A 121,896-nucleotide genomic window follows, 5' to 3' on the forward strand; every position below is an offset into this window, starting at 1 on the left:
TACGATATTATATATTATTTTATAGTCTTATCGTGACGTTATTTTTATTGCCAGATCATATTTTACAGATAACCGCAGCAGACGAGCACATAATAATAATAATAATGATATGATGTGCGTATCCCGCTGCAGCTCCGTTGCGCGTCGTCATTGTAATATTTATATCTGCATGTGTACAATAGTTTTGTAGAAGAAGAGAATAAGTCCTCACTGCCACTGAATACTAATCAACGTACAACGTACAATCAAAACGACGATACCTAAAGAATAATTGAAACATTTGCGTTACCTTTGTACCACCTGCAGGGTAGGGTGCAATACGAAAGGGTTTTCTGAAATTGGTATTTTAAAGAGGGGTTCATACTGGGGTTGGCTGACTCGAGAAAAACGAATACATAATTTGTTTTGTTTTTATAGGGTGGCTATGAGTTAGAGAAATTAAAATAGTTTTTATTATTGGATATAATCATTAAAGAAACATATTCCTACTGAATGTAATGCATACCTCGAAGCAAGGAACCGTATAGCAAACTATCCAACAACATAATATTATACGACAAGACAGGACCAGCTCTTCAACCACCAAACATATTCACTTTTTTTAAGAAGGCAGAATTGGATGAGCCAATATAATTATAAATAAAAAATATCGTTTTCATTTTCAATAATTGTTGTTATTATGTAATATTACTACATCGTAGGTATATATAAATAATAAACATATATAAATACATAAAATATATCTCCCGATAATCACGATGGTTATCTTTAATAATACAATTTAATGAATCATTTCAAACCTGTATTTGGTCGAAACTACTAAAATTACTCTATTAAAAATCAGTGTAGTTCACATTTAACAAAGGTTATGACAGGGTAAATCCACAAGCATTTTTAAATTTATTTATGATCGACAACGCGTACTTCGGTATTGACTAAAGGTATTATATTATAATATTTTATAAATGTATAATTTTTACTTAAATTATTATTCTACTCTTTGGTTTTCAAATTGTTTTGTTATAATCGTTTAAATAATTACATTCTGTTTAGGTACCTACTTAAATCGATAATTATATTTTATGTTTTTGTAAAGGAAATATTAACATTATTTTAAATTCTGAGCAGAGTAATGAATTATGTATTGATTTTGCAATATATTAAATTGTCTTTTTTATATTGTATTTTTATTTTTTTCTGTGTCTGTGTACCTACACGATAAGTTGTGGAAATAGTACTTCGATTTTAAAATAGCTTTTCCGGTTGGAAAGTGAATCTAGTTGGTGCATTGGAGAGGTTAAATTCCAGGTGGTTTTCAAAATAACCAGGGAAAAATAAATATTAAGGAAACACGGGAATTTTTCGCAAAATAAATTTTTGAGGAAATAGATTTTAGATATTGGTGTAATTCTAAAACAAATTACCGTAGGTACATGCAATTTTCACTGAATGTTTATACTGGCATTTTCTATACTTGATAAGTTTTTCAAAATATTTCAAATATTTTTAAGTTATTTAAAAAAATGTATGCAATTTTCAATCTTTTGCAAAAAAATCTAAAAACTATACAAACACTATTTATTTTTTTTATAGTTATTTTGGACGACATTACATATTAAATAATCAAGAATAAAAATTTTAGTTACATAATTGTAATTTAAAAATATTATTAATGGGTACTTAAAATTTCTAAAGTATACCTACTTTATGTTCTAATATTAATAGTTAATATCATTAATGACTTATATTTATACTTCATAATAAATTGTACATATATACCTACTTTGAATGACTGAGTGAGTCAGTTACATAATGAATCTGATTAGATTCATTTTATAGGTACTAATTTTTTTTTTTTTTTATGAAACAATATCATTAATATAATATAATATATCTAGACTGTCAAACCATCTCCACTTAAAATCGTCTTATGTATACAATTATATTATATCATTGAATTCAAATTTAATATACCATCCATTACATTAACCCACTTGTAAACTATACTGTACAGTAGAGCGACATCCACTTAACCGCTTTTTTTTACCGTTGTTTTTCTATAATCTTCTCAAAGGAAATACTATTTATAATTTCATTTATTCTTATGCTGAAAATGTTTTCTTTCTAGACAGACATCCTGCAATAAAACAAATAATTAACTAATTAAGGTCACGTCACTTTTGTTTCAATACTAATATAAATTATAATAACTAAAGGTGAATTTATTTTGACAAACAATATGTACCTTATGTTGAAATACTTTGGCATTTTTTTGGTTTTTTTTTTTTAATTTCAACCATTAATTTTTATACGATTTTGTGTTTCCAGTTAAATCAATGAAATATGCAATTAACATGTTAAATTTAACTTAAATTATGTGAATTTGTTCAACAAAATATAACGAAATATGCAAAATTGTTACAACTTATTTTATTTTAGATGTTGGTAAGTTCCCATTGTGAAACAAATTTATTTCTCGTCAAAATTTCTATTTAAGTATGTACTTAGATACTTAGAAAATATGCAACTATTGCAAATGCCTAAAATCTCAAATATCGATTATAATTTAGGATGAATAATAATATTATATTATTATAATATATCTGCGGCAAAACGAGCTGAACTTGCGTTATTGCTTTGCTGAGTGCCCACCGCACTCGGGAGCGAATTACTTTTCAATGACTCCAATAAAACAAAACTAACATTGCAATCTAAAGTGTCAGCTATGATTCTATATTATGTTTATGCATATGGATCTCGAGTTAATATATAAGTAATAGGCGCCGTAAGACGAATAATAATATTAAGGTATACAATAATCACAATGGTTTTAAGCAATAATGGCTGTTCAGATTTATATTTTAAAGCGCTCCTCATCTCAGGAGGACTAAGCGGTTCTTAAAGTTTAATAATATACTTATTTTTTTTTTGTGTGTATACATAACCATGGTTAGTCTCAAAAGCAATCGACAATCTTTGGTGAATTTGTTTATTACATGACAAACAAAAATCGGTTTTAATGTAATTACCCACCGAACATCATTTTTAAATGGCAATAATTAATTTCATAATATATTATGAACTCAACGATATTATATTTTTTGTGCATAAATATACAGTAATTGATAATTATATCAATAATACTGCATATTACGCGTAATTAAGCGTTTGTTGCCTTCAATACGAAAATTTACATAAAAAATGAATCGATTATTTTATTGCACTGTCTGGTTGTAGGATTTTTTTTTAATACTTCACTTTGATATGAAAATATATAAATACGTTCAATGATAATATTTATAATTAAATAGGTGTGGACGTGTGATGCTAATATTGTATGAATTATAATTCATTTTTAGGATAATGGTATAGGTGGCGTATCTCGTATCTCTCTCTATATATTATATATATTGAGCAATAGGCACTTTTATTGTTATTAGCATATTTTAATGTTAATTTAGCGCGTTATCATTTTATTATGTATGTAATATGTAAGATTAAAAAAAATAAAAATACAATAGGTATAAGTTTATTATTTAAGAACGATATTCTATAATTATTTTTGACTATCTATATTTTTTCTCTTACGCCATAGTATATTTATTTACTTCGAATACAAAAAATGTTTTCCACGCGATTTTTTTTTTTTTAATAATTTTTGAAAGAAATGTACAATATTTTATAAAGCTACAAAACTTTATATAGTTGGTATAAATATTAAAATATTAAGAAAAACTGTTGAAATCAGTAAAAATTAAGTTTATAATTAAAGTAAAGATATTTAAGCACTAAAAAAAAATCATCAAGCATGCACTTGGGCATCAAAAAATTTAAAATATGCAGTTAAAAATTACCTGAATTATTTCTTTAAATATTTTATTTTTATTCATTTAAGTTATTTAACTTAATTTAATTTTCTATGTGTACCTATAAATGTTTTGAAAAAACGAAAATACAGCTAATGCAGATAATATCATTCTTCATAAAAATGTAATATGATTATTGTTGACCTTGATTCATGAAAAATATTTACCGAAGTGATTGATTTTCAATAAATTATTGAAATATGCACTAAAAACATAAATTATGTTCTTTTAATGGAACGAACCAGTCAATCTAAAGTTTATCTTTCGTCGGAGGTTATAATAGCATACAAATTACATTAAAAAATAAAACAATATTTAGGTCATAACTAGTTACAATTTCGTAATGTAATTATTATAGTAGTAGAGGGTATGGAGGGGGCAGAATCCGTGGGGGCTCTTTGAGGCGTTTACAATATAATATCACCACACGTTTTAGCGGTCTTATTGCACCTATTTTCTTGCATAGAATCTGTCATAGTGCACAATAAGTCTGGAGATACGAATCAAATCAAAGGTTTAAACTTAAAACTATTGTTATATTGGTCATCAATAATAACAATTTCTTACATACTTTATAGTTTTATTATGTATTAAGAATCTCGTGAATTATCATATTTCTAATTCATACATATTTTCTCTTTGCTATACAAGATACCTATACCTACTTCTTTTTCGGCCGCTCTTCATTAACACGCGTGCTACGTAAACTTAAGTTTTATTAAATTTGTTGAATGATGAAATATCCAAAAATATTGATTATTGTTGTAAAGTCGTCTAATTATTGCGATATAAGAACTAAAAGGTTAAACAAACTTAAGAAACTTTAAACCTTTACAAAAACGTACTTATACTCGTATTATCTAACCTTCAGGAGGTATCGGTACTATAAAATGTTATAATATTACACACGTTAATCACTATAGTTTTGTTCACTTTGTTACAAGTCGTATTAGTCGTAATAGTAGGTATTTCAACAATCAAACTTAACATTGAAAACTCATATTTGGGACGCACTGCAGATATCATAAACCATAATGTAATATCGTAGTAGGTATATAGTTGCCGTTGCTACCGATGGGTTAATAACGTCCCGATCTCTGTCGTGTATTATAGCTTCTCAGGACACGATTATATTATAATCGTTTAATGGTCTTTCGCCACCAGCGAACAATTAATAAATGTTTATTCAAAATAAAATAGGCGATACACTACATCATACTGAATAACGTAATATTAAATTACTGCATATTAATTAACTTTGGTTTAATTTCTATTGTCCGTACAGAGCGATACAAGCAAACTGGCAATAATATATCATCAAAGGAAGCCTACCGTATTATAACATAAATCAAAAATGGGAAAATTAATAAAAATAATTAAGTCAAGTTATAAGAAGACACATTATCGTTAAGTCAAAAGTTAATATAGTTAACAAATTATAAATTTAAGTCGATAAGTTAAAAGTCAATATGGAAAAACATAATAACGTAACTCTGTTCGAAAAAATTCAATCTATTTTTTCTGATTTGTATGTAAATTACATAAAGAGTAACCGCGTCTATCTAATCCAATAAAATATATTAATATACAAAATTATTTTATCAAGAAAAAGAACAGAAATTGTTTTAATTTTTAATTTAAGACCTTCGGTGACATAATAGGTCTAAACTATTCTAAAATATAACATGAGCTTATTCTAGATCTTTGGCCAGTTAGTCTTTTGAAGAGTGCATGCTTTGAAAAATTAGGTTGGCTAATTTAGTGAATTTAACTTTTATGCTGCGATCAGTCAATAACGTTTCCTAACATGGAAATGTTCGTGTTATTATAGTATTGGATCATTGATATTTTGTATTAATATTTGCGTATAAATGAAAAATGTTTAGATGTTTTCAACTTATTTTTAAATTAACTGAGAAAAGCCAAATTATTTCAACTGTCAATATTAAATCAGTAAAGTTGATTAGAAAATAAACGAACTAGACGAGTTAAAAAGTTAAAAAGTTAAAAAAATCAAATTTTTAACTAGTTGATGCCCCCCCCCCCACCCCGCCTCACCACCGTTGAGCATATACGTATAATATTATACATACGCCGTATATACAACAATATATCAGTGGCGGCATCGGCGACACGTTTGACGCACGTGCGTCGATCCTAGATCGAACGTGTGTAAACAGTGATCGATACACATTATTTTCCGAACAAATATCGTACAAATCATTTATACTGTTCAATAATAACTAGGTACATTACACGCGCACATTATAACTATGCCTACCCATACCCCGCATATAGTTTGTATATATATATATATATACGACATACGTGTTGTGTCGGACGGACGCGGCGCTATTTTATTGACACGGTTTTGTTTGCCTCTGATAACGCTGCCGCGTCAGATAAGGGCAATCGGTTATTATAATATGTATTATTGTAATTATTTTATTTTTTATGAACGTGAAAAACCGTCCGATCGCGCACGAAATCGTCGCCGTCGTACGGGCGCGCGCGTACAAATAATAACGACGCGCACGGCTTACTCGGCGGTATCCGTAACGCAAACACACGCAATCACAATAATAATAATAATAATAATAACGGAAAAAATAATCATTATATTATCATTATTATTATTGGTTTTTTTTTCCTCGTCACTCAATATTAATATAGAATAAAATATTATAATATCACGCCCGTCATATATATATGACACATCATCATCGTAGGCAAATCGTTATTACATTATTTTTATCTATAACGCATTATATATATAATATGTGTGTGTGTGTGTGTGTGTATACAGCCACAAAGAACCTGGTACATAAATATTATACAAATATCATAATATAATATCATGTTAAAGGCTTCAGTGTGTGTGTACAAACCGATCGTTAAAATAGGCGCGCAGATTTGTCAACAAGGCGAGGTCGCTCTTATTCTCTGTATAATATTTTAATAGTATAACAATAATAATTGTCACAATATTATATTACCCGTTCGATTATTGCGTCGTATCATATCATCATAGTAATGCGTTTCGTTTGCCGCCGGCGTCGATGCGAATCGTCGCGGTATATTACACTATAACATATTATACATACAATCATTGCTAATTTGGTATACCTCAAACGAGGTTTCTATACCGTTACCGCGTTTTCGGCGACGCCGGCTTAACTTTTATATCGGCGCCCATATCAAACATGCATTTACTTTACAACTTTTGACAACCTAGGGCCCACTTACCCCATTTTACCAACCCCTAGACACGGCTCTGGGTGCCGACGCGTACATCTACGATAACAGCTGAACCCATTTGCGGGAAATCAATTTTTTTCCGCCAACACAGCTATAAGCTCCCGCTCTCTAGAACTTGTGCTCAGGCGGATCGACGAGTTTCCGTATCACGATCATCGAATCGAACACATTTTCTAGTAAAATCTGTAACGTCATTATTTGTTTGGACATCTGTTATTAGTCGAAATAAATAACTACACGGTTTGTATATATATATATATATCGTAACAATTATTTATTTATCTATATAATGATCAAGTAAATTTTGTCATACATTCGTATTTGTTTCGTATTTCGAATAACATTGTTCAACAAACATATTATTTGTTTTTCGATTTTACCTATGTACAACAACTTAAAAATTACAAAAATTACAATATGCAACCAGTCGGCGCGTTAATAACGTTCTAACAATAAAAATATATACAAACAAATAAAATACACGTAATGACTAGTCTTTTGTTTCTTTAAACTCTTATTAAAGTAAAATATAATAATAATAATAAATAAATAAATAAATAATAATATTATATAATGATAATAATAATGCAATAATTAGCCTAAATTTTTTTTTCAAATTTTTTAAAAAATGGACATTTTATAAATTTATTAATTATTTCCGAATAATATTATTACGTAATATACATGCGTTCGCTATGCTCTACTGTATTTTCGATTGATAAAATATCGTTAATAATAATAATAATATAATAATATGATTATTTATAAATATTTATTTTAACAAAACGAGGGAAGAAAAGATACAGTCGTAGCGCGTGATCGTCGCTAACGATAGGGACCGAAAAATCTAACACATTAATGCCACATAATATTATTATCATTATTATAGCTGAAGTATAACATGTACATAATATATGCGTTGTGTATAATATGACCACACGATAATTTATTAAATCAGATTTTTTTTTTTTTATTCTCAATCGATTTCGCGAAGTCATATAGGACATTCTAAGGCTTTCCTACTTAAACGCCCCGTGTATATACATACACTTACAACAAACAAATCGAGAATTCACTGCGGTCGAGGCACACGTCACGTGCATGATAGCAATACCAATCGATGTCACGATTACGTTTGAATAATAATGTCGATATGATGCCCACACGCGAACGGTAATAATAATATATTGGACATCGATCAGGTTTTCGATGGGTATCGTATCGTCACCCGTCACTTGGCCAACCTCAAGTGTGCGTGTATTTGAATATTAAATTATGATAAAATATTATAACGGCGGTCGGGAGTTATACATTTTTTTGACAGGTACCTATAGGTTATAATATATAATATGTTATGCGATATACGCACATAACAACAATAATATTATATCGATATTACTTATTATTGTAATAAGTACACATAATTATTATTAAATAGGAAGACAGTACTGGCCGTCGCGATGATGACCACACACACTACAACACAATATTGTATACCGCGGTCGTGGTATATACATCAACTACCACCACGTTCTGGGCGTCTGGCCGTGCATCAGCGGATGCGAGTACGACGGCAGCACCATCTGTTCGGCCTTACCGCCGGCGCCAGGCTGCTGGTTGGTGCACGGCTTGCCGTCTCGGACCAGCACGGGCACGGCGACCCGCCTCGGCGAGGACAGAGCGTTGGCCGCGGCCGACGCGTGATGTTCAACGTGCATGCCCTTCTCCTGTTGCGCGCGTTTCGTCTTGTACCTGTGGTTCTGGAACCAGATTTTCACCTGAAACAATGAAACACACGGAAAAGTCAGTCCGGATGTAGCGATGAGACGAGCTGCAGAACGGATGATGTCCAATATATGCATAAAATACGCGTTTAGGCCTGATACTACAGTGGAAAATCGGAAGCCCCTTATTGCGTGGCAACTGTAAATAGGAACGCGAAACGAGCCAGTATAGTTGTGTCATCCTTGCATGTATATAATGATGTTGACTATTTTATTATATTTTATTCCCAACTATAACAACAATCTTGTACAGTGCGATCATAGCCTTGTGATAGAATACCTACGTAACCGTATACCATGCCGATTCGATACCGTATGCATAGATAGCATACGTATATTATATAATTTTATTCATTGCAGGACAAGCGTATCTGGGTACAAGGAATAATATGTGTGTAAGTTCTGAGTTAGAGCGACAACATTTCAGAGGTGGCCGATTTTGACGTAAAAATAAACTCGTAATAGGGTATCTGCAGTGTATCAAGACAACATTTCAATATTTTACGCAGTTATTCAATGAAAGATTTACCGTTCCAATAATGAGTAATATTTGGTTTGTGTTTCGACTATTTTTCAAAAAAACAAAAAAAATGTAAGCTTTAATAATATTGATTATTAATTAGTAAGTATATAATGTATATATGTATGTAAGTTTGATTTGGGAAAATACTGAAATTGGCGAAAAATTGGGGAAAAACATCAGACTACGTATAATATAATATAATAAATATATTATTTCGTCCCATTCTTAGACGTGGCCATATGATAGAGTTATCGAACACTGAAATTATGCTGTCGATATAATAGGCCATTTTTGAATAAAAATCTTAAAACGTTAAGGGTGGTTAAGTACCAATTCGGTGTTCCCCTTTGCCGTTCAACCGCACCCCTTATCGTTATTAAAACGACGTACGTACCAAAATCACCGTTCCCACGTCATTTTTGTCACACACGTTTATACAATAAATGTTATTGAATTTTTCGGCGTGCAACATCACCAATAATGTTGCCAATTTGATATAGACAGTTAGCGAAGTACGAAACTAATTTAACGCCATTTTATATGCTATAAAATAATATGTAACACGCGATCTGATGAGTTTTGATATTTTATAATATTGTTAAAAGAAAGTTTAATAATAATTGTATTACATAATTATATACCACGTTATAAGTGTAACCTAAACATGTCACTGACCATTAAAGTGAATATTAATCAATTAACAATTTATGATTAATGAAAAATCATATTTGTCGAAATTTATTATATTCATAAACATTCAAAATGTGTACACAAAAAAATCAAAATATCACCTTTAAAAGTTTAAATGCGACCAAATATTTGAGTACAAACGTTGTGAATTCAGAATCATATTTTTTATTTATAAACTAGTGTTGCACCTAACCCATGAATTTATATATATTATATAATATGATTAGCAAGAAAAAATATGGAAATTCATGAAAGTCCTTTCTCTATATAACTATACTACAGTTACTGTGACGTATACATTAACAATAAAAATGTTTAAACGCATAATATAATATCATCATATATCTATATGTGAGGGCTTATCGATACCATAATATTATCAACATTCGGAATATGAGAGATGGACCAACCTGCGTGGGAGTCAGCCGGATGATTGAGGCCAAGTGTTCGCGTTCAGGAGCCGACAAGTACCGCTGTTGCCGGAACCTGCGCTCCAACTCGTACGTCTGGGCTTTGCTGAACAACACGCGGCGCTTGCGTTTCTTGTGTACAGCCCCGGATCCACCGCCGCCGCCATTGACGTCGGATGGGTGACCGCCGGCGCCGGACGAACCGGACCTGTCGTGTTCGACGCCCGCGGTGCCCGACTCGTCGTCGAACTCATCGTCCATCATCTCGTCGCCGTCCACCTCGGACGGTTCGTCCTTGGCGCCAGCCCCGGAACCGGGTCCGCCGACTGCGCCAACGTTTGCGTTCGCGTTCGATGTGTCTGCCGCCAGTGCGCTGGGCGTGCTCGACGTGTCCGTCAGGTCCGTCACTCCGGGAGAAGTGCTGTCCGGGCTGGCTTGCTGGGCTCCGTGATGGCTCATTCCGAAACCTGGAACAAAAAAAAAACGCGACCCCATTTGTTAATATTATAATAACGATGGTGTAAACCTAAATTACAGTTAATACATTATTCAGTATCATATTATACTTATAATGCAGTGTTATTTATAGGAACAACAGCTGCACAAAACTCGTTTACTCTAAATCATACATTATATTGATGCGATTGTAATTCGTTATTATAGAACATCTCCTTCATTACTATAGTCGGATTAAACTAATTTCTATTTGAAAAATACTATGTATATAATTTCCAAGTAAAACTTTTAAGTAATATTTGAAAAAGTAAATTTCGAAAATCAAAAACACAGTAGGTACCTTATTCTTACTCTTAACCTGCAAATTACTAATTATTTATTACGAAATAATATTAGATACTTTATATAAGTATGAACACAATTTGATTTATAAAAGAAGAAGTAGCTAATTGGAAACACGGATAATTGATAAAATCGTATCATTGAAACAAAATATCTAAATACCTAGGGACGGACCGGCCGTATACTAAAATATTGAAAACCAACAGGATTATTGAAACAACACATCGGTTTTTTGAAACAATTTGGGCAAAAGTCGCCGAAGAATTCTGGTTATTTGGCGATATTCAGTGTACTTTAATAGCACAAACCGGTGAAACTCTTGAAAGAAGTTTATGAAGATCGGATCGATATAGACTCACAACTCGATGTTGCAGAAGTTCCAACTGAAGAAGAGATCTGTAATGCGGTTATGAATCCTCAAACAATTGTACAGACTGACACTGATGATAAAGAATACAAAACAGCAACGCACGCACACATCAAGTAAAGAAGCTGTAGAAGCTCCGAGTGCACTTTGCAGATTATCTTCAGGACAGAAGTCCAGCACAGTAAGAATGAAAAATAAATAAAACCAATCGCTTATTAGAAACAATCGGTTAATTGACACATTTTACCTTGGTCCAAAAGTAGGTACCTATTCCTAATAAGTGGCTTTCAAAACAAAAAATCTTTAAGAACTAAATTAACCATGCGACTAAATACTTAAAAATATCGGGTATCCGCTTTTCAAAAAATAAGTTAAGGGCTCCAGTTTTGTCTATAGAATAGTCATCGATTTTATAATATAATATATTTATATTTATATACTCTAAAATCAATAGCATAATAATACATTGTATCTATATTATGTTTCAAAACAATAAATAATTTTAAACATTTTAAATTAATTTTTAACTCATCCGCTTATTATTGCATCGTATTTACGAGTATATTATATAATATGACGTTTGAGACAACTCAAAGTATTTCGTTTCTGCAGGCGAGTTTGGGTTGATTCCAAATTTTGACAATTTTTGGTTAACCTATGTAAATTCGATTAAACCCATCAAGACTGTAATCAACACCGAAAATGAGCTGGTTTTAATAATATGTAATATGTATATTAGTAATTAGTAATATTATAAACCGAACAAGTACGCAAATCGAAAGTGTAAATATGTATTATGGACATTATGGTGATGAGAGTAACGCGAGGCGCTATGTTATTATTCCTATATACAACGCATAGATGAGACTGCTGCAATAGATTACGGTCAACATGACCGGTCTCCACTTAACCACGGTATCGGTTACACCCCGGATTCCCTATACAACACCACCCCTGCAACAGCCAGCAGCGTGTGCACTGTCATTCGTACAACGGAAAAGTCGTTAAACACTAATCGTTTACACGCCAATCGCATTGTCACCGTGATTCCTGTCGGACCGCATCTGCCTCATCGAGCCACGACCAGTCTCTAATATCTTTCCGATCCCATTGAGGTACGAACATGTAATACGCATATTATTTTGTTATTATTATAATATTATAATACAGCCCAGTGTCGATCGTTTTTCTTAAGTTCCTCGGCTCTCTTCTTCTCTGCACATTATTATATTGTAATATGTTATAATATTATAATATAATGCATGTATATTTTATTATATATAGACGGTGTACGTGTGGTATAGGGCGAAACAATTGATATTCCTACATATTATATTACATAATATGACATGACGCGGTATGCGCGCCTCTACCTAAATATATAATATATATATATATATACACATGAATAGCGGACGGGAGCAACCATTTTGTCCGCTCTTTTGTTTTAACACGTATATTGTTATATAATATATATACATTACATACACGAGACCGTCGTCGTCGTCAGATTATCCGTGTACCTATTGATGTTGTTTAGTTTAAAAAAAAAAACCCCCCATATTATAAAAACGCGTATTGCGTATATATACATATTATATACTTCCCCGCGCGGATATTTTATATATCATGTAGATATAATATATTTTTTTCTCTTCTTTTTGTGCGTCTAAGCCCCCGTGTAATTCGCACAATGGTTACCTTTGAACGGCCGTCGTGTCACGCCCTTTTGTCGCCAAACTCCACCCAGTTTTGTACACACCGCATCACGCACACATGCTATAGCCGGTCTCTCTGCCTCTTCCTCTCGTCCCCTCGCCAACTTCCCCACTCACACTTACCTCTCTCTTCTCTCACACACGCACACACACACACACTTTTCCTCAGTCTCTCGCCCGGGCGCGCGTGTATAATATTATAATGAAATACATTTATTTACACACCTATATGATATGATATTCCTCGCCGATGATCCGAACGCGCGTATTGTACAATGGTATAATGTTGGGTACCTATAATATGATGCATGCCATTTATCGTGTCGCAGATGTTCGACACGAGTTTTTAAATCGTCATACGAAACGTATTTGGGCACCGGTGGGCGCGCGCTCGCGACAGACTCGCTGGCGGCCGGACAATCAGCACAAAATATGATTATATACGGCCGCGCGAGTCAACCGCATCATTATTGTGCTCGGCGTAATATAATAATAATAATATATTGTGTGTGTTAACAACAACGACAACAACGGTAATAATGATAATAATATATGTTATTTGTCAGAAACGCACAAAAGCCAACCGTCGTAAAGTTTTCTTAAAATATTGCAATTGGTCTGGGACATGCGGCTTGTACCTATATATTATATTATACTGCATGTCGTGTACAATATCCGTTCTGGCGCTGTATTACACAATAACGGAATGTCACGCCGAACGTGCATACTGCATGTCATATACATTATGTTTTTTTTTTACCACATATTCCTGGGTGGAAGACGCGATGGCGACGATTATCGTCGTTATAATGTCATTATGCATTATTATTATTATTATTATTTATATTTTATTGTGCGTTGCGAGACGGCCGCTCGTTAGCAAACGCTGAATTGGAATATAATATTCGCCTAGTCGCGATGATACGATACCACTACTGCAGCTGTTGGCCGATTTTGGTCGGCAGGCAACAATAAATATTTGAAGGTTAGTTGCCGATAAATCGGTGGAAAAAGGGCAAAGGTCCCGAAATGTCCGAAACGGTTCGTCCGTAGACACTATAGACACGCACTCGTAGAAGCCACTGCAGTGGTCATGCAGAACATGTTCCGGTCAAAAACGTAATTTACAAAGGGCAGTGGCAAGAGAGTTATGGACGTTATAGTTTTACCCCTAAAACTGTATGTAACTACCCTCAGGGAGAAGATATCGTTTTTACCCCCCCTTCTTTTAAACTCTAATTCATTGAATATTATGACACATTTCTTTTATAAATCATTGCAATATACTGAGTTTGAATATTAATTTTCTTTGAACGTTTTATTTAATCATTAAAATATTATTACTGCAGTAATTATAGTTACACTTAATGTTAATGTTTTACAAATTTTAATATGGAGATTAGTAACTTCAGTGTAATAAACTTCAAGGACTACTGTATAATGTATTGCTTGTAAGAAACGTATAGGTTTATACTAATAGTAAATTATCTAAGGGGTGGAAAAGTATAACACCCTTTCCAACTATATTTTGTCTCTCAACCCCCCCAAAAAAATTAAGCCAAGTTACGCCTGAACTACTGGTTTCGCCTGTTAAAATGTTGTCGGTAACTATTGCCATTTTAAGCTGTATATTAATTGGAACATTTACAAGTAGGTATATTATAATATGAAGTCTACAAATCTGAAGTATATATTATGCATTATACCTACATACACTTATAAGCAGGTAGTATCACATATACTATTCGGTTAAAACATTTTATTCGCATGAAAATCACAATCGTTGATCGGCGTTCAGTCGTCCGGAAGTCATTATGAAAATATTATACATAACTACACAATAATATTGTATAATATGGAACTGTGCAGGTTTATCGAAACTTAAAATATTTGTTTTTTTTTTTTGTTGTTGTAAGTATACGTATATTTATAATCTAATTCGACGACTAGGAAAGCTTTTTGTGGTCAGATTTAATACGTGTTGGTATAATACCTGCGAGTCTGATATTTTATTTCCACCGAATCCACTTCTCGTTACGAACCGCGGCCGTTTTTCCGAGTTTCGTCCGGTAAAGAGCGACCTGGCCGCGTTCGATAATAACAGTCGAAAACTAGAGAGCACTACAACCCACATGCACACAAAGCCCTCTGCGTATATATCGTGTACACACACTCACACACAAGTATATGATATATACTTGGGTTTTTAATAAAAACCATTGTCGGCTGCGGCGTGCTAAACGGCGGGGAAAATCCGCTGTAAATCTGTTGCTCGCACCAGGAGGGAGCGCGTTTTAATCCACTTAGAGGCGAACGGGAGCTTTGGGTACACTAGTTTCGCGCATATTATATAATATATAAGCACGTATATATACATACATATATACATGTATATACGTATAATACATCCGGGGTGAGCACGATACGGCGACGACGGGGGAGCCTATGCATTTAATTTGTACACACTGCACCTCCCCGCGCGCGCCACACTGTCTAACCCACAAAGCCGCCCTTTTCGCGAGCTCTCCATCGGGGCCCCGTGTTGGTATATAACGGGTTTAAATTTTAACGTCCGTCCGACCGCCATTATTAGGACACGACGCAGTGTAGGTTTACCAATACATATACGTATAATGTATATAATATACCACTATTACAGCAGCAGCACTCGGCCTATATAATATTTTATTATTATTATATTTTAATTTTATATGTAGACACACACAATATTTTATTACAAGCGTGTCGATGAGTGTTAGTTTTTTGTCGGCAGCACTCGGTTTTTGTGCTATACAATTATACATGACGTGTAGGTAGATTCGAGAACTGCAAAATAATAATATAGGTATACCTAACGCATATTATGTATCACAGCCAATCGTAGGTATAATAAAAATATTTTACATGCTATAGGTATGATATGTATATAAAGTCAAATATTAAATATTAATTTCTCATCGTTCGTTTCCCATGGATTAATGTGTATATATTATATTTCGTGTGATGTATACAGCAAACACGAAAAAAACACTAAAATCAATTCTAATCCTACTTGATCGCGGCACACCATTATTAAGTCCCGGACGTCAGAATGACATAATATTTTTGACATGTCGCTATGACGAACAAATCGTTCGACGTGTATTAATCATATTATAGGTAATATGATATTACATAAATAATAAAATCAGCATTTTGAACATTGAAATTATATTACGTAAGTACCTAATCTTTGATATTATAAGCGTTATTACACTATAAAGTACTGTGTTAAACGGATATTTAATTTCGTTCTTACCTCGAAGTTCGGTGAGCGACGTTGGCCAGTGGTGTAACAGGTCGGTGGAAGATTGCAGAACGCTAGGGAACTGGAAGCCCGTGCTCACGTTGTGCACGTCGGGAGCTGTTGGAAACAAAAAAACAAACGTAAAAAACGGTTTTCCTTACTCGAAAATCAGTATGCAATACACGTAACACTAGGGTAAGTTGAAACATATCTAATGTTTGAAGTACCTATGAAATATTTCACAAAACATTGACATTTTTCCAAATACAAACATTAATGATGTTTATTAATCAATAACCTAACTAAAGAAAACCATTACTTTATAACGAGTAGTCTGCAGTGATTGATTCCCTGATATTATGAAAGGTAAGTTATGACAATTATAGGTAAGTAAAAATATAAACTTATCTAAATATATCATAATAATACTGAAATATTTATGAAATGTTTCATGAGTTTAAATTTCATGAAATGTTCAAACACTAGATTTATGACAAATCATTTATCCGATACGAGATCGGTAATAATATAAAATATTGAACACCATTGTGTGTGTCGTATATTTTAAGATTCTTACCGTTGATATGCGAACTCAGTGTCGTGTTCGTGTTGTCGGTGGAGTTCACTTTGCCGTCGTTTAAGTCCAATATGTCACATATATGGAAACCAGAAGGTCGCGTTTGACTGCTCGGCATTTTTATACTGTCCAAAAGTCTGCAACACAAAAAAAAAACGCGTTAAACAAACATTGTCAAGACAACAACTTATAATAAAATATCACTATACTTCGAAGATTTTATAGTTTCATAAAAATAAATACCCTTCGACCAAATTCTGCTGCACACGTCTTTTTAATTTAATCTTATTTTTACTCCTAAGGTAGTACACACATAACAACCACGCTTATGAGGTTTGTCAAACAAAGAAAGCAAATTCTTAAGGAACATAAGTTCACACATTTTTTAAACGACTTCAAATTATTGTAGTAGTTATTTAGTCTTGCGAAGTTACGTATACATTTTTATTTGAGACGATGATGTAGTTGTATAATGACGTAATATAATAATATTATCAATGATATTATGGATTTAGGTGTTTCGTACTGTTTCTATCTATTTCCAGTTTGATTTTGAAATTAGTTACCCCGACCATTATAAATTTCTTAACGCTGTTTTTTAATTTTTCATCTCGATGAATTGGTAATAAAATAATTATATTTTCTAACTTTTTTTGTTTTTTATTTAAAATAGTAAACGGAGAATGGCACTTAGTTAAAATAACAATTTTATCTACGCATAATATAGAAACAGATCATTATGAAATAAAATGAACTGAAACTTAAAGAAAACCCGAGAATAACATTCGACTCCAAACTTACTTTTAACAAACATAAAAACAAGCTATCTCTATAATATATTTAATATAAATTTGTTTCTGTACATTACAACAAGTCACGTGGTTCTATTTGGTACCCGGGTCGGTGGCTGAGTCGTTCCAAATGACGTAGGTTATATGGCCATTCAAAAGTCATCGTCTATAAATCGAATACCAAAGCTCTTACAATTTCCTTTCATACAAATATCTAAGCCTAGAACTCGTAACACGACAGGTCCGCGTAGTCACGAAAAGGTTGTGCGATATTATTTTCATACAGGTGTGGTCAGTGGCGCCGGCGTGTTATGTATATACTTTGACATCGTACATCGAGGCGCTCCCATTATCCTCTCCCTTTTTTAAAATTTGATTGTAAATTAGATTCAAATCAAATCTCCCGCATAATGCAATGTTTTCAATCATTTATTTTTACATTATTTTGCTGAACAAATATTTAAACACATTTATGATTCAAAACGGAACGATGAATGCATATTGATTTAAGATCTTACGACAACGGAGATTCTCCATCTAAAAAATGTTCTATGAGATCAGTCACAGACAGAACAATAATTGTGAGATCGGCTCGACTGGGTATAGCCGATATGTTCGTGTAAAATGAAAATGTCGTTAGCCGCGAGCAAGACGACGTCTGTTGAACGGATATACGATGCGACACAAGCACCGTTCGCTTACATCATCACTCGACATAATATCGTTAGTTAGGTATGGACACGTACCTAGATATAGGTATACCACCTAACATTGTATACATAGGTACTCACACTCGACTTTGGCCCACGCGCGATTCCACAAAACAATAACATGAAATATTATGTTTGAATCACGGTGGCGGTGAGTTTTACACAATCGAACCGCGAGTGATACATCAAAGAGCATATTATAATAAATATGTACGTGTGGGTGCGTGCGTGCGTGTGTAAGTACCCTTCTGTTCCGATGACACCGGTTAATTTCGGTCGTCGGAAAATCCTCGGGAATTCCAATCGAGCACGTTCTTCCTGTGTGCCTTCCCCCCCCCCTCAGCACCACAACCCCCCGTCCGACGGTGAAGTGGAAACGACACCTGTTGTGATTATATATTATTATTATTGTTCGCCGCCGCCCTATACACCCACACACTCGAAACTGCGTGTACAAAGTATTATAATATTATTATATTGTGTGTCCGCCGCGGCGACGGTACATATAGTACATGACTTATAAAATATACGTGTAGAGCTGGAGCATTGGCATCCGTGGCTCTCGCCAAAAGCTTCTCCGGAATGCCATCATATATATATATACCATGGCAATGTCTAACATCCTACGCGTAGATGTCGAAAGACGGATTTCCGAACTAGAAGACAATATATAAATTGAAACGATAATCGCGTTTTTTCGTTTCATAGGTATATTATTTCGTTATTTTATGTTGTAACAATAAGATTTTTTTACTATATCGCGTTTCCGAGCACGGACATCACGAGGTATAGATAATGCCTATTTGCTCCTAAGCGATTGATTTTATTATACAGCCGTCTAAGTCTACCCTAAGACACGATAACACTCTCCCCACAGCAGTGATCTTACTTACATGTAAGTGATTACCGCTAAAAATACACAAAAACAATATTAATTTATAGAGTAAAGGCCTATTTAATATTAATAATAATATTTTTACTTGTGATAGAAAAAAAAAAACCAAACACAAATTGGGCAGGTTCGGGCTTAGTTGGCCTACGCTGTAAACACGCCACTTAGACACTTAGTGGTACCTATTGAATATATATATATATATATATATATATATATATATATATTATAACATCGTTGACGCGTGTCTAAATCGGTTTTTTTTGCAAAAAATCAACACGAAATGATAGAAATTCCGATACTGCAGAGGAAAATATCAGTTTGGGAGACTTGGTCTTCGGCTCCCGTTCAATAACGAGCACGACGTGCAGGTCGGAGACGCTTTAATATACCTTTAGAGTCGTCCACTCGGAGTGCGTAAAACCAGGCTGCACTAAAATTAACATACACCGCGGTGGCGGCGGCTCCGTATTTACGACCGTACCTATATAGTAATAATAATATAATAGGTATATACCTGGACAGCGGTAATATTGCCGAAATTTATTCAAAGTCACGTACCGGACCCGTTGGCGCGCGCGTTTGCCTCACGAATATAATAATAATAATATAGCCTTAGCGCGCAGATCGGCGGCACCAATAAAACGGTACAACATTATAGGTATAGCCGGTACATATTATTATGATCAGACAAACAGACCGCCGCCGCCGCCGCCGCCAACACGTCGTATAACGACTATATGTAGGTATATCGTATAATATATATATATTATTATTATTATTACTAAACCAACTTCAACTGCCGATCGAGCTCGACCGATATACACATATAATATGATGTATACGGTGTTATGTATTATATTATTATTATTATTATAAATGTATCACATATTATATTATTATTGTTTATTATTACGTTCGTGTGCGCGCGTCTGCGAGATCCACTATAAAAGCTATTATTTTACGACACTACCACACCCCAACCCTCCTGCTTCGCCCGTTCGATTGTCCTCTTAGCCATTTACATAGGTGCTATGGTTTGGTACATGTATAGTATAATGTGAAATCATCGCGCCGTTACCGGTTTTTTTTTTTTTTTAATAATATTTTCGAACTTAGTCCGTTTTTAATACAGATGGATTTTTAACATTTTTTCTCTCCTCGCCATAAATTTTAAGTCGACGAAATGTGTGCATAACATATAATAATATTTTATATTATACCTATTGGCTGTTATAATATATTTTCATTCCTGAATGCTCACATCATATATTATGTACTTGACATGCGCGTCGTCACTCGATGTTGTAAAACACTGTTTTTCGCCAGTAATCCACTGAAGATGATAATATACAATAATAATAATGGTATAATAACATAATATTTTATGCATTTTTTAGAATAAGATTGATGATGAGTGGTGTGGCGTTTATATTACGATGGAGATGATACTCATCATATACCAATTATATGTAGCACCAAATAACTCATGCTGAAATATTTCAACTTGACTATGACCCGTTGCAATGACTATAAATATTTTACCAATTTGAACACGAATTTACCTACTAATATTCCACGATTGACATTTACAATAATCGTGTTTATCTCTATAGTCGTTTTATCATCTATGAATTATACGGCCTATCGCCTATTAGTGAAAATTATACTTATTTTAAACTTTTAATTAATTAACAAATATTATTTTATTATATAGCTACCCTACTGCTATTTATTTTGAAATTTAAAACAATATTTATAGTACAGTAGTAAATAGTAATGTAGTATGCATGCATATATTATTTTTATTTTTACTTTATTTATAAATTATAAGTGGTCACTAAAAATATGTTGATAATTGATCACCGAAAAAAAATTTAAAAAAAAATTACATAATGTATTTTACAACATTTTTGTGACTCATCATTGTGAATCAATTTGTTAATTATTTATTTATTTAAAATCAAGTTTTTCATCTATATTATTTATAAATATTACATTTTAATTTTTTGTATGTACTTTTATTTGGTACTCTAAAGTTTACTTACCTAATATTAATGAGTAATTACAATGGAACAAATAACAATAACGAACCAAAATATGTTTAAGTTAAATTATGTGGGGACTGGAGAGTGTGGGTCATTGAATAATCCCTTCCTTGCATATGATCTTTGTAATTTTTTTTTAGCTAAAAATGGCTAAAAAACCACTCTTGCCTAGATTATGTTATGTTAATATTAAACTAAAAATTACACGGTAAAAATTATAATTATATTAAAATCGCGGACTGTAATACCCGACTACATTACTACATCAGTATTCAGTATAATTTCTTAAATCATAACAAAAATTAGTTTTAGTCACTTAACTACTCTATGTATAATATTATATATATAACATATAATTTGAATTACAGATATTAAATTAACTCGGCGTGTGTTTATAAGGAGGGAATAAGCGATTTCCTCCCCAAATCGTTTAGTCCATCCCCTTGCAAACAAATTAAAAGTAAATAAATGGCACATTAACCTTTAGGCAAATGATATTAAATTAGCTTTAGTAAAAATCAATTTCTTGTAAGCCCACTTTCAATTATTAGGCATTAAATTGTAAAAATATATAAATAAATAATGTATTTAGATAGGCAGCAAAGATAAAAAGTAATGTTTATAGTATTAGTTAAGAGCAACGTACACAATTTGTAAATATTTGAGAAAAATATTCGTTTTTTCAAAAATAATGATAAAACTTATTAGATTTTTCTATTATAAATTTTTTTTTTTAAGCCATCATAATAATTTAAACTTTATCTATTGGAATTAAATATATCTGTATTTTTAATTACTTATAATATCTATATTGTAAAGAATTAATGTATTTTATATAGTTTTGATACGTTGTAAATATGTTCTGATAATGATTCGATAATTCCGATTATTATTTTTGTAACATACTCAGGTTATAAACATAATAATATAAATGAAAAAAAAATTGCGGTTCGTATGTTTATGTAGAAAACGTTAAGTACAGCGTAACCATCACGGTAACCAAAATATTTCACAATACCGGATATACACGACTAGTGTGTTGTAACTGGTGGTATGTACCTATATAACGTGTCTTTCAAAAGTATAAATTTAGGTAATATCATTTATTTAAAAACCTCATCTAAAATAAAAATATCGGTGCGAGTCTATATACGAACTTATATTTGATATGTATCATTGAACATATTTTACTATCATTAACTTACATTACCTAATGATATGCTGAACATGTCTGTATATTATGCCGAAAACCCGGTGTACGCGTCATGTTTGTTATACCATGGGGCTGTATTACCACATACTAGGTGTATACCGTACGAACGTGCGATAATAATTGTCACATCGTAATAATAACCGTGATATCGACCATATAATTATTTAGCGGCCTAACGTTTGAATACAGATTTCTTATTCGATGCAATGCCTACGCCCTACACACTTGCGCGACCATAACAATAAAATCATATACTGACCCCGGAAAAGCGGACCTGAGGGCGGCCGGATTGCACCAGGCGGCCGGAAGCAGCGAGCACCAGGGCGGCATGATGGCCGGACACCACGCGAGCAGCGACGGCGGTATCCTCGGATGGTGGTGATGGTGATGGTGCAAGAGCACCTCTTCCGCGGGTTTCGGGCTTTCGCTGTCCGACATGATTGCGAACGCGGTCACGTGCAAAATATTCTATGCCCGAGTCGCACTTGCGATTTATATATTATATATAGGCGTATATCGCCTAGAATATACGAATGACAAAAAATCGGCAATAATATTATATGACGTATAAACCGTTGTGATCGAAAGACGGGCGCCGCGTCGCACGTGCCCGGCGATCCGCGGGCGAAGACGATCTCGTGGTTTATATTAAAATAAAAATCGTATTATTAGGAAAAAAAATCTTATCCGCGAACACCGCGGCCGATGTTTGTCAAGTACACGAAATCGATTTTAAGACAATATTTACGCACTCACGTACATGTATATATCACGTTTGCGGTGGTTATACGTATGCTATATAATATAGCAATAATAATAATAATAATAATAGTTGTAATAATCGTACACGACGAGAGCTGTCGAGAATCGGAGAAAGACGCGGTCTTCGAGTCGGACACTCGAAATGCGATGAGGGTCGTCGGTACAGTGGTCGTCGACGAGCAACCCACTTGAACGAGAGTCGACTGCGGCTGCTTCTGGTGCTGCTGTTGCCTTAGCTGCGACCCCGTCGGCGGAGCGGTGTTGGCCGGGAGGGCGCGAAAAACTCGGCGAAGTGGGAGTGGTCCGGGGTGCCGATTGGACGGCAGGCGTGGCCGTGGTGGAAGGGGGTAGAAAGTGACGGCGGCGGCGCGCGCGCCCTTAAAAACCGTTGTCCGTCGACAGCAACCGGCCGCGTCGGATACATCATCGCATTATTATTATTATTATCATCATTTTTGTGTATGTGTGTGTGTGTGGAGATCGATTCCGGCGACGGTTCGGTGTTTTATAGTGTCGGCCTGCACTGTCGGGTGATTATAATATTATACAATATGAGGTCATCTATTTAACGTAAGAACACCACACTATAATATTATAGTTTCAGAAAACACTAACGTTTTATAAAAAATAAAAATATCTAAGTATAATTTTAACTCGTTACATACAACACTATACGTTTTTGAAAAAAATTAAAATTTTTTTACTATTTTGTATCGCTATTTTACTTTTAATGTTATATACATTTTTTAATAACAATAAATTACAATTCTTGTTTCAAACTTTTAAAAAGAATAGTATTCGGTTTATTTCGATTTATAAAATTCAAATTCATTAGTTTTTTATATAAGTTAAAAAGTTATCAATTATTAATTTATTTGTGTTTTAAGTTTAAGCGTAACGGTAGTGAAATATTTTATGGAGTACTTTTGTAACACTTCATACCACTCATTAATATAAATACTTATAACGTTATAACTCATAAGCTACTCGTCCGAAATTCGATTTCTAACTATCGATTATAGTTCCTTCGAATAGCGAATTTAAAATTAATCTAGTCACTAAAAAATAAATAAAATCCAGAATAATTTAACTATAAAAATAGTAACAAATATCTTTTCTCAATGACCTAAAATTATCCAAAACATATTTTTTTTAAAACATTAATAGTTTTTAAAATAATGAGTGTATTTCTTTAAATAGATCACCAATTGTATCATATTTATATTACGAGTTATGACACTACAACATAACTATTGTGTATTTTATTATGTTTTTAGTTATCCAGTATATCTGATAATTAATAATTATACATGTACCTATAAATATCTTTTTTATCAAAGATTTAATAACTTCTCATACAATTCGTATTAAGTTCACAATGGTGATCTAGATGAAGTGGATTTATTTGATTTCACTATTTTATTTTTATTCATATAATAGTATTAAATGGTACCTATATATAATACCAATACTTTTACAAAAATCTTTAATTTCTGTGATGAATACCTACTGCTTTAAAAAAAAAACTAAATTGCCAGAGAAATTGTTTCATTGATTAATATTTACGTGCCACGTCCTCTCTTTAACGAAGGCGTACAAAATACATTTTAGGGTACCTAGTCTATGTCTATACCTATGTGCTTAATGCCTTATTGAGACTTTAAACACGTGGCTTAAAAAAACTTTAATCTATGCTACACTAGATAATACTGCATTAATACTGAAGTTTATATGCTATAGATATAGATAATGGAGGTATATTATTATGCTTAAGGCTCGTCAAAAATTATATATCTCAACGAATGTAAATAATACTATTTGAAAACCGATTTGAAGACAAAGAATTATTTATTATTATGTATACATTAATCGATTAGGTTATTTAGTGCATGATTAGTGGTTAATAATAATGTAGGTATAAGAACGTTTATTAAATGTCAAAGTACCTATATAAACATTAATATATATATAGGTATATACACTATTTTGTAATTTATAAATTATATGGATTTAATGCATGCGCGTGGTAAACACAAGTAATAAATTATTGAAAACCTTGTTGTATAACTGTATAAGCATAATATTTTATAAGCCCATATACAATATAAGTGCCACGTATCAGTGGCGCCGAACCCTATGTTAAGGTCGAGCCATGGTCCGACATATTTTGAAAATTTAAGATAGGGCCGCTTCATATTGACCATTTTCCTCTCCACGGTATGCCATTTTTTCCGATATTAAGATGTTGGGCCTCTTGAAATATTTTTCGCCCTACTAGAGTTTTAGGACTTCAGCGCCACTGCCACGTGCCATTAACCGAAAACTATAAATTTTAAAAAATTTCGCGGAAAATATGACTTAATCGGTACCTAAAGCACATGGATTCATTATTTCATTGCGTGTGTAAACATGCAAGCCTGGTAAAATGTATTAATGCCTTAACTCGTTGAACTCAGTACCTTCTTCATAAGTATATAGAAAAATGAAAGTGATATTTTTCAACTAAAATTGAAAATTATACATATCTTTCTCCTTTTTAACCTGTTTAAGTTAAAGAAATGTTTGAAATATATTATTAGGACAATTTTACGTGACTATAAAATAAAATTAACAATTTTGAAACGATAAAAATTTTTTGTTTTTTTATGTAACTGATTTTAACTTGTTAAGTCAGAATAATTACCTAAAAAAAAAAAATTGAATTTAGTTAAAAGTATCGAAACTTAAACTCTTTTAATCGTCGTTAACGCCGAGTCTTGTAATTGTGTATACCAAAAATTTACTATAACATTCACTGTTGTAATAAAAAGTATACTGTGTATATAATGTTAAATACACGTGACGTGTGTTGTGTGTTGTGTGCTACTCACATTTTCACAAGTGGTCGTTTTACCGTAAACAATAATAATATGAAGAGCGATCTAATAAAGCTAATAATAATATGTAAAATAATAGAATTGAGAATAGGTTTAATCATTTCTCTAGAGTCTCTCCAAAATTAAACGGTAGCGATGAGTGTCTAACATTGATTTGTTCCGGTGAATTCCGAACACGACGGACGTCAACAGCCCCTCGAACCCGTTCGCATGTGCTCGCAGACGAGTATATTATAAAAAAAAGGTTTATTCTATAATATAATATTCGTTATATTGCGTGTGCGTGTCGAGAGACCCATAAAACTATAGTAATAATAATTGTTACTAAAAATTCAGTTCGAGGACTCGACGACATCGCCAACAAGTCTTTTTTTTAGTAGTCTGATGCTTAAAATATAATATAATAATATGCTATTTTGTACTGTATATAGAATTATTATAATGTCTGTCTCTGTGATTGATAAACGCATATCAAACGTGGCATAATCAAAAAATACAAAAAATATACCGACAACGGTCAAATAAATTATCAAATTCAATTCGGACTAACTATAACTAACGTATGAGATCATTGAGATCCTTTCCTAGATACCAACACGCCACGGTTTAATCACGGGGTTAAGGTTTTGATCATTACAATAATATAATACGAGTATTATTATGTGCACAGAAAATATGATCCATCTGACGTGTTTTTCGCTCGTTCTCTCGTAAGTCAGGTTTTTTTTTTTAATTAATTGAAATGCCCAACTAATATTGAACCAGTATTTTTGACGACAATAAATGTATAGGTATACAAATTATATTAGTTCGTTATTTATTTTTTTACCATGCTATTATTAGTATGGTGATCTAACTATAATATTATATTTCGATTGCAGAATTAGAATATTTTTTAGGACCTTTCGACGTATATTACGATTTCACTACTTTATTAAGTTATACCAAAATAAAAAAAATAGTAATATTACGACAGTCTGATGTCTTTTACCTATAGCTAATGCAATAATATGTGAAAATTCTCGATCACATTTTTAATATTTCCTTAATACGGGGTACCAATGTATTGCTTCAGGATGGCTCTGAATACCACTTATCTGTGCGGTACGAAATCGTGCTACGAGGTACAATATTTTCAAATTACTCGTATAAATGAAAATCGGTATAAAGCCACGCAGACAGCTGCTACAGTAGATTATTAGTACGATCAAACAAATCACCTAAATTATTTATCAATACATTATGTTCCCTTTGGTGGACGTCCGTGTGCACTGTGTACACCACGGGATCATCGATAAAATACGTCTACCTATAAGATGCGCCTATAAGGTTTGTCGTTCTATACATTGTATTTCGTAATATTTATTGTTTTTAATACTTATTATTTTATAATATTTTGTAAATATATTGGGGTAAAGTTTACCCGGTAAACTATACATAAATGTAGGAGAAATATTATAATAAATAGAATCCATAAGTTAGGTAGGTATGCTGATTCCATTAGTATATACCTATAATAGTATAATGTAAAGTTTTATACTCTTGCACTATAACTTTCACATTAGTAAGTACATTTTTAATATATGGATACTTACAATATATTTTACGCTATAAATTCACTATACACCCAAGGGTTTTTAAATTTTCCTGAAATTTCAGAGAAGGTTGCAGCAACTGTGCAGAACAGATCCTCTTCCGCAAATATCCTCTATTTTCCTGCTATTTCCTTACAGACAATAACTCCTCGGCTCTACTCTTCGAATATTTGAGAAATCCTTCTGGAATCTGGATGTAATCTACAACGAAGTCTTGGCCTAACCAAGTGGTATTTAACCCTATATAGTTATCGAGAAACATTTCAACCATCGCTCTTATTTTCACTATAAGTGCCCTACCCATTTTAGACTGTTTTATTTCGTTTACAATGTCTGACCACTCTACTGTTTGGATAGTTCAACGAAAGCTTTAACGAATATGTATTTTCTTCCATTCGAGCACTTTATTCCGATCATAACACAGGCAATTATATTTTATCATTACAGGTAAATTACTCAGGTATATTATTTGTAATCTTTCTTCTTCGGTTTTCCTCGGAAGCCAGCAGAAAATAAATTATCGGCATCATGTGACTATATTGGTTGCATAATAATTATTAAATACAATTACAACTGCAGTTTTTCAGTGTGTTTCTACAGAATAGACTTCATAATATAGCTCAGTATATTATGTATGTATAGGTGCATACTCAATGCGCATTTTAAAACACAATTTGTTTTCCATATTTTGTAATCGCTGTTGAATTTCTGTACTCAAAAACTGTGATAATTTTTCAGCGTTTGTCACGAGACATCCAATGTCATATTTTGGAAGTCCACCCTCTCCCAAAAAGAAAAAAAATATTTAAAGACGTCAAATTTTAAACATATCAATAATCTCAGTATGTATAGGAACTATGCGTCTATGCACAACATTATAAAATACGATTATATCAAACATTTGATTTAGTTCGATTTCATTAATTTATTTTCATTTCAAACTATTAACTAATGTTGAGGACATTATTCTGTAATAGTTATAAGAAGTATTTTATACTAATTTATACAATTATTTCACTATTTTGACACCCCCCCCCCCCTAAAATAAGTTTGTAAATACACCACTGGAGACATCAATCAACTATCGATGATAATAATATTAACAGTATTACACCCAATACGAGTATATTGTAATTTTATCATATGATACCGCGCAGGTAGGTATGAACGATAAACCGCAGCTAATACAACACCGTCGTGTCAATATGAGTTACCACAACTGCACACAGCCATAGCTGGTATATTATATTATGTATACACTATACATAATTGATAATATATATAAAATAATACAATATTACACAAAGCTATACACTCCGTATCTGTCGGTCAAATATCCATAAAGTTTATTACTCCGAATATTGTTATATGCGCGTGTCACGCGTTCGGTTCGAAATCCTAATCTGCCGCCAACGTGAGCAGTAAACACCACGCAATAAGCAAGTATGCGCGTTTTGGATCTGTTTCTAAAATTTATAATTATTTTATTATACTTATTAATAAATGTTATTCTTATTTACAGCCTACACGATAGTGATATTGTATACCTCAACATTACACATATACTATATACACACACATTATTCACCCCGCCGGACCATCATGCGATGTGTCGCGTGGGTGCGGACGTCGTACAATAACACTTAAATCGAGTGCGAATATATAACTATTAAAATATATATGTTATGTGTGTATATAATTCTGATGGGGATTAATAACATTAAAAATTAGCGCGAGAAACGCAATAAAATAGAACAAATACATACACGGCGCGTGACGCCGGCCTTCGTTGTTACATATAATTGTTATTATTACAACGGTACGGAATCAATATATCTAATAATGTATTATAAATATATTATATTATTTCACAAAGCCCCAGATTCAATATGTATTGTACGTATATAAATACCACCGATTGTGTACAATTGGGCGCGTTTATAATAATATATATTATTTTTCTGCTGCTGTTGGCGATATCGTGCGCACCGTTAACTGTATATAGCACACACATAGTGTACACTTCATGCAGTTGTACATCTTTTACGCCCAACAGATTTGGTGATCAGTAAATATTCGGTGGGTAATATAATACAACATTATGATACTGAGAGTGATTCTTTTATCGACGCATTCGAAACACATGCATTATTATTTCAAATATTATTATTGTATTTGAAAAAAATGTTCACACATTTAAGTCGTTACCAAACAAAATTTTCGAATAAAACATAAAACAGTATTTTTACTATTTATGATAGTAATGACAAAATACGAAGCAAAAATAACAGTTTTTTTTAGATATTTAACATTATTAAACAGTAAGAATTTATGCATAAACACTTTGAAATAATCTTTTATTTAGAGGATATATTATATCCAGACACATAAATGAATTTGTACCAAATCAAATTGGGTAAAGACAGACTGATGTTATTTTTTTTTCGGGGTGTTTATAATTTATATATACTTAAATAACTTAATATATATAAGTATTATTATACCTTGTATAAATGGTAATATACTATAATATTATTATAGTATCAAATAGTTTTACGCAACACCTCTTTGGGCTGTATATAAATCGAACGCGGATTTTTTTACATCACAAGCGATGATTTTTCGAACATTTCAGAGTTTTTCTTAATAAATTACTAGGTACCTAAAATAATAATAAATAATACTTTAAGCGCCCGTCAAACAACGACAAGCTGCATTGATGCTTTCAGATTCAGTGACATCACCCTATTATAATATCTATATAATATAACTCTTCTAAGGCTGTAATACTGATTTACTCGTTAATAAAAACAAATAAAGCTTATTGATTTATAATATTATGTAGGTAGATTCAATATGAAATACAAACTATATTATACTTGCACGGCCTTAATAATATAACTATATCGTTGTTATATTATACCTCACACGCGTGGCGGCGACAAAAAGGCTTTTTAAACGCATCGCCTGATCGACGGCAATATTACACAAGTGTGTGTGTGGAGGGGGGGGGAGGAGGCACAAAGCACTAATGGACGAGCGATATGGTTTTTATTATATTATTATTTTTGTTTTAATACACCGACAAATTGCGTTCGTTCCGAGCAATTAGACTGCTCCCTTCGTGACCCGACCGAAGCTCATCTGCCCTTAATTATACAACACCCCTGCCACCAGCTTTTGCATGTATGTATATACTTTATTACCTATTATACTTTATACAACATTGCTTTTTTTTTTACACAGGTACGCGTGTGCACGACACTCTATATTATTATACATAGCTGATCCCGGTATAAGTATATGAGATGGGTGATATGACTATGTTGTTGCTTTTGTTTTTGTTGTTGTTGTGTTTTTCGTTAATACGAATGGACGAACCCCATCCGGAGCAGGTGAAAACGAACCTATGTATATTTTTCACTAATTTATTTAGAATAGCGCACGTGAACACAAAAAATAGAGTAATTGGTTATTATATACACATTCCCTATGTAATATATATATATATATATATATTGTATGTGATATAATAATGTAAAATAATCTATATAACATTTTTATTATAAAATAGAGAAATGATAAGAATATGTTAATACTTACAGTGAATCGTTTCACCTTCTTTGTATACTAGTGTAAAATATACCTACTAAATAATCAATGCATACAAATTGTAAAAGTAAATTAATGTTTTATTTGAATACCTAGGCGAAGTAGGATGAGTGATAAAAAATAAAATTTATTGTTTGAGTGTTGGAAAAATATCAAAAGGAATAATATATATTCACATAAATCAAAATAATTCAAACAAATAATCTAATCATTAGAAACAGTAGTAATGTATAGTTAATCAATTTATTAATCAATATTCAGATTTGTCAGTACACGATATCATATGATACCTAATAAATTGTTTGGTAACTCGTTAGAAGTGATGAAAAAAATAATTGAATGTAGGTATATGTTATTTAAGTATAGCAGGTACTTTAATAATTTTTTGTTACAATAATTGTAATTAATTAACTTTAAAGCGTAGATCAAAGTTAAAACTCGTAAAAAGAATGTTAAAATAATAACTTGATTGAAGGTTAAAAATTATAGCGTGACTATGATGTTTTTTATAACTCACCTTTGCTCGTGAATATTTTTTTTCCAAAATCTTAAAATTATTATTGTAGGTGCTCCTATATTAAACATAATAATGTGTTTATTTGCGTTTATACAATAAATGGGTCAAAAAAGAATTTGTGATTCAAGACGTATTCAAGTTACTGTCAAATACTTTATTATAATATTTCGGGATTTGTTTCGCAGGACATATTATTAACATATATCCTATACAGTTATTTCTATACGTAAATTGTATTCAACTAGGATTTTGCACGTTAAAATAAAATATAATAACAACGATTGTATCATAGTACGTTTATTTGTATAATATCATTCATATAGTATACCTAACATTAAAACGATTAATAGCTTTAAGATAATCAGCTGAGATTGCAAATCTTACAACCACCTACGTTAATAATTAAAAATAAATACTATTTCGGACATTAACGATAAAATATTGTAATATAGGTAGCCCTTCTAGTCATCTGCAAACTTCAAAACGAACTGCAGCAACCCGTTCGAATTTAACGTAAGTATACCGATATCTACTGCTGCTTTGCATAGAATATTGCATTAATACTCGTATATTATAATATCAAAGCAATAACGGCACGTATCTACTTACATAATATTATCGTTAATGGTTTCGGTACATATTATTATACGGTTGGGTATTTGGCGCGTTAATCACGACAATCTTCGCACGTTGCGGACGATCGGTAGAAAAAGAAAGGAAAAGAAAATGCTCAGTGCCAGGCACGTGGTTGTGCACGTCTAATCGTCGGCCACAGCTGACTGTTTCTCTCACGCCCTCCTTCAGCCTTTCCGTCGTCAGTTAGCTGCATTTATGTTACATTATATTATGAACATATATATATTTATAATATATTAAGACCTGCGTGTATAATATAGTAATAATACATTCATGGAGCTTGATGTATTTTGTATTTTTTTTTTTTTTTTTGGTTTTCAGCTCGTTTCGTGTGCTTTCGGTATAAAGTGTGTGCCACGGTTAAGTAGGTATATTATATGGTTGGTGCTGAGGAGGGTATATTATAACAAATAACAATAACAACAAACGCAAACTTCGAGGGGCCCAACCACTCGGCGCAATAAACATTATAACGAACGCGAGCTTCAGTATTTTTGTGTGTGTCTACAGGCGGCGTATAACGACTTTAGAGGACGCCGCACCCGCTGTGTTGTCTCCGTCGTACAAGTGCGTAGCATAGCAAATTTTACACTCAGCCGATCACGTTTATCTTCGTTAATTTAAAATTTATAGTGAATTAGTAAATTTATATTATAAAAATTATAAGTAAGGTTATTACCGAGGGCATCTCATGGGTTTTTTTATTATATTTTAATTTTAAAGCGAGTTATGAGTATTTTAAAATTGTAAATTGTTTTTATATCTAAAAATACTCATAACTCGCTTTAAAATTAAAATATAATAAAAAGCCCATGAGATTCCCTCGGTAATATTCTAGCCTTTAATTTTTATAGTAGGTCAATTTACTCTAAATTTTAAATTGACGGAGATAAACGTGATCTGCTGAGCGTAAAATTTGCTATGCTACGCACTTGTACGACGGAGACAACACATGCGGGTGCGAGTTTTCGGTTTCCAGTCTCTCATCATAATATTATCCAAAGTTTTGAACTCCTACATCCATACATTCACACGACCGTTACACAGCCAATATATTATATTATTATGAATACTCGCATGTGACGGCGTATAACAATATGAATATATTATGTAATATTTATATTAGGTATGTCCCTACCAAATTATACATCATATTATATAATATTAACTCTCAAAGACCTAGCACGAAATATTTCAAACAACTACAAATTCGTCGAGAACTTCTTATTTCGATTATATATTAAACTAGAATAGAATACATTATGTCGCACATTAAATCCTGACTGTAAATAGGGAAGTCGTACACTCGTTCCTGCGGTTATACCGGTATAGGCAGACACTCAGTATAAGGGGTACGCCACAGTGACACACGCGCCGATGTTTCGATTCACGCATAACGTTAAGAGTGCACTTTAAGCGAACGCCATGAACAAAGTCGTTCGCTCAATAAATAGCTACAACACGTTACGGTATACGTGGTAACGACTCGTCGCGTTTAAGTTGGCATTTGGTTGGAGTGGGGTGGACCACGGTCGCGTATCGCATTGAGACGAAAATAATTTATAATAATAATAACATAATATAAACGTATAATTTATATTTAATTCCATAATTATTTAACCATAAGATGACTTTATGAATTGTGCGGTCGAATAATATAATATTTGTACCAATCACATCGATATAATGTATAATACTATCCACGTAATATATACTACCATATATTATAGTATTGGGGATGTGGGAATGGATACTTTTTTATGAGACTTGGTATCTTTACATGGGGGTGAATGGTGTGAAGCAATCGTATTGCAAGAACGAGTTGGATGAGAAGACCAGATACATGGGTACTTTGTGTCTAAATCCGTGGTAAGCCGGTAATTAAATTATCCCGCGACCCAGTCTATTGTATAAGATCAAAAAACTATGAATTATACGTATAGACAAAGTAATACCATTGTGTAACTGCATCTCATACGATATACAATAATAATATGAACTACGCGAGTTTATGTTTTTGGACGTAACACTAACTGCTTACCTGTCATATCTCAAGTCATCGTCGTACGGGTAATCCGGTGGAAGTATTTGCCAGCAGCTGGTCTCGTAAGCTCCGACCGTTTGAGCTCCACCACCGCCGACTACAGACTCCTGAGGTCCGAAAGGGACCAAAGCGCCGCCCGAATCGGTGGGTTCGATGTGGTGATGGTGTTGTTGTTGTAGTATTATGTGCTCTTCGTGATGGTGTTGGTCTTGCTGCTGCAGGTGATGGTGATGCTGGTGTTGATGGTTATGTTGCTGCTGCTGTTGCTGTTGATCGTTCATGACCGGCATAAACGTGGTTCCATGATGGTCTTGGTGGTTGTGATGGTGTTGCTGTAAGACCATCTGGTCGGCCCCGGTTAAAACGTCGTGTTCGTGGTGCGCGTGGTACATATCGACGCGCTGAGATCCGTAGCTGGCAATCGAATGTGGTTGTTTTGTTCACGATTATCGACCGATCGATGGTGATTGTTTCTTTTTCAGATGTTTCTCGATCTATATTCAATCGATTTTATTCGAACACACTGCCAGCGTTTGTCGCTGTGCGGCCTAACGACGCACTGAACGACCGATTCGAAACTCCGAGCCGACGACGGCGACGAAGGCGATATAGATAAGACGACCTCTTATCCACCGCACCGGATCCTTATGGATATCTATGTCTTGGATGTGTGTGTATGTGTAATTGTGTATGTGTGTGTGTTGTGTACATAGTGAGTATTTGTACGTATTTACACACATACAAGTGTAATAGTGTGTACACACAAGTGTGTGCGTTTGTGTGTGTGTGTGAAGACTCCACGATTTTTTATTTTTTTATCATCATCGAACGTCGCCAAAGGTTTTAGACATTTATTCTTTACACCGCAAGACGACGTCACACGTGTGTATAAATTTCGGTTTATAGTTTATACTAATCACTAATCAGCTGAGTACTATTTTCTTTTCGTATTTTTTTTCGATACATAGCTGCAACTATATTATATGCGCGCAGGTGCCTATTATATGATGCGCATCGCTTGAATTGGAAAAAAATGATAAAGGTTACGCATAAATATTTTTCAAAAAGAAAAAGGATTCCATTTATAAATTCAAACACTGGTTATACGATGTGTCTGTGGAACTCGTCAAAACGACATAATAACGCCTGTCAACAATACGATGTTAACAACGCAACAATAACATACCTATAACTACTTAAACAGTTATAATCTATATAGTTCCGTAACTATATATTATTGGTACCATTGGTGGGAGCTAAGCAAACGTATTTAATGCAGCACAAAAAAAATATATAATTATCAAATCACAGTTGGACCAGCTGGGTACAATTATGGTATAGGTAATATTATTATTTGTTTATTTAAGAGGACGTTATACCTGCATGTATATGCTTGCATCTCCGTCATACATGTGAGTTACATAGTAAATTTTACGTTCAGCAGATCACGTTTAGCTTCATGAGTTTAAAATTTAAAGTGAATTGACTTCGTATAAAAATTAAAGGTAACATTATTATCAAAGGCTTCTCATAGGATTTTTTATTATATTTTAATTTTAAAGCGAGTTATGAGTATTTTAAGATATACAAACAATTTACAATTTTAAAATATTCATAACTCGCTTTAAACTATTTAAGATATTTAACATTAATCCGGTTTGACTTATTGGCCATAAAACTGCAGGAAATTTATGTGTAAACTCTATAGCGTCTATATGAATATTATTGGCGGGAGATTGTAAATCTCACCGATCATACCTTTTTTGTGTGTAAGTTTTATTCCACTGGCATTTTATATTGGTAATTTTTTTTTTCTTTAAATAAATAAACTTCGGCATATATGACCATTGGCATACAAGGAGTTTAAGGTTAACAATTTTTAAGGATACAATATTTACATATTATATAAACAAGAACAGATTATAAATTATTTCGTATAGCCATATATATAGGTAATTGTATTGTGTATTATAATATGTAATAATTGTGCATAGCAATTTGGATTTTACTTTTATTTATGATTTCAGTAGAATTAACATTAATCTAGTACCGATGGAATAAGTGAAATAAGGTAGTGGCTAGGGAGGCTTATCCCCCCCCCCCCCAAAAAAAAAAAATATATATAAATATATATATTTGTCCACATAATAGGTAGGTACAAATGTAAATTAAAAAGTAAGTCATGACTTACGAATTATTTTTATTAGCGGGTCTGTGTAACTTTTAAAATTCTAGCTTCCCCCCCCCCCCAAAAAAAAAAAAAACTACGCTAGTTGCGCCTATGACCGATAGATTATGGCATTAATCATTTTGACGGAAACCGGTAGTTACCGAGGATTTTAAATATTTTATATTTATGATGATAAAAAAATGAACCCAGTGAATTCACATGCAGCTACAAATGTGAACTTAACAACGAATACGACTATAGATACCTGAAAATTGGTGTAACTCGCACGCGCCCATACTCGACTACCCATGTGCCCTCAGTAATCATGAGACTATATAATTGTTGAAATGTGTATATTTCTTGAATTTATATTTGTGTAATTTTGTAACAAATTTAGAGCTAATCTCTTTTTTTTTGCCCTGTATAATCAGGCCATTAAAGCGTATCACTATATCGTAACGGCCAATCTTCGTTATGATCATCTATATACGTTAATTCTATAACTATACGTTCACATATCATTACAAGCAAACAAATTCGCCAATCGCAAAAGAGCTGTCAAAGTGTTTGTTATTTTTGATAGATGGTTGTAATGACGTTCGCGAAAAGATAAACTCATATTTATTATTACTATCTTTTTATTTATAAAGTATTATGTAGTGTATTAAGTTTGATTTAGACCTTAGTATTAAACTGTAAGAAAATACTGTAACAATAACGATAATATTATATGTTGTATGAAGTGTGTTATAAAGTGTACACACAATATAGTTAATGTATAGTAATTTACATACCTATCATACTATTACAGTGTTGTATTTGAACTATTAAAATCGCGTGACCTTGTGCTACTATAGCGAATATCGTGCAATATTCATAGGTAAATACTCTGCATGCCTCATGCATCAGACATTCAGGCCATACAGAATGAGTACAAAGGGAATCTTATAATATTTTAAGACGTTTTCTTTTCAGCTGTTATTATAGTTTATAAATCAATATGATATTTTAATCACCAGTAACCAGCGCCTATACATAAAAATTGACTGAAAACAAAAGTTAATAATAAAAATACCTAGCTACATATAGACGTATATTTAATGATAAATTTGACAAACCACGTATTATTATTATAACTAAGAATTCAACTAATAAGATCATTAGCCTAGTACTGTGTGGGGGGACGGTGGATTGGAACACGTTTTGTATGTGTGACAAGGATTTGTTGCTAAAAAAATTAAAACTCGGATGGTCATCTATCCGACAGCTAGCAACACCGACCGGACCGGTACCCTCTGAGCATTCCCTCAGTAGAGCGTACGAAACGCCACACCTTATTATTATCATATTATAAGACATATTGTCACATAATATATATTCACGGAACACTGCAGTAACACGGCATTGTAAATATATAGTGTATACGTCATACGACCATGATATAGCTATATAGGTAAACAATAACATAATAACATATATATCATATTATTATGAATACTGTTAATAATTGAAATTTAAGAAAAAATTAGTTTATTGAATGTTTGATTTTCGATTTCAGGTCAAACAATCGCGGTTGTGTCAATAACACGTATTGAACTATATTGTGAAAATAAAAATAAAAAAACACTCAGTAATTGTGGCAGGATATTACCGTCAAAACGAGTAGCTCAAAATGTAAGTGGATGGGCGGCGAGGTACTCCTAGGAGTACCTATATACCTAATAGTTATAATGATAATAATAATATAATATCACTGTAATGCTAAGGTAGTATAATAATAATAATAGTAATGATATTGTTAAGTGCGCGGTAGTTGATATATTATACTATATTATTATTATGCGTACCTACTATATAATAACGCCGCCATCACTGCAGTCGATGCCACTGGTCCGACACACATGGACCGCGTAACATGTCTCTATACATTTTCATATTAAGGAGAGGGCTAGAGGAGTGCTATAATAATAATATTATACTTATAACTTACGTTTTTATATATAATGATGTAATATAATGTACTTCCTAATAATATTTATCTATATTAACAACGGGAACGTGCGTATTATTAGACCATAAAATGTCTTGTTTTATTGCGATGCGTGATGCTACTAATAGTTATATATTAGGTATTATGACATGTGTGCGTATATAAATGTATACATATTACATCTACATATACATTATATATTATTATATATATATATGCGGTCTATGCGTTCAAAATAATTAAGATGAGAATAATTCGAATAAAGTAATAATTTTAAAAGACCGAACATTACACACCCCTAGCTGCGTCTAAATATTGTATGTGTGTAGTGTGTTATATATATTAATAATATTATACACAGTATAATATACACAATACACATCGCATATTAATGTTTTGTACTTTTATTTTCAAAAACATTGTTTATATTTTATAAACGGAATTAAAATTTGATTGTCGCATCGCGTCATATTATTTTAATATTTTTCTTTCGCAAATCAGGTACATTATTTAACGTTGTTGTAAAACCGTATTGTAAGTTATAACAGTACCTATTATCGATAATATAATATACACAATACACTTATTAATCGCGGTGTGTGTTGGCGACTGTATTTTTGCTTTATTTACATATGCAAAGAAATAAAAAGATTAATATGGCAACATAATATGTTAACTTTCTAAACGCACCTAAGTAGTAGATATGTAGTTGAATCCGATCCACTATCATTTGATACCATCCCTTTCTTATTTCTAGTGTTCATAAATATTATAATATTAGAGTAGGTTTTAAGCAAAGTCAATGTAAATTCTTGATTCACTGATGATCTAAAAAGATAATATATAATAGTATTTTTACTAACCATATTAATGGTTAATATGCGGATATTGTTATTGTATTATACTTTATACGATATGCGCATAATTATTATTAATTGTTACTTACCATAGTTATTTCTAAATGTTTAAACCACCATGGTATCATCATGAGCATGATATTTATTATTTCATTTGTGTATACTTGTTTTAAGTGTATGGATATTGGATATAGACATATAATAATAATGTGCTTAATATCTAATAAGTAATAACCATAATAATAAGTTATATTTTGTTTTTTTCTAAACATACAAACTTTATTATTGTTGTAAAATAATAGGTTTATTGTAGGTACATAACTATATGGTTTTTATGTGCCTTTAGTTGGTTTAGTTAATTTATTTAGTTGAGTAGGTAGTTATATTTTATACCCCCCCCCCCCCTATCAACTAAAACTAAGGAAAATAATATCAAAAAATCGACAGGTGAATTTATTTTAAACCATAGATAAAAATATAACATAATTTATATCAGTTTTCCGATATTATTTATTAATAATGGTCGATTGTATCATAGGTACATATCATCAAGTACATCAACTGTTGTGCAAACTGCAAATAACCCTGCAATGTTTTTAGGTTTTTACGTTTTTACGTAATACATTATTAATATTATGTCATCGGTTATACAGGTGAGTATAATACACAATATAATATTAGTATAATATAATACCTATGTACGGTGTGTACATTGTTGTATCGTACACTGTAGGTCTATAATGTATACTTCCGATGTATCGTCTAAACTAATATTTGACATCAGCTGACTCCTAGAATATAATGGGAAAATAACCAGTATAATAGTTATATAAACATATTATATATATATAGTTATAGCAATGCACATTTACCTTTAAATAGGTACATAGTACACACATATAGGTACGTTCACATACAGATACATAATCATATTAATATATTATAGATATTATTAAATCATGATTTACTACTCTATTTTTCGATTATCACGTAATGTTCGCTGAGTAAAAAGCGTATTCATACAAGCTTTCATGACGTAGGCACAGCTAGGATATTACTAAGGTGGAAGGGAGGTTGTAGGCATCGTCGCAAGCCACGCGACTATTAGACATTTGAACAAGGGACATATTTGGACATACATTTTTAAACAATTTCTTAGAGTGTTAATTATGACTTAGGGATATTAAGGACACAAAGAACCCTCCCCCCTAGTTGCTCCAATGGTTGTAGGGATTATTAAGGATGATCGTATGTTACAACAACGGTTTACTGATGTATATATATTTTAAAATTTTATAATATTTTCAATTAATGATTTTAATTTTTTTTTTTTTTTGTGAGGTTGGTTGGGTTGGTTGGGTAATTTTTTCTAGATAGGTACTTTATCTACCTATTAACAAAACACTATCAAACAGATATTCTTATTTCAATTTGATTTTTTTTTTATATTTTATAAAAATGAATACATATAATAATAATATGCATTATAAGCAGTACATTTTATTAAATAGTTTTGATTGACTAATAATTTATTCCGTAAATGAAATGTGTCGGATGCACCGTATGATACATAGATGTTTTTTTTTTTAAATTTCAATTTCAGTCACGTGAATATAAAGAACATTTTTTTTTAAAACAATTACAACCACACATGGTCGGACGCTAAACGAATTTTGGGTGACGGAAATTATAGCAATATTGAAAGAAAGGCCAAAGGGTAATTGCATCTGTGGACGTCAAACAGTCGTAGTTTATGGAAACGATGAATAACAATTGGTAGCGAACATCTTAGAAGCATTATTGTGTCAAACTGTTAAATGAAAGGTAGTAAAATGATAGTTGTTCATAATGCAACGTTGAGCACAAACGCGTGGACGACATGGACGACCCAACAGAAACTCATATAATTAGGCATACGACATTATCTTTCATCAAAAACACAATTTTTTCGTTATTTTAATAAACTAAAAATCCGATTCAATGATACGGAACACTAATACAACCGAGATCGAAATCTTAGAAAGTAATAAAGCGGTATACTTATTACTTACCTCGTACCAGTCCGTACCTATATGTATACACCAATTATTCGTATTCGTAATAATTCTTACTGGACGTTATTTTGTGCAGGAGAAGTAAATGTTCAAGAATGTTTCACCTACGTCGAAGCTTACGTGGCAATAACTGGCAAAGCTCCGGAACGGATACTAGACAAAGTAGTCGCGGCCTCGCGGGCGTTTCAATAAATCTTTGTTCGCCGCGATGCCGTCAACGTCTTTTAACCGGTAACCGTTGTTCAACCGGTAAGCAGCTGCAGGTTCCTGAAACCATTGATTAAGCATACTTAATCAATGCTGAAACGGTATACCCTCGGTTAAACTGGTAAGCTTGGTTACAGCGGTACCCCTGATTCCGGCACCATCAGTCACTAGAACGACGTCATTATTCAACCATTGACGATTGACGCCACCGACGACGACGCGCGTACACCGGTGTATATTCAGTGGCGTAACTATATAGCAGCAAATGTTTGTGGTAGCGAACACTTTTATATGTTTCACCTTCTCCAATAAGCATGATGGGTGAGTACCACTTATACGCATAACTTCCTCCTAAATTATTTTAAAATAATCATTATACTTACAGTTTTATAACACGAAAATTCACAAATAACGTATTTTCTTCCTGATAACAATTTAAAGATAAATAAATATTAAACACACACTGACGCGGAATTTTTTTTTATTGAATTATATAAATAATTTTGGAGGGTAGCAAAATGGTACTCTTGCGACCCCATAAAAATGTGTGGGGTCACGACCGTTACCCCATAGTTACGCCACTGGGTGTATTGTAGTTTGCTGCAGATGGATGGTGGCAGTATTGTGCTAAACATTTCCCACCCGTTCCCGGTTTTTTTGAACGGAAAAAAAAAATAAATAAGTTTGCAGATGGATGCGTATCGGTCGCAAAATACTAGTGTTTTAGGTGGATATCCAACTTGTGGGTATGATTCTTCTTCAGTGAACGCGAAGAAAATGTGTGGGGTACCGAATTCCAATAACGACAGATATTCTGAAATCAATCGTCGTCAGGCCACCCAGAATGAGAGATGAAAATATTGGGCGCCGCATTAAAAGTTGTAATGTATTTGTACATTGCTGTGTTTATAGATACGTAGATAAAACCATATCTAGTAAATTGTTAATTATAATTTATATAGTAATTATTACTCTATGTTATAATTAGGGGCGAGACCGTTTTCGACCAAAAACGTACCCTTCCCTTTTCGGCCGATTCACTTTTCGACCAAATTTAAAAAAAACGCCAATTCCCTTTTCGACTAAAATCGTACCCTTCCCTTTTCGGCCGATTCACTTTTCGACCAAATTTAAAAAACATCGATTCCCTTTTCGACCAAAACAAAAAGTTTTGTAATATGATATGTAAAATAAATAAAATAATATACAATATAATAATATACTTTAGAGTTTAGTTTATACTTACAGAAAATTATTAAAAGTATAAGTTGTATAAGATGTGTAAAATATATAAATAAATATTTATAATATTATAATAATATACTTATATATTATTAACATTAGTTTTGTACTAATATGTCACACTGTACATAATATTTTATAAAAAGAATAACATAATAATATACAATTTTTGTCAATAATTATTACGTATAATAGTAATGTGTATAATATAATATTAAGAAATAAACTTTTTGTATTGTATAATTTTGTTGTTGTATTTTTTATAAAATATTATACGCATTATGACATATTAACATAACATAGAAATAATGCTAATATATAGGTATTCTATTTTACAAAAATTATATACCAATTATTTTCTTTATTTTACATATCATATTACAAAACTTTTTGTTTTGGTCGAAAAGGGAATCGATGTTTTTTAAATTTGGTCGAAAAGTGAATCGGCTGAAAAGGGAAGGGTACGATTTTAGTCGAAAAGGGAATTGGCGTTTTTTTTAAATTTGGTCGAAAAGTGAATCGGCCGAAAAGGGAAGGGTACAATTTTGGTCGAAAAGGGAATAGACTTTTTTTAAATTTGGTCGAAAAGTGAATCGGCCGAAAAGGGAAGGGTACGTTTTTGGTCGAAAACGGCTATGCCCATAATTAGATAGGTGCTTGATAATTATATGATGACGACGTAAAAATCGTTACAATACAAATCAATTTAACAATTAATTGCAATTATATTTGTATATTCATAATAAAATAATAACGCTTGCCATAGACCAACCAATGTTACATAGAGCATATATAAATGGCATAGAGCAAACAATTTTTTCGCCACCACACAAAAATACACAGACTTCTATACTTAGAAGTCTGTGCAGAAATAAAGTAGCTTTATCTATTTACAGCTAATAGTGATACCAATTTTTTTTTTAAATTATTTATATTAACTATTAATTAATATAGGTACCTACTATATAGTTGTACGGTACAACTTGTACCTAGTGTTTAATGACTATCTAATTATAAAAAAAGCTATCAGTGTTCTAGCGAAAAACGATTACGCTCTCTCCTAGCTCAGAGTACGGTGTATGTATCTATAAATGATCTAAATGTATTACGCCAACTGATTACTTAAAAAAAATATATATTAATGTGAGAACTACGACATCCAAACGCCAGATTGAAATTTTAATAATAACTTTTTATAGGACATCGGAAAAACTTGAATTGTCACCAGTTATAGACTTAGTACGTATCGCGGGATATCAAAAAATATTTTTGAGAGCTCAAAAGTGAAGTCATGGATAAAGAAAAAAATATATACAAAAGCATACTAGGTTATATTAATGCATAGAAAATCAACCAAATTGTTACGCAAAAATGCAAAATATTGTTCAAAATTTGTTAAACGTAATAAAAATAATTTTTGTACTATAGCTTCAGTGTGATTATTTTAAATAGTTAAATATTGACAAATTGTTATCTGTAGGTATCATACAGCCCAATATTGAAACACATACAGTAGTTATAACTTAGGAACTTGTATATAATTCTATAATTCCCTATACCATACTGTATTAAATATTTTAATTTTCATAAGATTCGAAGATATCCCTGATAAATACAGTTGATAGTTACTACAGCTGTAACTAGCATCCAATGACAACTCAATACGATATTTGTTACCTCTATACAATGAAAAATTTGTATAAAAATATAATCATTCAAATCAAACTCATCAAAGTTTTAAATCAACAGTTCTTAATCATAAAATTTAGATATTGCAATTGCCATTTAAGAGTATAAGGTTCTATTTAAAACAAAGTTTATATTTATTATCTCATAATATAATATAATACTAAAACACTAGCCAACAAATAAGTAAACATCAAATTAGGAAAATAAAATACAATCAATGACTTAAAATTATGTATGGAACAAAAATCAAAAAATCAAATAAAATATTCTAACTATCAAATAAAAGGAAAAACACATACATAAAAGTTATAGTTTCAACCACAGAATATATATATATATATATATATGTAATAATAATAATTATAGAATTTAATATTTATAACTAAAACAATATTTTTATATTGACAAATAAAAATGTCCACTGGAAAATTGTTAATATTCTAGCCATTCTAGGCCATAGAACAACGGTCAGAAAGGATTGACTAGGTTGACCTTTTAAAAATATTGTACATTACACTGGATCTACTGTAATGTTTATTAATACTAGACAATAATATAGTTAATAAATTATAATTATTTTAGTAACTATGTGAAAAATGTATGAACAATTTAATCTATTATAAATCATAATAAAATGGGCATGCACGATAGCCATAGCAACGACATGCGAGTCATTATTCGTTACATTGTTGTTGCGGCATCATACGAAAAACTCAGTCTTGTTGCTCAACTCGTACTCGATCTCCTCGTTCTTGTACATCTCCAAAAGCTAAAACGTACAGATCGAATATCTATGATTATATGAAAAAACAACAACAATAAGTCGAGTTTAAACCAGGTGATATCAAAACATACATTGTTTATCTCTTTAATTAACTCTTGCTTTTGCTTCTCATGTTTTGCCTGCAACTTATCCTTGTCTTTAGCTTGTTTAATCTGCAATAATTGATTTTTCGCATAATATTGACAATAAAATGTATAGACATTTGCTTTGTTTTTTTTTATGGAAAATTAAGCCAAATATTTTTACCTGAGCATGTTTCCTCTCGTCCATGAATTTTTTAGTATTGTTTTGTTTCTTTTCTCTTAATCGTCTGTCCTTATCGCCTTTAGTTTTTAATGTCTTATCGTTCATCACTTCTTTCATCACTTCCACTGATATTTTTGCCTGTCTGGTGTTCATCTCTTTCAAATCTCTGTAAGCAGTAAAGTGTCCAAGAATTTTTATTATAATGTCTGTGTAGTACCACTGTGAGTCAGTTGAATCATACTTTTCGTGACGAACTTCTAACTGCTTCATTTGTGCAGCTTGGAGGTTCTCCATAAGTTTTATAAGGGCATCCTGCTGTTCAGTAGCTTGCTGTTTTTGTAACGCCCATTTCTCTCGCCTGTGACGTTCAACCATTTCAGACCACTGAGTCATTTGTTCAGTCACCAATTTTTTAACACCACCATCGTTGATCACTTCAGTTTTGCTAAAATATATTAGGTATGATGTTAAAAATGATGAAATAAAAAAAACTCTTCTAATTTAATGTTACAATTTGTCACTCACTCTTTGCCTTTAACGGCTTTTTCCACAGATGTACATTGTTGTTTTTGTATAGCAGACTTTTCCTTAGCTTGTCGCTTGCGTAAAGCCTCTAATTCTTTTTCTTGCTTTCGTCTTGCTTTTTGAAACCCTTTGTCATTTCTCAGGTACTCGAGGTTTATATTTTCGAATTTCAGTTCTTCATCTATAACAGAATAGTATTATTGGAGTGTAAATATTTTAAACTAAAATAGGTTGAGATGGTTCAATTATGTTATGACATAGGAGATATTATACAGAAGCAGTGAGAAAAGGCTATAAAAATGAATGTAGAAGAAAAGATCATCTGGATCATTTGGCCGATCAACTGTAGTTTGAAATTTAGAAGGAGCAAAGGACTAAAATAATAATAAGAAAATATTTTAAGTTTTAACAATAAATTACCTTTCTTTGGTTCATCAGACTTTTTGTTTTTGCTCCCCTTTTTACCAGTCTTTTCGCCTTCTCCAGCATTACCAGCTAAAATATCTTTGGTGTTTATATCGGTTTCTTCAATACCCATTGCCTTCATTTGTTGTGCACGCTTTTCTTGAGCAGACAAAAATGCTCTTGGATCAGATAAAGCAGCCATGAAATCTAAAATTACATTAGCATTACTATTGTAATAATAGACTTATACATAACTACAATTACAATAAAACGTTAAGTGGTTCCTAATAATTAATAACATTAACATTAATAATAACACTAATAACATTCAATATTAAACATTATAATGACAGCATTTATCGTACGATAAAGAACTGTAAATACTAATTCAAATTTGAAAGAAAAAAGTATATATGAAATGTTAAACTCAAATGATGAAAGTCAATATGAATAATAAGCATATTCGCTATCTAATTGACCGAAGAACAATTGATTTTTCGAAGTATACCTCAAAAAAGAGGTAAATACTAAATAGTATGTTATACAGGGTGTCCCAAAGAGATCTGACATTCTGACAAATGAAATAACTTTTGTTATAATCAATATTTTTTAAAAATTTCTTTTAAATATAATCCATAGACACTTGCGCTACATTTTTAGAATACATTTTTTATTTTTTATTTTTTAATACTGAAAATAAAAAATTTAAAAATTGATAAATTTTTTTTTCGAAATATTCAATATAGCCAATTTGTAAATCTGATTTTTAGAAATCAATATTTTCGTTTGGTAAATTATAGTAATTTATAGTTTATACATCACATATTATTAAAATAAATACAATAAAAAAATAATTAGATTTTAACATGCACTTATTTAAAAATGTTCTTATAAAATATTTAAAAAAAACTTTATTATTATTTGAAATTGCAAGGTTTCTAACATAAACTAGATCGTAATTTACTTAACGAAAATATTAAAAAAATTGTAAAAAATCAGCCATTTGACTTAAATAAGTGTTTTTACCATATACATTTTTCTAAAAATCAGATTTACAAATTGGCTATATTGAATATTTCGAAAAAAAAATTATCAATTTTTAAATTTTTTATTTTCAGTATTAAAAAATAAAAAATAAAAAATGTATTCTAAAAATGTAGCGCAAGTGTCTATGGATTATATTTAAAAGAAATTTTTAAAAAATATTGATTAGAACAAGTTATTTCATTTGTCAGAATGTCAGATCTCTTTCGGACACCCTGTATATCTATTACATATTTTCTATAACATTATGTAAATAATTTGAAAGATTTATCACCTTTAAATATTTTAATCAAAAACATTAAAATATCTGTATAATATTAGATGATAATTTGTCAAAAATAAACTTTCAAACTAAAACGTATGAATAGTTGATGGACTAAAACTTAAAATTAAAAAAAATAGGAACAAATTAAAACAAGGAATCAACTTATTATTGTAGCGTTTAAAATTGATCTGATTAAATAGTTAAAATAAATTATTATTTAATTATTATAGTACCAAAATACATTATCTACTGATTAAATACATAAACTTGGTAATAAAATTAAAAACATAATACATTAAAATAAGGTATTAGTTTAATTTTAAAACATGCAAAAATATTTGATGTTATTAACATTTAAATCATTATTATAAACATATTTAATGAATTTGTATATAGGAAATTGTCACCTAAAAACTGTAGTTCTCATTTTGGAATGATAACACTAACAATGGACTTAGATATTTAAGTCGGGTAGAATAATTATGATTTGGAACTGCAATGTTATCCTAAATATTATTTATAAATAAACAAATATTAAATAAAGGGATTTTAAAAAAGCTCTGTAACTACAGCTTTGGCTTAAAGACTTTTACAACGAATATAAATTTGCAAGACTCCGTTGCTTAGAAAAAATGTTAGGACTAGACTTAATCTAATTTTTTTTATCGACGTCATGCGTCAAGTAAAGATTAATTTGAAAAAAAATATCGAAAATTATTAGACGATCACAAGAACATAATGAGGTGAAACGCTATCAAAATGTCTAGGTATATATTCTCTGGTTTGCTGGAAAAACCTCGAAGCGTTGCCAAAAAAATCGAAAATTTGATGAAATTTTTAAAGTCGCATTAAAGTCTCTACTCTTTATGGTTGCGGTGCATTGAATTCAAATTATTAAAAATTCGTTTAATGAAAGGGAAAAAGCAAGGTACACATCGGATATTCTCGTAAATCACTTCAATATAAAATACAATATACATAAAAGATACTTAGAAGCACTCAATATTAAAAAATAGAATAATAATTAATAGAATCAATTTTAGATTTTAAAATTTGTAAAAACTTGTAAAAATTTCCTACCGGTTAATCCGTCTGACACTTGACAGTATATAAGAGCGTCTTTATTTTTGTATAATATATACTAGGTATAATTTCAACACGACGATTGTTACGCGCTTTCGCAAAAACGTGGCCAACTGCTACCTACGATTTCAACAGCAGCACTAACAGGAACTTCTTGGTTTTGGAAATCATTTTAACATAATATGTTTATGTTATATATTACATGAGCGGCGGAGGGAAAGTTACGTGTAATATTTTTTATAATTCATTTAATAATTATAATAATGTACCTAACTTATCGTAATAATAATAATTGGTGAAAGAGTGGTGGTGACTGGTGATGGTGGTAGTTGGGTGTACAGACGTGCAGTTTCTAAACGGCTTTGCTAAATTATTATATTATGGCCATCCCCACCGGCCAACGGTATCGCGGAACAGGTTTTCAAAGTACCTACTAAAGACTAATACAATTATCGGTGTCGCATTCAGTATCTACTACTACCTAATTCTCGGCTGTGATATAGTTGCTGCTTACTACACAAATTTTTTTTTTTCATTCATGATAAACTGCAATTCGTTTGCAGCGTCATTCCACGAAAATAATGATACGACAGTTAGATTATAAATATTAATAGACTTCAACAGTGGCGCCGAAGTCCTAGAAATCTATTGGTGCGAAAAATATTTCAAAAGGCCCAGAATATCGGCAAAAATGGCATACCGTGTAGAGGAAAGTGGTCAATATGTCTCATATAGACCGCTTCAGTCCTATCCTACATTTTCAAAATATTAGGGCTAAGGTCTGATATTAATATAGGGTTCGGTGACATTGGACTTTAAAAGTCATACTATTTTGAACTAATTTGCACGTAGCCCATTCTATAGTTTATAATTTATACTATATCTTTATACTATACTATGGTACGAATTCCCTTTTTAAAAATATTTATTATATTTCTCGGAAATCGATTTACCTATTCAGACAAATTTTTTATTTTATTTTTGTAGGCCATTTAGGTACAATATTAAGTAGCTATTAATATATGTAGAATGTAATATATTTGTATAGTAATATAGTAACTATTTTTAAAATTGTAAGTATTAAAATTATTCTTGTAAAGGAAAAAAATTTATATTTCAATAAATTATTTAACGCACCTTCAAAACCGTCAGGAACATAAATTTTCAATTCAATGTTACAGAATAACATAGGAAGAGCCATTGGGAAATTGGCTTCTGATCTTAATGATATATGCCTATAGCCGGCTTGTAGACCATCTAGAGGTAAAATTCTTTGTCCCAATAGTTTTCCATTTTCTTCATATACACCAATTCTCAAAACTGCTAAATCTGGTAACACTACCTAAAGTACAATATTAAAAAAAATTATAAAAATTAATATAATATTTACACATGATCATCAGACATTTTAAACAAAAATATGATTTTAAAATTTCAAAACTATGTATTAGATTATTTATGCAAATATGATAAAAAAATTCAAATTACCTTTCTAAACAAAAATGGTTCTTCATTGTATACCGGATTCAAACCATTGCTAGGTACCATTCGCGTCCGGAATTCTTTACGAATAGTATCTGTAGGAAGGCCATACATATCAACTTCAACGTAAGTACCAACCTTCTTATCAGACAAAAATTGTCCAGCAATCACTTGAACCGAACACTGGGCAGCAATCACCCCATCCACAGGAGATTCTGCAAATGGGTCAAAGCTTCGATCTGCTCTGCGCATGAAATCTGGTTTCAATAAGTATCCACAGTTACCGTTGTATTCAAATTTTCCCTGATTAAGCTGCATAGGCAAGTCAGCAGTTTGAAAATTTAACGATACCATTTGACAACCCGCATTCCAAAAAACCTAAAAAATAACATTATATTAATATTTATTTGGTTATTTTAAAATAATAAGTTCAAAAATAACAAGAAATAAACATATAAAAATACTTACACAAACACAATTACACAAGGTTAAATAAAATTTAAAGACCACAGAACAAAAAATATATTGCAAAGAAAAAGTAGGGTCATTTTTAGCTATTCGCATGAGACGGATAATAGGAGAGTTATTGAGGTAATTAGAAGGTGATTGGGGAATGTAGAAAGGGACAGTGCAGCGAGTGGTGTGGGACAGGATTCAGAAATTAATTAAGATAAGAAAAAAGGAGAATCAATTTTGGTAGAAAGAAGATTGGAAAGGAAGGATATATTAAACACATGACGACGGTCAGCTAATGAAGAAATATTCAGGGCACGTAGAACAGGTGAGTAATCATGAGGTGGGTGAGGGATATAAGTCTATAAGCCACAATGCGAAGGAGTTTTACAATGAAGAGGTTCAATAGAGGCAATAGCACATGCAGTGGATGAGTCCCAGAGAACGGAGCCATATTCAAACAAGGGACGAACCAGAGCACAGTATAGGGCTTTGATAGCTTGTTGGTGAAACAAGTTGAAAACCCAAAAGAGGAGCGAAGGATAAAGCCAAGTATCTTGTACACCCTACAACAAATGATTTCAATGTGTTTAGTTGGGGAAAATACGCAAGTAAACGTAAAATCAAGGTCTCGAATAGAGTCACTAGAAGGCTTAATAGGAATATTATGAACAATGAAGGGAAAATTAAAATGATAAAAAATTTTAATTTTACTTGTGGCATATAGTTTGAAGAATCAGCACGGGTTCCTTTTGGATATATACGGCTCATCTGTCTTTTATTGTAGTTTACAAATTCAATTGCCTGAGATTTCAGATACCCAAGTCCAGTGTTTTCAGCAAAAGAACTCATGTTATGATGAATATTCTTTTCTATAAAAATAAAAAATGTTTATATACAACAGTTTTTAAATAAAAACACTACATTATTTATCAAACTTACTTTCAGCTACATCAAAACCCTGAAACTTGATAGGCTGAGCATAATTAACCATTGAAGATAACCACGGATGAACATTTGTAGTTGATCCAGTATATTGAATTGGTGGTGGAGCCTCGGCGCCTTCAGTACCTGTTCCTACATCAGGTACTTCAACCTTGTGTTTGAAAAATAGTAGTTAAAAATAATGTAATATAATATGCAAATTAAATAATAATGTTTGGTAAATGGTAAAATATGCAACTTGCATATTTGCCTTAAGCCCTTAAATGTTATATCCCATTTATTAATTGATAATCAGAAAAGGGAAATAATCTGTTTGTGTTTACCTATAATAAAAAAAAAATTAAATAGGTGGATGGAATAAGTTCAGCATTAAATTAACATATTTCTATAATACATTCCTATCAAAACCCCACACAGTCAAACAATCTAAAGTTGTTAGTGACATATAATGTTAAGACAAATGGTAAAAAACCCCAATGACGGGCAATTTCAATACTTCTCAGACATACTGTCTGTCTGAATAGACGCTTTTTAAGATCTTATAAATTACATACAAGAACAATTTAAACCTACTTAATTATGAGTTAAATATTTTATAAGTCCAGTAGTATTTTGTGATAAAATATATATGATTATGATCATCAAAGACTTTTATAAGTTATAACTAATAAGAAATAAGTACTAATAATAATAATAATAATAACAACAACAATAATAATAGGTAGATAATACCCAATATTCTTAAATTACCTTTTTTTCTTCAGGTGGATTTGAAGTCACTGCAGTTGCATCCTCTTTTTCTTCATCTTCAATGACAAACTGACCTTTTCTAAACAGCTCTAACTCACTTTTTTCAACTTCTGGCTTTAATCGTTTATTTTTAATCATGATTTTTCTTTTAAGTAATGATGGGGGAGGTAATGGCACTCCTGGATCACACTTAAAAATAAAATATTATATAAAAAAAGATTAATAAGCATTAAAATAACAATTATTAACTTACTGGAAAATCAGGTAAGCATTCTCTCATTAATAAATCTCCAAGAATTTCATCACAATATTTGGCAAGTTTGTATTGTTGACTTTTGCAACAATGATTTTCAAATGATAAAATAATTGGAAAGTCAGATGTTACAAATGCCGTGTCTCGAATAGCATAAATTACATCCTAAATTTAACAAAATACTTTTAAACAACTAAAATAAAGTGGTTCTAAATATAATATAAAATAATGTTCAAAAGAAGCTTATCACTATTGATTTAACTTTTATTGAAACATAGAAGTCAAATTATTCTCAGAGGAAAACAAAAACAATCAAACAAAATTAAACTCTTAAAAATTTGAGTCTGGAGAAACAAGAAATTAAAACAATTATTCAGTATATTTTAACAAGACATCCTATATAAGTTATTTATTGAATACAATACTACACTAAGCTGTTATTTTTACTAACTTTGTAAAATAAAAAAACCATCTACACATTTTTGGAAATTATTTTAGAGTTTAGATAAAAAAAAATTATTGTAATACTAATTTTAATAATTTTAAAAATCTACATTTTGAAATTTTAATTTGCTTGGCTTATTTTTTTATTTACATTGATTTGAATATAGCCATAACTAATATAATCATAATACATATTAAAATTAGAACATATTGAGTTCTAATGGTTAACATTGTTTAGAGAATTATATGCTCAATCTGGGAAATAAACATAATGTCACATTGATAAAAATATGAGCCATACCTTAAATAGAATATCTGTACACATGGCTTTCCCATGAGTAATAATCGGTTCTTCTTCTTCGCCTTTACCATCCCAACAATCGAGTTCAACACATCTATAGATTTTCAAGGTAGGTGTTAAAAGTTAAAATTTAATTTAATTAAAATAAAAACTTAAATTTTATAGAAATAGGCTCACCTGCATCCAGCTAAAAGTGTTTGACGATACATTTCAACACTAGACTTGCCACCAAATTGTCGTCCAGACAAATATGTATTATGAGATGAGTTAATATAATAATGGGCTAAAGGTTGATCCATATCCATGTAGAATTCTAATCGATCCAAAAACACTGGAGCATTTTCATCAGACATTAAATATCTAATAAGACCTTCTTTTGATAATTGCTCTAAAAAAATTATTATTATTTGTATACTGGCCTGAATTAAATAGTAAGTATTTATCCATGCTGTATGTAACCATGTAAACACCATAATTAAAACTTAAAATACTTTATGGATTATATAGCATTATGTAGTAGTACAAATCAGAATATGGATTCTGATTTAGATCTCAAAACATTTGGCGACAATTTCGTATATAAATATTACAGAACACTCAGTAAATGTCCACATAATTTAAGTAAATATTATGAAAAAAATTCAATATTTGTGCACCAAATGGTGACCAATGAAACTGAAACTCAATTTGTGGTTGGTCAAAAAGATATACATGACCGTTTGGTTCAACTGGGCTACAAAGGATGTAACACCGATATATTTTCAATAAGCACTCAACACCTCTATAACTATATAGTAATAGTTGTTGTTGGTAACCTGACTAAATACAATAGTGACCAGAGAAGATTTTCACAGACAATTGTTTTAGACCGTAATTCTAATAATGAATATATAATAAAAAATGACAAACTTTTCTATTTAGATCACAGAGCACAACTCAATATAGACAATGATAAAGTAATAACTTGCACAAGAAAATTAAGAAATAAAACATATAATAGAAAAATGCATTTAGTGAGTCAGTATGATAAAATGGTATATCCACCAAGAAGTAATCAGTTATTTGTATCTGGTATACCAGCCGACACAAATCCTCAGGACTTGAGTCAATTTTTTGAACAATATGGTCAATTATATAGCTTGAGAATCATGACAAGAAATGTGAACTACGGTTTTGTAACATATGCTACACCAGAATCTGCGCAGGCAGTATTACAAAATCGTCCGATAACATATCCAGATAAAACTGGAGTCTGGTTAGTAGTCAAAGAGAAGAAGAAGTCATTCCAATTCAAGGATAATAAATTTCTTCCAAACAGCCATCAATTGTTTGTAGGCGATATTCCAGTTAATGTGACTTCTGATGAATTGAAACAATTTTTCAGTACGTGGGGTTTAGTAGTGAATGCACACATTATAAATACAGAGAAAAGCTTGGAACCTACTACAGAAATTGTACCAGGATTTGTGACATTCATGACAGCTGAGAGTGCGAAAGAAGTGTTAAATAATCAACCGATTATGTTTCCCGATCAGAATGGTGTAGAACTAAAGGTAATGGAAAAAATGAGCAAAGCACAGAGAAAGAAAAGTATTGACCATGAGGAATTTGAAAATAATTTGAATGATGATAGATTATTATTTGTATGTCTTTAAATAACTTGATCAATGTCACACAATCTGATATTTCTAAATCATAAAATATTCATGAAAATAAATGCCTTATATTTTTTCCAGTTAAAATATTTCATTCTTTGAAAATGCATCCTATTGATTAAAATATATTTCAAATAGCAATTTCCATGTAACCATGAATAATACCTTAATTTTTGATCTGTCATATATTACCGCAATGAATGTCATTAAAATTATTTAGAATTTTTTTTTTGTGAATTTATTTATTTTTTAAAAAATTAATTTAATAATGCCAAAATATTTTGCAATACAGTAAAAAAATTTTATAAAATAGTAATTGTAATAATAATAATAATAAAAAAATAATTCTTTGTAATAAAAATATAAACCAACAGCTGACTTGACTTTAATTTTAAAGTTAGATAGTAATAAATTACATTCTAAATAAGTCCTCTGATTGAATATTATGTAAGTAATAAATTATTGCAGAGGTTTCCTACTGTAAGTCATGATCATATTTTTAATCAGATGCTTACAGTTTTGAAATACACGCATGTGTATATATATATGTTGTGTGTTGACAGTGTTTATTAAACATTATCCAAAATGGGTGGTACCATGGACAATTTGGGAATTTCTGAACTATTGTGAAAATATTTAAATAAAATATTAACTAAAAAAATTCCTTACTTTCATTCTTCACCTCTTCAGATGGTTCATAGTCATTGATAATTTCAATTGCTCTCTTTTCATCATACAAAGGGTATAAAATTTCATTTAAACGAGGATCGCGTTGTTTCTCATTTAGGAATGTGATAAACTGATCCAAACTGATATTTTCAGCTTTTCCTTGAGTTCTAAAAAATAATGACAATATATCAGAGATGGAAAGTATATAAACAAAAATATTTAAAATTTAAATTAAATTGTTTTTTTTTTTTTAAATATTTATTTAGTAAAACGTGTATTTGATAGAAAATCTCTTTGACACCTTATTTCAGATCCTCAATTAATCTGATGTAACATGACACTTTTATAAGGAGCTTCTTATGAATATAACTGAATTTATGTTAACTATATTATTACATTCTATCACAAAAATACAAAAGACAAATTTATATTTGAGTTCCTTTTAGTTTTTAAGCTTAAAATTGTATATCATATAAAAATGTTGTATAATTTTACATCAATTTATTGAAATGGAAATTGAAAATTACCAAGGAAAGACGCAACAATATTTTGTTTATATTGACACTGCAGAAATAATTTTTTAAGTAATTAATTACTTACATTGACTGGAAAAGTTCTTCAATATCATTTCTAGGGCATATCTTGTGATAAAGTTCATAGAATTTATCAAATGTGAAATCAGACGGCTCAATAGTATCATTCTAAGATATTAATAACATTAATACAAATATAATTTATTTTATTATTATTCAATCTACTATACTTTTCCACTAGGCAAGTTGAGATCAGCCAGACACTGGTAAACCATTTTTTCAGTTTTACCTGAAGCAAATGTTCTAGCAATTACTTTTACAGGAACTTTACCTTTTGGATCCACCAACATGCCTAATCGCATCCAACTATAACATATTAATATTAACACAGAATTAGCTTATTTCATAACGCATATTTTATGTTATATAATTAATAGATAAAATAAACTCACTGTTTCATAAGATTTGTTCGTACACAAACATTATTCATTTTGTTATTATGCGTAATCTTACGAAGACCTTCTTGCCATTGCTTTAAGAAAATATAAACAAATAATAAGGAATTAGGTTTTGTAGTTATTTAAAAAGACTTATTGTGCAATATTTTTAATATCTATAACTTAATAACAATTTTAAACTATTTAATTAGTAATAATTAATAACAATATTATCTATAAACAAGTTAGTTTACAAAGTTAGAAACCAATTATCTACACTACACAAACATTTTTTAAATTAATTTTTGTTAAAAGTATAGTTTTATTATTTTTTTTTTTAACAAAAACTTTAAATTACATGATTATAAATTGATTTTTAAATTGACAATTATGAATTTATAAATCATAAACCATTAGATTAATGTTTGAATAAAATAACCAATAATTTAACTTTCTGTTATGGTTTTAGACACTTTTTATATAATGTAAGAACTAAGAATTACATAATATAGACAATAATTAGTGATAAATTTATTTCAAATGTAGTATGAACTAATTATTTGTATCATGTAGGAGAGATTTAATAACATTTTATATTTAATTAAACTACAGTTTATTATAATATTAATTATGGTACTATGGTAGATAAAAATGTAATAAAATTGTGGTTTATCTATTATTTCCCTGTGGAATTAATAAATTATAACTGTTTCTCAAACATTCATGAAAATTAAACATGTAACTAAAAAAAGGGTATCTTGTATCCCATAAAATTATTTTTGTAAGATGAATTATGCAATCAATCAATTAAATTCAAATTAATTGATAAAGGATTGTAATGTAAATTTTCAGTTACTATTTATAGATTTAAATATATAGAAAAATAAAGTCTAATATATTTTAAATATTACTAATATATAATATAATATAGGTAACCTATTAAAAGTCCAACATATTGATTGACATACATTGTTCAATATAATGCAGCTTTCAGAATTTTTATTACATAATATTTTTGCATTTTGCAACTTAAAATGTATAAAGTGCATAGCAAGGTACTGGGAAATATTATCATTCAAATAATTTTGAATAATTTGTTGGGTAGTTTAATATTAATACATAATTTTATAGATCAAACAGTGTTAAATGATGTAATTATTCAGTATTGTTTACTTTAGCTGTAGCAGCATCTGGACAAATAACGTGCTGGTAATTTATGTTGATGTAATCCGTGTTGCTGCATATAGTTAGGGATTTCTCTTCTAAGTTATCGCCATGTTTATTTATCAACTGCTGCTGTTGTCGAGTATCCTAAAAACAATACAAGTATTTTACATTAAGTGTGAATTTCCATGCACACAGTGTCTGTCTTTCAAAAATACACTATAGACATTTTTCATTCAGTAAAATCAATATAAAGTACTTTGCTTAATACAAGAACTTAAATATTTTTTTATTTTATTTTTTTGATATTCTAATTTTTAACAATTACAAACATTTGTATACTGTATTATTTTACACTTATTCCTTACTTAAAAATTGAAATAAAAAAAAACAAGCATACAAACATAGATAATATTCTTATGTTAGACAGAGAAAAATAATCCGAGTATGAGGCGAGCAATTAAGGAACAGTTCAAAACTGGGCCAAATATACAATTGAAAAAATTGTGCTCAAATAATGTTATATTTTGAAGTCAAAAAATGTTATTTAAAAATAACTACTTACTTTAGGTAATCCTCCAGAGCGTATGTCACTGACCTGGCATAACTCAATGACGTCTCCATCCTAAAAATAGAGAAATATATTTAGAAAAATCTAAACTACAATTGTAAATATATTTAATCATTAATGATTTATAATAACAACAAAATTAGATAAATATTTGAGGTGTTTAAAATTATTGTAATGAAAAAAAAAAAATATTTGAAACAAATACTTATTTAAAGAATTTAAGAAAAAGTATTCAAATAGTCCATAACAATGTGAATACTATTAATCATTCATTATTTTAAAATATTACTTACTCGATTTTCGCTTTTCCAATAGATGAAAAATCCATATTCATCAACTTTAAATAAACAATTATTTTCGATGTCCACATTGTCTTTTTCTTCAGACCAGCGGTCGAATAAACAACCTTGTAGCAACACATCAGGAACTGGGATCTGCCAATTGAACTCAAATTTCTTTGTCATTGCGACCAACTGGCCGTTATATTCACGTTGTGTTCATGGACTATTGAAACAAACAAGTGAGTGATAATTAATCAGAGTCAACTACTATGAAAAACAAATTTAATGGGTTTTTAAGTAACAAATTAAAGAGCAATTAAAGTTAAGATAGATTTTTGGATGCAATGCATTTTATATCATATCTTTTATTATTATTATTACGTAATGTTATTATAAAAATTGAGTAACTGAACTAAACTAAAAGTTGAGTACTGAGACATAACAGAAATTAATTTTTTTATGCCATATAACTAAAATGAGATGGATCTAATAAATAACCTAGGTATATGTTTTAACAACCAGAATAGTTATAATTTATAAATGTAAAACTTCCTATAGTGTAAATTCATAGATAATAGGTTTATAAGACTAATTTGAATTTTTAATTGTTGAACTATAATAGTTTAATACTGAAAGTTTTTAATAAAAAAATAAAAAGACTATTTTGTTTACTCTTCAACAATGTATGGGCCCTACTAAAAACATTTGTGTTGGGGGGCCCATGAATTAACGAATTGAAATACAAATAGTTAAATAGCGAATTTGATTTAATACATATTTTATCAATATTTATGTTGGTATAAAGTAAAGTTAAGTAAAATCTTTAAATTAAACAGGTACCAAATATTTTATAAAGCTAGAAAACTGAAATGGTTAATAATTAAAAAAAGCAATTATCTAATTAATGCAATAACCCTTTAAATCTGTTTCATAGGTTTTCTAAATTTTTTTCTTGTAGTGTAAATTTTTTTTAAGCATTTTGAAAGGGTTATAATGTTTAGTTTCTAATGATAATATAATGTACATTTTGGAACCTATAAATAAGTAATGGATCGTGTTAATTTTTTGTACATGGTTGGTACTTTGATATTTGTCTAGTATTATATCTGTGTTGAGTTTTAAAGTAAGATTATTTTACTAGGTAGGTATATTACATAACTATGTTTTAGTAGCTAGTTATAACTGTAAAAGTATAACAGCATATTAGAATGACACCTACCTTCTTATATTTTATTAATAACTAATAAGCTGTCATTAGTAATAATAAATTTAAAAAATTTAAAAAAATGATTTAATTAGTTGGGTATTCAACATTAGGTAATATATAACATAATTCTATGCCTACAATAATTAAAGAGATAAAGGTATTTTAACAATGCGTGATACTATTAACGAACAATCAAATTAATGGTCAGGTACCCAACTCGGTACCCAAGTATTTGTGTAAAGCACCTGTTGTACAATGTTGGGAGTAATTTTTGACAAACAGTAAGAGATTCTTACTTCCAATTTATCAGTAGAAAAATTAAGCAAAAAATTAAGTGAACAGTGTGAAAATGATCACTCTAATCACAAATTTTGAGTAAATATAATATCAAATTATAGTTACAAGGATATGAAATGATGTAGGCACGACCTATTATGTAAACACTATAAAGTGCCCCAATGGTCAGATCAAAAGAGATCAGAAAAGGTAAATATGGATTTATGAGTTTCAGCAGTATGAGAATGTAACAAGTAGATGACAATATGATCAACAGTCAGTCATCACCAGTATTGGGATATCACCTAAGGGGTGATATTATTACAATATAAGCGGAATCTGTAATGTCTAAATAATATGACTTACGTAAATATTGGTTTTCTCTCGGAAACAACGACCGACTTGTAACTATTATACAAACGGCACAAGTATTTATTTGGGTACGAAGTTGAGGGAATTGCAAACGTGTCTCGTCCGTCACCCCGGAAATCCGACAGTAATAATGGCTGTCGGACGTTTTCTATCGAGTCCGTCGGCGGACACCAGCCACCACCGGTGTGGCAGCCGTCATTTTGGCGTCGATTCCGAGGACCACGGGGATAATGTTTAACGATATTATCGTAACAACGATATTCGACGGTCGATATCGATCGGTATGCGGGTGCGTCTATATAGGCAAGCGACAGCCGCGATAAGTGAAATGGATCCGACGGACGTCCAAGCAATTAATGGTCAGCGAGAGAGAAATAAAAACAATTCCAACGTGAACGAGACGAGTAAACAATGTTATTGTATTAATTTCAAAAACATGACATCAAACGAAATCTACGCGAACCATAATAATAACAAACTATCGTCAGCAGCTACCGACGACTGACGAGCCGCTGTTATCGATCTTATCAGTGAGTGCCGCAATCAGTAAGTTGTGGTCGTCCGTCGCCGGCGGTCCCGCCATTTTGCCAACCACTGTTGAGCGTTTCAGCACCGGTGGTCGTCAAAACTGAAAATATTATAATCGAGTGATAGACCAGCACAAAGCCACAAACAGTTGAAACCGTATTCATGCTGAAAACTATCTCGTCGGAATTTTATTTTGATTGAATCATAATATTATTCCGGAATCGAGATCCGTTTGAAATATGATATGTCGGAACTCGGAAACAATTAATGCACTAGGAAAACGTAATTTTATCGAAAATATCCAGTTGGAAACACGACACGTATAAACTATAATTTATATTGTTGGAATTCACTATAATACCCACTGAACAATAATATAATTATTGAATCTTATTATCATGGATATTTCATAGGAAATGTATATGAATTATTGTGTTATACCTACGGTAACAGCGGTTCAAGAGCTTTCCGAATTTTTACGTTCTGGCTAATTATTTTCTAAATTAGCAAGACGAGCTGGGACATGGGTGTTGATTGCATGGGCGTACTGTAACTAAAGATAAGACAAACTGATTTTATAAATTATAATACCTATGCGAAATGTCTTGACCCCGATAAGTTTTATTCTCTGAAACAGTGAAATTTATATAGGTATATAGGTAAGTATAGGTTAGCCATATTTTATTTTACTTTTTACTTAAACTGAGACAAACGTTTTTTTAATAATTTTTTATATTTATAGGAAAAATGTAGGTACTGCTTCCTCCTCAGACAACCAATTATAACTTAAAACACATTATTTTTACGTAATTATAATACCACTCACAATTTCATATTATTATAGATTTAACTAGTGACACATCCAGTATTCATTTTTGGGGGAGGGATGGTTCTGGAGTTGAAAACAATTTCCATTTCAGCAGGTGTATAGTACTATGCCAACAAATTTAACGATTTAAAATAAATAAATAATTATCAATGTTTAATATGTCAAAATTAATATTAGACCTATTTCATGTACAACACCTATCGATATGATTAAGCGAACAAAATATGTGTTAAATCTTAAATACCTACCTATGTATATATACGCTAGGAGCATTTCTCAAGAATCAGATTTGAAATATATGTCAGTATCTCAGTATTAAATTAATTATTCAAAACAATTTAATTTAAAATATTATACAATGGTTACAAACTCATCGTCTATTCATGCAATCGTACCTGCATAAAAACATATTACTCGTATACCTATATTGTACATACACGCGCGATAGGGTACGCATCGTCTATTCGTCTGTAATATTTTTTCCTCATTACTGACATAAGTACCTACTCCTCGTCATTATGTAGATGTGTATATTACCCATAGTATTGCGTATATATATAAATTATAATATCGTCACGATCCATTGTCCATGTAGTTGCCGACACTATAATATATATGATTTTGGTATTCAAATAAGTATCCTACTCCACACGATCCATCATCGTAAACATTCATATTTCACACACCCGCTGTATAGTTTGGCCACACAATAGTACAAAATAATATAATAATAATAGTATGCAAACGTATAAATAACAGTTGTTAAGTATAGTACCTATAGATACAGGTGGTAGTGTGATACAGCCGGTACAGGGTGATGCAGTCACTCTTCATCACAATATCAAAAAGTACTGATAAAAGTTTTTGGAAATATTTTGCAATATTTGTAGCTTCAAAATAATTCAATGACATTATAGAAAATGTTGTTGTTTAAAAAATAAAAAGGCATAAAAGCATTGTAAATATTTAATATTTTAAAAAATACAATTTAGTAATTACTTCAAAATATGAGACAAACAATAATTGTATCATTTTCAAAAATTAACTCAGCGACTAAAAATGTCCAAGTTTTTATGATTAGATGTAATCGATTAAACACAATCTAAAATGTTTAAGACTATCTTAAAAAAGGTAAATATATTATCATATATTTTTAATTATTTTCAAATATATATTGTATCATAGCATTCATAGCATTAAACATATAATAATAATATATGCCTAGAAGAGGTCGTCGAGGTGGTATAATACCGATAATTGTGGTAACATAGCCTTTATTCAAAGACGATAACTCCAATAAGAACGAATAACTTATTTGCCAGTTTAAAAATAAATTATTATACAAAAATATGTAGGTAATTAATGATAAAAATAAATAATACCTAACAATTATATAAAAATTTTATTGATTGGATACCTATCACCCCATCTTATTTTCGACTACGGATACAGTATATAATCAATATATTAATAACTTGCATTTAATTGGGACACTTAATTATGATACATAATGTTAAATTACTTTGATTTGTTAAAATATACTCAATACATACCTACATATATTATAGTTTAACACGAAAAATCTGACAACTCAAACGGAATGCTCAGGAAGTCAGGAGTACTATAGTCTGTATAGTGTACTTCGTCATCATTTATGGAGGTCACTGTAATGGATGTTTTAAATTTTAATTCAATGATAAGACATTGCATACGAGAAACGATTCTGCACGAAGAGAGTGGGTGAATCAGCATCTATTTTTAACATTTAAAAATAATTTACCACACATTTTATTACAATTAAAAGTATTTTCTCAATTTTAGGAAAGCAGAACCAATAAAACATTTGAATGATAACTATGTTTTAAAAGTTAATACCAGCGTACCGTATAAAATAGGTTTATGAATATAACACAAATGTTAATAACATCTATAGAAAAAATAAACTAAAATAAGTTGACAATTTCAGACGCCTAATTCAAACTGTGACAAAACATTTTTAGAACATCATGATTTATAGGTAAAAAATATAATAAATTATAATATATTATTAATATTAGGTTTTATAATAATTTTGTTTTTCCATATTATTTTCAAAAAAATATTAGGCATTTTTCACTTTTGACCTCCCAAACAACCTGATAGAATTTTCTATATACCATAATAATTTAATAATTTACATTCAAAAATGAAGATTATAGAACAAACTCTAACTCTATATTTAAATGTTCATCGTTAAAGCTATTATAGTAAAGTTATCACATTAAATTTGGTAGTATAGCATCCAAATCTAGGGTCAAGCAAGACTGTCCTACATTCGCCCACTGGAATAATTTCAGGCAAATAGTTTATGAATTATGACTAATTATTGCATGGATGCCTGTGGTATGTCTCTAACTTTAATTTATACAATGACCTACGTTATATCCCCACACTCAATTACTCAAATAACTAGCTCATCAATATAATAATAGATTTCACAAAAGAGTTACAAATCATTTCATCTCCCAAAAGTCCTCCATTAGACCCTAATTATTTTAGAACATCACACTAGAAGGACAAAAATAAATTGGTCAAAAGACACCTTAACAAAAATAATATAAGTATAATAATGTAAGTATGTATATTACTTGATCCTTTTTTTCACTTAAAATAAAAAGTAAACATTATAACTATTTTAGAGCCGTTATTAATGTCCAATTTATTCCTTCCTCTTTCATGTAGTCATGTACCTAATTAACAATCAAATTTAACCATTGTGATATTACAATATCTCGTAAGTAGGTTTAGATTGTAAATAATACTACTTTAATGGTGACTTCAGATTAAAAACACAAACAAAAAACAACTATTTATTGTAAAACCAATTCATTCATCGCTTTGTTCAGAATCTAATATTTCACTCTGACACTCAACTACTGAAACGATATATTATTGTGTCAATGACAAATTGATAATGTCTATCGACAACGGATTTATGCCAAACAAGGAAGTAAATTAAAATATTTATTTTACAGTGAAACTACAGAGTTTATTGTCAAGCAGTCTATTACCTATATTTAAAAGTAGGTAAAAGTAGGTAAATAGTAGCTTGTCCAAAAATGTTCAGAAAAATATTCTTAGTCTTCAGATATTATATAAAATCGAAAATAATATGGATTGTCCTCAAACTATTGAAAACCTTCAAAAATATATATATAAAAAAAACAACAAAATCAACAATGCGAATAGAAAGGTAGGGTTACGTTTATACGTAGGTATATAGGGATTTTTAATTAAATAAAAGCATTTACTATGTCTCTATGTTTTTATAGTATTTGTATAGTGTATATAGTCAAATTGTAATATTATTGACTATTGCTGTTCGAGTGATAAAGTAGATAGATATTTCATGTCCTAGAAATGAAACAACTTTTTAAAGAATAACTTAGGTACACAATTCAGATTAACAGTAAACACTATTCCAAAGTAGTCAGATATATCTATTAAAATCCACCTCCACCGGCTCCACTTGTATACCTACATGGCTACATATTAGTATAATATTGGTTATAGTATCATGTCGGTCAGTGTTTGTCGTTTCGTTTGTATTATACGAATGCAGATAAATTGCCCCATAATAAGCTTATGTTAATAATATATAATTTATCGTTATATATTATTACCGCGAAAAAAAAAACAGTCTCGACTTGATCTTCTTTTTCTTATATCTCGGCGGAATATAAATAATTTAAGCGACGGCGTTTCGAGTGGAACGCGAGTCAAATTCTGCAGTCGGCATTCAATATTCAAAAGACTGCAGTTTCGGAGCGGCTCGCGGCTCATATAATATTCTTTTTTATGTCGTCTGTGTCGAGCACGCCCGTGTTAAAAATGTGTCATTTACTGTACTTTCTTGTAGGAATATCGTATACATTTGGCTTGGATTTTTCACTTTTTCATTTGTGTTCGATGAATGTATACAATTGCATAAGAATAAATTCGGAAGTCGATCGAGTATACCTACATAATATTATATATGATATTATGGATATGATCATAATATTATGGAGGATATGGATGAGGGGCTGGCACTGGTCTCTGTACTATATTTAGTACAATACTCGTATAATATCGATATATACACACACATATATAATATTATCTGCATTGGGTATACCTATTACCTATTGAACAAAGTTAAAATTTTCACTTTAGTAATGCGACACCGTCAGTATAACATTACGCAATCAAACAACTCTACCTGTGGCGGCTAAAATTTCTCAAATTTCATAATATACCTTTTGGATACCTAGTATTATCCACTCTCCAGCACTAGCAAAATTGTAAGTAAAATACAATTAGTCGTTTGGTGTACAATCATAATATTATTATAAATATAATAGGTAAAATTATTACGTAGATGTCTAATATGTCTGACTAAATTTCGTACTGCATCCGATTTCCGTGATGTAACACAATACAGACAAGTTAGTACTTAATATACTGCTCAAACGTTTATCAAAGACAAATAACTAATTAATATAGTCATAGTTTAAGAGGGATGTTGACCTATTTTTTGAGTTTTTTCATCTTTTTTGGCATTCCAATTAAATATTTATTCGTATTATGTCCACGGAATAAAATATTTGGCTATATTATGTTGTTGACGATGACGAATGTCAAATTACAAAAAAATTATAATGATTGAGGCCTGGTGTGGCACGGTGGTTTGCCGCAGTTACTAACGTGTTCTGTATAGAGTTTAAGCATTGGTCGCGGCCTAACCTAACCCATCCGAGCTTCTAATGACAAATCTCCGCCCCATATAAACGTGTTCCAAACCAACCGTTTTTGTGAAATACATAATTTATAGTAAAATTTTTAGCCCAACTAAAGCCGAAAAATCACACATAGTCTTTTTACTATGGCAAAAATAAACTAAATGTATTTGCCTGATTGGTATATTACATTATAATATTTATTATTTATACATATTTCCGGAATATCAAAATGATGCCAAATGAAGTCATCGATTGGTAAAGTCTGAAAAATAGAAAGTTGGATTTTGTAGTATATATTTTAATGACTATATTATGGCCATTGGCCGTGACGCTTAGTACGAATAAATATTGTAATAAAGTATAAATGTTTAATTCCACATATTATATATTTTGGAAATGGTATTATATTTTGTTTTAGCAAAATTATTAACCACTGTAGGTATTTTGTGTTCATATTTATTATAGTCAATTGTAAAACAATATCTTTACGAGCCACCCTCAAGCCAGCGAGCTATAATAATGGATAAATCCATATCCCCGATTTCCCAAGACAAATGTCTAGATAAGCCACTGCAATATGTAGTACCTACGTAAGTACTGAATGTATATAATTCATTAAACACGATAAATATAATCTCAGAGCAATAATAATACAATAAATAATGGTTTTTTCGTCAAATCGTTTTATAATTATACTATAAATTATTTTAGTTGGTTATAGGGAACATCAATTATTTTTTAATTCCTACGCGTATGAACAATATTTGTTATATTTCATTTTCTGTACAAAACTATCCTATTTAGTGGTAAGTTATTTTGAAATGTAATGAAGTTGATTTACACTTTACTCAAATAAATTTGTAATTGAATGATATTAAATTTTCAAAAAAAAGGAACATTCGTGACTACAGCAAAAAAATAAAAAAAATATTAACAAGAAATTTCTCAAATACTTTATTAAATATATTTCGACATCTATAACGTAAGTAGGAATAATATTAAAAAATATTCTGAACGAGATGTCAAAAATAAAAATAATTTTGAAATTTCGATCAGAGTTAATTAAACAATGTACAAGTAAAATGGATATTATCTACAACATTAAAATCTGAATTTTGAAGAGTAAATATTAAAAAAAAAAATATAGATATAGATATATCCATTGTAATGTATAGATATTTATATTATGCTTTCGGGCTGGAAAATCTTATTTCCAATCAATTTTCGTAACGTTTTCTTCATTGCCAGAAATCGCAAACCATCAATGATAATAATAAAAAAAAGCGGGTAAGTAATGGATGTCGCTCTGTTGTACAGTAAGTTACAAGTGGGTTGCTGTAATGGATGGACTTAAATTTGAATCCAATGATATTATATCATTGTATACGAAAAACGATTCTGAGCGGAGACGGTTTATCTGTCTAGAATATATTATACTCGTAGATTATTAAACATTTTCAAATCTTAGATATAAAAAGAAAATTTTTTATGAATTTCTAGCATAAAATAATTTATGAATTTTCGTGATATTTACGTATGTTGTCAAAATTCAAACTTTGAATACTTATAAAAAAAAGTTGTGACTATATTATGTTTCTTTTATTTTTCAACTGCTATTGTAAAAATATGTTTGGAGCCTTATATTAAATTTTCAAATCTTAGATATAAAAAGAAAAACTTTTATGAATTTCTATACAAGATAATTTAAACATTGCCGTAATTTTTACGTAGGTATTTGGTCAAAATTTGAAATTTTTTGAAAATTACATGGTGGATAGAATATACTTATATAAACATTCGGAGAAAATTGCATGTATCTATGGTCATTTATTTTAATGTTACATCAAAAACCAAAATCGATTTTGTCGATAACTAATTGTGCGTAAAAATTCCTGTTTTTCCCTTAATTTTTAGTTTGTTTATTTAGAAAAAATATTGAGAATAGTTTACTTTTGACCACCTAAAGTAATAACTATATTCACTTTCTGATTGAATGAGGTACTTAAGTCGAAAATCGACGCACTTTTACTGCCCCAAAACGTGATGATAGATACACAAAAAAAAAACACACTCATCATGGTAAAATCAATACATTCCTCGCTCCTCTCAGAATCTAAAATTGTATTAAATTCCTAACAAAGCGTGGAATATTTTCTAGATATTTTTTCTCTGCATTATACCTACTTAACCGAAAATATATCAATGATTCCTCAATTTTCCTTGCTGAGGAAAAATATATAGTAGTATACTACTATCACAATTTATAATATTAAACCTACAAACATTTTTTTTTTTTTAATTATCGATACTCAATACGGTAATTTATTAAATTTTAAAGAAATTACTTATCAAAAATAATTTCCATTAGATATTTTTATTTTCCTGGAAAAAATTCTACAAAATTATGTGACGGGATATTTCAGCAAAGTACCGTCGTTACGTTTTTTACATCACGCGTTTCTTTCGACGTGTTACTACCGAAAATGTTTCACATGATAATGATCGTATCTCACAAATCATTATGCCTAACTTTATAATACAATGGTGTTAGGGTGTAGATTAAAGTATGTATAGTTTCTAAATTTTTTTAGACATTCTTCAGTATATTTACGTGCAATAAACAATTTTATTTACATAGAACATAATAATATTATGATTATGTAATAAAAACAATTGTAATTTGTAACAAAAATGCTTAGCGTGCAAAATGATTTCCTAATTTTTTTAAATGACATATCAAACGTATATATCTATTGATTCGGTACAACGTCGACGCTAAGGTACATACAAGCCTACAAATAATATATATAACACACGTATTATATAAGTATATTGTGTTGTATTGCACACATGTGTTGTGTCATGTGGACAAATTATGGTTGTATATAGACCAGTGTTTCCTAACCTATGGGTCTCGACCCAAAATTAGATAACAAAATTTGAATTTTAAAATAATTTATATAATATATTCAGCAGAATTATGAATTACTTCTTCAATATTGCATTATATTATTAAAACGAAGTGATAAAATAATTATTAATATTACTATATTATTATGGCATGTATTACTTGATTTTTTAAGATTTTTGATAGAGGGTCGCCTACCCAGAAAATTAAAATTTATGGGACGGTATATCAAAAAATGTTGGTAAACATTGGCAGAATGTAAATATTAATATGAAATAAAAATAATCCAATACTATATTTATAAGTTATTACACAAACATTTCTATTTTGTTTTCCTGATAAAATAATTTTGTGTACTGATATTGATATATTTTATTTGATTAGATAGACAGAGTCACTTTTTACTTGATCTACATACCTATTATAAAAAAATAGATTAATTTTTTAAACTTAGTTTAGTTAGAATTTTTTTTTATGTTGACTTTTAACTTTTAAGTTATCAAGTTAAATCTATAATTTGTTAATTGTTAACTTTTACCATATCGATCCTTTTAACTCAACATAACTCGAGTTTATTTTTATTATAACTTGCCCACCTTTACATAATATAAGATAAGAATCTACTGGTATGCTCGTATAATAAGACATTATTTTAATGTTTTAATGTGTGAGCACATAATATATCATTTGTTTTGAGACAAATTAATTAATACAATTTGATAAACCTACGTACATATATACATACACACCATAATATATTATACAATATTGTATAAAATTAGCATAATATAAATAGTTAATTAGTATAAGTATACATTTTTATTTCCTCTAGAAAAGGGAACGAAAATCCATTTATTTAATGGATTTTACTGTTTTCAGTTATTATTTCTACAGAAGTACCTACAAACCTACATAATATTAGATTTTGAGTCGAGTGATGAATGTATTGATTTACAATGATGTTTTTTGTGACTGAAGACATATTGTCTTGTAGAAAAAATGCTTCGATTTCAACTTTAATATTTTTCTTGTACAAAAGTGAAATTAGTTGGTACTTCGCAGGGAAGTTGAGAGTAAAAAATTCCCACTAATATTCTTAACAATTGGAGGAAAAAAAATAGTTGATAGAAAAATAGAAATTTTTACGCTAACCGTAGTTCACCACTTTCAGTACCTATATATAATAAGTACCTGACAAATCGATTTATTATTTTGTTGCTAATCAAAAATTAAGAACTCTAGATACTTAAAATTAACACCAATAATGTTTATATTAGCATTTTCTGTACATGATATAATTTTAAAATATTTTGATTCTTTTTAGTTACATTTTTTTGCAGTATAAAAAATTTGAATATTCAATACAAGGTTTTTTATACGTAAGTAGTTTATTATTGAACCCAAAATTCTAAAAATATATAAACAACATTTTTTTATCATCATTTGATATTCAAATATTTGGATTAAATTAAATATTTAAGCGATGAATAAACATTTTAATTATTTTTTTGTAATTCAAAAATGGGCATTTTTTTAGTGTGTAATGTAGACTATATAAATATATAATAACTAATAATATATGTTAAACAATTTAAATATTATAATATTTTCAATCGCACATAAAAATAATTGTCCGTAATACATATAGTACCTAAAATAAAACGATGTCTGTATCCTTACAACGATCACAGTTATTGTTTTTAAAATCAAATCTATTTTCCTATATTACTGTTTAATGAATATAACAACCAATGCAATATTGAAATGTGTATTGATAGATAATGAAAGTGCAGTTGAAGTCTATAGCACCTTAATTAGTAATAATTAGCATGCGATGTGTGTATAGGTTCCTACTTATAGATACACAATAATTTTATTGTTTTTTGAAAAATAGGCAGCACAATTTTTAATCCTTTGAAACGACGCGTTTTAAAAATTGGCAAAATATCGATTGCGGTAACAATTAATTATTATTGTTATTATTATTTTAATTATAACGATGTTTGTTGATGATTGGTTAATGACCTGAAAAATTCTGCATCTTTGTTAATCTATTAGGTGCTTAAGTAAAATAATATACTATTATGTACCTGCCTAGATATTATTGTGTGTTACCATATATAGGTACAACAACAATAGTAGGCAAAGTATGCAGGTTAGTCTCCTCAACGACCAAGGAAAGAACTACCTAATATTTTTTATCACACACTGAAGAGAGAAAACATTTTGAATGGAATGCTATATTAGGCAGTTGTATTTTAATGATAAATTTTTCATACCACCAATGTAGGTACACCTAAATATTGCTTAATGTTCATGCTATAATGTTGTGCATTGATTTCTGTTGAGAACCGATTAAATGATATTACATTAAATGATTTTAAAAATGATATCACGTTAGTTGCATTTTAATGTTTGAATTAAAATACAAATACAAATGTACATACGTATAATACATATGTGTTGAAAGAATAATTACAGTTATAAATTATCAACAACTCTAATCATTGCATTCCTCTTGAAAGTAAAGTGAATAAAATATTGTAGAGGATTTTAATATGTTTTATATGTACAATTTTAATATTTATATAAAAAAAAAAACTACCAATAATATATGCCATTTCACTACGTGTTCATGACTTTTAATTATCTCCCTTTTTAATAACTAGAAATTTGATCACCTACCTACCTATTGGTTATTTTGGTACATCAAATCATTTTTTTTAAATTTCACAGAATTATCTACCGCCCCTTTTACTTAATATCTACATTAAAATACGTCTGACTACATAACATCACATGGGTCGACGGTTGACATTTTATTTTAATATATAACCGCAATATAAAAATCATTCGTGTAAAACATGCAAAGTGGCCAAGATAGAACCCAAAATAGTTTATAGTGTGACGAGTAGTAAAAATAGAAATAAATATCATTTAATTTTTTTATTTCAAACAAACTTTATATACACCAACAATCGTATTTTAGTCTCGGTTGATTCGTATATTACATGCACAGTATACATGCATTTTTTGTTTGTTTTATAAATAAAAATGTATTTTCCAACTCGTCAAACGACTTTTGTCATCAGTTGTATGTCGTATCTACTTAGGTACCTACACTAACTGGAAAACTAAGTGATATTACATTTTGTGTTTTATAATTTTAGATTTCATAAATCTAACACCTAATTAGTTTTGGCTCTTAACATAATTAATGGTACATTATTACGTGTATGATTGATGAGCATTAAACTATATACGGTAATTAATATTTTACCGTTATTAAATCATAATAATATATAATCAATAACGCCGCTCTTTAAATCAATGAATCATATTTTACTTTATTTTTCTGTAGAATATAAACGTTGTGTAGGTACATAAAATACGTATAACATAATAAAGTCGCCTTGGTTTTTCGAATATAATAAGAATTGAATTTGACCCAATTTGTTGTATGAAAATAAAAATATATTCATATTCCTTTTCTTTCTCATTGAATAAAATATGTCAAATAATAAATTATCATAGTTTTTATACCTATAATTGCTTTTTCAACGCGATTGATTGACAAATAAAATATAATTGTGAACTTTTTATTAAATATTTAATTATTATTTTCATAGTTAATATTATACACTCCCTTCTATCTCATTACAATTAAAAGATGTAGATTTGTAGTTAATCCAAAATATTGTAAATTAGGCAAATGAAACATTTTTATTAGGTACAATATAACGACGCTTTCGAATTTGAACCATACAACTGCGCATTTGTTATAAATTATATTTTTATACTTCATATGTTTATGTGTAATGTGCAATGTGTTTATTGTGTACCGTTCTATTGGTATCATCATTGAGTATATACTTAATATAGGTAACCTAACTATAGGTACTATAGGTTAGGTTAGGTGCCTAACCTACAATATAATATACTCAATTATTATGATGTTATACTGTTATGTATCTAAAACCTAACATAAACTGCCCGCAGTTTCTGAACACAAAATCAACAATATTAAAATGTATAGGTACCTACTCTAATTTTAGTGATTGTTCAGGTGAAAACCCGTTCTCGGTTCTAGGTTAAAATAATAATGTAAGTTTTGTGTAATTTAAAGTCAACAGTAAAATGTGGTTTACATACGTATACGTGTACAATTATTATATAGGTTGCTTGAAATGATTTTAGGAAGTGCGGATCGCTGTTCTCGTGGGAAACATGGGCCGTATAATGGGACTGATAAAACATCTCCGAAGAAATAAATAATAATATACTATTTTAATAGTATAAACATGTTGTATACTATTTTATAATAATTATACATTGTCTTTGGGCAAAATATGCATACATGTATGTGCAACTTCTAGCAGTTTCAGTCGTTAATTATAATTTTAACAGTATCTACTCAACAATGTATTATTCAGTATGTAAAACACGTCCTATCGATAATGGATTTTGTAATAGACACAACTTCAATTAAAAATAAATTTGTTAAGTCGTTTGATGTGTATCATTAATTTTTATTTTTTCAATTCTATTGGTCTAATAGTTATTTGAAAAAGTATGTACACCTAATAATTTATGATCTTTGAACTGATTGTAAGCATGTTTTAGGTACGCCGTGTAATTACTCATTGTCCATTGGTATTAGGTATACATATACTACGTTTGACTTTTAAGGTAACACCGTGAATTGTTTAGGCTGAATGACTTTGAATTTTATTCGGGATTTATTCACTGGGAGAAGAAAGACGCAAAACTTATCTCATACAAATAACTATAAACTTAGATAAAAAAAATTAATTTTTAATTATTTTAACTGCGTGTGTGCAGTAAAATAAGATAATGTTCTTAGATATATCATATTATCCTAATTTTCAAAACTAGATTTGTATCGCCATTTTTCTACAAATAGCGAACTTCTAAAATATTTATACCTTTAAAATTCACTATCTCAGGATCTCTAAAAGTTGTACATATGAATTTCGTTCAAAAATTAATGAGTATTTAGGTAGGTGCTGTAGATTAGTGTAGGTAACACAACCTATCCTACAAATTACAATATACACTCAATTAAGGTATTATATCGGAACATAATAATTGCACTTGCTCAAAATTCTTGAACTCAAAACATTAGAAGTAAATGTGCTCGAAAAATTTATGAAAATGTGTAAAATACCTACACAGATAATTACGCGTTATTCGTATAACAACGGTAGGCTATATACTACAAATGTAAATTTTGAAGGTGCAAAAAAAACGTTATAAATGTTTATTACTTTACGCTGCGCATGCGTGAACAAAGAGGTGTTAATAATTATTATTTTTTTAATGAAATTAACATGTATTTTAATATCTTCTGCTCATTGAAAAAACCACGAATAAGATACAAGACCATGCAATCTGCACATATAATTAGTGTTAGCTTAAATCTTAAACCAAAATAATATTATGCACTCATAATAGAAATATTTAATTTTAGTCAGTATATCGTGAATATAGTATTATTTTATATGCGGCCGAAAAAAAATGAAAGCATATTATAGGTCATATAATTCATATATGGAGCTGTTGTCTTCCGAGTAAGTGTTGATTAAACACATGGAATAAATCACAATAGTATAAAGTAAAATATTTTTAGTTAAGTATATTGAGTTAACCGGGGTAAACAACATATTATTATGTGCACCAACTTTTATAATAATATATAGATGCAGGAGGTTTACTTACCTATATATTAGTTTTTTTGGGGTACCTATTTATGGTATATAATGGTTTTATATCCATCAGTCATATGCAAATCAATCCTATTATCCGTGTTTGGAATAAGTCTGCAGAATATATAGAACGTACTCAATTTTTCCGGAGGTAAAAAAAAAATAAAAAATAAAAATGAAAACTGATAAATGCGTGTAGATACCTTCAACGCATAATAGTCGATCGACCTTATATGGGATTTAGACGTATATAATACGCTGTACACGATGATCATATATTCAGTAACATAAAATACATGGCGATTCTTTGAAAGTTAAACAAACAATATTATTTTCTAGAAAAGTATAAACGTTTTCGGAAATTATATTTTTTATTATTTTCAAAGTGATAATGAAAAATGTTAGCACTAAAAACATAAAAAATTCAAAAAAATTGAATAATCTCTCTGCTGTGTATAAAATTAAATAATACCTCTATATATCATGATATACTTCAAACCTAACTAATGTATAACCATACAAGTTTATTGAACTTTTGAGATATTATACTATTTACTATGATTTACAAAGTTATAAATTAAAATAATATAATTACATGTGTATATAATATGTGCTTAATTTATGTCTCACGCCAATAATCGAACGAAATGTAAAAAATATAAAATCCGTACGCATTATAAAATAATATTAATAATAATGTTTATTAAACTTTTAGATTTATGATATAAAATATTTGGTATTGACTATATGACCGCTGCCAAAAAAATTATTACCCCACCACGCAGGTTTAGCACGTGTCAAAACACTCATCGGTTCTCTGATAAAAAACATAATATCATTATACGGACTATAATATATTCTATTCGGCGATTTCATACAACGAAACGATTAAACAATATTTAGTCTTCAGACAGTTTATTGCTCTTTGAATCACTTCATCAAAATATAATACTTAATTCGTAAAATTCGTTTACAATTAATTTCAATAATATAATAATACTAATAATAGTATAATGCACGTAAACAATAATGGACAAAATTCAAGCGTATTATTAACGGCGTTGTAAATGGCGGGCGTCAACTAAACCTACGCGGCGGGGCAATACTTTCTTGGTGGTCAAATAACAGACCAGTATCAAATATTCTGATTTCGAAAGAAATCCACTAACTATTTTTGATGCATTATTGAAATCGACATTATTAAAATATGGATGCCTACTAGGACAGGTGAAGATTATTCGTAATGCGTTGTATTATAGTATAACTCAATTTGGTAGAATATTATATTAAAATATTCAAAATTGTTGCGAATTCAAACTAACGCCCTGTAGTGATCACGTCGCCTACAGGTATCAGTAGTCAAGGATGATGGTTGGAAGGTGACTCTTGAGTTAATTACACAACGTAGAATTCTTCTTAATTAGATTAATTGTTTATTTATTGTGATAAAACATATATTTATTTATAACATGAAAGCTGAATGTAAGTTAAGTATTCTGAATGATAGAATAAATTCGGTTTGATTCGAATATTTTCTAAGTTCAGAATATTGTTTATAAGAAATTTTCTAAGTCCAATGAATTAAATTAAACAACAGACTGGCGTGAAGGTGCTCTGGCTAGTCTGGTCAAGTCGCGTCTGAATACAGGCCGTTTCGGGGTCCCTTATATAGTGCTACCCTCTACTCCCCATAGTCTACTCGTTCTTGTCGCTGTTCTCACGGATGTGGTATAATTATCTAGACTGACGGAAATGTTACTCGCCCACATACAAGCCAAATGTGCATCCCGTGCAGCTGCAGACCTTAGCGATTGATATTATAATTAACATTAAGAGTATATATTATAATATTACATTTAAACATTTGGTTCTTTGAACTTTTGTAATGATGCATAAAACTACGTCTTGTGCACCCTTATTGAGGACATTTTTATAGTCGTCTGTTCCCATGATTTAGTATGTCCCTAATTTTAATGATTTCCAGAAATGCTGTCTCTCCTACATTGACAAGGATCGTCGCACCCTTCCCTAGATTGATGCGGCTGGTACCTAGTTGACCGTGAACTATGTAATGCGGGACGCTAGTCCATAGCAGCCCATACACACACATACACACCCATATTATATATATGCCATGACGTATTTACTATACCAGTGTTTCTCAACCTTTTAGGTATGGTGACCCATAAATTTAATTTTCTGGTTAGGTGACCCTCTACCAAAAATCAAAAAAATAAAGTACATGCTATAAAAATATGGTAATATTAATAATTGTTTTTGTTATTTTATCACTTTATTTTAATAATTTAATGCGAAGAAGCAATACATTATAACTCTGTTGAATATAATATAGATTATTTTGAAATTCAAATAATTTTTTTAGTTTTTTTATTATTATTAGTTTGCGGCAGTGGCCCATCGTAAATATTTTACGACCCATAGGTTGGGAAACGCTGTATATGTACCATAATACTATATTGTTATTATAACTATCGTAAAGGCATATAGCGAACGTCGAGCGTAATCTGCAGTGTATCGCTGCAGTGACTGATCGCTGATTACTTTCGCTTTTCTGACGAGCTGCGTCTTATTTATGTATACTATCAGCATAAGTGTGTAAACTAGCTATAAGAAAAACAATTTACAGAAGTTTTGAACTCGTTTACCTAGGCCAGACCACGGAGTCGAAGAGTTCTGTGTAGGTATATATGGCGTGGTGGTTACAAATGCAGTGGCGCCATGCAATCCAACCCTAACATACTTATACAGGCGCGTCAGTGATGGCCACCTTTAAACAGATTCCCAGTTCGTTTGCGCATCAACAAGATTAACGATATGTATATTATTATCGAATGGCAGAAAAGTAGGCATACAAATATTGAAAAGTTCACGAGCTAATCATAACATATGAGAAAAAAAAAATTAATACAAAATTCTGGTCGAACATAAAACTTTATCACTATTTGTTATATAATTTCACATGATTATGTAAATTAGTAATAAATTAGTATCTACAAAAAAATATGGTGATTGGAAATTAAATTATACAATTTTGAATAATATCATATTATAATGAAACAAAAATAATAGGTAAGTTGTTCGTGGTTACGAGTCACCTGTACACCTACGTTGTTTGACTTTGTCGTGCCTAATAGGAACAGAAACTTTGCATATTTTTAAACAGAAATACACTTTCTCAATATTTGAAATTCAAATATTATACGATCGTTTAATGTTAATCACCTGAAAGTAAGTAAACAAAATGCGCTTTTGGTCAGGTATTTCAAATCTTTTACAGTCCTACACTCCTTCAGTTAGAATATAATATGTTGATGTATGATAATCTCAGCAAGTCAATGCGAAAACGACGCATAGCCCAAAAATCGAACGATGCGCAATCCTCTTACAAAAATGTCCGAAATGAATATTAGTGCTGTGCAAAAGATGTTTGGTCTCTGGACACTATATTATATTGTATTTTGTGAGAGTGTAAAAATTCTGAAACTTGCGTTCGGCTTAGACGTGATTGTGATGGAGTGGAATCCTTACAGAAGGAGAGGCTATGGACGAGAGTCATAGTCCCTGCAGGCCTGCGATGATTTCATATACCTACGCAGGTATAAATAGTGTACAACAATATTAATAGAATAATTCTCATGTGTAGGTATATGGGAAAAAATGTGGGATGTGTAGGTACACGCAACCTAGTTTTAAATGTAACTTCCTCATCTTGAGACTATAATGGTCGGTCAACATCCGGCCCTGCGGTGATGTGGTTCTCAGGAAAATACAATCCTCATACACTTAAAATATATGACTTTTGCGCGGTGCGATAAACCATAGAATATATTTTTAACGAGTATACTATTCGTCGTGGAAGGGACAAGGGGGGGGGGGGTGGTAGAAACACTATTGGCATTCGTTTTACGATACAATATACAATACCTATACGTACACACAACACACTACGCACATAAAACAAACATAATAGGTACATAACATATACATATTGTATTAAAATAATATGATTTACATGTAGGTACACGTTCGGAGAGAAAATCTCCCCCAGGGGATCTAAGTGGTTTATGGTACAGACGACTACGACCCCGTGCATGCGTTTCACATTATAGGGTCGTCATTGTTTTTGCCAAAAATGTGATTTTCGTTTCCACCTGTAATAAGGTTCGTTTCCGTTAAAATGAAAAAGATCCGATTTTCGTTTCCGACAAATGTATTTCTACCTATTATATTATTGGGATGGAGCTTGAGAACCCCTAGTCTGTCTCTAGTGCTAACGACCATCGGTGTGTGTCGGGATTCGGGATAAATCATTTGATATTGAATAGGTATATAATTGATTTTACGGCTAGTAAAGATATAGTAATCTGCCCGTATGATAGAGATCATAATATTTTCACGCTCATTTTAATGAGCCATTTTAGAAATTACGTTCAAACATTAATACATTTTTTACAATTTTAATTTCGAATGTTCAAAACAACGTTTACATTCAAATTAAACCTTAAAAAAGGTATGACACAATACGTATAATACCTATTATTCGATAAGTAATAAATGATTTATATAGGCGTCAGAAATATATGACTGTATATTTATTAAATATATATTATTAATTTTATTAAAATTTAATCAGAAAATTAACTCGAACAATTTTTTGGGGGTCAATGAGAATCACCCTCGTGGTGGGCTCTGGATAACTCAAAATGATACTCAAACTACACTATATTTTATATACAGGCGTAGGTAGAAATAGATTTGGCGGAAACAAAAATCGAACCTTATTCGGTTTGACGGAAACGGAAATCAAGATTTTTGGTGGAAACGACTAACGCCCCCACAACATAACATCCATACCTACGTTATCGCATTCCTACTATAATATACAAAGCGATACGACGATTTTATATTATACTAATATTAATCTCTGAGACAGTATGAGTGTGGGTAGGGGCTGGGTGTACTTGTATTGTATTATTATTAAGTGCTTTCGAATAATATGATTTATATACTTATAATAATTATTTCGACTATCATCGTTTGTATATTGTGTGTATATATATATATAATACCGAACGGTATACCTATATAATATATAGTTATTATTATGATTTACTCCTTCATAATATACGTTCCATCATCATAACGACCATCGCGTGTAAACCTTTTAGGCCGATTGCTAAAACATTACACACGCACGCAGGCATTGTTACTTACACATATAGATAATATTTTCTGAGGCAGAAACATCGACCTCACAATATGATAATAGTGACCTGTGCTGAACCATCGCGTAACACAGGTAAGTACCTATTATGTCTACCTAAACCTTTAACCGCGAATTACCGTCCGCGACGAACGACTTATAATAGGATGGGCGCGCGACAACGATCAGACGACGCCAGCCCTACCAAACCTAGCTATATATATAAAATACATAATATTTCATATTTTTTTTTAGGCGTATACTTACAAAATAATATTACGGACATTCGTGGGCGGGTCGTATACCAGAGTAGTTGTCGTCGTTTCTCGTGACGGCTTTACGACGCCAAATACCAATAATTCTACGATACACATATTATTATTATTATATAAATATTGTATTATGCGCGTGGCATATTTTATATCTTATTTTATTTTATTTTTTAATAAAATAAGACATTCCTAGCATATGGTTATAACTAGGCTTAGGGACTTATGGCTCTAAAAAATACACAAATATGCATGCAAATATGCTTCTAAAATCATTAAAATATGCATTATAATATGCATTTATATGCATTAAAAAAAAAAAAATGTCCACTAAATCTTGGTTAATTTCACATTTAAATTTAAAAAGTTATTAGTTAAAATTTATATCTAATCATTAATTAACAATAACTAAATATTATAAATCAAAGGTACAACTTGTCTTTTATTATTGAATATGCATAAACTAAATTTGAAAAAATAAATATTTACCTTAAAATTTTGAAAAATTAAACCGAGAATTAAAAGTAAAATAAATAAATTAAAACATAAATAGATAAAAACCAAATAAAATATATAAATATTACTATATTTTTAAATGGCATAACTTTGATAATTAAATAAAACAATTGTTTTATATATAAAAAAAAAAATGTTCTGTGTAAAAATTACATAATTTATTCTGCATCTTGAGTTTCTTGAAAATTGCATTGTACAATTAAATACTTTCTTATGTTTTCGAATGTAAATTTCCGACGATTACTGGACAATATATTTTTGTAAATTAAGAAACTCCGTTCGACGTCTACAGAAGTAATTGGAGCATAATTAAAGTATGCCAAATCATCATTTGTCATATCTTCAGGTAAACCTTCCAAATTTTCCACTTCACCACTTAATATTTTATAAATTTTCAACACAATATTATAACCAGAATTTTTATCTAAAACATTTATAACTTATAACTATGGATAATAGAGAACAATGTTAGTTTGTGGCTATCTTTTAAAAGGATTATGTCTTATAATAAACATTTACCGCAGCTGTTATAGGTAGGTAGATACCTTTTTTTTCCTGTTCAAAAACTAGGAACGGGTGGGAACTGTTCAACACAATACTGCCACCCTACGTAGGTTAGATACCTACATAATATTATAGGTCACGTATATACTGCCGGCGCGTCGTAAGTAAAAACGCCGGAAGTCCAAAAAAAGCATAAAAATGAGGTAAAAACAAATTAATAATTTTGAAATTCGGCTAGTGTAGATGAACATGCCCCGTATATATGAAATATTACTCCAAAAGTATTATATAAGCAATAATCAAATAACTAAAATGTCGTAAATCGTACTATCTAATCTATACAAAAATAAGTTTTTTTCAAAACCGTTCCATGGTGACTTACGGCGTTTTCGCTTACGACGGCAGTAACTACTAATTAATATTATAATCAATGAGGAAATATTGGTAAATAAAATAAAGTAGGTACGTTATGAATTTATGATATTTTGTACAAATAGTGCTTGTATGGTCTAAAGCTTGGCGGAAATTTCGACAGCCTTACCAAAATTAAAATTTTATTCAAAATTAGACACTTTGACTTCTTTTATAACCAGCCAGGGACAAATGAACACCGTGCCCATCCCCCTTGAATGATGCCAATTTTATACATATAATATGCCTAAATGTATAGGTATTCACTATTCATGTATGATTTTAGCTACGTCGGTTATAATTATTATATTACCTAAGTTTTTTATTGTAGTTGTCTATCGAGTACACTCTACAGAAGTGTAGCACAGTAAACAGATATTCGATGAGATTATATTATTTTATTATCATCGTTCTCAAAACTCTGGAACTACTTATAAGATCTTCTTGATTTTTTAATAAACGAAAGAGTAAATTGTGGAGTAGGTTTTTGACATACATTTAGTCCAATAAAGTTGGTCTAAAGTTGGGCTATTGGTTACCAATCTAAGGTGGATTATTTATTTATTTATTAATTATTATAACTATTTATTATTGTTTTCGCATTATTCATTTCGCGTTTCCGTGATTTCGTAAATTTGTAAATCTGTAAATTCACAGGAATTTGTCAAGGGAAGTTTTTAACATGACTAGCCGGGTATTAAACTGCGAATTAAACACAAATTTTGAATCATATAGAGTATTCTTAACGGGAAACGAAGTGCACGGGGATCAGCTAGTATTATATAATATGCGTAAGTATGGAGGTATGCATATATTATTGTATTATAAGTACATATTCCATCCGAGGCATAAATATAAAATATTATAATGAGTATGAAAATATACAATACGGTAGGTACGTAATGTACGTTTCGACGACCGGAGTTTGAGAAATAATAACTTTGTACCACTTTTGTGCACGTGGATTTACCCGTAACAAAAATCTGAAATGTATGGTTTTCAGACCCATTTCATGTAAAATATACATAATATTATAGAGTGTACAGAGTGAACCATTTGACGAAAGACACTGTCTCATTGTTTTAAAAACTAAAATATTATTTGTACATTATATAATTTTAAAGCATTTATTCAAAATTTTGGTAAAAACATAATATATTTTGCTATTTTTTTTAAAATTATTATTTAAAAAAAAATGTATTTGAATGATATAATACATGTTTTTAGAACCATATTTCTAAGTAGAATATTATTCGGATTATTTTGATCTGTAAAAAAAACATAAATTTCGGACAAGTATTACCTATGATTTATAAGTTATAAGTAGGTAGGCTAAGTTAAATTTAGCGGAAAAGTTGACCAATATTTTTTTGGAGTTTAGATGGGTAGACTTAATTATATCTTATATAAAATCTTAACTTAATATACAATTATGGTATTATAACTACTATCAGAAAATTTGATTTTTATTCATCGAAGTACTCCAAATAATATTTTGCTATGATATAATGGCTTAAGAGTACGTGATATTGTCGTTAAAAATGACAACGATAAAAACAGTAAAAAAATCTATTTTTAGCGACTTAAAATTAAGCAAAAAAAAAAAAACCATTTTCTAAATCGTTAAAAGTTTTAAACAATGTTTGGCTTACGTTAATGGAACACCCGGTATAAAGTCGGGTATACTGTCACGCGAGCCATACGCGTTTAAGTACTAATGCCATTAAATCGGTGTTCAAAGTCATTAGCTGTAGAGAATAGTTTTGACTTTTGGTGGAACACACACGTCACATTGTATTTGAATTTAGATGAAAAACAAAAATACGAATTTATATTTCTTGATAATGGACGATTCCAAATTTCCGCTCTGATTATATTATTGTTCGAGCAACTAACTACTTAAAAACAACTCTTTATTTTACCATTGCGAAAAGAGCTACTATACTGTGTACGTACTTATTATATAGTCGTTGAAACAACAATACGAACATAAACATAATCTACCACATAAAATATGTTTCAAACTACTCGTTCAGCGCCATGTACGTATCTATAAACCTATGTCATATTCTTACAGAAAATAATAATAGCAATAGATAGTAGCTTTAGATATATACAGGGTGATTTTTTAAAGCATGTTCGCTCTATTTATATCTTTAAATTATACACGTTTTCAAGTTTTGTGTATCGAGTCTTGACGACCAAATAATGATTCTGTAACAATACAAACTCTTGTTTTTCAAATCAGAACACCAATCTCACATTTTTTACTTTTAATTGTTAATGAGTCACTTTTTGAGAATTTTTACGACAAAAAAATATCAACAATTTGAAAATATCGTCTTTGGTATATTTGAAAATTCTAAAAATCAGAATTTGAATGAATTTAATGGAAAAACGCGGTCGAGCATACTTAAAAAATCACCCTGTTTAAGAGCCAATATAATAATATATAATAGTTTAATTTATTAACGTACTGTTGGTCGAAAGTTCGTCCACATGGCTTCCATTTACAGCTAATACTGCTAGTTTAGACCCAGTATTTGCCGTGGTATATAATATATGATATCATAAAAAACCTTCAAAGGTTTCAACGGATCGAATTTAATTATTGAAACCGGTAAAAAAAAAAAAATGTTGACTTAATACTGTACAATGCACATCATAGTTAGGTTCTTGTTATAGGTGAAGTTCATAATAAAAATGTTTAAAAAAAAATTATGAGATAAATTTAAAACGTTATTTTTTTATATTTTTTATAAACTATTTATCTCACATATACCTGTATAGAAATCATACATATCGAAAGCGTATATTTTGCAGTAAAAGTCGTAGATCGTATTCAACGGACTATATGATTAATATATATTTTTTACTCAAATTCATATTTTCCTTCTTTTTCAATGACTATTACAGAGTGAGCGACATTATACTTTGTATTTTTATGTGAATTACCTATATTAATTATTAATATGATATATGCAATATATATAAGTATAATATCTTTGTTAAATTGATAAATTTATTGTCTTTGAAAAATAATCATCAAGCTTTTGAAACAGATTTGATTTATATCGAGTAATTAGTCAGACGCCTTGTTTTGCTCACCTCAACGCCAGAACATGTATTGTAATATAATAATAAATAATAATAATAATTATTATTATTACCTCGTTATACACACCATTAATATGATGTATAAAGACAACAAAATAATCTGAATAATTTAAAATCGGTAAAAAAATATCTCCGCACCCAGTTGGAAATGAGAGTTATTCAGATTTCTATTGTCTCACTGTTAGATCACTAGATCAGCTATAGTTTTATCGACAATTTCAAAAATATTTGGATAAATGTATTGTCTATCAACCTCTATCAAATATCATAGGTATATGCGCTAAGTTTCCAATTCATACCATAAAAGGATCAAATGAAACTTTCAAGGAATTTATTTTATAATCGAAAACTTTCAATGGTAATTTCAAAAAACACACATATACCTACTTATAAAGTTATAATAGGTTCTATCGAGGCTATATATTATTTTTTATACAAGGAAGTTAATATAATTATATTCTTTATTATTTTGTAACGTATTTTTTTATTGTTTTATACAAAGTAATTGGTATATAAATATTAATTTAATTGACTTTTTTACAGCAAATTATTTAGGTTAGGTTGAGAGTTTGAAATGATTATGGGACCGTAACATTGTAAACTTATCCACTAATATAAAAAATATAACTCAATTAACATAAAATGTGTTGATATCAATAACTAATAATAACATATATGTATTTACATTATGGTATTAAAAAAAATATAAAAATTTAAATTTAATTCAATAGACAATTTAGTTTTATTGCATTTGTTTTAATGGACTCTAGTTAAAAAACTAAATGTATAGATTAAATATAACTATAACCTATACATATTTGATAATATACATATTATGTATAATTAAAATTAATTAATCCGTTTGAATATTATGTTTACCTAATCAGAAATAACTAATAGCAATGTATTTAACTTCAACATGTAATATTGAATTGATTTATTTCAAAATATTATTAACGAATATTTTCCTTTAGTAAATTTATTAAAATTCATGAATAATATTATCAATTATTAATCATAATTGTATAGCTCCCGAAGAAAACATATTCCCCATAAACATTCTGCTTGGAGGACGAATTCATTTATTTTAAGAACCTATGCAGATAAATAATATTCCCACAGTCCAACAATGGGCGTAGAGTTGATGAACAATAATGACATGTCTTTGAACATGATTTTAATTCTTTATACTATTTACATTAGGTAGTTTAAAATTCGAATGGATTCAATATTACATTTAAAACTATTTTAGAACTGATATAAATTATATATGGTTAATATTTGTTGTAAAGTGAATATTTAAATTATTTATAATATGAATTGATCCTTAATAAATGGAATTGACGTGATTTTTGGGGAGCTTAGCCATCCCCAAACTCGCATTTAGTCTGTTAAGATGTTTACGACATATAAATTAATTTACTGTCACTATCAACTGCTCTTGATAAATTAAATAATTTAAATGGATAAGTTTTAAATTGTCAGGGGAGTAGTAATGTTCACACAGATCCTCCCCTGCTGTCGGTTCAAACAGGAAAAAAAAAAAAAAGTTTTAAATTGTTGTCATATTATCACCAACTCCATAGTTGCAGTGAATTACACATACCTAATAAAATAAATTGTGATATATATATTTATAACGTAGGTATTTGTCATTAAAAATGTGTAATATTGATTGAAGTTGGGTTTCCAGCTGGTTGGTAAATTGCGCAAATTGTTCTAGACTATCTGAAATATGTACATCTTTCGCACCACTGAATTTATCACAAATCAAATAGGTAATATACTTGTCGAATGGGCTAGGAAAATATTATGAGAAAAAGATTTAATATAATATTTTTAGATATTTAAAATAAATATAAAACATATTTTAATGTTAAAAGTTAGTGTAACCAAATAATAAAACAAATACAAATAAAATAAATTGAACAAATTTCAAAGGTAACTTACTGACTTTAAAAAAATATTGTATATTTTTTGATTTTTACATTTAATTACATTATAACATTTTTGGTACTTCAATATTAATTATTGGTGAAGAACCCTTTTTTAATCTCAATATCTTCTGTTGCAGTTGATGTATAACCTTTTTGAATACCATAATTTTTTGTAAATCTTTTCAGTCTTTTCCACAATTAAAATTTTGCAAAGGAAAAATATCTATTACGATTCAGTTGTTATATAGCTATTTTTCTGAATCTTAATAAAGCTGTATGTGTTCTTATTTGGTTTTTCAGCACAATTAATTGATGCTGTTAGTACATATTTTTTTTCTTTTATATATCTAAATTTTTTGTTATAATATTTGTAATAATGATGGCTTAATATAAATGGAGTTGTACAAAACATAAAAAGAAGAATAAAAAAAATTATAGAAGAACTGAATTAGAAAAGAAATAACAAGAAAAGTTATAAATTGAAAAATTGTATGTAAAGAAAACTTCCAAAATATATGCTTTTGTTTTTTTTTTTTTTTGTTTACGCGGTTTCTCGGTATTTTCTTTCAGTTAATAAAACTTAAGTGTATTATGTGCAAATAAATCTTTAAGAGTTTTTATTTTCTGGTATTTGTATTTTTCATTTTTTGAATGTCTTGGAAGAATGTATATCGATATATTTCAGAAATGGAAAACTTCTTTATAACATATCAAGTGTAGTTTGTTAACTCCATTATGAATTCGAATGAAGTCTTACATTTTTATTGCCAATAAAGAGATCATCGATATGGAACTTTAACCCTCATTAATTGGTTTATATATTGTGGGATAGACACACGATTTAATGAGCGCTGCCGCCAGAGATTGAGGTATTATTAACCACAGCACTCGAAGTGCTTTAGTTTGTAGTTTGCTAATACTTAGCTATATAAATATACTATGTATTGTGTACAATATAAAAATATAAAAGCACATGAAACAGTCGGAAGTACTAATAGCGCTTGTACGTAATAATATAATGTATTATATTTATATGTGATTACATTATACATTTATTAGTCACTAAATATAGGCACATCATAACGACTCCGTTATTTGTTGTAAAATTTGATGTTTATCGCGTTTAATTTTTGGTGATAGAACGATTGTGATAGGGTTGTAAATTAGAGCAATCGTACTAGGTTATACGGTGTAAAAAAAAAAGTATACAAACAAGATTCAATACATCATAGGTACTTTTTAGCGCATAACCACCATATTAAGTATACCTATATAATACGCGATAACTGCATAATATAATAATAATACTATTATCACAGATAATAGACAATAGTATAGTTGTTGTATTATTGTCAGTGTGGCTACACATTATTGGTTAACGCATGTTATAATAATAATAACGTAGGCACCTATAACTACACTTATATATTAAAACGATTGCACGCACTATATAATGTCGGTTTTCCGTAATTGAATTTCGGCGGTGTGCTAATTACCAGCCAACACCTTAATATAATGTAATTATTATTATTATTACTATTATTATTTACATACCATTGGCAAGTGTAAGAAAACTAATTTAACTCGTACAATATAATATATATATATAATCGCATCGTTTGCGTGAAGATGGACCGGTGGCGGTGAAATGGGTGTGAAAAGTCAATATGCGTTTTGAAATCGTCCTATTATTAGGATATACTGCTGCAGCCGTCAAAACGATGATAATAATAAAATTAAAATAAGGTGAGCGAATTTACTTACAGCAGCTGCCGGTATATACCCTCAGTAGTGTATCTACGAGTACCTGTAATAATGTATTTTTATAAATATTAAATTATATTATACCGGGTGCATGCGAATGATATTATAATATTTTTCAAGTGCTCGAGACACAACGACGATGAGATATTTTTTTATACATCACCCTATCGTTTGGACAACGAACCGTGACGAACAGTAAGCAATTTGTCCGATGCGAATTTTTTTGTTCAACACAATATATTTTTATGCTTGATAATTTAATGTATATGTATTGTACGTATATACTCCACACTGCTACAGCACCGTTTACACGTATACACCCACTGCCGGTTAGGTATGCACCTTTTTACATTTTTTCTTGTCCAAACCCGCTACCTACTATATAATATTATTAATATTGTGATATAAATACATTTTTTATTTTTTATCGCGAACAGCGCGCTTAGGTTATCCCCGACCATTAAATTATTATTATGATTTTATTATCACTACCTACTATTACTATATACATAGATATTTTTATAAGTTTTATTAGGTAAACGTGTTTGAGTTATAAAGAATATATAATATATATATATATATATATATATTAGTATGTTTTTTCCTTAAAAATTTCAAAAATAAAAATAAAATCGCTGTCTATAATAATGTAGCCAAAATGAGATATTACATCATATTACCCTTCGGCTTTTGTTAACAAAAAAGTCAGTATATACATTTAGGTATTCTGTGTTATATGTTAACTCTGAAACATCCCTTAACCCCTCCCCATCTCCGTAAATGTATATAGTATAAAATAATAATATATTACTGTTGTTGGCGCACGCGTCACACGCGTACTTGCTCAACACTTGTACAACCGGAGAAACCGCTTTTCAAAATACCTCAAAAACCGAAAAAATCTTATATTACTGCTCCTCCGCCGCATAAGCCAACGACATGTAAGACATGTACTCATGCGTATGTAATATGTGTGTTTGTACGTGAACACAGTGAAATACGTGTAATATAACATTAGAATTGTGCTTTTGAGAAACCTATGAAAATTCTATACTCGTATTTTAGCATCCAGCGATATAATATTATAATAACAATAATGATTAAACAATGTTTATACATACACGAGGATTTCTATTGTGTGGACGTAGAGAACGACAGCGGTGACGATATAACGCCTGCAATGCTCCTCAGACCATAACTACAAGTAAACGTCGCTGTTTTAAAGTAATTTAGTACAAAGCAAAGGTATACCTAATATATCACATACTGTCCCAAAAGACCAAAATTACTCGTGTGTATCTCAGTAATAAATCAATGCGGATCTTAGTAATTCAGCAATTTCACTAATTAGCAATCCGCATTTAAAATTTGGATTTATGATTTTTATAAACAAAACAAAAATATATTTTTGTATTAATCCAAATGTTTTAGACATTAAAAAAAATATATTAAAATTTAGTGGAATTCGACTAATTTAAAACACAGTTGAAGTTTTTGATTTTTATATGAGAATAGTGATTCGTTTTTAAATTGTTGACATTAACTATTAGAATTCTTTTTACGGCGATTAATTTCCATTGAGAAACTCGTGTGGATTTTTCACCTATACAGAGGACTGAGAGAGGATACGGGACTTTGTGGTATACCTACCGTACAATCTATAAATTATAATTTATTTATAATAGTTAATACATTGTTTTCTATTAGATTTATCATATTATTTGTGTGATATCTAATCTCACACGGCACTTCAAAGACTAGAGCCCACTTCAATCATTTATTCGCGCGTATGGTATTTAAATATTGATTATTACGTTATACAATTATAAACCCGTGTGTATTTTAAAACGTGCAGTCCGGCAGAACGTTCGTGTGTGACTTGATAATATGGTTGTCGTTAAACTTTCGGAAAATATGTTTTAATATTGTGTATTATCATATTTTCTGTGTGACGAAAACAACTTGTTAACATCGAGCGCCATGGCATGCAATAATAAGGGACCCGCAGTGGTGACAAAAACAGTCATGTACAAAATATTATATTAAATTATGCTTAAATGCGTATTATTTTGTTATATATGTGTCTATCGTATAATGTATATTCGAAATGGAACCAAGATTTTTGAAAATTATATAACGTAATATATTATACACGATATTGCTGTAATTCTCGCGAGTATTACGAGCACAAAAAAGTGGTTTTCACAATGCAAACGCATAATAATATTAATAATATGTTTTATAGATAGGTAGTATTTTAATTTAGAATACATGTTATACAAGATATGGTTAAATCATAGACTTGATAATAGATCGTGTCATCAGGTTTATGGATTTTATCGTTTCAATAATGTTATTATAACAATATTGTCAGTTGATATTTCTATTCATAAATAATAATTTATATATTATACGCATTATTCGTTATAGGTAAGTATTTCAAACAAGATAATTTGTGTGAAAAAGTACCTTGCCTAAAAAACACAGGCTAAGCAAAACTAATTTAGAAAAATAACCAAATGTACATATATTCAATAAACTCCCTCTATTGTTAAACATAATGTATCCCCACAGTTTTAAGACTAATACTCTATTACCACTATTTTGTAATTGTTACAGGCTAATAACCTCTGCAGGAGTTGAAGCCTTATTTAAATTTAAAAAAAAAAGTACCTTGCCGTAGACTTTTGTTAGAAAATATTATATTATTTATTTAACCGTTGTTGATTGTTTTATATAGGTATTAATGTATTATACTTTATACGTAAACATTTTTAAAATGAAAACACCAAAACAGTTCAAAAAACAACTGTAAAACATTCGATTCTAGAAAAATGCAGGAATTATACTATAATAGAGTTAAAAGTTCTTTAAAGTTTTAGCTTTAAATCATACACAAACAAAAAACGTATTTAGGGAAAGTTTTAAGTAAAAATCATCATATTTTACTAAAATTGATTGAGTTTCAATCATTTAACTATATAACTGTCTATAATATAGGCAATATAATATCATAATCATACAAAAGACAGGTTTTTGAATGAAGGTAAGTAAGTAACACATATTGGTGTTCGGCACGTATGCGTAGGGTGGATAAAAGTATTTGGGCGTTAACAAGAAAAGAAATAAAGTAATATAATTTTTCTAAAGGTCACGGTTGTTGTTTGAACTTCTGCTTAAAACGCATATAAAAGTATTGAGTTTCCAATTTACGACATCGATGTCGAATATATATCGAATTTATATTGAATATATTTTTTTCTAAATAATATACTTCTCAAAGTTTTTATAATAATTTAAGCCTACTCGTATATGAAACATGCAAACGACACACCGATTGAACATAAGAATGAACTAGTGAAGTCATTTTTTTTGGGGCTTAAATTAAGTTATATTTATATTTATCAACGCATATTATTATTATATGCGCATTAATTGTACAAAAAATAAAGTTAAAACAAATTCTTGACATTTTAAGTACCTAAAATAGTTTACATGACTGGTTTGGGAATTAATTCACATTAATTAACGTGCGCACAAATGTTAGAATTATTAGCGTAATTTTTAATGAAAATCGAAAACTACACCACCGTCTAAGCAGGGCACTTCAGTTCCCGTTATCATTTATTGTTGTATATTTTATTCGCCTCTCTGGTATTTACAATTGTAAAAATAAAGTCTGCTCCTTGTTAAATTTTCTTCTGGACAAATCCCCTCGATTAAGCACGTTATAATAATGTGCTCTATAAAGATTATAATTCTACAGTGCTGTAAATTCGCCGATATAATACGTAGCCATATTAATTGACATTAAAAATTGAAAAAAAAAATATATAATATATAACAATAAACTAATTTAAAAAGATTATTATTGTCATGCGCTTCAAATAGAAATAATCATATAAAAAAATCAAGTTGTATAATTTAAAATTAAATATATTTTATAAAAAATAACCAATAGCAATAGGAATAAATGAATATTTAAAAACACAAAAGTTAGACAAAAAATTCTAAAGACATAAGACAATGGATACCAAGCATAATTTAATTTTAAAACATGCTATATAATATATAGGTATACGGTATTATACATCAGCTGATGGTCCATAGGAAATTGTTTAATACGTTTTGAGCTAGTACAAAAGAAGTAATTACAGTAAAAAGTATGTTATTTTCACTAAATCCTAATTAGCAGGTACCAACCTACGAGTCATGGGTAACGACAAAATTAAAACTTAAATCAAAGTATCTTCACTGTAGTATAATACATATCAATATATTGCAGTATAACGTTTTTGTTATTTATACTTAATTACTAATTAGGTACAATATTTTATGCAATTACAACGATAAAATATATTAATAAATGCTGCAGCGAACAATTAATTACTATACTCGCTATATTAGTACCTTAAATTAATTTAAGTTTATTCAATATAAAGAATATTATATACAGAAAGTTAGTACTTATTTTGCTTTATGCGATATTGAAAATCAATACACAATTATTTTATCTTTTCGGTAAGTCTTTTTTGTTGATTATTTTTACGTACCATATAATTATTATGTATATTACACAGTTTCAATATCGTCATACAGTTATATAACCTATGAAAATAGTCCCAACAATTTTTTTTTTATTATTTGCAAACATTAAATTTGATTATTCAATTCATTTTTATGTAAATATTACTATACTATTGAAAACCTGAAACAGGCATATAGCTCATGTTTTGATATTTTCCTCTAACTAAAAAACTTTATATATTAATAAATATTTCAATTAACGGGAATAATTATACCATAGTGCGGTTCGGGAAATGTGTTCTATTAAATTTACATTGGGTTGCGCGTCAAGTGTTTTATTTGCGTAGTTCGACTTGGAATAAATTACATGCATTTTATGTAAATAAGAATATTGTAAAATTTCAACGAATGTGCGCTCGTGTGTGATTTTTCTCGAACAAAACTTTGGTTATTTCCAAATTCCAATTGCGTTTCGACAGACTTTAATGTATTATGTATTAACTATTAAGCACTTATAAAAAAAAAAAAAGAATGATGGTTTGGATGATAGTATCTACGGTAAATAAACACGATTGGGTGCTATGAGGGCAGTTAGAAATTGTTCGATGTATGAAAATCGAATAGATAGCTAATAATCGAATTCATATTACCGTTATTGGAATCTATTATATTATAATACAAGTATAAGATAAAAGGTATAGTTAATTAAAATTATGAAATTGAGTTTATTTCTCGTTAATATTAATTTATTAATTAATTGATATTAATACTCTATGAACGTATGGTTATTGGTTAAATTATAGGATACACTATATTATAAATTTGGGATTGTTCTATGTTTTTTAATACTTAATTTTAACGCAAATCATAAATATAATAATGTATGCATAGATTCCCGTAAACAGGTGTAATCGTTATTAATGATGAGAGTAAATCTTATAAAATGCAAAATGTCAAATAAAACTCCACCCACAGACCATCGTTTATTTTAGTTTCAAGGCTTCAAGGGGAAACATTTTCTGAATTGCCTTGTGAATAGATACTCAGATGTTAACATAAATTAAATCAGTTCTAAAATACTGGTACACTTTTAAAATGTTGAATCAATATAGCCTTAATGTTTCAGTAAGGTAATTCATTGTAATTGTTTGTTTATATTTTAACAAAAAAATGAACTAAAAGCCAATATAATTGTAAAAAAGGTCGTGAACTGTCAGTAATTGACAAACAATTTTGTACAATATTCAAATGTGCCATCGGTATCCATTGTTTTAATTTTACTTAAAAATCGTAAATTTCATTTGCATGTCAACACTACTTTTCCATTAATATAATTATTTAAAAACAAAAATAGTTCATCTTCGTTTGCATTACAGTTAACGGGATTTACTGCTTGTATGAAGGAATAGTTATTGGAAATATTCGTTCGAAATGTCGGTAATTTTTCAGTTCGAGATAGATATGGATTATTTTTACACAGCGAACATTATTTGTAATTGTTGATGTATTAATTGAGATAGTATTTCATACAACTCTTGTGTGCCTTTATGTTAAATATCATTACTTAAAACTAGTTGATCTATTATTTCATCTTAGATTGCCACGATTTCGGAAATTATTTATTATTTGGTACACCATACCTAATCAAGTATTTGATATCAGTTTGGTAAATCCAAAACAGTGTGAAACTAAATTTTATATACAATATACATTATAGGTATTAGGTAATATGAATACAAATCACTGATATTATAGTTTGCAGTATCCACATAATAGAGCCAATTACTGTAAATAATCCTCTTTGATGAAAAGTCACACGAGAGTTGCATTTTTTATGAAATACCAGTTAAACTAAAATACATAAACAATTAACTGAAAATATTTTCCAGTGTTAAAAAATACTAAATTGGTCTAGTTTTTATTGACCGTGCAGATGACAACAAACCGAATAACAACTTACTTATGTATTGCATATAAATCAGGAATCGGTAACAAAATCGATAAATGTTTATCATAATTTATAATATTAAATAATTAATTCGCCACATAACATCAGAACCCTTATAAAAACTCTACTAAGAACTCAAAAAAAAAATCAAAAAAATTTTTTTACAACCGCACCAAATAATTGTAAATTAGATGTAATTCGTGTACCTAAATTATATACCTTTTTTACAGGATGATGCTATACATGGGAAATTAACTGGTAATCGAGTTATTAACGATTATATGTATATAAATATTTCATAATATAAACTGTACCAAAGCAAATAAATATAATATCTTTGGAATTAACTATATATAGAATTTAAGAGTAGAAATTTGAAAATTAATTCATGTTAGTACTATACAAATTGCACCTGAGTTACTTTGAAATATTAAATTGATTCGACTTTATCAAGAAATATTGTATTTTTTTTTTTTAATAAGAAATCGTAACAAAAACAACAACATCATTTCGTTGGAATTTATTATGTGTTTATCCAATTATGATATTACATTAAGTTATTTAAGAGTATAAAAATTAATAATTAATGTTTCACAAACGTATCTACAAATGAAAAAAGTAATACAAAATTAAAAAAAACATATGAATTCACTTACCATTCACATAAGTGAATTTATTCAATTTATTTTTTTGTTAACAGAAATTTAAGAAAGTGTGACTCATGCTTAAAAAATGAGCAATGTGTTTACTAAATTAGCTTTTTTTTAATAATTGTTAGTTAGTAATTTAGTATAGTATATGCATTTAAGTTATTTCGTAATATAGTAAATTTATATTAAGAGTATCCAAAAACTAATGAAGGATGGGCACGTACCTAGTAATACCTACATGATTGTATTCAATATATTATTACAATAATACTGAAGTATTGAAGTGTAGATTATAGGTACTTAAAATTATTTAATAAATTTAAAATTAAATTATCAATATTCTTATTTAACTTAATATAAATCAAAATATAATAATAAGCATTTAAAATGTTAATAATTAAATTGGAGAAATAATTTTTGAGGTTACCTATCTCAAATCCGAAATGAATTAATTTTGTTTGACCGTGGTATAAATATAATATATTTTATAACATTACCATAAAATGTTTAATGTATTATATTTTGCATAGTTATCCGATTATAGAAAACTGACTAACGGGTAATGAGATTTTAATTATATTAACTGATTGCCTTTAGGTGGCCTACGTAACAAAGACTATTCTGTGAAATCTTTATGTAAAATGCGAAAAAAATGCATTAATACATTTAACGAATACCTAAAATATACAGTCGGAATTATATTATAAACGAAATACGACTGCCGACCACCGCAGACTGTGAATTAGCCAAGATTTTAATTTTAATATTTTCCGTAATTATTTAATTTAACATTATGTAAATTTTATAAATTATATACATAGAAGAATTTGCTTGTTTTTAAAAAATTTATAATATAGAATGAAATGTTTACATAATATAACGTCACAAATATTCTAATACACATATGTCATATATAGTATTAAAATAATATTGAATGATTTAAAATTGTTCATTTAAACAGCTGATTCACATACACGATGAGACGGATCACTATTATACTCTTATTATAATAAAGGTACAAAATAGGTAATAGGTAATTATTAAGAAATTATTACAATTTTTCGGTATGTATAAAACTAAACGTAGTTATACCTATAGGCTATATGTCTGTTTTTTTTTACAACAAAAAATTAGTAATTACTTTAGGTACATGCCTATAATTGAAGTTATATTTAAAAATTGAGGGAGTCTATTAGCTAATCAACTTTTTGATGTTTTAATTAGTAGTGCGTTTAGGATTTCGGTGCCTCGGGCACATATATTGTCTATACAGCTTATGCATAATTTACTCTATAATGCTATAAACCAATCCCCTAGGGATACAAACACACTTAATATACACATATACATAAAATATACGAGCAGCACAAACAGGTTAGTTTATAATTTTATACCTACATAAAGGTATAACATACAATTTTAAAACCCATAAAAACGTAAATCTGTCATAATATTTTTCTTTACGATAAATTTATACATTCAAATTTTACTTTACTAAGGGTAAAAAATAAAACACCATAGTACTTATATCACATATTTTATGTTGCATATAACATATAATATATCCAGATAGAATATTATACTCGTATTAACACATATTGACAAAAGCTATATAATTATTTTTACCTACCAACATACAATTAGGTCGCTGCTAGACATCAATAATACGTTGTGTCACATAGTTATTATTATTGGTTATTTAGTTTAAATTGTAGATTAAATAATTGTTCTTTTCAATTTACTCGGAATTACTTCTGTCGGAGTAATAATATCAAATATTTATGATATTTTGATATTACGAAAACTTAGGTTTTTACTTTTGAGTAGGTCTACAATGTATATTGTGTTAAATTTTATATTTATTTCAATGATAAATCATTGCATGTATACGAAGAAAAACGATACTGAGCAGAATTACGAGTCAGACTATGTATATAGTAGTAGGTATAAGAGATATAAGGACTTTTTGTAATTTTAATATTATTATTGTAAAAGGGAAGGTTTAACAAATCTTTTCAAAAACATCACGTGTTTTATTAAATAGAAAAAAAATTGTAACATTATTATACCTATTATTAACCTATATTAAAATATGATTTTTATTAATTAAAAAAGCAACATCACGTTATGTATAAAATTGTGAATAAGTTCATAGTAACTATAAATAGATTACATTTAGGCTTATTATTTTGAAAATTGTATGTGTTAAGGAACTATAATTTATTAAGCATATAATGTAGAAATGTTTCAGATCCTATGTTTAATATATTTTTTTAATATTTATATTGTAAATATAACATAAAATAGGTGTTTCAAAAATTGTTATATGATATCTGGAAGAAGTGGAAGGTTTGAATATAAATATTTTGAGAAGATTTCAATTCTCTTAGACTACAACTATTTATATATATCCGAATAAAATTACGAAAAATCAATTTGATAAAATACCTTTTGTAAATAAATAATTCACGTTCCTTCGTAATTTATTTTTGTCATTTCCGATTATTTTGAAAAGTAGTTGGAACTTTTAGACTTTCTCAACTACCAATAAGATCCAATTGACGTGGAGGCCTTTTTATTTACAAATTAAATATTTAGTTCCTACTAAGGTACTCAAAATAATATAAATAACCCAGAAATTAATCGTACAATATATTAGCGTTTTACTTATTTACAAAATTATAACAGTGATCCAATATGTGCAGGATCTAAAACCCGAAAATATTTATAAACATTTTAACAACTTAAAAGCTAATTGTTAAAATTTTTACGTCTTGATAATCAAAAAAAATAAAAATAAAAATCCACTAAGTAATAAATTTAGAATGAAAATGGGAATCATTTAAAAAGCAAACATTTGAACCACCATAGAAAACTTTTAAAGTATTATGTAGTACAAACAATTTAAAGAATTTGAAAACACATTATGATCTATTAAAGTATATTTTAAAAATCAGAATTTGAATAAATGAATAAATGAATGTGAGCGACGAGCATACTTGGTGAATCACCCTGCAGTAGGTTGCAGAATGCCTGTATTACTATATTTTAAAACACACCGTAACGGTTATTTTGTAGTTCATTATGTTGTAAAATTATTTAATCGTTGAAGGTATATATATATATATTATATACCTATATATAAATGGGATGTAATCATATACTAAGTAATGGAAATGATGTTATTTTTAAACACAAAACCGTTTTTGATTCCAAATTACAATATCAATTTAAATAAATACCTACAGTATATAATTAATTTATTATTAAAACAAAGTTAGCCATTAGAGTGAAGCTATGGCAGAAAAGTGAATAATTCAACGACCGTTTAAATATAACGAACTTCGGCCGACGGGACTTCTCACACCACACGTGTAAAAGCAACTCTCCCACTTAAAAACAAAAAAAACTTTCGACTACAAACCTAATATTATATTATTAATATACACGTTAGGAATGAAAACCAATCGTATAACGTCCCAAAACTACGGCAGATTATGAATTATTTACACCTTTTAATTTAAAAAAACAACCTACATCGCGTGTTCCCGATTTAATTCCGGGTGACTACTACACGCACCCTAATTTATCTGTCTATTATGAAAATATATTTCACACGATGAAAATCCGGCGAGAAAAAATGCACTAGAATCGCGTCCGCTGCTGTTGTATATTATATTATTGGTTGAATTGTGTATAATATTATGTAGTTGAACATAAAATATAATAATAATAATAATGATATTGTTTATTGCATTTTAATACCACCATACATAATTATAATATAAAACATACTATTTGGTACCTATACCTATTGCTATATTTACAACGATAATAATATAATATTTATCTGTAAATAGCCAATGTATAGTATCATAGACGTGTCAAAATAATATTATATCAGTATCATCATAGGAGCTTTAATTCTTATGTAATTATTATTAGACCTATAATAATATACATCATAATGAAATAAAATTATTGTATTATGCGATGGATTTTTACCGCTTACCGGGACAGCGCAAATAAGACGGCGCCGTTAGACGACTGCGGCGGCGACTTCGTGGACGACGATGTTGCTGCGTGGGCGGTCAAGGAAGTACTGATTACGGTAGCGAAAGATTTCGCGTGATATATACGTTTGTGCAGCGTCGGCGTGTGTGTGTGCGCGCGCGGCGTGCGTGTTTTTTCCTCTCCCTTCCCACCGACGGTCGCACATTCACGAAAACCGTGCCCGCCTTTAGCCGCGTAATAGCTGGCGGCGGCAGCGAAACAAAACGCAATATCGATCGGAAAAGCGCGCGCGGAAACTCTCACAAGCAGAGACGACCACCATCGCTGACGGACAAATCGGGTGGGAGGGTTGATCGCCAGACGTAAAAAAAAAATAATATCCCGCCGTTCCTCGTCTCGCGGTCAGCGATCGTTTAAACACGCGCCACAAGGACCGTCATCATCATAACATTATCGTTTTGGCGGTTTGTCTTTTGCACAGGCCTGGGATGAGAACAGGAGGAGGAGGAGGAGCAAACGTTTTTGTTTTGTTTTTTTGTTAGAATATTATTAATTCATATTATTTTAATCCAACTGCGATGGCGTCAACATCTCCGAGCTGTTCATCTGTGTACATTATAATATTATTGTGCGTAGTTATTGAAATAATTACAATAATGTTTAAAATGCGCGTATCCAAGACGTGGAAAAGTTCAAAGGGTATATAGATGGTGTGGATTTCAAAAGTTATTCACAGTGATGATTTTGGATAGAAAATACGGGATTTTTATGCGATGCTATATCGCTAACCATCATAAACTCCTTCTAAATATTGTTTTGGTTGACAGGGGATTTCGTACATGTTTTGAAATTCTCGGAATTCTCGAACGATACAATAATAATAATAATAATAATAATATGTTGAATGGTTAAGTTACTTAATATGTAACAGTGAGTGTCAATTTAACTTAATATTCAAAAAAGCAGAAGAAACTGCAATTAAAATTGGTCTAGAGTTAAAAATACCACGAAGAGCTATCAGACAAACACAACGAGATAATTATCCAAGTAATAATATTAATGACTTTTTTAGACAATCTTTATTTATTCCCTACTTAGATTCCATAATAATGTCAATTAGTGATAGATTCTCTGATGAAAATTTAAAATCATTTTCATTATTTAATTTACACCCAAAAAAAATGATAAAAATGAATATTGAAGAGTTCAGTGAAGTAGTTAAATCTATCAATAACTTATATGGACCTCTTCTTGATAATTTTGAAGAAGAAGCAATAACTTGGTATGAAATATGGCTAAAAAAACCATGTGATCCAAATACACAAATAATTGATTTACTAGAAGAATCTAAATACTATCCTGCTGTAAATACAGCTTTACAAATAGCTATTACATTACCAGCAACTTCCTGTTCAGTTGAAAGAACCTTTAGGTACCTAACATATTATTATAAACCATATTTTGTATTGATTATTTAATATTGATTATAATTATTATCTATTTTAGTGCTTTGCGTCGTATCAAGACATGGGTAAGATCTACAATGTCCAATATGAGATTAAGCAGTTTGGCACTAATTCACATTCACAAAAATAGATTTGACGATATATTATTTTTTGAAAATCACAAAACCGATGTTATGAATCATTTTGGACTAAATGTCAGACGTTTATCATTATTATTTGATTCATAATTCATATAATATTATTAATAATTTTATAATTTTTTTCTATGTATTGTATTAGTTATGATTTATATTATTATACATTTGGAGTTATGTTTAGATAATAATATAAATATATGTAAAATATAGAATATGCATTTCAATTTGCACCCACTGAGCTGATTTCCTGCGGGCGCCCCTGGTTAAGTAAACTATAGGCGTTTAGAGCAACATAATGCCTATTTTATAATTTTGATATGGGCGATGTTGGATCTTTACTAATATATATGTATATATATATATATACATATATATAGAGAGAGTCAAAGAAAGAGAGAGGGAGAAACCTCATGTTTATAAAAATAAAAATAAACTAATATTTGTTGAATCTGAGGTAATTTCTCTGCCTTCGATCAACTGCCTAATGGTTCACACCCTCTCAAAACTAGTACTGCTTGCAGGGATTATAAATTATAATGAATGTCAATTTTTTTATTTTTGACATATTTATATATATTATATACAATTATATAGGTACTTAAAAATTATTTCGCATGACCCACATAGTTAGTATATAGCCAGGGTTGGGCAATATCAAAGAAACGATTGTATCTTGTATCGTGATACATAATCTTAAAGAATCAAGTGACATGTATCATGATTCTTTTTTTGAGTATCATGCCCAACCCTGTATATAGTATGTAGTAGTCTGCGTTGTATATATTATAATATAGTATAGGAGCGTATAATATAATATAATAAAAATCCGACCGCAGTCAATTTAGACACTATTGTGACTAAAAACGAATGTGTAAGTGTGCGTGTTAGAGTGATTGTTCGAGTGTGTGTGCGTATACAGTAATTAATAATTATATATAATATGCAGGACAATGATTACAATGATGGTGTCGATGACGATTGAAATATACGTATTGGTGTAAAACATAATTATGACCGTCGTCAATATTGTTTCAATGAACTTTTAATAATAATATGAAGATCATCACACTGAACGTATAAAATTAATTAAGTATAGCCGTATATATAGATACCTATATATTAAAGGTGGAGAAACTATAATTATTGCGTATTACTTGCAGCTATGTTTTAGCAATTTTCAAGAAATTTACAAATCAACATATACAACGGAAATTGAAAACCAATTAAAGAGACGATGATGATGGTTTATATTATTGATCTTTAATAATATTATAATATTATTTTAAAAGAATAAAAAAAAAATAAAAAAATAAAATAGTTCAAAATGAGTATAATAGCTACGTTATATTGTTTTGCTAAAAAATATCTGATATGCTGATTTATTCTTTTTTTTTCATTGATCTAAAGCCCGGTGACTAAGGCCATTAGCTATACATAGGCTATTGGGTGTGGGGTGGTACGGAAGGGGTTATTTTTGTGTATTGGGTTTGTATGTTTTTTTAAGTGGGTAGGGTTGTAACACGTGTTTGTGTATGTGTGGCAAGGATATGTTGCTAAAAATCCCGGGTGGTCACCCATCCGGGAGCTAGCAACTGCGGCCGGAACGTACACTCAGTGCATTTCCACAGATTGAGCGTACGACCTCGCCTCACCAAGCCACAGATATATTCTTATTTAAAACATTTTAATATAATAATATATATATATTAAAAATCAGATGAAAGAACAATAAATAATATTGTATTACAAAAGGTTAAGTTTGGCAAGACTCGTGGGAGGAGACTCCAAACACATGTAAATTTAAGGAAATCAAACCATCAATCAACCCATGGAAAACACCCTCACCTTCATCCAGGCACGAAGAAGTAGTTATCAGAAGATCTCGGATTGGACAGTCCCCGTCTAACGCACTTGTACCTTATAAAATTATGACCAAAGAAGACTGCCCGACCTGTGAACTCTACGACAAAGAATTTACAATCAAACACATCACTCTGGAATACCCCAAGTTCAACATCTCCAGACAAATCCTCGCAAATCCATCATCGATTAAACAAGCACTTAGAGAAGAGAACTGCAAAAATATATACAATTTCTTCACAAACATAGGTTTTGCAAAATTAATGTAATAAAAAAAAATAAAAAATAAAATTGTATATAATACATATATTTTACATTACCCTTTCTATGTATAACATAATGTCTCCCCATAAAATTATTACCTTATTATCTTATGCTGTGATGTTGAAGCCTTTAACCCAAAAAAAAAAAAAAAAAATAGGTATGTTAAGTTACACTTATGGCTGAAGGAAAACACTAAACTTTAAACAATCAATTTAAAAAAAAAATGTTCTTGAATATTGTATGAACTAATTTTATTTTTATTTAAAATAATAATCTTAATATTACATTCATAAAATTACAGTTGAAAAAAAATGCCAAATAAATTTAATTAACGTTATAAATGCTTATTAAATTACCTTTCCTATGTTCAAATAAAGCTAAAGATATGCATTATTCATTCGCGCAATTAATTTTTACATTAAAATATTAAATTATTATATAAGACAACGAATAAAATAAAATAAAATTTCAGTTTTTTTGTTTCATTCAACAGCGATCGATACTCAGGTCAGAATAACAAAATATATTATTTGTGTTTCAAATAATGAATTACCTGTTTACTGAAACAATAAACAATACGCAAGTTATTATTACATATTATTTAGGTAGGTAACCTACCTAGTACCTACGCTTTTAAATAAATAATAATAATAAGGATTTATTAAGCTTTTCACTTTAATAACTTCCGTTTGGACCAAAATATAGTATATATGATGATGTTTAAAATTGGAACTTTATTTGGTATGAATTGACCGAATACCGTATATATGATTATTTATTATCTCAGACGAAGTAGTTGTCTGATATACGTAGGTATCCGTAATATATTATTTACACATCATAATTCATAATATTATCGTAATAAACAATATTTGTTTGAATCTTGTTTTTTTTTTTTGTAGATTATGTATTTTATTCACATTTAGTCTGACTTGTCGATTTTATGATCCTGCAAACTATAATTAAGACAGATAAATTTGTTTTTATTTTGTCGTTGTTAATTATGAATATTTCTTAAAATTCGCAAGGTGACAAGTCAATAATGTTATACACCAAGAAACTACCACGCTGTGTTATATTGTTATATACAATAGGTACCTACATATTTAGATAGTATACATTATGTACAATTCAAAATATAAATTATTATATACTATTATTTTAACCAAAGTGGTAAAACGAATATTTTGCCAATCAAGATTATATTATTATTACCGATTATACCTTAATAGCTTGCCACTTAACTATAGCAGGTGTTTATATGAATCAAAAATGGGATAGTTAATGATAGTAATTAATTTAACGAACGTTAAGTTATACCATGTTAATTGTTGAAAAAATAACAAACGATGAATTTAAAATTAAAAAATTAACGTAGAGAAAAATGTTAGCTTAACCCAGTTAAAAAGAAGTTAGTACATTTTTTTAAACACTATATGTGTCATATATTATATTGATTGTGGTCCAAGTTTCATTTTTTTTTAATTATAATTAAATATTTAGGTAAATATTGTACACTCTATTATTCCTTCTTATTGCTCCGTAACGATTTAAGTATAATTTCACGTAATTTATAGTGTCGACTACATTTTTTAAACAATGAATTTATTTTATTCTTTTATTTTTATTGAAAACAATTATGTATCAGTAAATAAAACACAATTGATTAATTAATTTAGGGAGTTAGTTCTTAAACTGGAATTATCTAAGTAATTACATTTATAGTTAATCTTAATAGGAAGTTAAATATAAAATAACTTTAAAAGTTTAAACAAATAAGTTACTAACTAGTTGATGCTCATTTTTAATAGTTAGTATTAAATGATTGCGTGAATCATGCTATAGCTTATAGATATCAGAAACAAATTAAATTTCAATGGTAAACTCGAGAACTGTAAGGGGTCTTATTTTTGTGTAATTGTGAGTATGCAGTTTGTTATTTAAAATTATTTAATGAGATTATAACCGCATTACAAGGATTACACATACATACTTTTTATCATTTAAGTAACTTTGGAAAGTTATACTATAGTTAATATAATTAACGCAAACAAAAAAATAAGCCTCGAACTGATTTAAAAAAAAAAAATGGATAATGGTTTCTCTTCAAAACAAAATAATTTGTAAAGAAAAATCAAAATATTAGTTTTAATTATATATTAACTGTATTTATCATATTATATATGTGTATGAGTTATTTTTACGCTTCTATTATGTATTTATTGTTATACAGAGTGTCCCACGGAGATTTGACAAATGAAATAACTTTTGTTTAATAAATATTTTTTAAAAACTTCTTTTAAATATAATTCATAGACACTTGCGCTATATTTTTAAAATACATTTTTTATTTTCAGTATTAAAATTGATAAATTTTTTTTTGAAATATTCTGTATAGTCAATTTGTAAATCTGATTTTCAGAAAAATGTATATGGTAAAAACACTTATTTAAGTTAAATGGCTGATTTTTTACGATTTTTTTTAAATATCAATATTTTCGTTAAGTAAATTTATGTTATACTTATATTGAATTCTATAATTTCCAATATTTTACATGAGGACTCGAGTAAAGTAATCAAAATAAATATAATATTTAATTAATATATTATATATACAGTTATGTAATATAATATTTATATTATTCATACTTCAACTAACCTCATGAACATCAATTATCACTCTATACGACTATTATACCCATGTGCCTCGTATATAAATTTGATACGTTGACGTATATTGGCGCTTGGAAATAAAAATTATAAAAGTCCACAAAAAAACTGCTAACGACACACCTTGGGACTACGGGATCAATTTCCCCTTCGAATCCAAAATAAGTGAGTTGTTCCTATTATGCTAATTAATTGGTTTATACATCCTACACGACAACATACTCTTCCTATATGGGCGTCCCCAGGGAGGGGGCAAGACGAGACATTTGTTCCTTGAATTTTAAATTTGTTTTCCACAGATCTGTAATGTGCCAATTTAGTAAACATGGATTACTTTTAAAATGTAAGCATAAAATATATAAAAAAAAACACTTTTATTTATATTTTTTAAATTAATTTTCTCTTTACCCCTAGAAAAATGGGAAGACCATGTCTTCCTCTGTAAAAATATTTAAATGTAATATGCAGGATTATTATTAAAAACACGCGGTATCCTGTAGATCTCAGTTTGAAATCTTGATTTTATTTGCTTTTTTATAATTATATCTGTACACGTTTCACATAATTACACCACCGTTATAAACAAACAGAATTACATTTTTTTGAACTTCTACTTTGTTCGATCCCGGTGATGGCAATGGTAAGTAAAATATTTTAGGAAAATACCAATTTACAATATTTTGGTCTGACGTTACGATGAACCTCAAACTATATTTTTTTAGAGTAATATAATGATAGACATTCACGACGTGAGTTTACTTATCCACATATTGCTGGTAAAAAAAAACGTAGTAAACGTAAGTAAAAAAATAACTTTTTCAAGATATTACAAAATTATTTCAAAAAAAAAAAAAAAAAAAAAATATGATATAATAATTATGTCACGTAGTTATAGATTATTATTTTATTATTTCCAATGAATCTAAACTTAAAAGCAATTATATTTAAATAATTAGTCATAAATATTTTGACGGTAATATCATGTACGTTATGTACCTTTATACCCATGAAAAATATCACGTATTTCCATTTTGGTAATATTCACTTGTGTTAATTCATTATTATGATAATATTTTATCTATTTTCATTCTATTAACATGTATGTGTCTTAAAAAATTGAACCATTTATCATTTGACTGATGACATATCACTATTTCTTCAGTCTTCGCCAACCATTTACATGTATTGAATAGATATTATAATGTTGATGTAACTAATTAATATACCAACGTCAGACGAAGAATTAATAACGAATATGAATTAAAATGAGAATTTCTCGTTGTAATATAAGTATCGATTATCAGACCCAAAATTACTTGAAACGACACGGAAATATTCCAATACAGTGAAAAAATTCGATTATAAGACTCAAATTTCGTTAGACATATAATAGAAAATTAATTTTTCTGTTTGTTATCAGTCACAATTCTTTAGATAATTAGTGAAAATACCAGTGTATTGTCATGTGTAATATACCAGAGATTTTAAATAAAATTTACCCTTAAGTTATAAAAATAGGTAACGATAGGTCTTCTTTTTTAAAATTAAAAAAAAAAAATAAGTTTGAAAGATTATAAAAATTCGAATAAGTAACGAATGGATTGAATAACCATTTACAGTAGATATAATGACAGTTAAATTGTCTACTAACATAGAAAATCAATTAATTGAGCTTACTTGTGTTTCCAAACTTAAACAAAATATGTTTATCGAAACTTATTTGGAAATGTTTTAGATACACACTCTGAAATTATTCAAAACTAGCTTTTTTTTCTTCCATGACAAACAAAGTTGACATGAGTCATGAAATCCTTTTATAAAAACAGTGGGTCGTGAATCAAAAAGGTTGATGACGTCTGCCGTATAATATAGTATAATACATATATAAATTTTATATATTATATTGTATCTATTGCATTTCTATTTCAAATGTATCATAATTACTATTTTATTTGTATGTATTTTATAACATAGTTAATAAAGTTAATAGGTAATTTATTACAACTTTTATGGGTTTGTTCCCACTTTACATATAAGATTCACTTTTTATTAGTCCCAATAAGTCTTATAAGCGGCATCTACTGTAAATAATATTTATTGAGGGTTAGTTAATAATATAATAAATCTCCACCAATTTATTTCAATTTATTATAATTATTGTAACAATTTTGAATAATTTATTGCTAATGCTACAATACGCATAATAGGTACATAATTTGTAATAATTCGTAATAATGTCTATTATAAATGTCATTGCATTATTTGATATACAATTCGATAGGAGTTTTCTAAATAAATGTATGATATTTTTTTTGTAATAATTGTCGAAAAATTTTTTTTTTAATTGACTTGTTTAAAAACAAAACATATTTTGAAAATTTAGTTACATACAATTCAATAATTTAAATTCGTTTAGAATTGACAAAAATGAAAAAGTCAATGTGAACTCATGAAAGTTTTTAATAATTATAGGCTTGCTAATTCTTTTGGTCTCTAGAAGTTCAATAAAATACGTCGAAAAATGAAAATATGCATATTTTTTGAAATATTGTTATGACTTATAATATTATTTTAATATTTACCTACTATTTATAGGCCATAGAACGAAAATATAATGGAAATTTGTTTATTTATTAACGTGCTTTAAATCGTCGAAAATCGGAATTTACTGTTTAAGCGATTAGTAGTTTTAAATGTAAAACACTAACCCTATATACAGCAATAATACAATACATAAAATATAAATAAAATAATATTATTACAAAAGGATTGACTGACATGAGAAGCTTAACCGCAAAACAATACGGTTAAAACCAACACTATCATCAAAACTTTAATTGAAAACAGTAACTATGTCCTAAATAAATTACACTATAATATTATTATAATGCAAAATTCTAACGATTGATTGACACTATAAGTGTACATTTAATTATTAGAGTCATTTTTAAATCATACAGACGGGTAGGTAGGGTGTTCTTGACCCGCGTTACGTGTTGTCTCCGTCTTATAAATACGTAACAGAACAAATTTACGCCCAGCAGATCACGTTTGGCTTCATTAGTTTAAAATTTAGAGTAAATTGACTTCATATACAATTTTAAGCTAAGAACATTTTCTGTGTTTGTTTGTTTTTTTTTTTAGCAACTTTTGCGTTGTATATAATATTATTATAACGTAAGCTAAAGTTAGCTAGGTATATGATTGCTATGACATGTACATGTAAGGCGGAGGCAATAAAAGCGGGTGTGACTTAAGGTCCAGTAATATTATTATATCAGCCGATAAAATGTAAAAATATAATAATTATGTACATGGGAAGGAGTTTTGATACGTTATTAAAATATCTATCATATTATTAATGAATAAATAATTCCTTAAAAGTGTATTAAATTTATATATGTATAATATATAATATATATATTATATCATATAATGCGTAAAGAATATAAGCTACCTAATAATATTTGTTTTGTATTCGACGATTTAAACATTATATCATGCATAATATCATAATATAATAAAACTCATAATAGGTGCATTCCGCACCAGCCCAGTTCCCACACTCATCTAAAGATTCGAAGAAATATAGAAGTCTTAAAATACGCTGCAAAGAAAAAAAACCTTGAACACCACATAGCATCACAAATATTCACCTCCTCTCTCTAGCCTCAGAACATCAATGAACCGTGAAAAAATTATAGATACGTATATCAAACTTAGTAGCAATTCAAATTGCCTCATCTACACAGACACCTTTTCTCCGTTTACAAAAACCCCCTTCTGGCAATGGTCCCTTAAAATTAACACGCAGTTTCTTCATTTCAAAAAGAACAGAACTCCACATGCAACAATCACAGCAATCTTCGACGAAATTTTACACACCGAATTCCAAGATTTCAAACAAATCTACACTGATGCTTCCAAAACCAGTGTTGGAGTAGGATTCGCTTACTACACAAATCGTACTCCAAAATGCTTCAAACTACTCCCTGAAGCCAGCATCTTCACAGCGGAAACTCAAGCCATCAAAGAAGCATTATTAATCACTAAGTCAGCTTCCGAAAATAAAATTCTCATAATAAACTACTCTCTAAGCGCCCTTCTAGCCATCGAAGCACCTATAATCCTTCTAATGAGATAATTTATAAAATTCATAACATCATCTCCTCGACTCATAAAGTGATTGAATTCATGTGGGTCCCCTCTCACACAGGTAACCCTGGAAACAAAAAATCGGATACACTGGCAAATGAGTGAATCACCTTGATCTCGTCCTCATCCATTACTACTCTTCCATACCAAGATATAAAAAAAATCATAAACACACACACTACCAATATGTAGCAAACATCCTGGGATGAAATACCATTATAAAACAAATTAAAATCAATAAAAAAAAAAAGTTAGCAAATGGCATTCCCAGCCTAATATATCTAGACGTTCCAAAACCATCAACACAAGAACAAGAATCGGTCATACCAACCTCATCTATATACATATCATAAAACACGAAGAACAATATCCTTTCTGTGTCCAGTGCAACGAACCGCTATCAATCAAACACATGTCCTAGATTGCCCGCTGTATGTCAACGCAAGATCCATCCTTAACAAACCTTCTTCGATGGAGGAAACACTAGGAGTACACAATACTCATTTAATACACAGATTTTTCAAATACATTGGCATTGACACCAAAATCTAACACTGTAAAAAATCTACTACTTACTAACTTTACTTACTAACAAACTGTATTGTAAATATTTAAAACTGTAAAAACTACTAACACATAATCATGTACCTAATGTAATTTCCAACCATATAACAATGTAAACCTACCGCAGGCTAATGACCTTGTTGTTGAAACCTTATTAATTTATTATCAATAAAAAAAAAAAATAAATAAATAAATAAAACTCACAGTATTGTTGTTTATTAGAATGTTATTAATAATATGTTATACAGTGTACCGATTCTATGAATAGTAATAATAATATTATCTGATACATTTTCCCGAACTATCTATATATTATAAATGCAAGTGATAAAACAAAAGTAAAGGTTTCGGAAAAAACATTAAACAGCTATCGATTGTCATGTATAATAACAACTTACTGCGAAATGGTGATTGATTGCGGTGGTTATTAAAATATTCTCTTTTTTAAGCTTTTGATTTTTAAATTTAATTAAAATTGACGAGCTAAAAATCAATCATTCAAATTATTTACACTAGTTAAAACGGATATAACAATGCAATAACACTAACTTGATAGTACAAATAACTCATTAAATTGACAAACAGTTTTCAATTTGTTAAAACTATATTTTCAACATTTTGAATAATATTTATGGCTAATGCTAGGTATATCAAGTATAATTCCACTAAATTGCATCGCATTAATTGATTTCAGATAAAATATGATTACGATTTTATACGATATTTATATAGGTAGTTGTATTATTTAGTTATAACTAGTAAAATAATAATAATAATGCTAATGACCTGTTAAATTGAAAAGCCTTATTCTCAATAATAAAAATATAATAATAATAATAATAATAATAATTAACAGATATAAACATTACATATAATTATGTAGACTTAAAAAGTTATTATGCTATATTTCAATAATTCAAATTGATAAAAAAAATGTATTTAGGTACCTAAGCCATTAACTATTAATAAGAGTAGATGAATTTATAGCCATTAAGATTTGATTAATAAATTAGAATACAACAATTGTGTTTTGTTATTATTAATATTATTACAGCTTATCATTTACTTTTATTCAATTTTCAATTTTAATAAAGTATAAATAAGATTATTTCTGAGGTTCTGTTATTGAATAGTCTCTTCTTCGTGTGTTTCATGTTATTTTTGTATATACATACTATCTTTGTATCCTTATTTTTATTTTTTGGTTTTTGGTGTAAACAGTTTGGATATATTAAAAAAAAAATTATAAAAATAATCAGTTACCAAAAACAATGAATTTATTAGATATTTTAAAAACTTTAAAAATATAATAGGTAGATTTTGAAAAGTTTTCTTAAAAAATATTTTTCCATAAAGTCGTAAATAATAACGTTTGGTCCGTAAAATTTAAAATTAATTGCTGGCTTGAAAAATGAAACAACAATGAAAACGGAGCAAGTAAAAAACTTGCTTAACATCCCAAATATCAATATTTATTTATTTACTTCAATTTTTTTCTTATACCTATGCATATAAAAATATATAATTATATTTTATTATATATTATTATATATTATTCTATATATTATATTATATTATATTCAGTAAATCATAAATACGAAAATGATGTAAAAATGTAATATTAGAATATTATAGTTAAATCATCTGTTTATTATGTTCAACTAATTCAAATTAATGCTTATAATAATATAAATTAATATAATTGTATACATTTCTAGAGCTAATGGCCAATGTTGCCAAAGCTATTACGATCAATAAAAAAAAATATATACATATAAATTACCTAATATTAGGTATAAACCATAAAGTAGCACAATAAAAAAATTATAAGAAATGCATACATGGTACATAACATAATGTTTGTCTATTCAGGTAAACTTTTAACCAATATGTCTATACCGACTATACTCATTGAAAAGTCACTATTTTTCGGTAAACAAAATATTAAGAACATATTTTATGAGAGAAGTAAAAATATTTATTGCTCCTATAATTTTCATTAAAATCAGTTCAATAATAATATGATGTGCTACACACTTGACGCAAGCAAAATAAATTTACTGATTGGAAACACGTCCTTCAGTTTTCCGTTTTACTAAGGTACCTATAAAATGTTGTAATTGTATTACGTTGTATCTAATATTACGGAAATACGGGACATGGTGCGATTTATTTTCTGGTCGGAAAATATAATGACCTTGTCGTTTCTAGGCTATATTGATAACTACACATAGAAAACGATTAACCAATAAAAAATGAATTTGATATCAGATATTACAAAATTCTCGAGGCCTGAAATTAATATTCATTAATTTTGACTTCCGAAAATGTGTCAACACAATATTATTTTTACAAATTGTACAACAAATATTATTTATTTATAATTAGAATTAACATTCTATATCTTTATGATTTTATACTATTTTGAGAATTTATCAAATTATTTTCTTGGTGTTTTACGAATCGTATTAATTAAGCTTGATGTTGCAAAATTAATAAATGTATAATTATAGTTCAGATCATCATCATAAATGTTCTAATAGATCTTAATTAATTAATTATTTGTATGGTCACGAGTTACGACTCGTGGGGGCTTATAGATGGAAGAATCATCTGCAGAGGAGATTGAAATATTTCATTAGGTACAGTAATTTTATTAAAAATTAATGTTACCAACCCGTTATGTATTTGTGTTAACCTCACAATGGGTCTTATTGAAAATATAAGACATTTTGATGTTTGATCATAATACTACACCATATTATAAACCTTATATTTATGTAATTTGTGTTTGTATAATATGCGTTTACATCAATTATGAGAGCATACAGATGTACTTACCTGCAACGTACTATATACTTGAATGGCTTGCAGACTATCACTCTATATGGCGGTAAAATGAAAAAAAATTATTAAAATACATTTAAAATGAAAAGATCAATGGACACGAATAATTTTACAAGAATAAAATTTGATGAATGAAATCGTGATCAATTTGAAAATTCTAAAACATTGCTTTTATTTAAAAAAAACAACAGACTTAAATGGATTATTGTGAACCTAATATTCACCACGTTGTCCCTTGTTCGTCTGTAAGACGGATACAACACATCCAGGCGTGACACTTAAAACAAGCTTATACTATTATGTATGGAAATTATTCGTTCTTTTCTTTTTTTTTCCACCATATAGTAGACTTACTTACAAGAATTGAACTATAACACTGATTTATTCATAAAATTAAACTATTATAATATAATCTACAACTTAATGTTTAAGGTATTACATACCTATATTGTACATTGTGAAGTTGATTTATTAAGTGTCTACATGAGATCATAAAAGCATTAAAAGCGTTAAAATAGTTATTTCGTTGTGGCCTTTCATTTTGTGTCCACACATTTTTCTTGCATAGATATTTGAATTTTGTAAACCTCATGAATATAGTTACGATTTTGATGGAAAGATATTACGCGAAAATCATTAGTAATTAAAACGGATTTTGGTACTTCTATTCATAATAATAGGTTCTTATGTAATTAATAATTGGATAAACTTGAAATCTATTCGTACACGTCTATTCTGTGTGCTGAAGTAAACTAATCTAATATTTGATAATCATTATTCATTGCTAATAAAGATAATTATTATGTTATAGGTACTCAGATATTAAGCCCGCATATAATTACCATGAAACATTTAATAATATTACCTAACTGAAAATATTATAATAAGTATAATCGGCGAGCGATTTTTTTTTAGCCAAATAGTAGATAGGACTCCTTTTATGCATGGTACGGCCCATGTCTGGAAAATATGCAGGGACTTACATCTGAATTTATCTTAATAATACTAAATCCTTCACAATATTCAACATCAAGATTCAATACAATCCAAATGAATTTTTTTTCGAAAATATTTGAACTGACCGAAATCTGAATAATTTATAAATTTCATGTAATTTATGCGGTTAGTTTGATTTTGTAATTAGTTATTTCGTAAATATAATTAACATGGATAATTTAACCATCAATAATTGGTATAATTATTAAGATTATTTATTGTTATCAAAACATTTCAAAATATATGTATTATGCCACGTTCCACCCATGCATGGCATGCATTCAGCAGTATCATCTATCAGGAATGTTTTATAAAACAAAATAACGTACTAAGGAGTAAGGAGTATATTACGATCTAAAAAAATTGATAACCTACTTAGTTTTAAAATTAAGTTTCTCTCGAACTACTTAATTCGTATTAACCCGTATTAACCCGAACAATAATAGTAACTATTAAAATCATCCAGAAATTTTTTTTTGGAAATATTATATTATAATATGTACTAGGTAATACGTATAAGATTATTGTTACTCTGAAATAATCATTAAAGGCCAAGTGTTATCTTGTATACAATGCAAGGTATTTCGCATTTAATATCACCATAATCAAAATAAACGTACTCAAAGAACGATATTTTAAAAATCGTGAAAACTGTAAAAATCACTTAATATATATTAAACTATATACATTATGTATATACAGGGTGATTCTTTTATCAAACAACACTTATATGGTGTTTGTGTGTAAATACCACCTAACATACACCTATAACATACAAACACCACCCAAAACCACCCAACTTGGGAAGTACCTTGTAAACGGATTAACGAAAAATGAAAATTTAAACGTGAAAATTCATTGAAAAAATAGCCTTTTTAGTTTATGAAATTTTAAGTATAGGTTGTCATTTGAAAATCAAAAGTTGATAATGGTTAACCTGATAAATATAAGTGTGAATGTATTTAAAAAAATATATAGTTCTAGAACAAGATGGATCTAAAATTTCGAAAAAAAAAAAATTTGAAAAAAGTCAATAGTTTTTGAAATAATGAGTGTTGTTTGATAAAAGAATCACCCTGTATAATATATAAAATATTTGGAAAATTTCATTTTGGAGCACTTCATTACTATTTAACGAGTAGTTCTTATATTTATTCTAATGGGGATATTCGTTGTGGAAACTACTAGTTCTATAAAATAAAACATAATATTTGTACAATAATACACAGTGGGCTTAAGAAATATAATTTTGTTTTTATTCACGTAACTATGATGAGGTATAATAGCCGTTTCTGCACTTTTCGCCCTCTGAAAAGACTTACGAGACATCTTATGACATGCAAAGATACCATTAGCCGTGATTATATCCTACCGACAATAATACTGTGCCAACACGCAAACAAGGAACAACTAGAAGAAAAGCGTACTTAGAATAGTATTATTATTATATTTTATAAACTTTCGAAAAGCAAACAATCTTCACCTCGGTAGCTGTGGTTTTTATTTAGGTATATTAGTATTACACTGCAGTACTGCACACTAATGTATAAAATATTATAAAAATACGTATATAATATAGAGGTATTTTACCGATTATAGCGAGTTTCGATAGTGTAAAACATGAAACTCTTTGATGCAAGTACCTACATAATATAAAATGAGAAAGAGCCACGTTCGGTATGAAAAATTTAGATGATTTACCAAAACTATTCATTAATAAAAGTCTGCGGGGGAGACGTAGTTAGTGATAGGTATCATAATCAACAGACAATTATTTTTCTCCGAATTTTTTCTCCTTTTGCAGTAATAGTGTTATTAAATAGTTAGTACCTATGCTATAATGTTTGATTTTTCCAAAGAAGTTTTCATCTCTTAAAACCATCATCCTTACATTAGGTATATATTATGTATATACGTAAAAATTTTACCCAATTAAATTGGATAGTGAATATCTAATTAAAAAAAAAAAAAATACGAGTAGTATTTTCTTACCGACTGCATCACAACTTAGGTACACGTATTGTTATATTTATATTACAAAATACTACACTCTACGTGACTATATTATAATATAATAATTTATTATTAGAGCTATTCGTTGTATGGGAAACAAACCAAAGAAGGAAAAGCGAAACTGTATAAGTAGTTTCAGTTGAGTATCTAATTATTTTAATATTGAACAAATAACTCTTGTTATGTGAAAAAAATAAGAACTTTATTTTTAAAATTGTCCTAAAAGTCAATAATACTTTTCAAAACAATACGTTTTCATTGTGAAGGATAACCATTGTATGAAAAAAAAGTGTATAAATATATTATATAAGTCGAGTCTGAAGTATAATATTGTATCGTAAGTATATATTATATTACGTACAAATAACGTACGCACCCATGTAACTCATACCTACTGTATAAACACTATAAACTAGTAAATTGTTGTCCCTTCCATAAGATATTAAGTTGCTCGATATTCGACTCTTCCATCACAGTTCACAGTTAAGTCAACAGGCTTTTGCCAGGAAAACAAAATGCATTGCTCAAGGAAAATATCAATCTGGATATAGATACAATCAACAAAATCCCCATCTCCTCATGTGCACCGTGGAATTGGTCCCCTAATATAAATACCGAACTTCTCAAGTTCAAAAAAAACTCAACTGAAAACTCAATCATTGTATCTCATTTTCACGAATTAATCGATTTATACTACTACGACGACGTGCTCATTTATACTGACGCTTCAAAAAGCTCAAACGGAACCGGCTTTGCAATAGTAGATGGTACTGAAGTCATAAAATTCCGACTTCCGTCATTCACTAGCATATATACGGCGGAATTATATGCGATATACACGGCAGTACAACATGTAGCCACTTCCCACATCTCCTCCTCTCTCATAATAAGCGACTCTTTCAGTGCACTCACATCACTTCAAGAACAATACCCTCAGAACGAACTTATTCAACTCACCAAAGAATGTATCGCATCATCGAAAATCAAAATCAATTTCATGTGGGTCCCATCACACGTAGGTATCCCTGGGAACGAGAAAGCGGACTCAATGGCCGATGAAGCGGTCACCTCAGCATCTACCACCTCCATTTCCAAAAGCACCTCCAATGACCTAATAAACGAAGCTCAAAAACGTATACTCGCATCATGGCAAACCCACTGGGACGACACTCCAACCAGTAACAAACTAAGGAACATCAAAAAAACAATTACAAAATGGCCATACCCTGAAAATGCATCTAGGAGAGAACAAATAATTATCAACAGAGCTAGAATAGGCCACTCCAATATCACCCACTCCTACTTAATCACCAAGGAACCTAAACCAATGTGCGACTCATGCAACACCCACCTTACAATTGAACACATCGTTATGGATTGCCCCACATTTTCAACCGCACGTTTTATTCTCAACAATCCAAGGTCAATCGAAGAAGCTCTCAATCAACATAACTCCGACAACATTCTTAAATTTTTCAAACAAATAGATATAGACAAAAAACTGTAAATATTAGAATATTTTACATTGTATAATAATAATAATAAGATAATCTATAAAGACAATGTCAACTTTTATATTGTATAACTATCATTTTGTAATTATAGGCTAATAATTCTAGTAATTGAAGCCTTTATGTTAATAAAAAAAAAAATAAAAAAAAAAAAAAAAAATGCATTGCCTAACAGACAACAAAACTGGAGATTATGACAATTGTAAATAGAACTGTTCTATACCAGAAAAATACTAAAAGCTTTGATAAAATATATTTTTACATTGTAGTTTAAACATAAGTGTCAAGAGTGAGTTGTACAGTAGTTTTGGCGGGCGAATAAATCGATAAATTGACATTAAATTGAACACATAACATTTTAATATACTTACCTATGAATCACATGTTGGATTTCATTTGGCAAAAAGATATTACAATTGAAGTAGGTATTTAATATAAATACATTAATACTTTATAATTTGTAAGAATTATCTGTGTATTTAAATTAAATATTACATGAATATAGATTAATTATATCTTATATTTTTGTGATAACTATTATCCATGGTACAATTTTTACTATAAAGTATAAACATAATATAAATAGGTAACTCTAAATTAGTCATTTGAATTTTGAATAAGGAATATCAAGATTTTCAAAAAAATTATTCTCTAAAAAAAGGGGAAACTTTTCTGATTTAGAAAATAAAATTCTGCATCACCACAGGATACTCCAAGTCGTATCACATGAATGAGTTGAATGTATATTTTTTAAGTGTAATGATACTTAAAAATTCCAATAATCATAACTTAGAGATTTATGTTTTTAGAGAATGGAGGGGGAGGGGGTTAAACAAGATTGATGATTTCACTGTAAAATAATATATATTAATGTTTAGTGTCGATATTTTAATATAACCTACGCAATTCGTAAGCTCTTTTAAGATTTTACGTATACGAAAATACGAAATATATATTTAATAATTATTATATTGTAATTTGTACTAACCAAAATATTTCAAATGAAATTCCTCGATAAAATACTTCGTTATTTTTTTCATATTATGTGGTATAGAAAATACAAAACCCAAATCGCAAAGTTAAATTGGATGTAAAAAACTTTAAAAACTGCAACACAAAAAATAAATTTAATTTACACAACATAATTATTATTTTTTACAAGTCATTATCGTCAACCAATTATTTATATAACTATCGCTCTATCAAACCACGTTAATTTATATTGCACAACAATTTTAAGTACATAACCGAGTTAAACATATTGATTATTATAAAATCGACAGAGAATTCGGAACTTTTTGAATCGATGAAGAAAAAAATAAATACCAGTTGACAAATATAACACGTATTTATTATTATTACATAGGTTTAGTGGGACGCTGTCAAAATCACACATTGCAAAAACACGTATGCTGTAGAGGAGAGTCGATGTGTACGTTTATTACATTCATTTATTTCGCATACGAATGGAATTCGTACATTGTGGTTTGTGGATGTTGACAAGTTTTCTGGTATTCGATATTTTAAAAATTATTGACTGAATCCGTGGCGGTCGCTGCGAATATGATGGTTATAATATAATTAATAATGTATTTACAATATAAGACGGAAATTATTTTTCATCCGTAACAGTATTATTATAAATTGCAATCATAATATTATACAATTTAATAAAGCAAACTCTATTTTCATTCACCGTTCAAGGTACTCGGGAAGGTTGGAAATCATATTATATATAATATTATTATTATTAAAATTAAATAGTACACCAATATACGCATAATAATGTGATTTCGAGAGTAGGTCACTGAAATATCTGCGTTGGCGGAAAAGATTGCCAGTGGCCCATGGTATACCAAAAAAAAAAAAAAAATATATATATATATATATATAGGTAGAGAAAAGAGAACATTGAATGACCAAATTCGGTTGCGAAGCCAGGAGTGAAAAATAAATGGAATAATGGCCAAACAAGATCGGACGTCATAAATCACCTACAGTACAAGAGATCTATATTATACTTGTATGTGTATGTCTAAGTGTATAAAATGTATGTGTGTGTATCATTATTTATATATATATATATATATATATATATATATATATGTATATTTGTACGCGGGTGTGTGTTTGTGTATGATATATATGTTTATAATGCGTACATGTACGATAGAAGATGTATATAATGAAGTTAAATTAGAGATTACGGCGGCAGAGTTGGAGTGAAGAAATAAAATAGAAAAGTCTTAGAGCGCTCAAAAGGAGCTCACTGCAATAGTGCAATGTGATAAATTTGACAAATCGTGAAGGTCAACATTTTTGGGTGTTTAACTGCTGGCCGTTAATATTTCGGACGAAATAATAAGAACCCTTTATCTATTATATACATGGTGATTTGAATAGCATGCCCCATTTTTTCTTAAATAATGCAATTATTAGAAATTTTATTTTTTA

General features: G+C 29.4%; 4 protein-coding genes and 1 long non-coding RNA gene across 8 annotated transcripts; 3 read left to right on the forward strand and 2 right to left on the reverse strand.

Moving 5' to 3' along the window:
- Positions 1-7,379: 7,379 nt before the first annotated feature.
- On the reverse strand, positions 7,380-35,544 carry LOC107163623 (uncharacterized). Of its 2 annotated transcripts, none has more exons than XM_015511123.2 (5): positions 34,971-35,544; positions 17,278-17,414; positions 16,713-16,817; positions 10,532-10,998; positions 7,380-8,902 (listed from the first exon to the last, which is right to left on the reverse strand). In XM_015511123.2, exons 1-5 carry the CDS (start codon positions 35,363-35,365, stop codon positions 8,645-8,647), a joined length of 1,362 nt encoding a protein of 453 aa, XP_015366609.2. In that variant the 5' UTR covers positions 35,366-35,544; the 3' UTR covers positions 7,380-8,644. The 2 variants fall into 2 exon arrangements, with proteins under 2 accessions (XP_015366609.2, XP_015366615.2); XM_015511129.2 differs by lacking the exon at positions 34,971-35,544 and adding an exon at positions 23,191-23,908.
- A 3,180-nt stretch (positions 35,545-38,724) lies between these two features.
- Positions 38,725-44,393, forward strand: LOC149056360 (uncharacterized). The gene is made up of 3 exons (XR_016191404.1): positions 38,725-38,817; positions 40,529-40,643; positions 42,121-44,393. It is a non-coding gene; the product is annotated as an uncharacterized LOC149056360 (long non-coding RNA).
- A 1,305-nt stretch (positions 44,394-45,698) lies between these two features.
- On the reverse strand, positions 45,699-101,057 carry norpA (no receptor potential A). Of its 3 annotated transcripts, none has more exons than XM_089225713.1 (22): positions 100,958-101,057; positions 59,485-59,695; positions 59,186-59,245; positions 58,630-58,767; positions 57,472-57,551; positions 57,250-57,385; positions 57,087-57,187; positions 56,487-56,653; positions 54,340-54,550; positions 54,163-54,256; positions 53,418-53,582; positions 53,165-53,353; positions 52,412-52,565; positions 52,184-52,341; positions 51,023-51,394; positions 50,672-50,876; positions 47,158-47,349; positions 46,738-46,918; positions 46,454-46,657; positions 46,213-46,378; positions 46,038-46,118; positions 45,699-45,973 (listed from the first exon to the last, which is right to left on the reverse strand). In XM_089225713.1, the coding sequence occupies exons 2-22, from the start codon at positions 59,653-59,655 to the stop codon at positions 45,896-45,898; spliced, it is 3,303 nt and encodes a 1,100-aa protein (XP_089081839.1). In that variant the 5' UTR covers positions 59,656-59,695; positions 100,958-101,057; the 3' UTR covers positions 45,699-45,895. The 3 variants fall into 3 exon arrangements, with proteins under 3 accessions (XP_089081839.1, XP_089081838.1, XP_089081840.1); XM_089225712.1 differs by lacking the exon at positions 100,958-101,057 and adding an exon at positions 61,322-61,843; XM_089225714.1 differs by lacking the exon at positions 100,958-101,057 and adding an exon at positions 61,322-61,841 and having other exon boundaries at positions 45,699-45,951.
- Positions 54,822-55,919, forward strand: LOC149056361 (heterogeneous nuclear ribonucleoprotein A1-like). Its single transcript, XM_089225608.1, has one exon. It carries the CDS (start codon positions 54,822-54,824, stop codon positions 55,815-55,817), a length of 996 nt encoding a protein of 331 aa, XP_089081734.1. The 3' UTR covers positions 55,818-55,919.
- An 848-nt stretch (positions 101,058-101,905) lies between the features above and the next one.
- Positions 101,906-102,652, forward strand: LOC149056362 (52 kDa repressor of the inhibitor of the protein kinase-like). The gene is made up of 2 exons (XM_089227595.1): positions 101,906-102,391; positions 102,466-102,652. The coding sequence occupies exons 1-2, from the start codon at positions 102,069-102,071 to the stop codon at positions 102,650-102,652; spliced, it is 510 nt and encodes a 169-aa protein (XP_089083721.1). The 5' UTR covers positions 101,906-102,068.
- The last annotated feature ends 19,244 nt before the right edge of the window (positions 102,653-121,896 follow it).

The sequence above is a fragment of the Diuraphis noxia genome, unplaced genomic scaffold (assembly GCF_037042655.1).
Source record: "Diuraphis noxia isolate RWA-SAM2 unplaced genomic scaffold, SU_Dnox_SAM2 contig0004, whole genome shotgun sequence".
In the NCBI taxonomy this organism is placed as follows: Eukaryota; Metazoa; Arthropoda; class Insecta; order Hemiptera; family Aphididae; genus Diuraphis; species Diuraphis noxia.

Coding starts and splice junctions, on each gene's coding strand:
- LOC107163623 (XM_015511123.2), bottom strand. CDS start 35,365: ATGTACCACGCGCACCACGAACACGACGTTTTAACCGGGGCCGACCAG. Junction 10,999..16,712: donor GTCGCTCACCGAACTTCGAG/GTAAGAACGAAA, acceptor TTTTTGTTCCAG/GTTTCGGAATGAGCCATCAC. Junction 8,903..10,531: donor TCCGGCTGACTCCCACGCAG/GTTGGTCCATCT, acceptor TCATTGTTTCAG/GTGAAAATCTGGTTCCAGAA.
- LOC149056361 (XM_089225608.1), top strand. CDS start 54,822: ATGGTGACCAATGAAACTGAAACTCAATTTGTGGTTGGTCAAAAAGAT.
- norpA (XM_089225713.1), bottom strand. CDS start 59,655: ATGACAAAGAAATTTGAGTTCAATTGGCAGATCCCAGTTCCTGATGTG. Junction 54,551..56,486: donor TGAAGAGGTGAAGAATGAAA/GTAAGGAATTTT, acceptor TAATTTTTTTAG/AGCAATTATCAAAAGAAGGT. Junction 47,350..50,671: donor TGTTCCTGACGGTTTTGAAG/GTGCGTTAAATA, acceptor ATGTAATTTTAG/ATTTCATGGCTGCTTTATCT.
- LOC149056362 (XM_089227595.1), top strand. CDS start 102,069: ATGTCAATTAGTGATAGATTCTCTGATGAAAATTTAAAATCATTTTCA. Junction 102,392..102,465: donor TCAGTTGAAAGAACCTTTAG/GTACCTAACATA, acceptor TATCTATTTTAG/TGCTTTGCGTCGTATCAAGA.